At 33.7% G+C, this 121,896-nt stretch overlaps 1 protein-coding gene and 1 long non-coding RNA gene across 5 annotated transcripts; one reads left to right on the top strand and one right to left on the bottom strand.

Moving 5' to 3' along the window:
- The first annotated feature begins 1,851 nt into the window (after positions 1-1,851).
- LOC143222116 (para-nitrobenzyl esterase-like) lies at positions 1,852-88,729 on the top strand. 4 transcript variants are annotated; one of them, XM_076448091.1, is made up of 11 exons: positions 1,852-2,009; positions 6,618-6,775; positions 15,057-15,113; positions 39,933-40,480; positions 44,158-44,370; positions 51,150-51,434; positions 52,549-52,870; positions 58,073-58,144; positions 78,790-78,945; positions 85,694-85,839; positions 86,917-88,729. In XM_076448091.1, exons 4-11 carry the CDS (start codon positions 40,133-40,135, stop codon positions 87,223-87,225), a joined length of 1,851 nt encoding a protein of 616 aa, XP_076304206.1. In that variant the 5' UTR covers positions 1,852-2,009; positions 6,618-6,775; positions 15,057-15,113; positions 39,933-40,132; the 3' UTR covers positions 87,226-88,729. The 4 variants fall into 4 exon arrangements, with proteins under 4 accessions (XP_076304206.1, XP_076304207.1, XP_076304205.1 ...); XM_076448092.1 differs by lacking the exon at positions 6,618-6,775 and having other exon boundaries at positions 39,938-40,480; XM_076448090.1 differs by lacking the exon at positions 6,618-6,775.
- LOC143222118 (uncharacterized) lies at positions 58,138-103,698 on the bottom strand. Its single transcript, XR_013012037.1, has 3 exons — positions 103,655-103,698; positions 99,852-99,969; positions 58,138-58,311 (listed from the first exon to the last, which is right to left on the bottom strand). It is a non-coding gene; the product is annotated as an uncharacterized LOC143222118 (long non-coding RNA).
- Positions 103,699-121,896: the final 18,198 nt, after the last annotated feature.

The following is a 121,896-nucleotide window of genomic DNA, read 5'->3' as shown; positions in this document are numbered from 1 at the left end:
TTTTATCGAATGCAGTTCCCAACATTAAGAAATAATAACATTGAAAATAAATAATGTGTGTGTGTGAATCAAACTTTCTATTTCTGATAAACTCAATACTGCGTAAATAAAGGAATAAATATGATATAAATGTTATAAAACGTAGGCCGAGTATGAGCCATATGTCATAAAACGTAGGCCGAGTATGAGCTAACTGCCTTAAATTTTGCGCCAAGTGTGAGTCATATGTCATAAAACGTAGGCCGAGTATGAGTTAACTCCCTTAAATTTTGCGCCAAGTATGAGTCATATGTCATAAAACTTGGGTTAAATATGAGCCAAATGTCATAAAACGTAGGCCGAGTGTGAGCTAACTGCCTTACATTTTGCGCCAAGTATGAGCCATATGTCATAAAACGTAGGCCGAGTATGAGCTATCTGCCTTAAATTTTTCTCCAAGTGTGAGTCATATGTCATAAAACGTAGGCCGAGTATGAGCTAACTCCCTTAAATTTTGCGCCAAGTATGAGCCATATGTCATAAAACTTGGGCCAAATATGATCCATATGTCATAAAACTTGGGCCAAATATGAGCCAAATATCATAAAACGTAGGCCGAGTATGAGCTAACTGTCATAAAACTTAGGTTCTGGTTTCGTATTTGAGATACTGACGAAAATGTCTTTTATTACTTTATTACTCATAAAATCATTATTTGTTATAGTCAAACTTGGTTTCAGAAACCGTAAAGTGACAAAATTCTACTATTGTTTCGAGTTAATATATTAAAAAGTACGTGATAATATAATTTTTCTTGTAATTTACTAGGTGTATTTACACTGTGCTTAATGATATAAAGGGTTATTATGAAAATCTCCAATGATCATGTTAAGTCCTACAGTGGGGGGCAGCGATGAGCTTACGGATTTAAAATAGTGCAATTTGGGGTTTCGTTCCCCGCGGTAGGCACAGCAGATCGCCCAATGTGGCTTTTCTCAAAAGACACAATACAAACAAACCTTCAAGTTACAGCGCGGTTATTACGCCTTTAATACAGATCAAATATACATGTTACGTTATATTAGTAGCTTTGTGTTTTTACGTATTACAACGCTCGGCATAAACAACTGACAAAAAGGGTAAAACAACTTATTTTATACAGCCACAATTAATGGGATTAACTGTGTTATTGGTAGTTTTATTTTTGTTACATTTATTCTTGTGATTCATGTGTAATTAGGAACCATGTACCAAACAAAAAGCTCACAAGCAATTTAGTGCACAAATAGGTTAGAAAAATGTGTTTAAAAGTCAGATGGGGTCCTCGGTGACGCCTTTGGTTAATTGCCTCAGATATAAATCAGATAAGAGTACGAAATTTCTTTTGTACTTGTATGTTTGATAAAGCTAATAAAATTATATTTTGCAATCTTTAATTTAGAACTACGTAACATAAGAAAAGCAGGCAGTAAACAACAATATAATACTTATCATTCATGTTAAGAAACTGACTGGTACACTTAAAACGCACCCATAGCCTAAAGTCAGGATAACGTTTTGTGATGTTGCAGGAATCGAACTTGACTAACCAGCCGCAAAAAAACTGATCTCTGTAAGAAGACCAACTAAGTTCCTTGTGATATTTTGTCTAATTACGAGTTTCATTTATGAGGATTACAGAAAAATGTTTTTTCATGAATTTGTAGGAGTGTGGCTCAAATTTTGTAACAGGACTAAAGGCAGAAACATCCCATGCTCATTAGTCCAGGCACGTTTTTCTTTCGGAGCTACATTGATTGGTCGATGTGATATTGTAGTTGGACTTATCCAATCTATAAACCATACCACGCTCTCCGTTAGGGTACTTGCTGCCGAGGCGCCTTGTGGTTAATAGTAGCTGATCTTTCACGAGACACCAGCGCTAGCTAGAAAACTGCAGTCAGGGTTCCAGAAATACTCAAGTAGAAGGAAACAACAGACTCTCTGTTTGACATTCCACGTCTCTGGTTCACACTAGGCGAAAATAACGGGTAAGTATTCCGTATTGTGCCATTCACCCGTAAATATATATTGCCATTTTACGTGTGATTAGTCCTAAAACTTTAGTCTCATATCCATTCCAAGTTTCATCATTCATATTCTCATTCCAACTAAAATGTCAATTTTTTTACTCTACTGGACACGTATATGCATATTAGTAAAATGTAAATACAACGTTATATTATCATATGTGCATATTTTTTATTAAATATTTACGGGTAATTTTAGTTCATTTTGTAACAATATTTTGTCCACATACACTTCACTCTGTATTTGCGAAATGTTTACATTCTAAAGTACATTAATAAGTGACACTGGCCAGTTTTTTATTTTTTAATTCGCTGATGAATAAATACTTTTAAATTATACAGTTTAGCTTTATTACTAGTTCAACTATTATAACAATTGTTTTTATATTGCAGCTATATTCAAGTATGTACTTTTGACGGTCAGTATAGTTATATCAACATTTCATTTCAATTTATATCGCTCACTGAGCTTTGGGAAATAATTATATTTAATATATTTATCGATATATTGCACAATAGAATAAAATAATGGTTATCTAGCGCTTACTTGTTTTGTAAAAACACAAACAAATTTTATTTTTCAAACTAACGCCAATATAAATTTATCGTCGTGTGTGTGTGTGCGATACCTTAAAAATCTTAGTTACAAGATAATCTTAGTTACTGGATAATTTGAGTTAAACGTTAAATTTTGATCCTGAAATTCGTAATTTTGACGTCGTTTACAGTAGATTTAGAATAAAACTCACAGAAAAAGCTACCTTTAGCCCTAAAGTATCATTATTTACATTGTGATCGTTGTTTTTAAGTAGTGGCCGTCGCTATCAGTTCCAATGTAAACATGCAAATATCAGTTACGTCTCCGTTATTAATGCGTTCTTCGCGATGACTGCGAACCTACACCTCTATTGTTTTGAAGGCCTTGAGCATCTTTGATGTTGATTCACTGCCACCTGTTTGTTCTTCCCAATACTGTCAACTTTACTGCACTTATATCAAAAATTGTAATGCACGAGGAAGTATTGTTTGTTTTTCAAACGTTTACAAAAATAAGTCATAGCTGTGTAAGCTAACGTTTAATCTATGTTTTCCTTTCATTTTGTATTCCTATAATTAAGTGTTTAGTTCGAGTAATTGCTTATTTTTGAAAACAACAACAAAAAATAGAATTGCATTGTTTGAGCGTTAGGTTTTAGTTTCGGTTAAAGCAATATTTACAAATTAAAACCATAATACTCAAGAGTGTCCACGTAAAAAAAAAAATAACGAAACAAGATTATTACCACATAACTAGAATTAACATGTTCGCCCTTTCAGCCGTGGTGTCGATATAATGTGACGGTAAACCCTAGCCATACATTATTTATCAGTCTAAGAATAGAGGGAAGACAGTTAGTCATCACCACCCACCGCCAACCCTTGAGCTACTGTTTTACCAAGGAATAATGCGTGACTTTATAATGTCCCCACGGCTGAAAGGTCGAGCATGTTTGGTGTGACGGGATTTGAACCCGCGACTCTCAGATTGCGAGTCGAGCGCCCTAGCCATCTGGCCATGCTGGGCCAGTCCTCGATAAATAAATAGAATTTGTCAACATATTATGGTTGCCTTAATATAGTTTCAACGTCTCTTTGAACACAACGCGTAGTATTATAAGATTTACATTTTCAGTTTCTATCCATATCACCTTTTTTTAGTTTGCAAATTAAAAATCAATATAATATAACACTGATGATGAAATATTAGCTCAGATTACATGCGATAAAAACTCACATAGTTTTACATCTATTATTGACCGGGTGGTCTAGGCACTTGACTTATAATCTGAGGGTCGCAGGTTTGCATCCCCGTTACACCAAACATACTCGCCCTTTCAGCCGTGTGGATGTTATAATGTTACGATCAATCCCACTATTCGTTGGTAAAAGAGTAGCAGAAGAGTTGGCGGTGAATGGTGAAGACTAGCTGCCATCCGTCTAGTCGTATACTGTTAAATTAGGACAGCTAGCGCAAACAGCTCTCGTGTAGCTTTGCGCGAAATTAAAAAACAAACAAACAAACCGACTGAAAAAAAAACATATGAGTGTACACAATTAATCGTTTGCTGTAATAACTTTACCTTAACATTTTGAACGAGATTTTAACAGGTGCCAAGTTTTTACACAAGTGTACATTTTTCTTTACTGCTAAACTTTGTTTTAAAATGGGTCGTAAATATGTACTTATGATATCAAATTGACAGAATTGAAAAATCAAACCCTACATTTTAGGCCCGGCATGACCAGGTGGTTAAGGCACTCGAATCGTAATTCGAGGGTCGCGGGTTCGAAACCCAGTCGCATCAAACATCCTCGCTTTTTCATCCTTGGAGGCGTTATAATGTGATGGTGAATCTCACTTTTCGTTGGTAAAAGAGTGGCCCAAGTGTTGGCGGTGGGTGGTGATGACTCCTGCCTTCTCTCTAGTGAAACCAAACCCTACATTTTATTGGTGTTATTAAGAACATTACCAATTATAGTCCATAGCACATTTGTTTAGGCCACTCTATGCATATTATATAGTACAAAATATAAGTGTCCGTGCACTTATAAGATACTGTAATGTTTACACTTACAAAGTCGTAGTGTCCGAGCGTCACGCTTCCTACAACGCAACACCACAACGAAAAGTAATGTTATGATTGATTGTTGTTTATTTTTGCGTATACATTTCTTCACCTTTACTTTTCTGAACGTCTCCGTATGTTTGGACTCTTAGAGTCTTTTGGCAGGCTCTTATTACAACTGAAATAGTTCATGCTGAAGTCATACCAATTTTCAAGATGGCTGCTTCCTCTGAAATATTTGGGATTCAGTGATTTTTAATTACTGTTCAATATGTGACTTCGATCTATAACTTGAGACAATCTCGTTGTGACATTTGGTTTTCAGTTTGCGATATGTTTTTTAAATAATATTTCCTCTTATTCTATGTAAAGAACGTATTTTCCCATGGATGCCGGATGCAATTATTTTCCATGTATTTGCTTCTCCACTAGTAAGGAGTAGATCCAACTTCTGACGTTTAAAGAAGCAAATTGGTGGATGTTGTTATACTGAATCAATACAAAAGCTTCGGCTTAAAGTGTAGTCCAACGTAAAACTCAGATATCATAAGCTACTGTAATTAACGTTACAATATTTCGCTTACTGGATTCGATTTGACATTGAAGATTCGTGATTGGTTTGAGCATCATCTGTTCGGACCTTCGAGAAAATTCAACAAATTAAACACACAACTCTCTCTAGTTTACAACATTAATTTGAGTGAGGAAGAAATACTCTACCATGCCATCCGTCAAAATCCTGAATAAGGTACATTGGAGAACACGTAACGGTGAAGATTGTTTTAGAACGCACATTTAAGTCTCACTATACATTTCAGAGCCTGGAAACTCGACTGTGTGATCGATATATGGGTACGGCTATCTTCGTTTCTTTATCACTTCGTTACATTGTAGCATCCAATAGATTAGCTCTATGCTAATGGGCTTCTCGGCATGAATCCCTTAAACACATCATAAAACATTTATGTCATTGGGTGATTTATGCACTAAATCTTGCCCTAAACCAATAATGGGACTACTCCATAGTGATTAGGCAGTTTGAAGACATGAAATTCTGGATTTAATTCCTGTAGCAGGTAAATATAGATATAAAATTGTTAGAAAAATATCTTAATTAAACACGGTAGACATATTTTTAATCGTCAATCGATTTCTTAGTCTTTCGTTTTTGATGACTTCGCCTCTCGTCGGGACAACAGTAAATTTATGGACTTAAAAGTTAAATTTTGGAGTACGATTCTCCTCGGTGGAGATAGCAGATAGTCCAATGTAGCTTAGCTCTAAAATAAACAACAGTTTTATAATCTTAATTTTAATACCATATTAAAAGAAAATATTGCGTATATGGTCTGATAATTTTATTTCTCGTTCTACGTATTTTGTTGTAACTAACATGGTTTTGAAAGACGACTTACTCTAACATTGATACTTAACAGATATAGAAATGCTACACAGGAGAACTGCGTTAAATTTTACACAATTTTGGTAACACAATATAACCATACTAAAGAGAGTAAAAGTGGTAAAATATGAGTTTTAAGTTTGCACTCAGGCTACGATAATTGTAAACCTATTATTGGGTGTATACTTGGGCATGAAAACTAATCCTTTCTGAGAAACATTAAATGGTGAATATTTGTAAATTTGATAACTCAAGCGTGTGAATTTTGTAAGTCTGATTACCCAAATGTGTGAATATTTGTAAGCTTGATTACTCAAGTTTTTGAATATTTGTATGTTTTGTTACTCTAGTATGTGAATATTGGTGAGTTTGGTTACCCAAGTGTGTGAACATTTGTAAGTTTGATTACTCCCTATATATTTGTAGACATAAATAAATAATGATCATTAAAATGTTCATATTTGTCTGTGTGATAGTTTATCAGTTCAAGAAGACGAGGGCTTGTAAAGTATACATTAACTAACGGTTTGTTACTAAAGTCAACATTTTAATTTCTTGAAGGCTTTTTGTTTCTAACAAGCCAAGATACAAGCTATGTCAAGGGCTCGTAAAACGATTACTTACTGACTTACGATTAGTTACGTGAACATAAGGATGAACCTGGCGGAACATTTCTGATTTAAACGTGGAAGTTGGATAAAACTGATTTGTACGACTAGGTAATGAGGTACTTTAATAATTTCAATCTTTCTTAGTAAGTAATAGAAATTTTGTATTTAATAAAAGTGTCTCGACATTCCTAATTATGAAGATAGTGCTAATGAGAAATTCAACTTGTCTGTTTCATCAGCGTTGGCTCGGCATGGGCAGGTGGTTAAGGCGCTCGACTCGTAATCCGAGGGTTGCGGGTTCCAATCCTCGTCGCACCCAACACGCTCGCCCTTTCAGCCGTGGAGGCGTTATAAAGTTACAAGCAATCCACGCCCTCCGCTAGTACAGCGGTGATTCTACGGATTTACAACGCTAAAATCAGGGGTTCGACTTCCCTCAGTAGGCTCAGAAGATAGCCTGATGTGGTTTTTGTATAAGAAAACAAACACACACACATACATTATTTGTTGATAAAAGAGTAGTCCAAAAGTTGGCGGTGAGTGTTTATGACTAGTTGTTTTCTCTCTAGTCTTACACTAGTAAATTAGGAACGGCTAGCGCAGCTAGTCCTCATGTAGCTTTGCACGAAATTCAAAACAAACAAACATCAGCGTTGTGTTTTACTGCAGTACTTAGGTGTGGTGCAAAAGAAATACACATCGACGTTTACCCCGTTCAATAATAACTAGTAAGACATATAAATACAACATTGTAAAGGTACTTTAGACCACTCTAGAAATTACAGCTATACATTTAAATAAATTGCTAAAAGTAGATATTTTGTTTAAAACCATAATCCCAGCTGAGCACTTTATTACCTTTAAGGCCGCTACCAGGATAGGAACAGAAAAGAGGATATATTGTAGCAAGTTACGTTGATTTTAAGTGTGTCATTCACGAGATACGGATTGGAACCTATGATTAAATTCAAATCTTAAGAAGAATTAAGATACGATGCGCCGTACAAAGACCACTCCTGTACGCGCTACACCCACGTCTCTGTTGTAATGTAAGCTTCGCCCTGCAGATGGCCTATACTAAGCCTAATAAGTTAAGAATTTAACAAAACAATGTAAACAGATAATACATTTGTTATGTTTTCATTAAGTCTCAGGGGATCTCGGACCCCTCACATCGCATTCATTCTTCTCGGTAGTTATGCCACAGATATATGGTATATTAAGATACTAGTCTCTGAATGATTGTTCTAATCATACTATGACGAAATAATACTAGCAGCAAGGGGGCAAAAATCAGCAAAAATAATAATTAAATGTCACATGCAAATTCGTGACATTATGTATTTGACAAGAGACAGTTTTTCTTTAGTACAATATTTTTGTAAAACTGGAAAAAATCTTCGTTTTTTTGTTTTCAAAGAAACGTTAAAGAAAATGAGCTTCATACGTCATCATTACTTTTAAAGCACTTAGGTCAAACAAGTTTTATAATAAACGTTATTGGTTTGTTTGAGTTTGTTTCTGAATTTCGTTCAATACTACGAGGGTTATTTGCGTTAACCTTCCCTAATTTAGCAGTGTAAGACTAAAGGAAAGGCAGCTAGTCATCACCACTCACTGCCAACTCTTGGGCTATTCTTTTACCAACGAATAGTGGGATTGACCGTATTATTATAATAACGCCCCCACTGCGGAAAGGGCGCTCATGTTTGGTGCGATGTGAATTCAAACCCGTAACACTCAGATTATGAGTCGAGCGCCTTCACAACCTGGTCATGCCGGGCCTTTTGTTATTGGTTATACGTCATTATATGTTTATATATGAATATAGTCTTTTGTGTCAATACTCAGGTAGATGCCATTAATAAAATAGTTAAGTCTTTGTTTGATTATTTTGTATCAAATGTAAGTAAATATAAACAAACTGAAACAAATATTATACCAAATTATATATTATTGTTTGGTGCATTCCAGAGTGAAAACGGTGAAGCATCTAATTCTAATTCTTTCATTGGTCAGTTGTGTGTGACGTATCCTATAAACATTGGGCTTTCGAATGTCGTGTACGTTACCAAGGGCAATGCTACATCCTGTAATTATTAGAATCCATACGTTAACCCGCAACAAAGATATTTTGATAAGAAATAACTTTCGATAAGTTTGCCTCACACTAACAACACCTTATTTACTGAATCGTCTTACCTTTCGCTGATGTAAAGTGTTTGTTATGTAATTCATTAATTTCAGTCCACTTCACAAGAATATCATGCTTACTGAGTTTTTTTAGTACCTTTTCAGCTTACTAAACAATAATCTAAATTAATTTAGAAGTGTGAATAATATTATAACGTTGTGACTGGTGTCTCATTCGATATTATACAGTGAACAGATCGTACATTGTATACTTTTTTGTTTATTTTTTGGCAAAATTAAAAAAATATAAGGCCTAGTTGTTTTCGTTGATGTTTAATAATGGCTGGGAATTTTGTCATTAGTTTTGGTATAAAACGTGACCAACAACTGTAACTTTAAATTACAGTTTTTATATTTTACATTTTAGCATTTTGTCTCAATAGGCCTGACTTTTTGTTTCTTGAATTCTGAGTAAAGCTACTCAAAGCTGTTTGCACTAGCCTAATTTGCCCTAGCCCTAAGGTATGTATGTTTGTTTTCTGAATTTCGCGCTAAGCTGAATGAGGGATACCTGCGCTAGCCGTCCATAATTCAGTAGTGTAAGACTAGAAAAAAGGCAGCTAGAGAAGAACACCCACCACCAACTCTTGGCCTATTTTAATCAAGCAGAGCGCTAAATAATGTCCCCACGACTCAAAATGCGAACATGTGAGGGACTACGAGCATAACGCACTAATCACAAGGCAAAAGTTGTGCTTAAAAATGAAAACGTCTCAGCATAAATTTATGTTAAACAATTTAGCAACTGAAAGCTATAATCAACAGTTTGACAAAACCATAAGTTGTTAACAATGCTGTATACTTTTAAAGAGTTCGCAGGGAAAACAAACCAAAGTGTTAGACGAGAGAAACTTGAAAAAATGAGTTTATATGAATCACTAAACCAGAATATTGAGGAGAGATGACAAAAATCTTGTGAAAATTGTTTAGGTAGACGATGAAAAGGTTCATGCAATTCGACATAGTAACTACGAAAGAACCATTAAACAAATATATATAGTAATATGAAAGAACCATCAAACAACTAGATTGAGCAAATATGAAAGGACTAACAAACAAGATATAGGAACTATAAAACAGCATCAAACAAGTAGGTATAGTAACTATGAGAGGACGATCAAACAACTAGATATAGTAAAGAAGAAAGAACCATCAAGCAAGTAGATATAGTAAATATTAAAGGACCAAAAACAACTAGGTATAGTAACTATGAGAGGACGATCAAGCAACTAGATATAGTAAAGAAGAAAGAACCATCAAGCAAGTAGATATAGTTAATATTAAAGGACCAAAAACAACTAGGTATAGTAACTATGAGAGGACGATCAAACAACTAGATATAGTAAAGAAGAAAGAACGATCAAACAAGTAGATATAGTAAATATTAAAGGACCAAAAACAACTAGGTATAGTAACTATGAGAGGACGATCAAACAACTAGATATAGTAAAGAAGAAAGAACCATCAAACAAGTAGATATAGTAAATATTAAAGGACCAAAAACAACTAGGTATAGTAACTATGAGAGGACGATCAAACAACTAGATATAGTAAAGAAGAAAGAACCATCAAGCAAGTAGATATAGTAAATATTAAAGGACCAAAAACAACTAGGTATAGTAACTATGAGAGGACGATCAAACAACTAGATATAGTAAAGAAGAAAGAACCATCAAACAAGTAGATATAGTAAATATTAAAGCACCAAAAACAACTAGGTATAGGAACTATGAAAGGACCATCAAACAACTAAGTGTAGTTACTATGAGAGAACTACCAAATAACTAGAGAACCATGAATGACATGTTTCTTTATTTCGTTATTTTTGTACCATTAAGCAAGTTAACCAAATCGTTTTTTCACTCCTATATTTCGACCCACGTATAGAAAATAAAACATGTTTGTAATATTTCCAGATTTATTTGATAAGTATTTAAAAACAGATCAGTGTAGAATCTAGAATAAAATTAACCTCAGTAAACTATAAATGCGTCCCAATTTTCTCTTACTAGTGACCTATTTACATTGAAACTGCTAGATATTTAATTGATTAAAAGTTGGATATTTTATTTCAAGAAATATCAACGTATGTATACAAGTCATTAAAAATAATGAAATACGTAATTTGATGGTTAAATATGTATTTTTATTTGAAATATTACTGAGTATTTTTTGTATAAAATATTCTCTTTTCAAGACTTCTTAACGGTCTGGTAATTGGTATAGATTCTATCTACATCATTAGGAGAGTGAAGAATATATATATATATATCAGATAATCTTTAGAATAAGTTTTTAATTTAATTTCATTTATGTTTTTTATCAGAAAAATATGTTTTGGAGTGTATTGAAGTTTGTTCGATAATATTTGATTAATTTATGACTTGTTTTCAGAAATGACAGGAACCTTTCAAAACATAAAGTATGTTTGGAAAGATTTTAAATCATGATACGGGTTCATTTTTAGTACATTTTTTAAAAAATATTTCATCTGAATTTCAGGAATTCGGTGCAAACTGAGTGGTTGCAAGAAGGAACAACATGTGTTTCACTGAGATGATGTAAATTGAAAAACCACGAATAACAAATAAATAACAGCTGTGAAGTTTAACATTGTATAAATTATTTTAAGTGTAATTGGAACTCACATATGTATGTTTTTGGATAATATAGGTTTTCATATAGACAAAAGAAACAAAACAACAATATTAACAGCTGGCCTTCAACATTTGTGGTGTATACCAGAGACTTAGACATTTTGATACAGCCCGGCATGACCTGATAGTTAAGGCGCTCGACTCGTAATCTGAGGGTCGCGGATTCGAGTACCCTTTACAACTAACATGCTCGCCCTTTCAGCGGTGGAGGTGTTATAATGTGACTATCAATCCCTCTGTTCGTTGGTAAAAGACTAGCTCAAGAATTGGCGGTGGGTTTTGATGACTAGCTGCCTTCTCTCAAGTTTTACATTGCAAAATTAGAGATGGGTAGCGCAGATAGCCTTCATGTAGCTTTGCGGAAAATTTACAAACAAACACATTTTGATAAAAGGCTTTGAAAAAAAACGACCTTAGTTAGTTTTATAACTATACTATAGTATTAGAACATTAGTGAAACAACAGTAATAATTTATACTTAGAGACGCACATTACTTCAGACTCGAGAAATAGAACATTACTACTCAAGAGCTATCTATATGTACGCTTGATACTCCTAATTTTGAGTTAATACACTAAAGAAGAACACATGTAGTTAATAGTACCAATTGCCAATTCTTGGATTTCTCTGTGTCTGATTGAAAAATGGGGATTGACCATCATTCAAGGTCACAAATGTTTTTTCTGTTTATTTTTTATTTTATTTTTATTTTTTGCATAATGGTACCCGGATGATGGATCTGGCGATCCATAATCGGTTTTCGTTACAAAGGAAAATTAAACTTTGCGTATATCTACAATAATTTTGATAATTTGGTTTTATTCGATTATTTTTCATAATATCTGCACTCGGCCTATTAGTGCGTTGATTACGGCCCTGCTCATAGGATAAATAATTAGTTTATGTTATCTATCTAGGCTTAGCTATTTCAAAAATGTTCAAATCTAAATTTCCATGAACAGAAATTGGCAGCTAGGGTGATATTGTATGTGTCTTCTTATAGCAAAGCCACATTGGGCTATCTGTTGAGTCAAAAGAGGGGAATCGAACCCGTTATTTTAAGAGCGATATTAGCCAGCGTAATCTCTCTAGATATTTATTAAAATTTCTAAATTTTGCTTATATTTGAAGCTTATTTATTTCTTACTTACGAAGTCGCATAAGATTAATTAATCACAAAATATTCTGTGGTATACTTCTGTAACAATTAAGACTTAAGAAACAACTTTGGTATTTATATGTCACGCTATAGATAAGTCCCCAGGTGGTACAGGGGTAAGTCTACGGATTTACAACCGTAAAAGAAAAGGTTCGATTCCCTCTCGGTAGACTCAGCAAATAAGCAGATGTGACTTTGCAATCAGAAAACACGCACTAGAGCCGAATTACTCTACGTAAAACATACCGATGGTTTAAAAACTAACAATTAGCTAATAATTGATTTTCTTAAAGCTTTCTATTGTGTTTCGTTAGTTGGCTTACGAATAGTAGCATATTATACCATTTACCCCTCCCTCCACTGGTACAGTGGCAAGGATGCAGACTTACAAAGCTAATTTATTTGTTTCTTTTTCAATTTAGCGTAAAGCTACACGAGGGCTATTTGCGTTTACCGTCCCTAATTTAGCAGTGTGATTCTAAAGGGAAAGCATCTAGTTATCACTACCCCCCACCAACTCTTGGGATACTCTTTTACCAACGAACAGTGGGATTGACCGAAACATTATAACGTCCCCACGGCTGACAGAGCGAGCATGTTTGGTGCGACGGGGGATTCGAATCCACGACTCTCAGCTTACGAGTCGAAGGCCTTAATCACCTATCCATACCGGGACATTACACTGTTAGAAAACGGTTTTCGAGCTTCGTGGTGGGTAGAGCACAAATATCCCACCGTGCATTTCTTCTTAACAAGAACCAATTACTTTTAAAATAGAGTTATTTGATCGTGTTACTGTATAATTTCCGTCACATGAAATAGGTTCGTGTTTCGTTTAGTTTCCTGAATTTTTTTCCCCTTTTTTCACTTTTCCGTTTAACTGATTTAAGTATTTTGTAAATCTTTTACCGTGTCTTCCGAAAGAACTGGTAGGTGCACTTGCCGAAGACTGGCGTATTTGATCGATAGATTAATTTACTCGAATTTACTGTCATGTACACTGAAAATCTCAGTGCAAACATAGACACTGAGTAAAGAAAAAGAAAGAAAAAGTATTATACGATTTAAAGATACCATATCTTCGAAAAATACTTTTCATCTTATTTTCGTAAAGTCGAGACAGAAAGAGAAATGGACTCGTGTGTTTGAACAAAAATTATATAGTTAATATGTTTTATGTTCTATTGACTGAGACAAATTCCTGAAATAAGTTGGTTTATTTGATGATTTTTAACAAAGCAAAACGGAATAGTTACATGCAAGATATCACGATTACAAGTTACAGATGTCTTTTGCTATCTAGTTCTCTTTAAGCTAAAGCCCTCTACACGAGGGCTTTCTGCGCTTGTTGACTATAACTTAGCAATGTACGATTAGAGGGAAGGTAGCTAGTCATTACCATCCACCGTTAAATCTTGGGCTACTCTTTTGCCAACGAATAGTGGGATTGACTGTCACATAATAACACCCCCACGGCTGAAAGGTCGAGCATGTTTGATGGGATGGGGATTCGAACCCGCGAACCTCAGATTACGAGTCGAGCGTTCTCACCACGTGGCCATGCCGGACCTCTACTGTATTGACCACTTGGAGTGTAATAAACAGAACATGCTGTGACGTTTTGGTGTTAAACATAGGATCCACCCCATATTAGTAAAATCTATAAACAGTTAATTTCCCAAATATCAATGTCATAAAGTGAAGACGATGTATTTTTACTTACGTAATTGCTGTCACAGATACGTTATTGACGAGCGAAATATCTTGAGTAACTTTTTTATTGGCCAGAAATGTGTCCTTAATTCATCTTCATTTTTGACTACTTTGAATAAACGCTTCACGATTTGAACGACTATGACATAGTACTTCTCGTTTGTGTCCAACTGTCGTTCTTTCTTTAGGTCCTCCCAAAGTGGCTCAGATTCGATGCTCGTGGTGGGCACAACACAGATAGCTTATTGTTTAAATTTCTGCTTAATAACAAATAAATATTGGTTTTGGAAGTTACGTGCTTAGTAAGATAGGAGACAGTGAAAAGTGTTGCCTGCTCCGGCCCGCCTTGTAGCCTGTTTTCCATTTCTGCCATTAACCCTAATTTTGCTTTATATTTGTACTCAGTGCTTTAAATCTCTGCCAACAATGGAAAACGGAATATTTAGACATCCTCAAGTTTTATGATTTCAAATAATCACTCGTGACCTAACCTATCTTGGTACTAATTAAATTGTTAAAAGAAAATCATGAATTACTCTATTCAATATGTTCATATTGTTTCGTGTAAAGTTTTAGATAAGTTAAAGGTGTGCATGATAAAAAGAGAAATATTTTCTAAAAATATCAGTTTATCCCAAACCGATTATGATTTTTTTTATGTGATAGGGATACTGACTAACCGGAAGAGCTATCAATCAAGGGAATTGGATATCACTATATAATGTAAGTTTGTTGTTTGTTAAGCGTAAAAGTACTGAATAGACTTGACTACGTGCACTGTTCTCCTATGTGTGTTTATGGGTCGCTCGACTTTCACTGACTGATTTCCCAGTAAATTAGACGAATAAAACTTGTTTTAAACAATTTGGTATAAAAATAAATAGCCTAGTCTCAACAGACTTAATTCAAGCAAGTTATCTTTTAAATATAATTTATAACACTTACATTTCACTTAATATTGTTCAAACTGCAACTGGTGTTTCAAATAACTCATGATATAAATAGCATCTCGAGCCGTAATGTGCCAGCAAGACTGATAGCTCTTGGTATTACCGACGCTGGATACATCAGTTATTGGTTGATATATATATATATCATTTTTTTTACTTTCGCTTAAAATAATTTTTAATTGGTATTTACTAACGACGTATTTGTTGTATAATGAAATGCTTTCACACACGTCTGACAAAAGTATGGATAATTACAAACAGTTCTTTTCGTAATATCCGTATATCACTTAAATTCTGAACCCTTATCTACTTGGAACCATATGTTACTAGCAAACCCTGATTCGCGTATTAATATCGGCTATAGTGGCACAATGAAAGAAGAATTTTACTTCAAAACGATTGAAATTTGCACTTAATAACTATATCTTTGATCTTTACAAATATTTTTTTTTCTCGGATACCTGTTGTGAAAAACTGTTTAGCGTGTAAAGTTTACTGGATTAAAGAACTGAAACGGAAAAAAGTTGATTAAACTGTCTTAAGAAATAAAATTATGACAAGTTATGTTATTTCATATAATTATTCCCTGCATTAAATTCACTAACTAGATATTTTATTTTTTATAACAGTAATCTTGCGATGCATATTATTCTATTCGAATTGAAGAGTCTTAGTGAAGCACACTTTTTTAATGTCTTTCAGTGACTCTTTGTTGTAGACCACTTCTGATAGCAGTATTTGTGATCTTGCTTTAGTCGCACGTCGCATTCCCTTTAACAATATTAAGATTGTATTTATTCCTATTGGGAATTTACTCATACCAACTCAAACATAAGAAATTTCTATTTAATACCGTAATCAATAACATATATACTTAGAAAACGTTTCATTTCATACTGGCAGCATATTATTTATTCATACGCTTTACTCGGCCTCTCTCCCGATCCTTTCGTCTTTTGTTGAACGCCTTTACTGTATATTTATTTCTATTTAAAAAAGCAAAACTTTTGTGAGCACATGCGTTTTTCTTATATCAAATTATAATGTTTCATAATCATATGGGGCTTAGTAATTTCTACAGCATCAAAACTGAAAAGGTGACCATTTCCCGAAATAATTTTCTAAAGTTTTAGAGTTTTGTAATCCCCTAATCCTTTATAGACTGACCAAAAGCCGGTCAAATTTTAATGTCTTTCAATCACAACCAGTGTTCTTTACATCGATAAAACAGAAGGTCTCTTTTTAACCTTGACTTTAGGAAAGGAGTGCAAATTATGAATTTCACTTAATACAAAGTGTTATGTGTTTTATTACAACAAAGCCACATCGGACTATCTGCTGAGTCAACCGACGGGAATGGAACCCCTGATCTTAGCGTCGCAAATCAGTAAACCTAAGGCTGTACCAGCGGGCGGTCCCAGAAAACCGGACTAGAGAAGAAACTTGAATTTGACCATGAATAGTTCAAGACGTGCTTTAGACTCTGAAAGAATCGCGGGTTTGAATTTCCGTTACACCAAACAGGCTCACCCTTTCAGAAGCGGAGACGTTATTATGTGACGGCCAATCCCACTATTCGTTGGCAAAAGATTTGGCGGTGGGTAGTAATGACTAACTGCCTTCACTCTGGTGTCACACTGCTAAATTAGGGACGGCTAGAGCAGATAGCCCTCGTGTAGCTTTGCGTGAAATTGAAAAACAAACAAACCCCTCAAGAAACATTTGTATGAGCTATATATCACTACATATGCCATATAGAATCACATTCCTGACTGGTTGGGGTTATCGCAGAGGGAAATTATTTAGCAATGTTTTAGACATCTAAATTTTTCTGTAGATAAAATATTTATTATTATGAATACTTATTCACTCATCAACATAAACAATGAGTGATATGCCCTAAAAATGTCGTTTCTAACGCGCAATACCGCGAAACTCTTGTGTCAAGGCTTAAGACTGTTATCAGAAATGTATGTAAAGAACAGTGGAAACCTAACTGGAAATAAGATGGTCATGACAGATTCAGTTTTAAACTTTCTATATATAACTCTCTATATATAAAACTTATGTCAGTCGTTGTTGATCAACATGTAATACAAGTTATGTTTGTTCTTGTTGACCTACATATAATACAAGTTGTGTCAATCGTTGCTGATCAACATGTAATGTCAATCATTGTATTACAAGATAATGTCAATCATTAATACAAGTTATTCAATCATAACAACATGCAATACAAGTCATGTCAATCGTAGTTATCAACAGATAATACAAATTAGTAAACTGTTGTATATATATATATGTATTTTCGTAAACTCTATTGAAATCGGTTTTAATCGGGTGTACAGTTCTTGGTTAACTGTTTATAGTGCGCAGATAGCTTTCGTGTAACTTTGCGCGAAATTAAAAACAAACCAAGACACCGTAAAGATTAGCAATAAGCCGGTGATGGATCGTAAACTGTTGTATATATATATATGTATTTTCCGGTTTTAATCGGGTGTACAGTTCTTGGTTAACTGTTTATAGTGCGGAGGAACGACAAATGGGTGAATGTAATGCTCTTTTAAACAGTATTTAGTGTGAACTGGTTTCAGTTAATGCAATTTTCTGCCTTTGTGGGTATTTACTTCTAATGAAACGGGTAAACAATGTGATAAACCTTGGATTCTAAACGATATAATTTTGCACAATGCATTTTCGTTTATTTTGTGAGCTATGTGGATAGCATTAACACATACTAATTACGTGTGTGTAGCTTTAAGTATTTCGCCCATTTTATTTTCATGACTCCTATCTTCCAGCAAAATCGAACGATTGATATAAAAATCATTATCTCGAGCTGTTTCTAAACCCCAATGTGCCCATGATGAAGATGAAGAGAAAAATAGAAACCGAAACCTTCTTGCATATGGTTGAAGAATCAGTCGTATATTTGCATCTATGTTTATTTGCAAAATATTGGAGGTCTGGCATAGTCAAGTAGTTAAGGCGCTCGACTCGTAGCCTGAGGGTCGCGGATTCGAATCCCCGTCACACTAAACATGGCTGCCCTTTCAGCCGTGGGAGCGTTATTATATGACTGTCAATCCCACTCTTCGTTGGTAAAAGAGTAGTCCAAGAGTTGGTGGGTAGTTGATGATGACTAGCTTCATTATCTCTAGTCTTACATTTCTAAATTAGGGATGGCAGATAGCGCTCGTGTAGGTTTTCGCGAAATTAAAAAAACAAACAAACAGAATATCGAACAACAAAACAAATCAATGAGAACCAAAAGTTACAGCTAACACGTCATAAATACTGTTTATAATTTTGATGCATATGCTTGTTTGTTTTAGAGAAATAGCCACACTGGGGTATCTATGTAGACCGCAAGGATTCGAACCCCGGATTTTGATGATGTAGGTCCTCAAATTTATCGTTGTTCCACTTTTGGTATGTCTCATGATAGTTCTTAATTAATGTGAACTTTTAGTTAGCAACGATTAGTCAGACAGAAACGGAATTGTTATAGTTTCAGACAATTATAATCTGATATAAAAAATACACGCAATCAAGTAAACATTCCTTGAGGATCAAGTGCTTCATTCAACGTTTGAACGTACTAGAGAAATTCTCAGTTAGTTAAGACTAAATAAATGTGAAGTAATTCACCAGTTTAGTAGTGCATCAAGAGTATATTAAACAACACATATTTTCCTGTTTCCTTCGCACTCTGTAAGCAACGTGGAAGTGCCAAATAAATCGATACACGTTACCCTACTGTAGAATAAATATTTTAAGACGACGTGCACTCAGTTAGGGTGGTCTAGCAGATGGTAGAAATTATTAGCTAAAAATTAGATTTACGTAAGATAAGGCAGCAAATATTGAATCAGGTAATTTCGTTTTGAGTAGTGAACTCAGGTTATTTGAACGCAACTTTATTAAATGAAACAATTAGCTCTGTTCTATAACGTGAACTTCAAAATGTTTGGAATCTGCTACGAATGCCGCTCGCAAATAAGAATGGCTTATGCTGGGAATTTTGCTTTATTAAAATTATTAAGGCCTGATATGGACAGACGGTTAGGGCACTTGACCTAATTAATTTTTAAAACTTAAGTAAAATAATATTTTATATCAATTTTTTTACTAAGATAAATGAAATTAAATCAACTGTCTCAGCCTTATGCGCTTGTTTTTTTATTTATTATCTATGCCAACAAAAGAACGACAAATCGATTAGTTCTTTTATAAATATTTCAGCCAGTCTGAATATTCTAAAGTGAACATTCATTTCGTAATTTAGACGTTTTAGCATAATACAAATATAACAATCGAGGTTAATTATGAGCAAACAAAGTATAGCAACTACCCTAATATAGACACACGCTCATCATAGATGACGGTTAAAAAACTATCAAATAGTGGGCATTGTATAGATATGATTTTGTAACAACAGGCTATTAAATATCTAGACTTAAGTGCTAGTGTAGTAATATGTGTATTGTTTTTCTTTAGTACAAGTTACAGTGGTTCAATGAATTCAGTCTAATGATATCTATTTAATTAACTTATGAGACCTAGAGTCAGGGCATCAGGAAATTGCCATTGCAAAGCTTTCCAAAGTATTACTGGAAATGTTCTAAAGTTCAAACTGTTTTTATTTTCATTCTACGAAACGAAAACTTTATTCTCCAACTAAGTCCCTATTTAACAGTCAAAGTTTTTCCTAACGAAAATAAATAAAATCGAAAGCATAAGTAGAGATTTTTTTTTCATATTCCTTTCGATTGATTCATTACCTATCTCAAATAAAGGGGAGTGTCCAACGCAGGGGTAGGATCTATCTTTTTATTGTCATAATTTATTGTTTAGAAGGCATTTTAATCAACTTTGTAGAGTTTTAAAAATGTATTAGATATCTGATAATCGTAAAGTCTACTTATGCGGAATGGAAAAAGTAAAAACTCGTTGCTCTGACAGAAAACATATAAAGTAGCAAAGCAAAGAGGTTCATTATTATTGATAATGGAAAATAAATGTTTATATTTCATTCTTATGCGTCAGAGATGGGTAGGAATTAGATTTCAGGTCTCAAGTTATGCTTTAATTCATCAGCTGAGCTGGAAAGTTGGCAACTAAAGTTGCCCAAGAAACTCGTTTCTATGAACAATACGTAGCGACTTCTGACACCAGATATGTCAAGAATGCCATTTGTATTTCGAAAGAAGGTGACAAAACCCTGCTGTAAAATATGATTTTCATCATCTTTTTAGGTCTTATAAGCGCCTATGATTGGTCAGCTTAAACGTAGGATGGTGAATATAATGAAAAAACGATTTTTACTTGTACATACGTGTCTTTTGTTTTCCAAACCTTAGTATCCGTAAAGTAAATAGGACCATTTGTATCCGTGATGTAAATAGGAACCATTAGTATCAGTAATATAAATAGGAACCATTAGTATCAGTAATGTAAAGAGAAACCATTAGAATCAGTAACGTAAATAGGAAACATTAGTATCTGTAATGTAAATATGGACCATTAGTGTCCGTAATGAAAATAGGGTACATTAGTAACCGTAGTGTAAATAGGGACAATCAGTATCCGTATTGTAAATACGGACAATTAGTGTCTGTAATATAAATAGGGACCATTAGTATCCGTAATGTAAATAAAGATCGCAAAACATGCTCACCCTTTCAGCCTATACACGTTCGGCCAATCCCACTATTTGTTGGTAAAAAAGTATCTCAAGAGTTGACGGTATATGCTGTTGACTAGCTGCGTTCCCTTTAGTTTTTCATTGTTAGTACAAATGACCCTCGTGTAGTTTTGTGCGAAATTCAAAAAAACAACTCAAACTGCTTCTATTTTAAACATAAGAAAAATCATGTAGCAAAGTACAGCAGAAATATATTATTTTTTACTTACATAATTTATCATAATTTATGCTACTATGATAATTAGCTCTTTAACCTGCAAGCACATAAACACACAAGAAATAACATAAATTGATTCTCAAAAATATTTGAAGGTTATCTGAAATTCTCAATTACTATGTATTCCATGACACCGGACATTATTTTCTATGGATATTATCACTTGAATATTTCTATGAGTTCACTTAGGCAGCTAGAACTAAACTGAAGTGGTGAGCCTCTGTATATATATATTATTATGAAAAATTCTAGAAAATTTTAAAAGGTTCTTGAAAATTCTCGTAAGTTCTACAACATTCTAGAAAGGTCTTGAAAATTCTTGTAAGTTCGAAAAAATTCACTATCAGCTACTCAGCACTGAATATACCTGGAATGTTCTGGAAAATGGGTAAACTTGAAAATTTCATTACGCAGGTCACAAAAGCAAAGTTTGAAAAGAAAAATAGGTTTTTCCATTTACTTCAGGCATAAGCAGTTTGGAAATAACACTTTCTGCCCAGGAACAAGAAAAAGTAAAAATTGTGTGACATAGTGTAATGGATAATTAATTATAACGGTGTATATTCAAGGACCTAAATTATTTTAGGTTATTACTGGTGAGTAAAGGACTGTTCACCTAAACTAGTATTCTTATTGAGAAATACTAAAATATTGAGCGCAGATAGCCCTCGTGTAGCTTGGCGCGAAATTCAAAATAAACTAAACTAAATATAAAGGATTGAATATGGAATGTAGTGTTGAATAATAGTACAATGTGTTTGTTACGTTATAAGAAGTTACCCAATTCCCAAGTGTCACGCCACCAGAGGGCACCACAAGTCTGTTGACTGGGGCAATGGGTGACACCAGAGACAATGACGTCTTCATCTCTGGTGACATAACAAGAGATCTTTATTCATCCCTTTGAGATAATCCTTCCATTGACGGACTCGTTCTTGTGAAGTTCATTTGAACTCATTCAAATAATACCCTTCCACAGAGAAGAATAAAACCATACACAGTATTTTAAGTGAGGCCTTAATTTGTGATTTGTACAGATAGATAATTACCTCTTTTCACTTGGAATCAACATTTGTAAAAATACACTTTAAAATTATGTTAGCTTCACTACTAGCAACTCAGCCCTCCCTCAATGGTTTCAGTAACTTACACCACCAAGATCGTTTACTTCAGTCCCTCCATTGAATGTTTTTACCTCTGCATTAGCGTTTGATACAAAATATGGCAACCCAAATTACCCTGGTAGCGAGTATAGGTAATTAGATATACATTTCTTACGTGAAATTATTATAAAGTATGGTTTCGTCAATTGGATATTTTCGCTGTTAACGGCAAATAATTTCTTTAACAGTGTAAACAATATATACAATAAAGGTAGAATACTAAAATTAAACTTAATAATAATAAAATTACATATATATGAAATTTTAACAAACATTGATAAAGATAATAAAAATAAAAAATTATTGAGTTTACTGTTGTTTCTTTTGGAACACAAAAATACAAGCTGTTGGTTTCAAGTACTGTCATAGATTTAATGGTTATTGAAAATGTAACATGTGTGTAGGCTGAACTATCTCCACCCTTCTTAAAAACTTATTGTTACCAAAGAAAGCACATTAAACAGTTCTAACAGTGTAACTTTAAAGGAGCTTGACATCTAAGTCAGGTAATTACCACACATGTTCCAACATAAATCAACGCTCGAAGTTCACATAACTGTTGTAGAGGTCTACGGGAGTTGTTCGAACTAATGGGATATTTTTTAGCTCTGAAATATAGTAGAAGTTTTATATTATAATACCTTTTTTTCTGGAGAAAATAGGTATTGTTTCGGCAATTTTAAAGCTTAGTATATTTATTTTAGTGCATAATAGCCAAAATTGGACAGTTAGGTTTTATTACTGAAGGTTCAACTAACCCTAAAGCTACAACATTAGGCTTAATACTACAACTGTATTGTTAGTTTCAATTTAACGATTGTTTTAAGGAAGTAATACTAGTATTAGGACAGTTAATTTATAGGACAATAAAAATTGTCAAATATTAGATTAACAATTATCACACAAGTGCTATAAAAAGTAAAAAGAAGGATTTATTCGTCCCAAGAGATGAAATTATTGTTTCTTTTTCCTCTTTTGGTAGTTGCTTATAAATTAATACATTAGTTAGGCGTAACTTGAGTACTACTAATAAATAATATCAGTTAAGAGGAACTTTTAATGTTACATTTATCTACAATTTAATTTACAAGCTTTAAAAGAGCTTAATTTTAATTAAAAATACAATTATCGAGAGTCGATTTGTTACACAGTATATAGGCTAACTAAACCTCAATATAGCTCTAAGTGGACCATTAACAGTCGGGGTGCAAATGAATTTGGTGTAATAGATAACAGGATTTTGTTAAATTTGAAAATTGTAAAGCAGATTGCGAAGCTAAGGAGACTCAGGAAATACAATGTACTTACTCTACCTAGGGCCAGGCATGTCAAGGTGGGTTAAGGCGTGCGACTCGTAATCTGAGGGTCACGGGTTCGCATCCCCGTCGCACCAAACATGCTCGCCTTTTCAGCCGTAGGGCGTTATAATGTGACGCTCAACCCCACTATTCGTTGGTAAAAAGAGTAGCCCAACCCTTCTCTCTAGTCTTATACTGCTAAATTAGGGATAGCTAGAGCAGATATCCCTCGTGTAGCTTTGTGCGAGATTCAAAAACAAAAACAATACCTGTAGTGCATACTTGCTTTAAGCTAAGTTAGAGGTGTTTTTGGCAAGGATTATGGGAACGTTTCGAATAAGAAATGAAGGATATAAAGAAAATAAAATTGTTGAAACAAATATTTTAATACTACCTAGAAACTGAAATATTCCGATTAAAATCATAAATCCTGAAAATATATATAATTTTCCAGTGTAAGCAAACTAAGGGCACATAATATTTCATCCTAGTGTAACTTCCATCACCTCACGGACCATTAGTACCAATTTGTATGTAGGTTTCCTTTTCAAACTAATTATCTCTTTTCTATATCTAAAAATTTTGTTCCGTTACCAGCAATGAGCATTTACTTCATTGTATAGCTTTGTGTTTAGTAGCAAGCATTAAAATAAAAGAAGACTTAGTTCTGGCTGTAGAACTAACTTATTCATGCCACAAGTCACGTTAAATCTTACCCACAATTATATGATGAGACGCTCGACATGGCCAGGTGGTTAAGGCACTCGACTAGTAATACCGAGGGTTGGGGGTTCGAATACCCGTCACACCAAACATGCTCGCCCTTTCAGCCATGGGGGCGTTATAATGTGACTGTCAATTCCACTATTCGTTGGTAAAAGAGTAGCCCAAGAGTTGGCGGTGGTGACTAGCTGCCTTCCCTCTATTCTTACACTGCTAAATTAGGGACGGCTAGCATAGATAGCCCTCGAGTAGCTTTGCGCGAAATTCAAAACAAACCAATTCTATGATGGAATCAGTTTAAAAGTTTTCTAGTTACTTCGTTGTTTTTTTCTGATTAATTTTATTCCTATCGTTATTTTAACACAAAGTACATCTTGTGTTTCCGCTTAAGACTGGATACTAAATTTGTCACTCAGGTTAGCTCTCTTCTGCAAACAAAATACAATTTTGTACATAATATTTGTTTGTTTGTTTTGTCACGTATTACAATTTCAAGAAGCCTAGAACTGAGTTAAATAATAATTTAAATTTATAAGTTAATTAAATGTTCATATGTATTCCATTTATGATACTTGTCAACAAGATTAATACACACAGTTTCATTTTTAATACAAATGTAAATTTTGGTATACAAATAATACCACAATTTACAGTAACGATTATTACAAATAATGGTCTATGTACAAAAGATTTACAAACTTGCAAACAGTATCGAGTTTTGATATCTGATTGGAACTTTCTTTATAACCTACGATGATTCACAATGAGTGAATTCATTTCAAGTTGATATAGGGATAATTCACGTAGCCCCCTGCTAGTACAGCGGTAAGTCGACGGACTTCTAACACACACAAAAAAATCAGGGGTTCGATTCAGCAGATAGCTCGATGTGGTTTTGCTATAAGAAAAACACACACAATTCATTTAACTGGGAGCCAGCTTACTCTTCGCTGATGGCGTGCGAGTTTTTTGCAGTTTAAGTTATATAATGTCTTCGTAAAAATACCAACATCGATGTTAAATGGCTGAAGTTAAACGATTTGTAGTGTTCGAAATCTATAAACGTTCCTTGTCAAATATCTGTAGTTTCTCGATTAATAAGCGTTAATCACAAGTATCGCTCCCAAGGATTATAACACACTAACTCTCGCAAACCAACAACACGATGTAACACAAATTTTGTTCCTAGATAGTATGTGTCATTTCTTAATTGCTTATATTGTAAAAGTACAGAAAATGGCCACTATTCTCTCCAAACTTTGCTTTTGTGACCAGGATAATGAAATTTAGAAAGTAACCTATTTTCTATGTAAAAACGAGCAAATTTGCACATTTTCATTTGCATAAGGTCTGAAAAAAAACAACATTTGAATCAAGATTTACATGTATTTATATTAAAGTTTTATAAAAATGAACAAAAATGTTTAGAAGTGAGTAGTTTTTCGAGATTTACGACTGTAAAATAAATCACTTTCACATATCAGCCCCAAATATAGTCTCCCATCATATTTTCGTTATATGCTCCCAGGTCACAAAAGAAAAGTTTGAAGAGAAAAATATGTCATTTCCACTTACTTTAGGCATAAACAATTGGGAAATAACACTTTCTGCCCAGGAACAAGAAAAAGTAAAAATTTTGTTACGTTGTGTAATATATGCTGTCTCTTGGCGTCTCACGTTGGTTACATTTATAGACGTGAGGAGAGTTTCTCGAAATTTCAGCCTGCACAACAATATAGACGATATACTAGTATTTACCTACGCACATATGTTGTTGTTCTTTACACTCGAGAATCTTCTAAAACTTTAATGAGTAGGCGAGAATTTTGCAATACAGATTTAAAGTACAAGTTATGCACATTTCTAAATATATATTTAGCTTACACAAATATTGATATTAAAATAGATATATAACAGTACCTTTAAGTCTTAATGCATAAGAAATTTCAATGTAAAGTGCCAGTGTGCTTTCTTGTATAGAAATGAGCCGCATATTTGTGCCCAGGCTATTCTCAAATGCAACACAAAACTTTTAAAAATTAATGTTATTATATATTTCGCAATAATAAAATTTTGCAGTCAGTTTCATCTTGTAGCGCAAACTTATCATTTCCCTTTTGCGAAAAGAACAGAACGAATGGTAATAATTCATAATTTAATTATTAAGTAATTATTTTTTTCCTTTATTATTGAATTCTTTAATCATATTATGATCTAAATTTCAATGCTATCACATTTTGCAATTATTAGTTCCTTGTCTTATTATATTAAGGTTTGGTGTGGCATGCTGGTTAGGGCACTTGACTCGCCACCTGCGGGTTGTGGGCTCGATTCCCCATCGCCGAAAGTGCTTATTATTTTAGCTGTAGGGGCGTTATTATTTGACAGTCAGTACAGTTATACGTTGAAAGAAAATACGTTGGCAAATAGCCCAAGAGTTGGCAGTAGGTGGTGATAACTAGCTACCTTCCCTCTTGTTTTACACTGGTAAATAAGGGGCGGTCAACACAGATAGCCCTCGTGTAGCTTTGCGCGAAAATAACACAGATAATAATAACTTGGAAACTAATTAGAATTCTAAAATTAATATGTAAATTCATGTAATATTTTTTCTATGAGAATTAATAGCGTCATTTTTTTCTAAGTTTATTAACCTTTATTTTGGTTATGTTCGTTTTGTTTATTAAACATTGTAATGATTTAAAACATAGGTGAGAGACACATTTCCCATATTCTGTTTACTGACAGAGAAGATTATGGTTTACTGGTATACACCATGTATTGGAACTGGAAACAATGTTTGCCTTCTCCTTTATCGATTATATCTAAAGTAATCTAGTGTTCACCATAAAAATATTTTAGCACTTGTTTCATATTTTTAAATAGCAAAATTGTCCTTAAGTTCTTCAAGAGTAGATTATAAAAGTTTCTTTAGGATATCACTTAATGTCCCCTTCGATGGGTTCAGGAGATGTGGTTTTGCTATAAGAAAACACACACTTAATGTCAACTTAAACATTTTTCTTGGCTCGTTAGAAGACTTGGAATGACTCGGTAATTAGAGTGCTCGACTCACAATGTGCGAATTGCAGGTTTGAACCCCACTCAGTGAACATGCTCGCCCTTTCAGCTGTGGGGGCGTTATAAAGTAACGATTTATCCCACTATTCGTTGGTAAGAGTTGGCAGCGGGTGTTAATGAACAGCTGCCTTCCTTCTAGCCTTAAACTGCTAAATAAAGGACGGCTAGCGCGAGTAACCCTCGTGTAGCTTTGCACGAAATTAAAAACGGACAAATCTTTCTAAAGCTATACTTATTACTTTGGTGCTGCGTTATTATCAACTAATAATTGATATAGTTATATAAAATTCCTATTATCATGTTTTAATTGCTACAATTCATAAAAATATAAAAAAATACCAGCATGTACGCTGTAGAAATAACCAAAAAGAGCGGGAATTTAGATATTATATTTGTTGTTATATCAGTTAGTAATTGTCAATGTTTGTTCTAGACAGGGACAAACGCTACACAATGGGCTGCCTGTGTTGTGCCTACCATGGGTATTGAAGCCTGGTTTGGGGGGAAGTTTTTAAAAATATTAAGGATTGGTTTATTTTGTTTTGAATTTACTGCAAAGCCATACGAGGGCTATCTGCACTTGCCGTCCCTGATTTAGCAGTGTAATACAAGAGGGAAGGCAGCTAGTCATCACCACCCACCCCCAACTCTTGGACTACTCTTTTACCAATAAATAGTGGGAATGACCGTCACATTATAACGTCACCACGGCTGAAAGGGTGAGCATGTTTGGTGTGATGGGGGTTAATAAGGAACAAATAAGTGAAATAAATTAATTTTTTTAAATGTAAAGAAGAAGCTTATTTTCCATCATGTATCAAAACATTAGTGCCCCTTGCGGCACAGCAGTATGTTTGCAGACTTACAATGCTTAAATCCGGATTTTGATACCTGCGGCTGGAAAAGCACGGATAGCCCATTGTGCAGCTTTGTGCTTAATATCGAACAAACAAAACATTAGTGTATGATATACCAACTGTTTTGCATGTTTATTAGGATTTGATATTTTAAGGTATAATACATTTTTTGTAGTTCTTCCATGAATTATGAGACACTAATTATACCATGTGGTAATGCAGCAGAACCTTCATGTGCACGCTTCTCACCCCTACGTAATTCCATATGTTAACACTGCTTTGAAAATGAAGAAAGCCTCATATAACGAAGCATTTAACAAATTTTAACCTGGATTTTACTTATTTCTGTAGTAGCTCAATTAACGAAATACGTTATTGAGTCTCCCGAAATTACATTTTTAATCGGTGTGATAAGGATCAAAACGTGTAAGCGAAACGTTGGATTTCGAATACGTATTATTATCATTCTTTCCCTGATTCAACGTTTCGTATTGACGGCAGAATTTGTTCATGCAATTTCGTGGATTTTTTTTTTACGCTTAGTACTTCGCGAGTGCTTTTGCAATCAAGAGTTACTGTAAAGCACTTTCGCGTTATTTGACAAACTATGCTGTTGTTTTTTTGAATTAGGCACAAAGCTACACAAAGGGCTATCTGTGCTCTGCCCACCACGGGTATCGAAACCCGGTGTTTAGTGATATAACTCCTCAGACATACCGCTGTGTCACTGGAAGGCTCGACAAACTATATAATAACGTAATTTGGAAATTCCTGGACTGGTTTAGTTTGAGACAACACATCTTGAATTCGCGACAAGGAATACAGCTGGAACTAGTTTGGAACAAAAAAATACCGTATCTTACATCATGATGGGTTAAATCAAGAGATTAGCTTAGGTTCCACTGAAAACAGCCTCCGCGGGTCGCTGCTTTGAATCCCTGTCACACTAAATATGCTCGCCCTTTCAGCCGTGAATCACATTATTCGTTGGTAAAAGAGTAGCCCAAGAGTTGGCGGTGGATGGTGATGACTAGCTGCCTTCCTTATAGTCTTACACTGCTAAATTAGGGACGGCTAGCTCTTGTGTAGCTTTGCGCGAGGTTAAAAAAACATACAAGAGAAACAAACAATCTATCTTCACATGTATATCTAATGTATGGTTTTCTATATATATTAATTAGGTTTGATATATAACTAATAACTGTTATATCTACTCATATATCTACGCAGATAGCCATCTTGTAGCTTTACACGAAATTAAAAAAGAACAACAAAAAACACCAAAATGGCCTCATTACTTACCAATTACAAGTATTATCAACAGCATAAAACATTCAATTTAATTAATATTGCTTATATACTGTGAAGAATATGATATATTTGACTGCATTTACTCAGTAGGTTGAAAAATCGTCAAGGCTGCGTCAAGGTGTTGGTTGCTGAGTAAAAATACTTTTTCTTACAACTGTTTTTCCAAAATTAGGGTGTGTCTTACATGATGTAGCGTCTTACAAGACGTAAAATATGATGCATGATTTGTTTCAAGAAACTTCGTCTCGAAATAGTTTTAAAAACATATTCATTATGAATAAATTAAAAACCGTGTTCTCGGACAGCTACGAGGGGCGTGAACGGTGGTGGATTTGAAGCTAAGTGGCGAAAAATAGAAAAAAACATTCGTAATTGTACCTTAAAACAAGACCGTTACCGGTAATTAATTTAAGAAACAAAATAACACGCGTGTGTGAAAGCGCGGATTTTTGTATATGAACGTTGCCTAGCAGCACAGTGCAAACGAATCGTTTACGAGCTAGTGTGTCGGTGACTTATGTCCTATGAATTGTTTAATTATAACAATTGGCCTAGTTCGGATCGCAGTAGTCTGATATGATTCGAATCCAATTCATCACGTACATAAACAGACTTTTCATTTCACATTTATGAACATATATGTCTGATACTTGCAAGCTTCTGTGGCTTCTATACAGTTCTGTTAATTTTATTATCACAAAATACTTATTAAAATTTACTTAATATGTTTTTGCTTAATACTGCAAACTATTATTTGTCATAGAGATCATGCCTCCTCAGTTAAGAATAAAATGTCTTAATCAATACGGCTTTGTAGTTAGGTATGTTGGTTTTTCTTGGGAGGGGTATTTTTGAATTTCACGCAAAGCTACACGAGGGCTATCTGCGCTAGCCGTCCATAATTTAGCAGTGTAAGACTAGAGGGAAGGGTCTAGTCATCACCACCCACCGCCAACTCTTGGACTACTCTTTTACCAACGAATAATGGGATTGACTGTCACGTAATAACGCTCTCACGACTGAAAAGACGAGCATGTTTTGTCTGATGGGGATTCGAACCCGTGATCCTCAGATTACCAGTCGAGCGCCTTATCCACCTAGACATAACGTGTGTAGTTAGGGATGTTCGACTCCCTAACACCGAACATGCTTGCCCTTTAAACATTGAGGTCGTTATAATAGGACGATCAATCACAGGTAAAAGAGTGGCCCAATAGTTGGCGGTTGATTACCTTTCCTCCAGTCTATATCTACTAAATTAGGAGCTTCTTCTGCAGATAGCTCTCGTGTAGCTTTATACGAAATTCGAAACAAACAAACTTTGTCAATAGCTCTCTAGCGGTTCGTTTGAAAGCTTATAACGCTAAAAATTGGTTTTCGATACTCGTGGTGGATACAACACACATAAACTACTGTGTAGTTTTGCGCTCAGCAGCAGAAAAACGTACTAAACGAATTTATTTTATTGTAGCTGTTAATGTTCGTAATTTGAGTCTATCACAAACAAAAGAACATCATGTCTGTTTAACTTACCGAAAATAACAAGCATTCCATTCCAATTTAACATTTTATTTATATTAATCTGAAAGGTTGTATTTTTATATATATTTCATTAAAGGAGAAGAAATAAGAATTAATGTTGTTTTTTTTATTTGCTTTAAAAATATAAAAGTTTCTATGTTCAAATTCTGTATGGTACATTTCTTTCTTTTATGACATTATGACCAATAGAGTTCATCTTTATAACAACCTGACTGGAAGAGAGAATTTCCAGAATTCTAAATTCTTAAAATTTCACTCAGTTGAGGACTATAGATAAATATTTATTTACTCTGAATAAATAAACTCAGTGGTAGTTCTTTCTTTCAATCATAGAATAGCTACGCCCCTGGTTTCAAGATCTGTCACTTATTTCATGCAAGCAAACTTACAGTAATTGTGTTCTATTCATTGTTGCCACTCCCTACAACGACTGCTTTGAGGTAAACTTGAGAGCTTTACTTGTAATGCTAAAAAATAAATCGAGGTTCGTTCTCTGTCGATCGTTGTGCAGTTTTTGTGTTCAAATAATAAAAAAGTGTATAGTGTTATCTTTGGTAGTTACTTTTACAAACGAATCCATGAAGTGTTAAATATAATCAAAGAAAGAACTAACTGTGCTCTAAAATCAACAATAGACTTCAATAACATTTCTTCTACATGACTAAGTAAAGCGCATCGTATTCATCTTGTTATCCCAGCTATAATTAATACAGTAACTTTAGTCTCTTGCTCGTATTGTAAACTAGCAGAGTTACTCGGTGTTACCCGAGTTTAAAAAACACCACCACCAAAACCGTACTCTCTCGTTTTCCGCATTTATTCGACATGTAATAAAATATTTTATGAATTTATGAAAAAGAAAAAACAACAAGAACTATAGGTTTCATTTATTAAATAGACTACGAACCTGTTTTAAATCAGGTCGTCTTTATAAACGATTTTTTTTTTGGCTAGGATAAATACACCCTTATGAATAATATTTAAATTACCTAATTCGCTCATGAGTACTCGTCCTGGCGAACACGATAACCCTATCTCTATTCCCTCCATTCCCTGTCATCTGTCCTCAAAAAATAAAGTTTCTAACGTAAATATGTCTTTAATATTATGTTGAATTTACTTTAATGTAAATTTAATATACTTTAAAATGAGTGTGATATCGTATTCAATATTATGACATTGATGTATGAAATGCGCCATAAACAAAATGCAATATTTTACTTTTTAATGTATGAAAAGAAAACTAAATCCATTTTTAGATACTGAACCACAATGGAGAAAATATAAAAGCAGAATAAAATTCATTCGCTGACTTCACTTTAATCTCATTTTACGCAATAAGTATCATATTATAAGCCTCACTCTTTGGACGTAGCATATTCTATGGAAGACAGCAAAATTTTATTTTATATGCTGGGTCTGATGTTTGCTTTTTTACACACAACATTTCAACTTTGTATACATTTCTTTTGTGTGTGAGATTAAGTACATAATGAAATGGTAGATGTATGATTATTAATCTATAATTAAATAGGCTTGTCTAGTCTAATGGTAATAACAATAATAAAAAATTCAATTTCCAGGTTCATTCTATCCCATGCAAAAACTCTACTTGTTATAAAATATGGTGCACTATAGAGAGATTTAAACTCTTGACTCCCAGTCTTCTAGTTGAGCACACCTAACCCTTTTGTTATGACAGACCAAAGTGCTATGGACGTAGGTTTATTAATGTAACACTGCAATAGTTGACTTGTTACACTAGATTTCAATAATCATTTTATCATTCAGCCATCTTTATCGATTTATCAACAGGTTAATGGAAACTAAACTGTAATATTAATTTTTTAGAAAAAAAATTCCATTAAAATGTAAAATTATTGGTTTGGTTTGTTTTGAATTTCGCGCATAGCTAAACGAGGGCTATCTGCTGTAGCCGTCCATAAGTTAGCAGTATAAGACGAGAAGGAAGGCAGCTAGTCATCACCACCCACCGCCAACTCTTGGGCTACTCTTTTCCAATGAATAGTGGGATTGACCGTCACAGTATAACGCTCTTACGGCTGTAAGAGAGAACATATTTAATGGAACGGAGATTCGAACCAGCGACTTTCAGATTATTAGTGGAGCACCCACAATCCAGTCGTACTTGGTAGTCGTTTTGCTTTTAAATCTCATTAACCCCGAAGGTGCTTCCAAGACAACCATGGACGCTCAGAAACTTTAGTTTATCTTCAGCTCCGCTCGCGAGATGAGGTTAGGTGATAATGATGTAGGGTTGATTTGATGCTTGGCGGTTCGTCGCTTGAAAGGTGAGGTACTGGTCTAAGGTGCCCGGAAAAGTCGTGCATGTGTCGTCGCAACGATTCTGATGGCTGACCAAAACGATAGGCACCGTGGATCGCACGACCTCACAGTATGACACGCTAGAATTTCACAGCTCGTGCAGAATATGCATCGAATCCAGCCTCCGATATGTTTTGCCAAGACAACACTAATTCCATAAATTAACGTTAAAGCTCTCCCTAACCACCGGGCCATTTAAAAACCCACTAAAGTTTGTGCAAACCCAAGCTTTTATCAAGCTGAGACCAAACACGAAGACAAACATTTTCTCTCCTTTAAACACTTGCATGTTACTCATACACCTATACCTGTTTTAACTGATAAATTAGCTTACTTGTATTGATAAACATACTGTGTTTGATCCTGTAAAATATTCATATTACATACTCTATTTTTTGTCACTGTTTCCGTTTCGTTCCTCAGGCTGTTTGGTTAGTTTTCGGTTTTTGATTGGTTTCGGAATCAATCCGATTTTGCGTTTCTCTACTTGTTTTCCAGTTAATTCATTTTTCTGTTTCCAACATTTTTAAAGCGACAAGTAAACGCGAATGTTTCGCACATATTTTGAAATTTAGCATGTTTAATTTTGTCCTATATTTACACGTGTACGATTTTTTATTTTTATTTCACTTGAAAATGTATGTTGTTTTTTTTTACTATTTTAAGCTCTCTCAGTGGCTTTTCAGGCCCGGCATGGCCAGGTACAGTCATGTAAAGAAGTTAGGACACCCTATGAAAGCCTATGTATTTTTGTAACATTTTTGTATATATACATATTCAATCTCAATTTTAACAATACTGAAAGATTATAGGAATATAACTAAACCAATAAAACTGAAGAAAAGGCTTTTCAAAATCTTCTGTAAATGTAATTCAACAAAAATGCATATTCTAACTGAGGAAAATGTTAGGACACCTCCACATTTATTCCCACTTAAAATGGCTCAATTCACAAACAGGTGTATCACACCAGGTGCACATGATTAGAAGATCGTTATTCAGCATTCTGAATGAGGCTTGTCCTGTATAAATCTCAGACATTTAGTTTGGTGTGCTTCTGACTGTTGAAGTGAGAGTGAGCACCATGATGAGAGCAAAAGAGCTGTCTGAGGCCTTCAGAAAGAAAACTGTAGCAGCTTATGAGTCTGGTAAAGGATTTAAAAAGATCTCAAAAGATTTTGAAATCAGCCATTCCACTGTCCGGAAAATAGTCAACAAGTGGAGGGCTTTCAAAACAACTGTCAACATGCCCAGGTCTGGTCGTCAAAGCAAGTTCACCCAGAGAGCAGACCGCAAGATGCTTAAAGAGGTCTCCAAACATCCTTACATGTCTTCACGGGACCTACAGCAGGCTCTGGCTACTGTTGATGTGAAAGTGCATGCCTCTACAATCAGAAAGAGACTGCACAAGTTTAACTTGCATGGGAGGTGTGCAAGGAGCAAACCTTTGCTCTCTAAAAGAAACATCAAGGCCAGACTGAAGTTCGCCAGAGAGAATGTAGACAAAGACTAGGACTTCTGCAATAATGTTCTTTGGACAGATGAGTCCAAAACTGAATTATTTGGACACCAGAATAGAGGACATGTTTGGCGTAAACCAAATACAGCATTCCAGGAAAGGAACCTCATACCAACTGTGAAGCATGGAGGTGGAAGTGTCATGATTTGGGGCTGCTTTGCTGCAGCAGGACCTGGACAGCTCACAATCATAGAATCCACCATGAATACTACTGTGTATCAGAGGGTGCTTGAGGATCATGTGAGACCATCTGTACGAAAATTAAAGCTGAAGCGGAACTGGACCCTGCAACACGACAATGACCCAAAACATACAAGTAAATCCACCAAGGACTACCTGAAAACTAATAAATGAAGAGTCCTGGAATGGTCGAGTCAAAACCCAGATCTTAATCCCATTGAGATGCTGTGGGGTGACTTGAAACGGGCTGTACATGCAAGAAACCCCTCAAACATCTCACAGCTGAAGAATTCTGCATTGAGGAGTGGGGCAAACTTTCTTCAGACCAAAGAAGCGTCTCACTGCAGTTATTTCAGCCAAAGGGGGTAACACTAGCTATTAGAGGGTAGGGTGTCCCAACTTTTTCCTCAGTTAGAATATGTATTTTTGTAGAATTACATTTACAGAAGATCTTTAAAAGTCGTATCTTCAGTTTTAATTGTTTAGTTATATTCCTATAATCTCTCAGTATTGTTAAAATTGAGATTAAATATGTGTATATCCAAAAATGTTACAAAAATACACAGGCTTTCATAGGGTGTCCTAACTTTTTCACATGACTGTACATATTATATATATATATATATATATACAAGAGGCAAAATTCCTCTTATAGTTTAAGTCCAATTTGGATGATGCTTTTTGCGCGATTATTCAACATTATAATTATAGGAAAGCCACTAACAAAATTTCATTACAATTAAATCTCGACTCGTATTCCGAGGATCGCGGGTTCGAATCCTCGTCACACCAAACATATTAGCTCTTTCAGCAGTGAAAGTCACGGTCAATCCCACTATTCGTTGGTAAAAGAGTAGCCCAAGAGTTGGCGGTTGTTCATGAAGACTAGCTGCCTTCTCACTAGTTTTACACTGCTAAATTAGGGACAGCTAGTGCAGATAGCCCTCGTGTAGCTTTGCGCGAAATTCAAAAAGTAAACAAACAAAGTAATCCTAATGGCTCACTGGTGAGGCTGATGACTTATTACGCTAATAGAGTAACTTTGTGCTCACCAACAAACAAACATCTTTTAAATCAATCACCTTTTTTAATGTCAAACATTTTGTAATTTTTTCCGTGATTGTTACTTTTAAACAGTTATTTTTCCTGTTTCTTCTTCACTCATAAAGTTTTTGGTTTCTAGCTTGACGTCACATCTCTGACATCTATTTACAGCGAGGCAGTTTTTATGGGGGAGGTTTACCTTCTGGGAATGTGTGAGAACTTCTATATTTTCCTATTCATTATATCTGAACTAATTCTGCCTTTCGATAAAGGACATTTTGGGGTATTTTATTATTATTATTTTGATCTCCCTGTGACACCATGTTTTACTTCTAATAAAATCCTTATCGTTTGAGTTGTGTTGGGCTGAGATTATCTGTATATAAATATTATACTTACATTTACGTAAGCATAAATACTATGCTGCTAATAACAAAAGTACACAATTTAATTATAACTTATGGATATCAAGGATAAATAATGGTTGGATCGAACTCATATACTTAAGATAATATTTAACTCAAAATATATACATATTCAAATAATGGTTCTGTTCTAACTCATAACCATGTCATGATTTTTCTAACTATATACAAAACTAAATATATCACGTGTTTTAAAAATTAAACAGTGTCTAGTTTGACTATCAGAAAACATCCGAGATAAAACTTTCACTAAACCTAACTTCTTTAATTTAAGTTTGCACATGTCCATGTTAGACTTGAAGTAAATCGAAATTCTGCACGAAATGTTTTAGTATTAACATTATATGACTACAGGTGATATTACAAAATCAGGTGCCTACATATCGTTCAGCTACATACAATATTTCTATGATTTGTTTTGTGCCTAAAACGTAAATCAAGTATTTATACATGACATTTCACTACGGGAGGAGAGAGAGAATTTTAATTTTTTTTACACCTTTCATTGTATTCATCTATTGCTTACAATACATCCTGTTAGATATCACGTGTTTATTTCATTTTTGAGAAGAGTAATATTAACTTACCCACCTAGAGTGAAACTGAAGCTCAATCTGGTAACTAAGTATAGCTTATTAAATATACCTTTGTTATGTTATTACTTATAAATAACATATAACGCGGTTCGATCAGATTGGGAAAGCTGGGGTTAGTCCTAGATTCTTATACTGAGCTATGTATGCTATGTAGTAAAAGTACGATACTAAAAATATAAAAGTCTTTGTATTAAAAAGCTACAGTTAACTTTGTTAATGGATGTAACGTCAAAGAAATCTCAGAGGATATCTCACTTTCGAACCGCACAAACACTAAATATCAGCTTCAACTACAGTTGTCGGCTTGCGTTTATTGTTGCCCTTAAAACTAATTCTTTCATAGTCAGCCGTGATCAGTCTGATGGTCATTTTTATATATCACTATCGAACATTGGAATTTCCATAGTAACAGGTTTCTGAAAAAAGAAAATAGAACGGTTTGTCAGTCTTGTCAAACCTTCCTTAGGCCTTCCACAGTACATGGGTATCAACTCCGAACTCATTGTTTAAGCATTTTAGGCAGATCAAAGGTACAAAATTCCATTGATGCTCCATCAGGAGACTTGGCAGATGCGTAGTCAGATAGGATTGTTGCGGTTCCAGTATCTTCAGTTTGGCCCCTAGCTTGTAAATTTTCGACATCTTTATATTTTTCGAGAGTTTTAAATTAATTCTTGGTTATGGCTTTTGTCTATTTTGAGGAAAATTAATTTTTAATAAAATTTGTATTTGTAACTCCATTATCCATGTGCGCATACGTTATATATTTGTAGCCGCTTTATAGGGGATCATAGAATGGGTATAAGTTTTGAACTACAAACTCTAAGCTCCGTCATTTCTGAACCGATTTGAAATCTAATTATAACTCTCAACTTAGGAGGTCAAACCTTTTTTGATTGATGTATTTGACCACGCCCAAGGCTCCATAGATTAATTTACTCTATTCCTGCCGAAAAGAATTTCAGTTTGAGGATAGAGATTCTGATGAGTAATAAAATCGAAATGAACATGCGCACGTTTCACGCTCGGTGTTGCTGGCAGACATAACTTATTGTTTATTTGTTTGAAGTTAAGCACAAAGCTACATAACGAGCTATCTGTGCTCTGCCCACCCTGTGTATCGAAACCTGGTTTTTAGCATTGTAAGCTCGCAAACATGCAGCTATTCCACTGTGGGGAGCAAGATATAACTAATAAAAACGGGAAAAAATGTCTCAGAGATTAATATACTCTAATAGTGCGTAAAAGAATGCCAAGTGCCGCGGCTATTGAGGATTGTACGGTGAGTTCATGACAATGTCAAGAAAGTGGACTTTCGAAAAATGGGGCTGTTTGAAGGCTCCTGTAACTTTAGCTTGATTTTTGTGTTTTGATGTATGCACATATTTGAAGTAAACAATACAAGGTAAATTTTCAACTTAAGCTTTCAAAATTAACTTTAAATCTCTCAATATATTATTGGCTGTGTCTGTTGAAGGTTTATTTTGCTAATTAGCGTGTGTTTTTAAAAGTTTTCACAGTGGGGTAAAAAAACAATTGATTCAATACATGATAGATATTTGGTATTTATTGGATAAATTTACATGTCGATTTAGTATGTGAAATTAAGTGTGATTCCCACATAATCCTCAGATAATTAGAATATTTACCCTCTTAGACTCTGAGCGTTAAAATTATTTAATTCTAAGGACACATGCCAAGTTAACATTAAAGGCTACACACCAGTTAACAAGTTAAGACCGCAAGTGAATTTAACAGTTATCGTCACACGAGGTTAACAATTTAGTACCATGCGTGGAATTAACAATTAAAGGTTTCATACCAAGTTAACAGTTTAAGGCAACATTTCATGTCGACAGTTTAGGACCACATGTCTGTTTAATCATTCAGTTCTTTAGATAAGAAAATCATATGTTCGGTTTGCAAATCGACATGTTAAAATGCTAGTTTACATGCCTAGCTATTGAGAACATGTGTTCTAATGTGTCAAACAAGTCAGCTACACTGCTAACGTGAATATGTGTTTAAATCTGTCAGTTAAACAACTCATCTACAATGTTAACATGAACATGTGTTCATATTTGTTAGTTAAACAACTCAGCTAAATTACTAATATGAACATATGCTCAAATTGCATTGAATGCTCAGATTACAAATGAGAAATGATTTTTAATATTCATTAAGTCAGTTAGGTAAATACAGTCGTCTGTCTTACTTGTAAACAACCGGAATTTATTTTTCCAACAAACCAGATCATCAATTAGGTTTTGCCGTCAAATCAGGAAATGTAGGAGTTATAACTAGGTGCTAAATTTGTTTATCACATGAGCTTGAAACCAATGAAATTTGTTCTAATGTTTTTAAGTCGGGAGTAAGAAAGATTTGAACACATAAATGTAACAGAAGCTGTGAATAGTTTAAATCACCTTAGCACTGATAAAGAAGTTATTTCTGTTATATAAAACGCTTTTCCAGATTTTCGAGGTAAGTACAGATCTGTCTATCATAGAATGTGTTAGTTATCTTGATATTATAATCGTAACATCAAAGAAACTAATTATTGTTTTGATATCTCTTCAGCGAAGGTCCAATTCATAAACAAAAACCTTCTTAAATAAGTTGTATGCATCTAATGTTTCGCAGAAGTTCCCCAACCTTGGAGTTTTGTTTCATTGAAGCCACGTTAGTTTCAAAATTGACGCCCTGAAGCCAAAGCGTTACTGGAATCTCTACTTCGAATATTTCAACGCCCTCTGTAGTTAAAAGATAACAAGGTCTGAATGATTAAAGATCCTCCAATCAGCGATATTATGTCACTATTGGGCACACCCTACAGCCCGTATACTCATTTGGATGAAGAAGATGATTTTCTTCGTTACCATAATCAGGACCGGAAGAAATATTTGTGTTCTAAGGTATTTCCTGTTACCATCTTCGGTTTCTCAGCCGTCTTGGTAACAGTCATCGTCGTATGCTTTACCACACTTGGACTTACGACACCAGAGGGTGGAGAAGGTAGAGAAGACCGAATATTAGGGCACTCTAACGCTTGGAAACAGTTTGTTACTGTTCACACCGAGTGTGGAAACTACCAAGGGAATCTCGAAGGCGAATCTTTTGTATTCAAGGTAAATTTTAATAACTAGTTGCTAGTTCGTTTCCAAAAGTATTCAAATTTCTATTTCCCAAACATTTCCTAACTTAGAGTGAACACTCCCAGTGTCAGTAGATAGAATTGAAATTAAATAATAATTTCCACCACATTCCGCCCACCTGTTATTAAATTATACTTTTTGTTGAAACTACTTTTTAGTTTTCACACTTGGTAAAGGCGCGACATGGCCAGGCGGTTAGGGTGTTCGATTCTTAATATGAGGGTCGCGAGTTCGAATCCCCGTCATACCAAGCGTGCTTGCCCCTTAAGCCGTGGGGATGTTGTAATGTTTCGTTCAATCCCACTATTCGTTGGTAAAAGCGGAACCCTAGAGTTGGCGGTTGATGCTGATGACTAGCTGCCTTCCCTCTAGTCTTACACTGCTAAGTTATGGACGGCTAGTGCAAATAGCCCTCGAGTAGCTTTGCGCGATATTAAAAACTGAGTGGTAAGTGTCCCAGTTTGCTGTTTGGGATCGTGAAATCTCACTTCGTCACCAAACATGCTCTCTCTATCGACAGTGGGGGCGTTGTAACGTTACGAGAAACTCCATTAATTCATTGGTAAAAGAGTACTCCCACAGTTGGCGGTGAGTGGTGCTGACTAGCCACTTTCTCTCCAGCATGTAATTTCAAAATTGGGGACTGTTAACAAACAACAATAATATTGGAAACTAATTAGAATTGTAAAATTAATTCACATTATTTTGTCACGAAAATTAATAGATTTATTATTCCTTAGTTTCGAGTATATTTACCTTCATTCGTTACTAGGTGAGGATTATTATTTGCTGTTGTTTATTAAACATTCTAATAATTTAGAACTACGTAAGAGACAAGTTTCCTACAGTTACGACAGAAAGTGTTCATACCCCTGCGTCCCGAGTGGTTTTTTGCTCATAACTTAAAACGTGTCATGATTAGGCTAAAAGACGTAAAATATACTATAAATATTATAATAGCACACATCCACATAACTTTTTATGTAAATTAAACGACAAATAAACTGTTTATAAACAAATAACCAAAAATAGGAGGAGCAGAAAGTGTTCGTACAGTTCAGAACGTGTGAAAAAAACTGATATTCCCGTAAAAATTTTGTTTAGTTTGACAAATAAACTACATTATACCATTCCAGAGCTAGACACTTGGTTCGTAATTATTGGAATATAGCCAGCAAAAAATGTACTTCCGGCAATTTAGTGCCGTCTCCGTCATTATCTGCTTGGTCATCATGGCGAAGAGGAAACAACTATCCAGTGATAAAAAAAAAAACGAATTATTGTAAAATAAAAGTCTCGTGTGTTTCTTTCCGGTATTGCTACACAACTTAATGTGCAGAAATTTACTGTTCAAAGCATAATTGCCAAGTTTAAGCTCACAGGATTAACTGCTAACCTCCCTCGTTCTGGACGCCCCACCGATATTCCAGAGAGAACCAAGAGGAAGGTTCTCAGAGAAGTTAGTGGGAACCTTCGTTTAAAACGTAATGACATACAGAAACTGATAAGAGAAACTGGGGTTGAAGTAAGCACCTCTACAGTTACGAACATGTTACGCTCTTCTGCGTTCAAAGCATGCCGTCCTCGTAGAACTCCATATTTAAAGCCTGTTCATTTAGAAGCACGTTTGAGGTATGTAAGAAAGCATGTAATAAACCCTTTAACTATTGGAAGAGTATTCTTTGATCAGACGAGACTAAAATTGAGCTTTTCGGCCACAATGATGTTCGCTATATTTTCCGTAAGAAGGGGGAACGAAATCTTCCAAAGAACACCGTTCCTACAGTTAAACACGGAGGTGCCTCGATAATGCTATTGGGTTCCTTCAGCTCTTCTGGTGTAGGCAGCCTTCACCGCGTCAACGGAATCATGAAAAAAGTAGAGTACGTTGATATATTAGGCACTTATATCAAGAATGATGCTTGGAACTTGCGGCTTTGGCGTCGTTGGATCTTCCAGCACGACAATGACCCTAAGCACACATCAAAATATGTGCAATTTTGGTTACAGAGGAACCATATAAGGGTTCTGGTGTGGAGTGGCCATCGCAGTCACCCGATCTCAACCCAGCTGAAAACTTTTGGCATGAGTTGAAGACCAGGGTTCATCAGCGTCATCCGAAAAATTTGCAAGAGTTGGAGGCCTTTTGTAAAGAAGAATGAAAGAAAATACCAGTCGAGTACTGTAAAACGATCATGGAGGGCTATGAGGAGAGATTGTGCCAAGTAATTCACCTGAAAGGCTACACAACTGACCATTAAAGTAGACGCACGAACACTTTCTGCCCCTCCCATGTTTGGTTATTTGTTTATAAACAGTTTATTTGTCGTTCAATTTATATAAAAATGTATGTAGATGTGTGTTAGTATAATATTTATAATATATTATACTTCTATTAGCCTAATCGTGATACTTTTTTTTTTGAATTATGAGCAAAAAACTACTCGGGACACAGTTGTACGAACACTTTCTGTCGTAACTGTATGTGATGTTTACTAACAGAAAATATAGTTATTTACTGCTATACTCGATTTATTTGGATTGGAAATAAAGTTTGTCCTCTCCTTTATCGATTATATTTAAGGTAATCTAGTGTTCAAGTTAAAATATTTTTAGCTTGTTTCATATTTTTAAACAGCAAAATGTCCTTAAATTTTTAAGAACAGGCTATAAACATTTCTTCATGATATCACTTAATGTCAGCTTAAACACTTTTCATTGGGATGACCTGATGGTTAGAACGCTCGACTCACAATCTGCGTGTTCGATTCCCATTTAGCAAACGTGCTTATCTTTTCAGCCCTTGGGGCGTTATAATGTAACGGGAATCCCACTATTTCTTTTTAAAAGAATTGTTCAAGATTTGTCAGTGGGTGGTGATGACTTGTTCTTTTCGTTTTACCGCAGAATTAGGGACAGATAGCGCTCGTGTAGTTTGCACGAAATAAAGAAAAAATCAACATCTTTATTGGAAGATTGTTGATTTTTAATTCGCGCAAAGCCACACGAGGGCTGTCTGCACTAGCCGTCCCTAATTTAGCAGTGTAAGACTAGAGGAATGGCAGATAGTTCTCACCACTCACCGCTCTCTATTGAGCTATTCTTTTACCAACGAATGATCAACACATTATAAAGCCCCCACGGCTGAAAGGGCGAGCATGTTTGGTGTGACAGGAACTCGAATCTGCGACCTTCGGATTACGAGTCGAACACTTTAACCACGTGACCATGCCGGGCCTTACTGTCAGAAATACCAAAATATGAAAGTTATCCTTTTGTAAACACGGGGTAGTAACAATATGCGAAACTTTATCAGACGAACAAACTTCATTGTTGTATATAATTATTATTCATTCGATTTATGGTGGAATTTTAAAGGTGTCTTCATTGTAAGGTAATACTGTATAAGTGTAATAATAAATCATTGTTGACTTGATTTTGACAAAGTACTGTAGCGCTTATATATTTAAAGTTTTTAAAATTGGGAAAAAATTGTAAGCATTTCAAAGTCTTTAAAATTTGCAAAAAAGTGTATTTTTTAAAACTTTAAACCTTAAGGGATCCCTTACGCCCTCCCTCCAACTCTAACACTTTAAAATGTCTTTAAAATTTGCAAAAAATTGTAAGTTTTTTTATATTTTAAACCTTAGGGGATCTCTTACGCTGTACCTCCAACTGGGAGACAACGCTGGAAATCCACAGTTTCATTAACGTATGACAAATATCGATGTCAACCTGATACTCTGACAGTGGCCAAAAACTTTGGGTCACCTTGTATCCAGTTGAACCCGTACACAAAACAGTACGAAGGCCAAGAAGATTGTTTGTATTTAAATATCTGGACTCCAAAACTGGACAGCGAGGTAAGTGTGTGTTTTTTCTTATGGTAAAATCTCATGTGTCGTGTCTACCGAGAGGAATCCAAACATTGATTTTAGCGTTGTAATCTGTAGACATACCGCTATCGCAGGGGGCAGCAGCGAGGCAAGACTTGTTGGTTTGTTTATGCCCCCATGTCCATTAGTTTCGTGAGAATGCTTCCGTAAAATATGAAGGAGGATATAAGGTTGATACTTATTAACTTATGGCAATCATCAAGAACCTGTGTCATATGAGAATAAGGTTTTCAGACTCAACATAAAAGAAGTTCGATATCCGTGGGTTAACCATTTTCAAGAGTTTACAAAAACTTATTTTCATGATTTCCGTGTCATACTGCTGTTATAAAACCATATTTGTCGCTCTTTGTGCTCTACCTACTACGGGTAGCAAAACCCAGTTTTTAACGTTGTAAGTTCTCAGACATATCGCTGTGCCCTTGGGGGGGCAAATAACTTTGTTTGTAATTAAGCACAAAGCTACACAATGGGCTGTCTGTGCTCTGCTCACCACGGATATCGAAACCCGGATTCTAATGTTATACGTCCGCAAACGTGCCGCTGTTTCAATGTAACTTCATAATTATTCTGCCAGAAAACAACAACAGTTTGAAGTTTTGGCAAATAGACAGGAATTAACGTGTGCTAGATTTTTCATTTGTTTGAAATTAAGCACAAAGCTACACAATGGGCTATCTGTGTTCTATCCACCTGGGTATCAAAACCTTGTTTCTAGCAGTGTGAGTCTGCAGCTGGGGGATTTTCAAATGAAAAATTAATGGATTTATGCTCACATTTTTGTACCGTAAGTAAAACTATGGAGCAAAGCAAAAACATTTTCATGAAACAACATTTGAATAACGGCAAAGTCTGCAGGCTCACGGCTCTGAAAATTGGGGTTCGATACCCTGATTGTCAAAACTCAAAAACCATTCGTGTAACATTACGCTATGTAACAACTGAACCAAAACAGTTGCTACGCTTCCTGAATATTTTTAAAACAAAATACTTTAACCTAAACTTGAAAGTAATAACTGATAATAGAGCTGTTGACTAACAATGGAAAATGAGGATGGATAGAAGTAATTAAAGTATGTCTGATAATAACATCAATGAAGATATTTTATGATTGTTAAAATAAAATCAGTTATGTTTACATATTCAGAACATTGCTTAAAATAATAATATTTTATTAATTTCAATTTTACAAATATGTATACCATTCAAACACGGTTGGAAAGAGACAAACAAAGTGAAGGCAATAAAATGGGAAATAATATGAGCCTCTTAGAGATATATATATATACGTATATAAGAGGTTCATATTATATGTATATATATATATGTTTTCTACTGGCATGGGCAGGTGGTTAAGGCACTCGATTCGTAATCCGCGGGTTTGAATCTCCGTCGCACCAAACATTCTCGCGCTTTCAGCTGTGGGGGCGTTGTAGTGTGTTGGTTAATCCCACTATTCGTTGGTAATAGAATAGCCCAAGAGTTAGCGGTGGGTGATGATGACTAGCTGCTTTCCCTCTAGTCTTACACTGCTAAATTAAGGACGGCTAGCGCAGATAGCCTTCGTGTAACTTTGCGCGAAATTCAAAAACAAACAAACAAAACTTCCTGTTAAAAGTATCTAGTGTCATATTATCATGATGTAAGTTTACCATATACTCTTAGACTTAGCATAACTTGGTGGTAAAGGCGATTGACTCGTAATCGCTGGGGTATTGGTATGAATCCCCTTTATTAAACATGCTCGCCTTTTAAACCATGAAATCGTTACGATGTGACGTTTCCTTTCTATGGAGTTGTGGTTCGCGACACATTATCATAAAAAAAAAGGTTCTCAGTAATTTGGGGCCACCTGTGCGTTATAGGAGTGACAGTCATATTCCTTTCTTCGGTCTAACAATAGTGGCCTAAGAATTGACAGTGATTATTGTTGACTAGTTCCTTTCGTTGTAATTTATCACATCACAATTAGAGACAGCTAAACCACGTGAAGCTTTACGTGATATCCATAAAAGAAACTAAATGAAGAAATAATTCAGTAACGTCGAACAGTACGTAAAGAATGTGAAGTAAAGTATATTTATTTGTAGAATTAAACGTTGTCAGTATAATCCAAAATGAAACTTATAGATAACTATTTCAGACATAAAATCTTACTGCAATTTAAGAAATGAGTCACATAGAATTTCATATATGTAAGTAAATAAACTTGAACTCACTGGTAAAAAGTGAAAGTGTGAAAATAGGTTAAAATTATAAAATCAAATTTTACCACCAAACGAATTACTTGCTGTCAATGTACTTCTTCAACTGTTCACATAATTACTTTCTTACTGATGAAATTGGCGTAACATAGACTTTATCACTTGAGATAAAATACTTTAAACATAATGAATAAAATACTTACTCATTAGTTGAAATCGATTTTCGCAATTTTTTACATAGTTGTTCCCAATGAATTATGCACTAAAAGTTGAATTTCATAAGAACATTTACAAGTGTGATCCCAGGAAAGTAAAACTGGCGTTTTAATATTTTCAACATCAGCTTTTTAAATGATTCTCTGAATTAAAACCTTCTACAGAATCATGAAACCAAGAAAAAGTAGATTTATATAAATGTATCATAAATCTACTATAACCTAGTAGATATTACTACACAATGGTTTCTTAGTGAACTAAATTATTAAATTTATGTTATAATTTGCATATATATATAAACTTTATATGAGTAAGCTTTTCCTGGTGGCATTTACCTAATGAATAAAACATACAAAGTACAAAAAATAAAGTCAGCTTCTAAAGAGATACATTTTAAAAAATAATAAAACGTGTTTGTGTGGGTTTTTCTCATACGATTTTGTGTGTTTTTTAGTGTTTTCTTCTCATTCGACGAAATCTGCTAAATAGAAATATTAAATTCTCATTAGTTGAATGTCGACCGCTTGTATTAAATGTTATTAATCATTTGTTTCCATATCAGATGTGTAAAAAACGTCTTAATTCTAAAATGAAGACAAATTCTCCCCTGCTAATTTCTATTCTCAGAAATTAGGACAACTAGATTTTATTAAACCATCATTTTGCAGACAGATTCCTGTTAAATAATTCATTTTGCCGACAATACATTATACGTCTTTGAAAACTTTGTAGTAATGTTTTCAAAAAAATGTAATCTCCTTTGTTCAATTTAATAGTGAATTTTCTTTCAGAACTAATTCTGTCGCTCATAAAAATTGTTCAAAATGTTGGGTTTTATGCTTTACTTGAAAATGAATATTTGACTGATAATTTGCGCATAAAATAAGTAATATATAAAAACGATATATTTCATGTTTAAAATTTAATTCAAATGTGTGTACATCAAATAACTCTACAATAGTGTAATTTTTGACGAATCAGTTTTGATAAGGAGCTGTGTAAAGTATTAGCTAAAAACTCTACAGTGGTGTAATTTCTGACGAATCAGCTTTCGATAAGATGATAGACAAAATACTACCTAAGAGCTCTACAGCAGTATAATATATGACGTATAAGCTTTTGATTTGGATTCCTTGTAAAAGGGGTACATCGTGACCAGGTGATTAAGGCGCTCGACGCGTAATCTGAGAGTCGCGGATTCGAGTCCTCTTCGCACCAAACATGCTCACCATTTCAGTGTAGTGATTACTATTTGTCATTTCATTTTTAATGTGTTCAAATTTCTATTTTCCAAAAGAGGAAACCTCCACTATCAGTAGATAGAATTAAAATCAAATAATAATTTCCACCCAGATCTATTTAAATTATACTCTTTTGTCGCAACTATTCCTTAGTTTTCACACTTTGTAAAGGTCCGGCACGGCCAGGAGGTTACGGCATTCGACTCTTAATCTGAGGGTCGCGAGTTCGAATCCCCGTCACATCAAACATGTTCGCCCTTTCAGTCGTGCGGGTGTTATAATGTGACAGTCAGTCTCATTATTCATTGGGAAAAGAGGAGCCCAACAGTTTGCGATGGGTGGTAATAAATAGCTGTCTCTCTATAGTCTTACACTGCTAAATTAGGGACGGCTAGCGCATAGTAGCCCTTGTGTAGCAATGAGCGGAATTCAAACCAAATCTCTAGTTGCTACTGAGGACGATGAAGTTAGACAGAATTGTGTGGATCAGTTGGTTAATTGAACAAATATTTGACAAATAATATATAACTGCAGTTTGTTCAGTATAGTGCATTTGTTTTACCACAGTATGCATCTTACGTTTAATATTGATGAGTACTTACCCATTAGTCGATATGAATAAACACATTTTGGAATATTGATGGATAAGTCATTCAAAACACTGAAACCATGCTTAGTTACTTGTTGTAAAACTAAGCCAAATTTATATATATTTATAAGCACATAAATTACAAAGCAAAAATAGGTAATTATGACTTTCTATAAATCACTGTTTATGTCTAACTTGGAGTTTTGAGTACAGTTCTGGTCTTCTTATCTAAGAAAGGGTATTGACTAATTGTAAAGAGTTTGGAAGAATGCTACTAGGGTGAACCTAAAGATGACTGAGTTATTCTATAAGGTTAAACTGAGGTGTCTCAAGGTATTTTATTTTGATGTTATTGAAGTTTTTATTAACTTGTTCGTAGGGTTTGATAAGATAAAATACTTTGTTCGTTTTATATTTTGAAGACAACAGAGAAGAAGATTTTTTTCTCCAGTTTTAATTTCTAACATAGTAACTGGCTTATGGAATGAGTTGCCGTCTAAAGAGGTAATTGACTTATGAAATGAGTTGAGTGTAAGTGAAAACTTTACAAGAGTTTAAAAAATGGGAATTGCTGGTGTGATGAAATGTGAAGAATGGTTTCTAAGTTTTTATTTTTTCTCAAAAGTGAGTGGTAAGAGAGAGAACCTTCAAAGTCCAATAGGTTTCTGGTTGTCTATGTGTTAATTTTATAATTTATTTAAAATTCCCGCAACTGTTAATATTTCATGAGTTACTATATTTACTTCTTAATAGGTTTTAGGTATGAGTGATGGTTAATTTCGAAAGGCAAAATACAAGCTTCATCGTCCTGTAGTTGATTGTGTTATGGTGGTTAATTTTAAATAGTAAAAATACAAGCTTCATCGTCTTGTGGTTGATTATGTTATGAGTGGTGGTTAATTTTGAATGGTGAAATACAACCTTCATCTCCTGTGGTTGATTGTGTTATGAGAGGTGGTTAATTTTGAATGGTGAAATACAAGCTTAATCGTCTTGTGGTTAATTGTGGTTATGAATGATGGTTAATGTCGAAAGTTCAAGTACGAGCTTCAACGTCCTGTGGTCGAATAGACACAAAGCTATAAAATGTCAAAGCAGATCCTTATGAGACCTGCGTAATTAGTCACCAAACTATCGCATATATAAACTAGTATAAAACAGTTACTTCGTCTGTGTTTTCACCTATATTCCTATTGCAGACATCATTCTATAGTATCAGTTACAGCACTGATAAATTTTAACATTATCCACTTTTTCGTGGATAAATATTTATATATTACTCTGGAAATAACACCTCTTTGTGCTAAGCCTAGAATTGGAACTAACTATATTTCCTCCATTATATACCTTTCTCTATTGCTCGCAACAAATAACAAACATAATTACATGTAAATAAATGGACAATAATATTTTATTTTAAAACAAGTTGCTCTTGTTAGATAATTTAAAAAATAGAAATTAATGATTATGAATTTCTTAAGAGCAAAATAAATCAGATGAATTATTAAAATGTATCTCAGAACGGCTGGTTGGGTATTAACACTTTTATTGATAAGCAGAGAGCAACGTTTCGACCTTCTCAGGTCATCTTTAGGTTAACGTTGCTCTCTGCTTATGAATGAAAGTGTTAATACCCATACCAACCGTTCTGAGATACATTTTTATTTCATGTGGGTTTCTCGTCATCAAGAATTATTTTAGATTTTATATATTATTTTGATCTATCTCATGAATAACAGCTTAGTTACCAGTCAGATTTCAGGCAAGTTCTTACTAAAGCCCTAGCGCGTTAAGACGTGCACTTCGTAATCTGAGGGTCGCAGGTTCGCGCCCGAGTCGCGCCAAATCATGCTCGCCCTCCCAGCCGTGGGGGCGTTATAATGTGACGGTCAATCCCACTTTTCGTTGGTAAAAGAGTAGCCCAAGAGTTGGCGGTGGGTGACTAGCTGCCTTCCCTCCAGTCTTACACTGCTAAATTAGGGACGGCTAGCACAGATAGCCCTCGAGTAGCTTTGTGCGAAATTCCAAAACAAACAAACAAACAAACAAATCTTACTAAAGCAAAGTTATTAAAAATATCTTTTATTTGTGAAATTGTGATTATTGTCGATTGCTACACGGTATTTCTGTTTTAAAGTACCTGAAAAATCCCAAACAGTTGCTAATAGAAAGTTCGATACTGTCTTGTTCTGTCCATCCGTAGTTTTTAAAATCTTTCCCATAGTTACTGTTTTCTTTATTTTCCCAAGAGTTGGCGGTGGGTAGTGTGGCAAGCTGCCTTCCTTCCAGTCTATCTCTATAAATTATGGGTGGCTAGAGCGAATAGTCCTCCAGTAACTTAGCTTGAATTTCAAAACAACCAAACATACTTTTTACTGACAAGTAAAATAATTTTTGTGTCTATGATTGTTTTTTTCGTTTCTTCTATCTGATATATTCTTAAGTCCCCCTGACAACGTTCCAATACAACCTTTACGTTTTTTATCATCTTTACAGGCAAATCTGGACGTAATGGTTTGGGTCCATGGAGGATTTCTACAGTTTGGAAGTGGTCATCAGACTGGACTTTGTCCATCTGGAGAGTTGGCCAAAATGTTGAATGTTGTGTTTGTTAGTTTCAACTATCGATTGTTTGCTCTTGGATATCTTGCTCTTGACATTTTTACAGATAACGTATCGAGTTATACTGATAACAGAGGAAACTTCGGATTGTCGGACCAAATTATAGCTCTAAAATGGATTCATAGAAATATAAAGAATTTTGGAGGCGACCCTAAAAAGGTAATGTTGTATGTACCATAATTTACAATTGCCTAAACAATCTTTTTAAATCATAAACTCATGCTAAAGCTTGCGTATAATTTATGAAAAAGAATGTATTAGGTTTCTAATTCGAAAAAAAAATCTTCATAGTTCATATTCGGCTAAGAAGATCCATATCAAGTTTACATCACTAATCTAACATCTTGATTCAATAGGAGTTCACTAAACTGAATTTTATGTGGTGTAATTTTACTTCCTTAAAGATATGAAAAATAGTGCTTGAGGGTAGCACTAAAATTCGCATTTTTGTTACTTTTACTAGCCGATTACCCGTGGCGCCAATGTATTAGATTGGCGTGTGACGAATTCAAGATATCATAACTGTACCCTGAGAATGGATAAAAATATAGTTCTCCTGAGACAAAACGGAGAAATCGTGACCCCTATTACAAATCTACGAGCACACAGGGTAATATATTCGCGATGTTGGGGGTTGTATATCGCGTAATTAAAACGTTTTTCCAGTATCATATAAGCAGGAGTTCCATTTTAGTATGATGTGTGTAGTAGACTCTGCTGAAAAACTTGTACATGTCAGCTAGACATTACAGGAGACATTAAACCAATGTAAGTTAATAATACACGACACATAAAATTCTGAAAAATAATTAGGATTATAGATTACGTTAGTAAATTATTTTTTCTCTACGAAATAGTATAAATGCACACTTGTAAGTAAGCAAGGACACTAGAGTTTAATTGTAACAGAAAATCGAATGTTTATTTTTCTTATTTGTAACTTATGGATGGAGCATTTAATTCTTACTAAGCCTTCACCTGATTTTATTTTCTATTATGAAAGAGATAGTGTATTGTTGCCTGATTTTATTTGCGGTTATGAAACACATATTATATTGTTACCTGATATTGTTTGCGACTATAAAAGACACATTGTATTATTGCTTGATTTGTCTACCATTATGAAAACCATATTGTATTGCCATCTGATTTTTTCTGCTATTATGAAAGAGATATTGCTGGATTTCATCGAATTATGTATTGTTGAATAACATCATTTCAATCACCAAGTAGGTAATTTTAATTTATTTCGCTTTTTACTCTATCGTTTTAGATAACAGTCTTTGGAGGAGATGCAGGGGGTGCTTCTATTTTAGCAATGATGACGTCACCTTTGTCCAAAAACCTCTTTCACAGAGCCTGGCTTAGTGGGCCTGCGATGATTTTTAATAGAAGTTTTAATGAAGCAAACAGACATAACGAAGCTTTCTTTTTAAGAAGATCTAATTGTACTGAGCTTAGCTGCTTATATAACCTATCGGCCAAAATGGTTATCAGTTACTACCTGGGGAAAGATGATCCTTCGTTTCGTATTCGAGATCAAAATGATCTTCCAATTCAAGGAATTTTTCCTGAACAACTTGTTGCTGTAGGAGGTAAACGTTGCGATAAATTATCTTCAGAAACATAAAGATAACATATTATACCAGGTATAATACAAAAATACATATTATAACACTTTTTTAAAGGTGGTTTCAAACGAGCAATTTTTATGGCCGCCATTTTGTTTCAGAACGATTCCTACTATTAAAGACACTTAATTACTATTAATATCGTTATTTTCTTGAACTGTTAAACGATTAACAGGTATTAATTTTAACAATTTGAACACGTAATTTACTTTAAAATCATTAATATGAAAGCTACACGAAGTTATTTTAATTCCTTTACTGGTAATGTCCCATCTTCAACAAACACGAATCTTGTAACAGGTGTCAATTAATCCTTTGAAATCCAACCCATCGAGAAACTTGTAGCTTGAAGCTTATACGAAATCATGTAACACATACCAATTAATCTTTTGAAATTCACCTTATTATGAGACGTGTAGTTTGAGCTGAAAAATCACATAAAAGAGTTATGCTAGTAATTTAAGGAAAATATTGAAATTGCAAACAAGAAATGAACAAGCAGCTTGTTAAGTTGATCAAATAATATTAACTTCCAATTCATGTTGTTATGGTTCGTTTTAATGCATTAGAATACACTGTCTTTTTAAACCACCTTTAGTTTGTATATTTTTGTTGTGTTTTCTGGAGTTATACCGAGTCTTACCTAAACTGCGGTGTAAACTGTTCATTGATTAACACGGATTTTTCTTATAATTAAAGCTTGTTTTCGACTTGTAAATTATCTAAGTTGTTTAGTTGAACTATGACAAGAGATAGTGATATTCTCTATTGAAAGACATTAAAATAAAGTATGATTTAACTGGTTTAGTTTTATGTTGAAATAAACAGACATTCTTGGTGTAAGTCAAATGGAAGTTTTAATTTATTAATATAGACCTATATGGTGTTGAAAGAATTCATTACACTATAGATAAGGTCCGTCGATTGGTCGGTGGTAAGTTTACTAACTTACAACGCTAAATTCCAGGGTTATATTCCCACGGAGGGAAAAATGTAGATGTTGCGTTATGTATCTTTGCCCTATTAAAACAGACACAGAATCAAAAGGTCCCCTGATGGGTCAGTGACATGTTTATTGACTTTACAACGCTAAAATCCATTGTTGAAGTTCCCACGGAGGACAGAATGCAGATATCTAATTATGTAGCTTTGCCCTGTAAAAAATACAGTACCAATACGTCCCCTGATCGATCACTCTAAAATCTATGGTTAGATTTCCACGGAGGACAGAATACACTAACTAAACAAACACACTACCGACGAAAACACCACTACTTTAAAAAAAATTAATATTTGTGCAAATATTTGAAACAAGCAAATTACTTTTTCAAACTCAAAATCAAGAACAATTTTGGACGTGTTTGCCTGTTTCTTATGAAATAGCTCTTTCCAACACAGTGATTTAATTTTTGTAATGAAATCTAAAAGAAATAAATCGAATTGTATAAAATGAAAACTTTGTACCGATAGCAACATATGCAATATATTTTCACAGAAAACAATAAAAGATGATTGTAACATTATCGTAAATACAATGTTTATAAACTCTCCATATAGAGAGGGAAATAAATAAATTTAGGATAAATGCAGGGAATAAATAAAGCTATACGTACACTTCCACGCTAGACGTCCCTAATTTAGTAGTGTAAGACTAGAGGGAAGACAGCTTGTCATTACCACATACGGCCAACTTTTTGGCTACTTTTTTATCAACAAATAAGGGTATTGATCATTACATTATAACGCCATCATTGCTGAAATGGCGAACATATTCGATGATTTTCTGAATGAAATTTATAACTACAAAATTTCTTCCTCACTTTCTTCTAGAATCGCTAACATTTTTGCCATCTCCTTCTTGCGTGATCATTGGCACTCCTTATATTCAATTTTAAGAATAGTTATTCCATCTGTAATATTTATAAGATTCCCAATCAAGCTGTGTGTGTTGTAATTTGACCCTTAAGATTGAAAATCACCGTGAATGACGATCCGATGCTCGAAATTGAGTTTAATGCTATCTTTTGAATTACGGCTTAAAGATATCTGTTGTAGGAAACTAGCTTATACGGTTCATGATGATTCACTATAGCTATAGACTATTTGATAACATTATCTCGAGATGTCAAATGTTAAAATGCAGCTGGAGATTGTCATGGAGATTTGTTTAAGGATGCAGTGAGCATTTAAAGTATCTGTGTAGCTAAATTCTCTGTATATCATGCATAGCAATGGACATAGTGCATATAAAATTGAAACTGTGGAAAATCAATCTATTAAATAAAACATATACGTCTAAAATATTGCTTTAAATAAACCTTCGTGTCTTTTAAAGTAATTATGCTACGAATGCGTGTAATTAAATTTAATATTATGTATATTTGCTTATTCATTATCAATCCTTGACTTCATATATTAATACAGGGGATGGCTACCTAAAGACAGTTATTGTATTGTGTACAAAGTTTATGTTTATCTATTATTGGCTGATAATAGTTGTTTCACCCTTAACTTAAGCTCATTAAAGGAATACCGGATTTTTGTAAGAAAATTAACTTCAAGGGGTAATGGTAACATTGTTTATAGTATAATTATGATTTTTTAGCATATGAAAAAATACAGAAATAATCTAAAAGTACCCTAACTAATACGCAATAATTCATTTAGTAATATCATCCATATTTGATTGTAAGACTCGCGCCCGTGTTTCCTATATGCTGACAGAATAATAATAATGATAAAAAGAAGAACAAATGTGAATATTATAAAGTTCCTCAGCGTGTCTGCGGACTGAACACTAGAAACTGGGTTTTAATACTCATGGTGTGAAGAGCACAGATATCCCTTTATGTAGCTTTGTACTTCATTGCAAACAAACCTCTTGTAAACCACTACTGTGGTTCGTGATACACCTAAAAACATTCATACATGCACAAATTTGGCATTACTAGCTACTGTTTCTGAGTTCAGAAAATGTATACAAATAGAATTCCTAATAAGCTTATTCATTGCAAAACTTACTTCATTTTTGTAATGTGTAGTAGAGTATTTAAATTTAATATAAAAAGACGTATTCGCTTAATAATTGTGTATATATATATTTATATCTGTGTGTGTATATTTAATTTAACCTTAAGTTTATCTGTACAATATTTTTGTGAATGCACATAACATAATAGCTATTTGTTTAAAAATGATACGCCAATCAAATGGACAATATCACCAGTTTCCATTTAATGATATATATTTAAATCAAATTAACAGTACAAACGAAGTTTCCATTCATTGATATGCCTTTAAATCTAATTAACAATATCAACAAAATTGGACACTTGGAATAACATTCCAGCTAGCCTTCTGCAAACGCTTATATCGACCATGCCAAAGCGAATGTTTACAGTTATTCGCAATGACGGCTGTGCAACTCACTACTGAGACCTCTTGTTGGGCATTTCCTACCTTGTTTAGGACTTCTTTTTGTATGGTCTTAAACTTTTGATCAGCTAGTATTTAGGCTAATTTCATAGTGTTCATATTTTCCCTATTAAATGCTTAAAAGGTTTTGTTTTTTTAATTTCCCTTTTCTTATTTTCACCTTTCGAAGCTCTACTCAAATAAGTGGTTGAATCTAACAACGCAAGATGCATATTTTTACTTTATGTTCATTGGCCTCAAGATTTTTAGCGAGCAGTGTATGTACGTTAAACTTTTTCAACCTCCAGTGCGTTTTCATCATTACAAATTAAATATATTGGATTTATAAATAAGGAAAGAGTATTTAGTGAATGTTATATGTATTACTCTCCAAACATTAGTATAAAGTGATTAATCAAATAATAATTGAGTACTTTTTAGAGTGTCGTGAAGGAGGTGAAAAGGTTATTTTATCAAAATGTTAGTTTGATTTTTATTGGTAGTTAAAATATTTATTCCACAAAAGAATACTAATATACTATACTAACTTGAATCGTTTAAAATTTATTACTGAAAATAAATGTTTTGACTAGAAGGATGAAATTTCTTAGTAAATATTATTGATTGAATTTGTATTTTCAATAGATGGCACTATGTTATAAATATTTTAAATCCAGATCCGTAGAAGACCATGTAATTTCAATTTCATTAACATTAATATTTTTATTGTTTTGAACAAAAACAATTCCAAATTTTAATTTGGAATCTGAGATATATAGAGGCTAAGAGAGACAAATAGGCTAAGTGATAAAGTACATTTCTGTTATACATATTTGAATGTGCTTGAGTAAGTGTATACAATATTTAGTTTTTGTGGATATAAATGTAAACAGTTAGCAAGTTTTGTAGATAAACGTGCATTAGTTTTGTGGGTGTAATTATATAGTGTATATGTTTTGTAGTTTATAAGTGAAAACTGTATTCAAGTTTTGTAGATGTAGGTGTATACAATAATGTACCAGATAATTTTGTTTCCATAAGGTTTACCTCCCATAACGCCACTAGACGGATAAACGGTATTTATACAAGGTATCCGTAACTTGTGCAGTTTGAGACTCAACAAGTTTTATCAAATATCTAATTATTTTCAAATGCACGTGAATATCTGAGGAGCCAAATATACCAAGGATTAAACTGTTTAGAAATGTTTCATCCGACCAATGTTCAGAATGTGTCAATCATACTGACATTTATCTCGGTTTCTAAACTCGTGTAGAGAGGAACATTATGATATTTTATCATTTGATAAAAGTTTAGAATGCACATACTACTTTTCACACTTCTTCGTTTCTATTGCTTTAAACCCTTTAGAACTTTCGATAGTCTCACATCTGGTAAATAGCAACCACCATTTTAGGGTCAGTGTCTCCCAAACATATTAAGACGAGGGTTACCTGCGCTAGTCATCCCTAATTTAGTAATGTAAGACTAGAGGGAAGGCAGCTAGTCATTATTATCCACCGTCAGCTCTTGGGCTAATCTTTTATCAACGAATAGTGGGACCAACTGTTTTTTTTAAGATTCCTTTCGCGTTTTTGGAAAATTATTTATCCCTTCAACTAGTGCTATCTGTTTTGTAATAGAAATTAATGGTAATAAAAAAAATGTGATGACAAAACATGGTAAGAAAGTTCTTTTATAAACATATGTTCTTAATATGACTTATATAAACAGTAAACCATTATTTAACAGATAAAACCTTACCAAAACCACCATTTGGAGCAATAGAATCGAAGGATATATCGGATATTCCTCTTCTCATAGGTAAGTATAATATATTTATTTATTTACGATGTTGGATATTTTTGTCTCATTTTATTAGAGTCCTAAGAGCTTCATATATTACAAAGAATTATGTTACTGATGGTTATGAATGAGTTGAACTTCCTTTAGTAAACTGAAGACTTTCGACATTCAAGCAGGCCACTCATCTGTTGATTAACAAAATAAAGAAGGCTTAAAATACAAGGTAGAAAGCAACACGAATAAAAATCGCAGCTAAACTAAACAAAAATACAAAAACCTACGGACTTACAACGTTAAAATCAGAGGTTCGATTCCTCTATCTGAATACAGCAGAGAGCCCGATGTGGCTTTGCTATAAGAAACAACACACGCACACAAAGTGTAAAAAAGGAAAGCACGGATAACGCTTCGGTTAACTCCTTAAAATGTTTAGAAGCAGAATCTTAGAGTTACTTTATTTTAAAACTTTAGCGTTATGAATTATTTTTTTCCCTAATTCGTCTACTTCTAGATTGGTTTTACATAGTTTGTCCAATGAATTTAAATGTGTAATTTTGTTTTAATTAGAATATTCGTTGATAAACTACCAGTTGGCGATCATTTCTTGTCGTTCAACTCGTTTATTTTTAAATCTGCCAAAACTAAAAAGGAAAAGGATATAACGAAATACATACCTTCATAGTATGACAGTAAAGTAACAGGTTTTCATTGAACTGTTACATGAGTTCGATTTATTGATATCTGGTGTCATAGGTAGTGCCAAAATATCGGATACATTAATGTCTACTTAATATCAACATACAACAATCATTGTATCAGTAATATCCTGATAATTGTGTCAATATATTCAATGGAATTTCATTATACACATAAATATTTTGAACATATTTAAAATGCTTTCTTTGCGCTTATTATCAATGGTTCTTTGTTTTAAGGCCTGGCATGGCCTAGCGCGTAAGGCGTGCGACTCATAATCCGAGGGTCGCGCGTTCGCGCCCCCGTCGCGCCAAACATGCTCGCCCTCCCAGCCGTGGGGGCGTTATAATGTGACGGTCAATCCCACTATTCGTTGGCAAAAGAGTTGGCGGTGGGTGGTGATGACTAGCTGCCTTCCCTCTAGTCTTACACCGCTAAATTAGGGACGGCTAGTACAGATAGCCCTCGAGTAGCTTTGTGCGAAATTCCAAAACAAACAATCTTTGTTTTTATACTTAAACTAGTGATTTTGAAGGCTTATAATACTAAAAACCGGATTTCGATACCAGTATTGGGCACAAAATAGATAGCCCATGGTGTAGCTTTGTGTTTAAAACCAAAGAAATTAAAGCAGTATTTGTATATTGCCAAAGCAGTGGTTGAATGTTTTATTACATCATAAGTTTCATATCAGCATCGTATTAGTTTGACCCAGTATCTTCTTGTCCTCTTGTTATGGTAACTTAGTCATTCTACTGATTCAGTACTTCATAAGGTCTAACTTTTCTGAGTTTGATTTTTTGTTTTTTTTGGAAAATGTTATATTCAAAATATAAACCTGATAAAGTTCTTATGGTTCATATAAAATGCAGATTTGGCGAGATGACGTAAAGATCTATTTATTCCAACAAGAATCACCTGAATAAGAACCACTTTCTAAAAGATAGAAGAAAAAAAAATTTTTTTTTTCCTGAACAGCAGTTTGTTTTTTTACGTGACCACTGTTTCGGCAAGGCTGCATGTTTTATTTTTTCAATTGTACGAGTTGATAGTCCATCATGTATTTCAAATTTATATATATCTCTATGTACAGCATTCTCGCTTATAATCATTTTCGTCAATGAAATAATGGGACAATAAAAGTGAAGCCCAGAAGCAAATGACTTTATGCTTGTATATGCATAAACTGTCAAGCTAGTTAGGCTTCACACTAAACAAAAAACACATTATATGTTATACATGGCAAAGAACATATATAAACAGGAAACCCAGTCTGTTAATTACTATACTTTCTACTTGTTTCACACACAGATACTTCACCTTTTGAGGTGTAAAATTATACGATTCATTCCACCATATTTCTGTTACTCTGCCAATAAAGATTCACAAATAGGCAAGTGTGAACCAGGTTTACTGAAAATATTTGAAGTGAATTTTACTCGCTATAATATTCTGTCGGTACTGGTATATTAATCTTGAATGAATAATTGACGTGTATACCGATGGCAAAGCGGTAAGTTTACAGACTTACAACGCAACAAAAATAATCAGAGATTGGATTCCACGCTGTGGACGTGGCGGACAGTTAAATGTGGCTTTGTTCTGAAACATTAATAATATTTTAATTGTTTTGTAAATAAGTTACAAAACATATTGCAAATATATTGTTGTACGTTGAGTTTCACAGACAGCTGATACTCGTGGCCCGGCATGGCCAGGTGGTTAGGACGTTCGACTCGTAATTTGACAGCCGAGGATTCAAATTCCCGTCTCACCAACAAACCTGCTCGTCCTTTCAGCCGTGTGGGCGTTATAATGTGACAGTTAGTCCAACTATTCATTGGGAAAAGAGTAGCCCAAGAGTTTGCGCTGGATGGTGATAAATAGCTGTATTCCTCATGGTCTTGCACTGCTAAATTACAGACAGATAGCGCAGATATTTCTCGTGTAGTTTTGCACGAAATTCAAAAACAACCAACTAGCTGCTACTCCGTTATTTGTGAAATGATAAGCCAAAGAAAAGGAAAGTAGTCAACACTGGCTTACTCGGCTACTGCAATCGAATAGTGGGATTGGTCCACACACTTATAACACATCAGTGACTCAAAGTGCCTCTTTTTTGGTTGTTTTTCAGTAAGAAGAGAATACACACATATTCCTTATATTGGCAGGTCACCTTATTAATATCTCACCCGACATCAGATAAGATTACTGTCTCGTTTTAGTGGAGATTAAACTCCACATGTTTTGTTCACTAGTTAAGTCCCATGGCCCACAAATGTTTATAGAACATTACAGTGACGAATGCACCAAGTTCACTTTGAAAATACTCAGCTTTGTAGCCATACGGTGGTTCTGTTTACAACAACTGTGACGCATCTCTCACCACTTATTTCATTGAATGAAATTCGTCACTCAACTGGTTCCCCAAATTTCATTATAGTAGCTTCTAACCACTCTTTTCTTGTTTACGTTTCGGGTTAGTAGTTTATTGAGTGAGTGTCATCTGTCATGTGACAGTTTTAATTATTCCTGTTTCTTTAGTACGACTGGGGAATCAGTTGAGTGGGGGCATGGCCAAATGTTGGTTACAGTCACAAGACTGTCAGTTATTCTGTTTCTCATAAACCCAGTAACTTTGAAAGCCCGTAGTTTTATCTGGTGACAAAAGACACGCCCCCTTTCGATTTATACTTGTGATACATTCTAAAACAGGTGCCTCTCCGTGTATAGCTAGTAAAATAACACAAAACTCTTTATCAATAACACTCTTATTTTTACCTGTCTTACAACCCTAGAAGCTGGATTTCGATACCCGTGGTGGGCAGAACACAGATAGCCCATCGTGTAGCTTTGTGCTTAACTACAAACAAACCTATTTTACTTGCATAAGTGTTTGTTTCGTTGAATTTTGCACAATGTTACTCGTCGTTCCTAACTTTGAAGTGATACCCTAGAGAGAAGTAGTCAATACCACCCGCTGCCAATTCTTGGGCTACTCTCATTAACGAATAGTGATTTTCATTGTCACATTATAACGCTTTTAGAGTTAAAAAGCCGAATGTTTTCTTTATTCGACTTCGCAACACGCAGGATGAGAGTCGAACTCCCTAACCAACTTTCAAGCTACCTTGCAAATCGGCAGAAATCATACTTTTATAAATTATCTTGCAAAGTAATCATATGTAACTACATCTTTATATTTACTGGGCTCAAAGAATGAACTAAACAGTGCATAAGCAGTATATATACATTTGAAATAAACGGGGAGTTTCATAAATGCATATGCAAATTGTCCAGTTCTTGCAGGAATGCTCCTTTCATTGAAGGGTGAACAGTACTTAATTTCAGTAAAGTATCTACTTGATAACCACTTATACTAAGCAATTGTTTTACATCACAGCTATCAACAGATATTTAAACACCGTACCGTTGAACGTTAGGAGGAGACATATATATTGGCTCCTTGGGTTAACGTAAAAGGATCATATCCGAACCCGACCCTCAGTGTCACTCCTATTGTGTCCTAAGGACACATTTTAGGTTTAGTCACAATAGGGTTAGCAGCCTTCTAGTTACACCAGTAACTCAAAACATAAATACATATTTTAGAAATATTACATTTTTCCGACATGACTTACTTCTCAATGTGGTCACACAACTCAAATGATCTCTTACGAAGAAATAGCGATCATATTATAAAAGTGTCTTAATATGTGAGTTAGTTCACAAATAATATATTCTAAAAGTGCCTTAAGGTGTGAGTGATTTCACAAATAGTAGATTCTAAAAGTGTTTTAATGTGTGAGTGAGTTCAGAAATAATAGACTCTAAAGGTATCTCAATGTGTGAGTAATTACAGAAATAGTAGTTCTAAAAGTGTCTTAATTTGAGAGTTAGTTCACAAATAATATATTCTAAAAGTGTCTTAATGTGTGAGTGAGTTCAAAAATAATATATTCTAAAAGTGTCTTAAGGTGTGAGTGAATTTAGAAATAGTAGACTCTAAAAGTGTCTTAATGTGTGAGTTCACAAATAGTAGATTCTTAAAGTTTCTTATGTGTGAGTGAGTTCACAAATAGCAGGCTCTGAAAGTGTCTTAGTGTGGGAGTGAGTTCAGAAATAATAGATTCTAAAAGGGTCTTAATGTGTGAGCGAGTTCACAAGTAATATATTCTAAAAGTGTTTTAATGTGTGAGCGAGTTCACAAGTAATAGATTCTAAAATTGTCTTAAAATGTGAGTGAGTTTACAAATATTAAATTCTAAAAGTGTTTTAATGTGTGAGCGAGTTCACAAGTAATAGATTTTAAAAGTGTCTTAATGTGTGAGTTAGTTCACAAATAGTTGGTTCTAAAAGTGTCTTAATATGTGAGTGAGTTCAGAATTATTAGATTCTAAAAGTGTCTTAATGTGTATGTTCAGAAACAATAGATTATGAAAATGTCTTAAGATGTGAGTGAGCCAGTGTTTAAGGAGAGAGAGTGCTTAACATTTTTAATATATTCCAAAAGGTTTAATTAAATATGTAGGTACTATTCGTTGACAAATGTTTTTTATTTCTAATGGATGATAAGAACCCTTAGAAATTTAAAATAACGAGAAAAGAGTATTAAACGTCCAAGCTTATTTATACAAATTCGTAAGCTCAAGAGTATTTTTAATAGTTTCGAAACCTGTATTTTCAAGAAGCTGGTATGGATATTAACACTTTAATTAAAATAAAGTACTGAACAACGTTACGACCTTCCTAGGTCATCTTCAGGTTAACAGAATATTTGCAACTGACCGTTGCCGCGCACATGTCTTTGGGACGAGAGTGTAAACGCGTACGGGATTGTAGTAAACGTCAGAATTGGGTGTTAGGTTATTAATTAGTATAGGTATAAAGGTGTTCCTTTATTTTGGTTTAATTCTGGTTTTGTTGTTGTTTAAGTTGTTGTTTATATTTGTTTCCCTACTTAGTGTCTGAGAATTGTCTATGGTTATGTTATATTTATTTTATTTGCAGTGTCCAAAATCGTGTGGTGTATTTTTTTGTTGTTATTTGAATCTAGTTTCCATTTTTCTGCTTGTTTCGCCAATATAGAATTCGTGGCAGTTGTTGCATTGTATTTTATAAATTATGTTGGTGTTGTGCTTGTTAGTGTAGTTTTTACATAGTATGGACTTTAGTTTTGTATCTGGTTTTTGAATAAATTTGGTGTTTACTGGAACATTGTGTCTTGTTATAAGTTTTTTTTCCAAATGTTGTTTATTTTTTCGCTGATGCCGGAAACATATCGTCTGCAGCAGTGTAAGGTTTTGTAGTTTTTAGCCTCTTGGGATTTATTGTCTAGATGCGTACGTATATAATTTAAACAGTGTTTAAAAGAAATTTGTTGAGGTTGATGAAGTGTTTTGTGGCTATGTTTATTTGGTTTCTTAATATGTTGAGTCTTTGTTTTGTTTCATGTGCTGAATCCCAGGTAATGTATAATCCAGCATGGGTGATTTTTCTGTGGATTTCTTTTTCGAAGAAAAATGTATATCGGTTCTTGTGATCATGAGGTTGATTGGTCTAGTTTTTTTTAATTTCGCGCAAAGCTACTCGAGGGCTATCTGCGCTAGCCGTCCTTAATTTAGCAGTTTGAGACTAGAGAGAAAGCAGCTAGTCACCACCACCCACCGCCAACTTTTGGGCTACTCTTTTACCAACGAATATAGGGATGGACCGTAACATTATAATGCCCCCACGGCTGAAAGGGCAAGAATGTTTGGTGTGACGGGGATTCGAACCCGCAATCCTCGGATTACGAGTCGAGTGCTCGTAACCGCCTGGCCATTCCAGGCCTCTTGAAGTTGATAAATGCTATTTGGTTAGTTTTTCTCTTGTTCACATGTGAACTTAATGTTGGGGTGTATGGAGTTAATATAGTTGAAAAAAGTGTGTGTTCTAAAGATGTGAATCCAGCAAGTGTATCGTCAACATACCTGTACCAGTATAGTGGTGGCTGTAAGGCTACTGATCGCTTGAGATTCAATCCTGTGTCATCAGTTCTATCCAACATTTTTATCACACACTTTACACTCTCGTCCTTAAGACATGTGCTCGGCAATGGTCAGTTGCAAACTCTGTTTGTTAACCTGAAGATGACCTAAGAGGGTCGAAACGTTACTCTGTACTTTATTTTAGTTAAAGTTTTAGTACCCATACCAGCTGTCTTGAGAATACATTTTTACTTTAAGTGGGTTTCTCGTCATCACGAAGTTTCAAAACTTATTCTAACACATTTTGTACGCATACACATAGCTTGAGCGAATTCCACTGAACATTGTTCTATTAGAATGAGAAGTGCATCTGTTTGAGTCTCTTTAACAAAAAATTCTGAATTAAAATGTACCTTAAACTGTTTAGTACAAACAGCTTTCAACATATGTAAAACTTAAAAACGGTTCTTGTTTGCAGAACTCAGTAATTGCATTTAAAAGATAACTCCATGAAATCTAAATGTTACACAAATGTTTAAATGCCTTAAGTGTAAATCCACTTTTCACAAAAGTAGCTAGAAAGTACCTAGAGGCAGCTCTTTCTACATGCTACTAAATAATCTTTAGAATAACAGTTTATATTTCGTTGTTTGTATGTTTCTGAAAGGTATTACCGTAAGCCGTTTTATGTAGATAATATAAATTTTTGTTATTTGATGTTTTATTTCCGTTTATTTAATTACTACAAATAGGGTGTTGGGTGTTTTTCTTATAGCAAAGCCACAAAGGGCTATCTGCTCAGCCCACCGAGGGGAATCGAACCGCTGATTTTAGCGTTGTAAATCCGGAGACATACCGCTGTACTAGCGGGGGGGCCTACAAATAGGAGATTTGTATTCATGTCTCTTTAAATTTCACCGCGGTAAAGATTAAAACACAATTATTTTCTGTGTGTAATAAACCATTGTAACCATTAAACTTTTCTTTTTCCCTTCTTATTTTTAATTTCCTTCTACCAATTTCGTGACTTCAAAAATTTCTTTCCAGGATATAATTTTACAAATAATCTGTAATAAAGACTTACAAATACCACTTTCAAACTAAACCTAAATAACCTCCCTTAATTACATATTTTTCAAAATTTACCAACTAAAAATACAGTCCTTGTATAAATTAAATACGTTACAATATACTAAAAAATGAACTAAGATGATCTAATATATTATCCATGCTATATTGTTCATTATTTGTACTGTTTTATCAAGCTCCTATTTATACTTTCTCCTGTTATTATAGAAAAATACTTTATTTCCGCGACATTTAGCATTTCTAATACAAAATGTACCTCTTACGTACTTAATAGGCCTTTTATTTTTAAATTTCAGAATAGGGAAACGCAAGGAAATGTGGCTCTAACAGTATTTTAAATCTGCTCAAAATCATTAAAATATATACTGGCATATACTGGAAAATCTAACATGGAATTTATCTAAATTTATTGTTAATCTCAAATTATGTATTCCAACAAAATATAATTTACCACAGATTACACACTCTGAGAAATATAATTTTAGAGCTGCAGTTAAGCAAATTAGCGATGATCAAAAAATATTTTATTTTTATTGTTAATTTGAGCACAAATGAGAATACCTTTTTTAAAAGCGTACTCAGTAGTATATATAAATTACGTTGTCTTCCTGTTAAAAAAATTGTATTACCTTTAAAAACATCTTTCAGTTTTTAACCACTATTTGTCAATGACATTTTACCGCCATCAAAAGATTTTGGTTTATTTTAAATTTCGCGTAAAGCTGCACGCCATAATTTGGCAGTATAAGACTAGAGGGAAAGCAGCTAGTCATCACCACCTATCGCTAACTCTTGGGCTACTCTTCTATCAACGAATAGTTGGATTGACCGTCACATTATAACGCTCCTACGGCTGAAAGGACGAGCATGTTTGGTGTGACGGGAATTCGAACCTAGGACCCTCGGATTACGAGTCGAGGGTCTTAACTGCCTGGTCACCAGCAAAAGGATACAGCAATTAGTTATTTCGTTTTAAGGTTTTGTTTCTTTGTTTTGAATTTCGCTCAAAGCTACACGAAGGCTATCAGCGCTGGCCGTCCCTAATTTAGCATTGTATGACATCACCAACCATCACAAATTCTTTGGCTAGTCTTTTACCAACGAATAGTGAAATTAATCGCAGATTGTAACACCCCTCACGGCTGAAAGGGCAAGCAAGTTTGGTGTGAAGGGGATTCGAACCTGTGGCTCTTAAATTGCTAGTCGATTGTCGTAACCACATGGCCATGCCGAGCCCTCCTTTTAAGGTTTACTGCATGTGTAGAAGTTATGTTATCGGCATACTGTGAGAGCAAACATTATCATGTTGATAAGCCTCGAACACGAAAATTACGTCACAAAATTTGTACCTGTGCAAACGTAAATAACAGTGTCCGAATTTGTTACACGGCGTTAACCCTTTTTTTCCCAAGCAAATTATTCAATTACTTGATCATTCAATTTTTATTTTTAATCAAGTTCAGTGCGATAGTTTATTAGTTCACTGTAGTTTTTGAAAATAAAGTCGTTTACTGTGCCAGTAAATGCTTTGCTTTGAGAACATAATTACTTTCCGATAGTAAAATGTACTGGCAGTAATATTTACTACGGCAGTAAAGTGTCTAATACCCTTGTTTTAATTCTTTTTGTACAAATGAAACATCAGTTAGTATCTCTGGTGTGCATGTACTTACTTAGAGTTGTTGTTTTTAATAACAATACCAGTTATATAACATTAAATGTTCCTACATGTCTTGTAAGTAGACTATATCATTTGACTTTTCAATGGAGAAACAAGATATAATAAGTTACTAGAGATACACAGTTTATAGTATGGTGGGCTTATCCAAAAAAAAATTGTTACTGGGTTTGAGTATTGCTAATAATATCTTTTTGAATAAAAACATTTCAATAGGCATCATTAAACCCAAAGAAATTGTTATAGTTTTTTCTTTGATACATTGTTTAGGCAGAGTATTCATGATGAAACTTTGTAGAATGGACGGTACTGCCTGTTGTGAAGACACAAGTGTAGAGGACGACGTTTCGAAAGTCTTCCGCTTTTTGTCTTCAAGTCATTCTACAAAGTTATAGCTTTTTGTTGTTACTCATTGCTCAAATATACTCATAGATATTTTATTATTAAATATACACTAAAACAAATAGTAGATAAAAAATATTGAAAGATGGGTTCTAAAGTACGGATGTACACTACTGAATAAGCCTAGAAAACATTTATCTATGGAAGAGTAATTAGGAAAGAAGGAATTGTGGGTAACGTAATGTAAGTTTTGTTAGATTGTTTGTTTGTTTTTTCAATTTCGCGCAAAGCTACTCGAGGGCTATCTGCGCTAGCCGTCCTTAATTTAGCAGTTTGAGACTAGAGGGAAAGCAGCTAGTCACCACCACCCACCGCCAACTCTTGGACTACTCTTTTACCAACGAATAGTGTGATTGACCGTCACTTTATAATGCACTCTACGGCTGATAGGGCGAGCATGTTTGTTGTGACTCGTATTCGAAAACGCGACCCTCACATTACGAGTAGAATGCCTTAACTACCTGGCCATGCCGGGCCTAAGTTTTGTTAGAAATATAAAAACGTTATCGAACAACAACAATAACGATATTTTGTTTTTCTTAATAATAATTTATTTAACTGCAATGTTAGAAGTTTAAAATGTTTCTCAGAAGGTGTAAGCCGTGATGAATTTTATGTTGGTGAAATAGATAATTTAAGATTAAGGATGAAGATCCCTCCCTCAAAATAAGCGAAATGTTTATCAGAATACGTTTTAATGAATGTATTTTGAGCAAATATAAAATTATCAAAGAACCACATTTTCATGTGTCCCCTTTCTGAACGTGTAAAATAAAACAGAAAAGATGAACTTTCGGAAAAGTATGTCCACCGCTGGGACAGCGGTAAGTCTACGGATCCATAACGCTAAAAGCAAGGGTTCGATTCGCCTCGGTGGACTCAGTAGATAGCCCGATATGGCTTTGCTCTAAGAAAACACACACACATTAGAAAAATACTTCATAATTTCTAGTGCCTCTTGAGGTAAGGTCAGTTGGAAATGTGCAACGTAAAAAATTACCGGGAATCACAGCAAGGGACAAGAAAGTGAGTAAGAGTTATATGTTCTATAAATTTCTATGAAATTAACAAAAGGAAAAATGAGTAAGTCGTTTGTTATCAAACGCAAAGCTCCACAGAGGGCTATCTGTGGTCTGCCCACCACGAGTATCGAAACCTGCTTTCTAGTATTATAAGTTCGCAAACATACCACGTGCCACCGGGGGGGACAACGATAAAACAAGAGTATACTTAACGATATAAAAATAGTGTACTTGTCGAGTTTAAACTTATTCATTTTGAACTATAGATTTATAGTTAATGCTTATTAACTACAGTAATGTTAGAGTATATACATATTAGTTATTATTCATGTAAAGACTGAACTTTATATTTGTATATTTTGAAAAAAAAATATGTATTGAGTTTTGTTTAAGAAAGTGTCATTTCAACGTTTTTAATTATAAAGTATCTATATAATTACGTATTATAAAATTGATGAGTTCAATTTACAGATACTTATATGCTCCGTATAGTATGTTTTAACTAGATTTTTTTAAAACAAAACTCAATAATGTAAGGACTGAACTTTATATTGGTATATTTTGAAAAACATGTATTGAGTTTTGTTTAAGAAAGTGTCATTTCAACGTTTTTAATTATAAATTATCTATATAATTACGTATTGAAGAATGATTTTTTAAGTCAAGAATTTGACAGAAGAAGATGATAAAGAAACGGCGTGTGTGTGTGTTTTCTTATAGCTAAGCCACATCAGGCAATCTGTTGTGTCCACCGAGGGGAATCGAGCCTCTGATTTTAGCGTTATAAATCCAAAGACTTACTGCTGTCCCAGGGGGGGACATAAGGATAGGGAAATCAGCATTTTTTAGATATTTTAATGTTTTGTTACAAGCAGAAACTTGTATATGTTTCGCTTATATATAAATATATATGAGTGTGTATTACATATCTATATACCTGAAATTTTTCTTGAATTAGGTTTCTCGTGAATGACTACATTTGAAAACGGTTAAACTAAAGAATGCAAAAATGAAATATAAGTTTACTCAAAATGAGTTATCTCCTTAGACACTTTGCATTTTACTTGAAAAGTATAGATTATATATACAAAAATATATATAGAAGTTTTTATGATTCTGAAGCATACCTTTAAACTCGATCATAAATTATATTTCTGAATAATAATCTTTTATAGCCCACATCAATTGTTCTCGATCTTCCTGGTTAAACTGAATGTTTTATTCAAGCTTATCTCCCGATGCAATTCTTTACTATATTTCATCTAGTCGGAATAACATTGAACGAGTTAAAGAAATGAGAATTATTTCGACACTTCTCTGAACGTGCTATTCTTCTAAAATCAATTAATTTTAAGGCTTAATTTAATGTGATACCTTTAACAAAGAGACAAATATAAAGTTTTGTTTCTTTTGAGGCCTTTTCTGTGTATTTAGTCATTATCACTTGAGCTGTTTTATGATCTTCGGATATTTATCTACTTAAGTTATTTAATTTGTAAAATACAATGTAATTATTGTGAAGAAAAATATTCTTACGATTACTCCAAAAATTATTTTTAGATGTACTTATTTATATTCTTTACTGATTGACTAAACCTATTTTTAAAACGAATTAAGTTACTGTTATAACGTTTAATGGATTTATTACCTTTGTAAGATATTAAATGTATATTGATATATTTTTTCAAGCTTCTTCATCTGTAATCACAATTAGTAACTATTCAGGGTTGTTTTCATATATAACGAATATCACCCATTTCATTTATATTCTAAAAATATATTTAGATATTTATTAAAGTACGTTGTTTATGGTGGTAATAAAATCTCGTGCTTTCAGAAATTCAACTTTATTACTTCAGATACAGCATTTCATTTATCTTTGTTGAAGGAACATTTACGTTCCAAAGACTGTTGTCGTATTGTTTTATTTTAACAGTGAGTTAGTTACTTGTTTCTTGTCACGTACTGTCTGAGTGTTGGAAAATTTTTATTTATTAATTTTTATTAATTACCAAAATTAAATAGTCATGACATTTTCTGGAATACAAACGTTTTTTACAGCTGTAAAAATACCTTTACTATAGCTAAAGCCAATATAATCTATTAGATTATTGACCAAAATTAGCACTAGTATATTAAAACAGAAATACAGAGTTAGTTTGCTGTGCGTGAAATTTATAGTTTTACCATTGCTTTATCATCCTGATAAATTTCAAAACAGGGCCCAGAGTTACAATATCAGTTTTAATTATTATCTCTTCAATCCGACTGTTGAAGCACTCGTAGCCTCCTGCCTTATAATGCTTCTAGGCAAAGCAAACATTAGATTGGTTTAAGTCAAATACCTCTTTCGTCAACAAGGATCTGTTAGGATATTTAACAAAGTGACTAATTCGGTGGTTGTAATTTTTATTGTAATAGTTAGAGTTTGAGAAGTAATTGTAATTAATCATCGACTAAAACTTGATAGGTTTTAAATATTTTTTTCAGGTATATCAGTTCATTTATTAGTCTCATATATCTCAGCAATACCAAATCTCTGAGAGTTACGTGTTACATTGTGTATCAAGCTCAATAAATCTTAATAACTGATAAAGAATGGAGAGTGCTTCATAAAAAATATTTCAATCAGGTTAAAAGATGCAGTAGCAAGGAAACAAGGTTTCGATCTGATAGTGAAAGTTTTATATCGCACACACACTTAAGGTTAATATGCTTAATATAAAATTAAGTTATAAAGTAATTACGCAAAATTACGTGAAATGTTAAAGTGAATTGAGAAAAGAAAGAGATTTATTCTTCAGATTATAGATTTATAGTTAATGCTTATTAACTACAGTAATGTTAGAGTATATACATATTAGTTATTATACGGAAGTCAGAAATGGTTCAATATTTTTTTCAACTTAGACTATATAGATTTTTTCTATATGAGAAACTGATATTTTGATACTGAGTTGTAAACAAAATTGTCCATATAACATGTATATATAACTTATTAACCAGGTTTACTTTTGTTAAGAATATTAATAAATAATAAGTATTGAAGTTAATGTTAAAATACACGATACATTTTATCTATAATTCTCTAGTCTGATGGCATTTACACACATACACACCCCAAAGTGGCACAGTCTGCGGACTTTTACCTCTAGAAACTGAGTTTTGATACCCTTGGTGAGCACAGCAAAGATAGCCCATTGTGTAGGATATATTAATATATATATATTAATTTATTTTATAATGGTTAATCATAGTTTACAGTGTACAAAATATATAATTCCCTTTAAAGGTATCAATTAAACTAGCTAACTGATGGCTGTTCAACCCTATTAGACGTGTCAGACGATATATTTTTCGTTTTATATATATTTCTTCTTAATTTATTAACGTTATTATCTCGTCTGCAATCAGAGTATCAAAGATTTGAAATTCTGCCGCCGGAAATGCTCGCTGTTTAAGCCGTAGTGTCGTTATAATGTTACAGTCACTACCACTGTTCATTGTTGAAAGAGAATCCTATGAGTTGGCGGTGGTTGATGTTAATTAACTGCCTTTACTCTGGTTTATCAGTACTAAATTAGGGACCGATAGGGCCAAACCTGTATTTATCTTTCTGTTTGCATACTAAAATAATGAACTTTCTTGGTTTAACTTCAACATTTAATTAACCCAATAGTATCTACACGTTTCCATAGTGACATCTTTGGAATGTACACTTTGTGAAGATTAGATATCTCGTCGTTTATAGTTACTATCATTTCTTGAGAGAATAGTTTTCTTTGTTTGTTTTTCTAACTTCAAACATGGCAGACTTCAGAAAACTATGGATATTCAGTCAACGAGTTTTGTATGCTAAGAAGTATATTTTCTGTAATCACTACCAGAAAATAGCGCTTGTCTGAAAATAAAAAGATACGTGATTGTAGTCTGTTTCGTTCTCGGCGGTAAGAAATAAATGAAAATATGATCTGGTGGTGCGCTGATAAATGTTTTTATAAAAAAGGGTAGAACTATCTTTCTTAGTGATAGTTAGACTGTGTGATGTGCAGCTAGAATGTGCAACAGAGGTAAATTTAAAAAGTGAAGTGCTTACCCGGCATCAGCATTGGCAGAAATAAAAAGGATAATTCTAGTTACAAGCTTTTATTTCCTTATTATTATAGTTACAAGTTTTTAGTTCCTTGAATAGGTGACATTATTAGGTAAGAGAAACTGGAATAAAAAAATAACTTCTGGTTTTGAAACTTGATTTAAAAAATCACTCGGTGAAATAGATTAAAAGCTTTCTATTTAACAATTTTATCTCGGACAAATGACTGGTTATTTGAGTTATAATCCAAACAATTCCTATGAGACTGAGCAATGAAAAGTTATTTACCTGTTTTCAGCCGGGAAACAGTAGCATATTAATGTTTTATCTAAAATAATCATTTTGTACTTGGATTCGCACACGTGCAAGAAGCAAATACATGATGGTTTCTGTCTAATTATAACGTGTAAAGTTTGGTTATTTTTGGTTGAAATTGACGCTGAACTTTGTGATAGGTTTATGTTGTATTAACGAGGCGCAGATTACCTAGCAATGGTAAAAACACGATTCTAATTATCTGTTTTTATGTCCATGGTGAATGATTTTTTCCAACCCGGTTGAAGTCTGTATGATCGTTTTTGCGACTTTTTATTAATGGAAAATAGAAACTGAGGCGCCAGTGTGAAGTAACATAATCTAGTTGTTTGTTTGTTTTTGGAATTTCGCGAAAAGCTACACGAGGGCTCTCTGCATTATCCGTCCCTAATTTAGCAGTGTAAGACTATAAGGAAGGCAGTTAGTTATCATTACCCACAGCCAACTCTTGGAGCACTCTTTTACCAACGAATAGCGGGATTGACCGTCACGTTTTAATGCTCCATGGCTGAAAGGGCTAGCATGCTTAGTGAAGAGAATTCTAACCTACAGATTACGAGTTGAGCATCTAACCAACAGGTCATGATAAGCCTCACTCTATGGAATGGCTCCTGTTATATGAAGCCATGATTAATTTAAGAGATAGTGAACATAATCTGTAGGCGTTTGATCTTCTTACTTAAAAACAAAATGGCCAAACCTAAAAGTTTGTAATACTATTTATATGAAAACACGTGTTTATGAAAACTGACCAATTAGATGTGAAGAATGGTAAGCAATAAAATAGCAGAATAGTCAAGGTTCAATGGAAGGGTAATAAATTATGTGAAAATGTGAAGGTTAATAAATTATGAAGAAATTTAAATCTAAATATTTATTAATAAGAAAAAACTAACAAGCTGAAAGATAAAAATAGTGAGGGAATAAAACATGCATGTTATTCTCTAAATATCGAAAAGTAAAACAAAGTGGTATACCTCTTTACCTTATCTAAATATCTTCCTAGGTTTAATTAAATGCCTGAATTAAGTAACTAACTAAAGTAATGAAGATTTTTATTATTCATCTTCTTAAATAACACACAAGAGACATGACACTTAATCAGAGGTAAACAAAGGAAACTTTAAATATAAAAAAAATCCACCATTGCAATAAATAAGTCAAAGCTTAAGGTAAAACAGATAAACTGTGGATAGTAGAACTAAAAAAAACTATAGCGTTGAATAAAATACAACCAAGTTAAGATAAGAAAAATAATTACGGTCAACATATTGTTGAACTAAAGGAAATCCAGGATAATCAAGTAAAATAACTAAGAGTAAATAAAGAACAGGGAAAGTGGAATTTCAAAACATCACTGTGAGCTTACAATAATTAAGCATGCATTAATAGGTCATATTGTTTACAATCTCGTGCAAAATGACCGAGCCGGAAATGCTGAGGTTCACGGGAAACCAATCAGTAACGCCCACCACCACAAAGGTTTTGCCTGGATTTCTGAAACTACAACGTACTTGTCTGCAACTTTGATAATGTATTTAAGGTGAAAGTTTGGGATACATTCAACGACACTGTCTGACACCCTTGATTCTTCAATCTAATAGCCTGCTAATAGTCGATAAGTTAGAAGCATATAACAGGATGAAACTTGAAATAATTGTAACAAAATCAACCCCAATGAAATTTAAAATGGTAACGGAAGTTAAGCCTTGAAACAAAATGACTAAAACTAAACAAGGCAAACATGAAACTGAAAACAACATTTGTTCAGATCACATGCCATAACCAAACATATAACTTAATGCAACTCCAAATAAAAATTTAAACAAAACAGAGAATTGGAATGATAAAACCCGCTGTTCGATTCTTTACAGTGGACATGACAGATAATCCAATGTGTCTTTGCTCTAAAACAAACAAGCTACGGTATTATGATCTTACATTCTTCAAGTTTGTTTGTACACAGAGTCTTTTAAAAATAATGTGAAATACACGTGCTTTAACAAACGCATATCTATTTTTATATATAATAGTAACACTCTATGCTCGCGGTGTATGCTATGAATGTTTAGCAGCTCCCGATGCCTATGGCAATCGCTGTAAGTTTCTGTCGCTTCTCTTGTGGTCCCCCAGTGGTGCAGATGTATGTCTGTGGACTCACACCTCTAGAACGTGTGTTTTGATACCCGTGGTGCCAGAGCACAGATAGCTCATTATGTAGTTTTGTGTTTAATTCCGAACAAACAAACGAAAACATTTCACCTGTGAGCTGGAACACTTATTATGGATGAAAATCAACAGTGATGGGTATTTCTGTTATAAATCATTATCTTCATTGTACTTTGTGTTGTAAACTGTAAAACATTTTTACATACACATAAACACAAGTACATACGGTTTTAATAACAGATAAAGCACTGTTTACTTTTATATTCTACCAACCAGCCTCAATCTCCAAGTCTTTCCCACTGGAAATATTCTTATGTGGTTGAGTAACCCACAACTTTAGGCAAACACAAAACATGATCCAGGACAAACTAGTAAAATATGCTCATATTGACAAAACCTTTACAACTTTTATCAACACCACATGTTGTATTAGAGCAAAATTATAATCATCCAGCTCAAGCCAACTAGCAATCTGGTCAACTGTTACGAATTTGCACTGTGTCACATTAGGTAACATGTGAGACCTATCTGGTATTTTACACAGGAAGACATCCATCAAATTTGCAAAAAAACCAAACCTACTTACAGATATATATGTTTAAAGCTATGCCATACATATCCCGTACTAACATCACCTAAACTCAAAATATACATTGTTTATCACATTGTGGTCTAAGTTAATACTCTGGTAAACATATACATATCTCAATATTGAAGTCATATTCTTCACTGTTTTACATAATTGTAGTCCCTCGATGGAGCAGCGGTACGTTAACGGACTTGTAACGCTAAAATTCGGGATTCGATTATCTACAGTGGACATAGCGAAAGTATGGATTATACATATTTTGGTTCTTTAATAATGCTCACCATGGATGTAAAGAAAAGCCTTGATCTAGAAATGATTTTTTATATGGTTCATGTAAGTGGCTCAAAAAATTAAATAAATATTACTCATTTTATAGCTTTTCTCAGTTTGTCAGTGGCAGGAAGTAAGTGTTATAAGTTACTTTTAGCTCATTAGACCGTTAGATAGTTTACAGATGATTTACTTTCTGCCAGCCTCAGATATTGTCGGTTTTCAAGGGATATTCTTCAAGTCTTTAGGTTTGTACATCTTCACAAATGCAGGTATTCTTAGGTACATTCAGAAGCCAAACACAGTGATGTATGAAGATATACACTATTTTACTTTCCACATCAATCTTAGCCACTGGACAAGAGTAACATAGCTTTGTGCTGTTCATCTAGAAGGTTTCTGATTGTCCAGAGAATCTGCAATATTGCCATGAGTTGGTGGCTGTTTTACCTGATGGTACAATGGCTCATTCTGTCCTAGATAAATCAATATATATAGGCTTTACTAGTTTCGCTATTAACTGGTGATTCCCAACAATCACTTGCTGGTTACTAAGCTAATTAGGTTACATGTCTCACAAAGACCATCACATTTAGTTCTGTGGTGCCTCAACTGACCATCACCGTTACGCCAACATATAGTTAGTAACCAGAAAAGATAGAAGTGTTGAAATACTTAAAGTTTCTTCTAGAACCTCCTAGATCTCTCTGAAGGAGGTCATTAATTTGCTTTAGTTTTCACAGTGGATGAAAAAAAAAAGACCTTTACCCAGATTTTTTTTCCGTATGGTTCATGTAGTCGCAATAGAAATAACAAACTTTAAAATAATGAAAGACTTAAATAGTAGAAACAAGTGAGTTAAAAATAAACTCTTCACAGTCTCACTGTGCTATCTTGTGATCTTATCCTTTGATATTCACTGGAAGAGCTATAACCAGTAAGTATATATGTATACGTACATAAGGTATCACAGTGCCAGGAGAGGCATAAATATCTGATTGCAAGAAATAAAATTAACATACCGAGGAAAGACATAAACACTTACGTAAAATAATAAATCACAAGCTTGATTTCTTAGACAGTCTTGAATTACCAAGAAACTAAGGCCTTGTTTATATATTCATTAAATTCCAAACTTTTGAGGTTGTTTAAACTTCTCCACACAAGAAAGTGTGAAACAGTTGTGGTCTTTACAAGACCATTAAGTCGGACAAAAAGCCATGTACTGTAGCCTATAATCCTAGATGACGTATATCATTACAACTTTACGTGTTCAACAAGAAGTTAGCTTCCATCTCATGCTAACTTGTACAAGGCATATACTACCCATTTTGCTTTGATATGAAACACACCGCAGTTCTACAGAAAGCCAATGTGCTATGTGTTCTTAACCCAAAACAATGATTAATGTGAGTTTACAATCACAAATATAGTAACTAACTCCAAGTAACTTATGCAGATTTTTAACATTCACTTGAATATATCTGAAACATATCACATACTCAGTAAGCAATAAAAAGCAACGTGTGGCAGTTTTCAAGTTCTACAGCAATCATTAAAATATGTCGTTTTTTTACCCAGCATGGCCAGGTGGTTAAGACACTCGACTCGTAATCCGAGGGTCGCTGCTTCGAATCCCCATCACGCCAAACATGCTCGCCCTTTCAGCCGTGGTGGGGCGTTATAATGTGACCGTCAATTCCACTATTCGTTGGTAAAAGAGTAGCCCAAGAGTTGGCGGTGGGTGATGATGACTATCTACCTTCCCTCCAGTCTTACACTGCTAAATTAGGGACGGCTAGAGCAGGTAGCCCTCGTGTAACTTCGCGCGAAATTCAAAACAAACAAAACTTATACATAATAAAATACAAAACGTCTGAAAATAAAAAATACAACTTGTTAATGTATGTTAAAACACGAGTAACAGCCTAAAAAATAATACATTTAATAAAGTTGCTCCAAATTGCAATGAAAATTGTGTTTTTGAAAATCATGGTAAATGTAAAACATTCCAGTTGCTTTTCATAGTTTAAGAATATAAACATTATTTTGGAAAGTTCTTCATACTAGTTACCAAAATATATCATAGTTTTTATTATAAGAGGGTTTCTTGGTTTGTGCAATTTTCATTTTTCTTGTTTGCAAACCTCAAAACTAAAAGGAATTGAAAACTAGAGCCAAAATGCATTTACTTTTCATAGGTTTTTATCTTTAAAATATTGCTCAATAATTATAATAATCGAGTTTTTAGAACTGATATTTTCCTTTGAACAAATAACATGAAAGAACTATCAACTATTGATGAAAAGAAAAACATATCTCCTTGGTTACATACATCCCTTTACAATATTTTCAAACATATTTTGTTTAGGGACTTCAGCACAAGCAGTGGAATTTTGGCCGGGTCCTGACGACTTACGTCACTGGTCGTGGAGAAGGTACAAGAAATACGTCACAACCAGCTTAGATAGTTTTGGTCCTCGCATTGCTCATCTGGCCCTTCATCTGTACAATGCTTCAGACACTAGTAAGTACTTGTAGAGGAAGATTCAATATTATCTTATAACGTTACATATGTGTATGTGTGTTGCGTTGGCTTATATGTGAAATACTTAAAAATGACGGCCCGGTATGGTCAGGTGGTTAATGCACTCGACTTGTAATCCGAGGGTTGCGGGTTCGAATCCCCGTCGCACCAAAATTGCTTGCCCTTTCAGCCCTGGGGGGCGTTATAATGTGAGAGTCAATTCCACTATTTGTTTGTAAAAGAGTAGCCGAGAGTTAGCGTGGGGTGGTGATGACTAGCCTTCTGTCTAGTTTTACACTGCTAAATTAGGGACAGCTAGCGCAGTCCCTCGTGTAGCTTTGCGTGAAATTCATACCAAGTCTTGAAAATGTTAGTTTATTTAGATTTTTATAAATCTCTTAAGACTCTAAAAGAAAATCTGTTCTCATGTACAAAAAAGTACTTAAGCGATGTATTTTCAAGACAACCTTTCGTCTCTTGTTTAGCCTTTTGAGTTCTTTGAACCCTCGAAACAATGAAATGCTCTCTTCATATATTATTTAATGATTCGTTACAATAAGATATAGGCGCATTTTTTACAATTCAACATGAGTTACCAATGTACTAAACATTTTTGATTTACGAGAATAAATATTCACTGAAACTTTGTTCAATTCGTACCAAGTAATCCTGATGATGTTCTCCAGGTCTCGTTCAATAAAAGTTTCCAACTATGAGTGACCATGGACAAAAATAATGTTATTTATTGCTTCTATTCTTCTCATAGTATTAGGCTAACTGAAACGATTCACTGCCATATGAGTCTAAACCAGGGGTTCAAATACCCAATAATATCAGTTATTGCTGACATTGGTACACAAATTTTCGTACTTACATCTTCTACGTTATACACAGCTGTGTAGATTTAATAGCTGCATGTTTTTGTGCTAAATACGTGACATGTCATATAATAAGAGCTCAACATGTCAGTAATGTCATTTCACACTTGTGTGTGTAGTACACAGAACAACATATGTATATTCCACGAACCAGAGAAAGTATCGTAATTATATAGATTACACACACAATATGAGAAGAGAAAATGCCATATATAAGACAAGTTAATAACAACTATTTTCAACGACCTAAAGTGTATACTAAATTAATAAGATTTCAAAAGCGTAAAATGTATTTGAAATAATCTATATACGTGGTAATTTTCATTTGTTTTACACGAATATTTACATAATTCTGATATATTTCGAATGTCTCTATGAGTTGGCAGTATTTTTCTTTCTTTCACCACAATGTCGGTATCTTGTGATATATATACACATTCACATGTGATGCTTAATTGAACAACAATGGGTGATTTAGAGTTTTGTATAACACAACTTGTTATGGCTTATTTCACTCTAAGAATCTTAAACTTTCTTGCATTGTATGCAAAATTTGGCTTTGAACTGAACACTAAATATCAGTGTGTTGGGGTATATTCACAAAATGATTGTTGCAATCAACCTTTCTTTAACTTTTGTTTTTATTAGTTAACATTTTCTAAACAATAATAAAATTGCGACAGTTTTGATATTACGTTGATGTGCGTTTCTAGTGTGAATCCAAGTCAAAATTTCATTGTTTTTTGTCCTTTCACTAGTATTCAGCTCAAGTTTCACCTAAATTATTCAGTACTAACACAGATCTGCGAATTTAAACTTCGTAAAACTTGTTTTGGTTTTAGTAACGGACTTTCCATAACAAAACTATGCAGATTTCGAAACTAATAATATTTTTTCATCCACGTAAGGATTTTTTTTTTACAAATCGGGAAAAAAAAACATTTACTTAGATCAAATTATTAGTTATGTTAGCACAATGAACAAATTTTAGTATCATGTTTGGGGTCTAGAGCGATCGATAAGACTCTCACGTCGCGATTGGTCTAGAGAAATCTATAGCCAGTGGTTGTCAACATTTTAAACATAACAAAATGTAACGTGATTTCAATAAAAACGATTCACTTATGTAAAAGTATAACGTCGTTTTGTTAAAACTCTGTACGTGATGAAGAAAAATAGATATTACTATCAGACTGAACATACAGGAATTACTGTCATATAAGAATTTCAAGATAATAAAACGATTGCAAGCCTGTGTTATTGGACATAAAGTTAAGAATGCTGCTAATTATTGATACAGAGAGATTTGTTCTAATACCACACTCTTTTATAGAGTAATAGTAAAATGTGTTTGATAAGTAAACAGACGAATAAAATACAACCTCCAAGTTGTGCTCTTATTGTACTAATCATTACTTCATCAGGAGTTTTTTTTTCTCTTTGTAACATATTTACCTTCATTTATTGTAGCTATGCACCACTGTAAAATCTACCATATTAGTAAAGTGATGCTAAACCAGCATTCGAGTTAGCAAATGTTTTTAACAACCTGTTTCTGACATGGTTGAGTACTTAAATGAATAACGTAAGAAGAAATAACTTTGCTTTATCTTTTAAGAATTCAAATGAGAAACATCTGGTAAGATTCCTTAAGGCAGTTCAAATTTACACAATTTATTCTACGCCAGACCCTGTGGAAAGTAAAAGTAATATATAAGTGACTATTATATTAGTTTCAATTTTTATTCAGAAAATTACTAAGAAGAAAGTAAATTTAGTTTACTTGATATTAAAGGGCATCATATTTACTTACTTAAGTTTGAAGTTTATTTAATTTAAAATGTTTTAAATAAAAACAAGCCACGAATGTTATTACATTCCATAAACTTTATTGCTTCCCTTATAAGGATTTCAGAGTGCCTAACCAATTAAAAACACAAATTGTAGATGATGAAAGGCCAGGATGTAAGTAAAATTACAACATTTGTATTTACCGAGATGTCACGAAACTGATCACACCCACAAGAGAAGCCTCCGCAACGATTCACACTTTCGAAGCCACTTATTTACTCATGCCTAATTCTTATGCTGATATGTTTGTAACTAATAGCAACAACACATTCTAAACTACATAAGTCAAGTGATCATCTAGTTGGTCCTATTAGTCAAGGTAGTTTAGTAGTCCTATTAGTTCTCAAGGAAAGCTTGGTGTGTGTTAACGAAAGGCACAATTCCACGAAGTAATATAATTCTTTTTTAAAATATTTGTATCTAAGTTAAAAAGTCAACTAAATAGCAGTAGTTTTAGGGCACTATATTCTGGTGTTTGATATATTTTTTGCTACGTGAAATATTTTTGGGACAACCAACATAATTACAAAAATAGGATTATGAAAACAGGCATCTTAGTGCAAACTGGTTTCAAGTGTAAATGTAAGCACCAAATGTCCTGTTTTTATGTATTTTTGTGTTTATTGTTGTATATTTTTAACAAAAGCAACTAAAATGTGTAAATTAGAAATTTATTAGTCTAGAGAAGAAAAGAAAAAAATGTTCTCGTGATCATTCCTTGAAGTAGCCATCTGGTTTGATGTTACGAAATGTAAACTGATAGACTATTTACCATACATTCTCAACCCTCGTGCTGGTAGATTTATTGCTTTTCACGTTGCCGAAGCTTATTCAACCATAAAATTAAATCGAATTAAAAAAGACGTGAAAAGGTTGGAATCTTGGACGTTAGATAACAAAACGTGAATAAAAGAATTGAAAATAATTTTGTGATCATTCTTTGAGAGACCCACCTGGGTTTTTACTTCGGAATGTAACCTGGTAACTTGTTTATCCTAAGTTATTAACTTTCCATGTAATTCATTGCTTGTCATGAAAGTGAAGATGGTTCACTGCACTGTAATAAGACCATAAAACTGAAATAAAAGAGATGTGCAAAATGTTGAAATCAGAGTCTGTCCAGACAAATCCATGTAATCGTTTGTTACAGTCTGTAGCTATCGTAGAATAGTATAATTTATTTTACTTCGTAAAATACTTACTTCAACTTTTCATTTAACTCTACTTCGAGTACTTTATTAGGTCTTCTTTATTGTGAATAGCCTAGAATAGAGGGTGATAATTGCTTGATTGCTACACAGTTATGATGTGTTGTGTTGGTACAAGTAATAGCTCTAAAATCAAGCGTGTATGTGACTGAAGTTCGAGAAAACTGCCAAAATGGCATGTAACCTCAGTTACTTTCTGACCTATGAAATGATTTTGTAGTGTAAAATGTATGCAAGACGTTTTTCGAGGATTGTTCTCACGATACTTTTAAATAATGTCTACGAGTATAAATGTGGGTGTAATTTCTCCATATACAATGATGTAACTGTGTTCTTTTGCAGTGCACAATACGAAACTAGAGATTGTGAATTTAAGTGTAATGATTTTTCTTTTACTATATCTAATTTCCTGTGATGTCATTTCTAGTGAGGGTATCGATTTGCAAAAGGATGTACAATGTTGTGCAGGTTTCTTTTCTCGTACTGGCTTTACTTTACTGTGGAGTATTCTGTTTAGCCAGTTTCGTGTGTTTATTGATTTATACAGTAGCGACAGCGTAAATATTAATCCGGGTTTAGAAGAACTGTAGTTGAAATTTTTTTATTTGGCTTAATTTGCAATACCAAGTTGTGTGTTGAATTTAGCAACTCATAAATGCTAGCACGTTGTATTTCTGCAGTTATTAAGACATAACTATTGTTCAGGTTACCACAGTAATGGTGCTTGAGCCAGAGAAATGTGTTTAAAACTATTAGCATATATGATGATATATAACATATGGGGCAATATACGTATGTGAATATTTTTCTTGGAAGTGATGGGCGTGTGCAAAGATCTTATTTGAAGAGATTCAGAAGTGCTGTATAACATGGATGTATTAGTTACATAGAGAAAAGAACAGTTAATAACATATGAATGAAAATAAAGTGTGGAGTTTGGTTTCTGGGGCATTGTATTAATATGCAGTGTATTCAATATCCTTATATATGCTAGTAAGGGTATTTTTCAGTTTTGACACTATGATATTCAGCAGATAGAGAACTTTCACCAAAGAGATAAAAGTAACTGGAAAGCTCACATTATGTTTGAGAGAAACATAATTTGCATTTTTGTTTTCAGTGATAATAGTGAAGAATATTTTCGAATGGATAAAATTGAAATATGCAAGAGCACAAGTTGTGTATTAAAAATAAAATTCATAAACAGTAACATAAGTGTCATATTTAATTTAAACATGGTATAATCACAAATAGTAGCATAAGTATAGCGTTAAATTTAAACATGGTATAATCACAAACAGTAGCATCAGTGTCATATTTAATTTGAACATGGTATAATCACAAATAGTAGCATAAGTATCATGTTAAATTTAAACATGGTATAATCACAAATAGTAGCATAAGTATCATGTTAAATTTAAACATGGTATAATCACAAATAGTAGCATAAATATCATGTTAACTTTAAACACGGTATAATCACAAATAGTAGCATAAGTGTCGTGTTAAATTTAAACATGATATAACTAGTGTTTTATTGAGGTATTATTAAATACTTTAATTATGCATATTTATATATTTTTTCAGTATACAGTTTTTCTGAATATATTTTCTTAACACACTTTCGTTACAAAGTGTAGTTGAATTGTTTGGTTCACTTTGAGTTGCCTTAGGAAGCCTGTTATAAAGTTGCACGTGATTAAAGTCTAATGGATAAAGGTCGTCAGTGTTGATAGATTCCCGTGGTCAGAAAACAGCAGTTATCATTTCATCAGTGACTAGCCTCTTTCCGTCATTTGCGTGAGAACCAATATCCCCCCCCTAATTTCCTTCCTATTGGAATAAGATAATGTTTTCATAACAACCATACAGTAGTGAGAAAATGTGTTTGAATCCGAGGGTCGCTGTTTTAGCTGTTGTCTTGGTAATAATAGCAGTGGTTAGTATTTATCAAACATAAAACATGTGAGCTCTTATAAAGCCTGTGTAAGTGTTATTTGATTATATAAATTATTTTCATGCTTTATGTATAGAAGATTCTTTAGGCCAGAGATTGTTGGTTGCACAAGAGCCATTACAACTTTAAACCTACCCTTCTAGCAAAATTTCTGGCCAATCAGTATTTGACTGACCCTGCATCTCAGTCTTAACTTTCTCTATTTGCATTCAAGCCCATAACCCTTCGGACTGTTTTATTCATGCAACTAATCAGACTTTTTGTTGGTGACCGAACATTCTTTACCTTGATACTATTAAAAAAGGGACTATGGTCTTTGGTGACCTTGGTAATTTTTATGAAACCTACCCAGGTATCCTCAAGATCCCAAACGATAGCCTCACCTCATACGAAGGAGAGTCCATGGATCTCCATCCATTGCTTGCCAATACATCCAGTGTTCAGGATATTACCAAGGCCACAAATTGGTTAACTATGAACTCTTTCAAGTCATCACAACAAACTGCAAAAAAGCCATTAATGTTAGTGTCAAAAGAAGGTGGGCCTGTAGCGACTGACTTGTTTACCACATTCAGCCCTCTAGTGAAACCAAGTTTACCCACAACTCAACCCATGGTGATCATGTAAATTCCTGAGCCATCATCATGCTCGTGAAAAAAGAACCACCCTAGACACTCTTCATGTCTGGGTAGCCATCCAGTGGTACCTTAGCCTTTTGTGAAGTAGCTGGACATAATACATACAAAATCCAAGCAAAATGATGATTAACATTAAAAAACGTGTAAATGTAATAAAAATTAGTTTGATTATTTATGTCATAAGAAGCGTGACATCGATTACTTCTACGCTTTTAGATTCCGGGACTACTGAAGAACTCTACACCACAATGGTAACTGATCTTCGTCAGACCTGTCCAGTGACTCAGCTAGCTTCTGCCTACACTAATAATATGAAGTCTTCTGTATATCGCTACATAATTACGGCACAGCCCTCGACAATGGTAAGCCCAAGTAACATTTATCGTGTTCTGTATGCTCTAAAATTATTCTGCGCGAAAAAAAAACTATCGAAATGTTATTCCTGCTTTTTACGAACATTGTTACAGGTTTCATCTGGTATTAGAATTATTTCTTCCTTCACTATTTTTGTTCAACCTGATGACTTTCAAAATCTACGTTTAAAATGTGTTTGACAGTAATTCCTGTAACCTGTGAAATTCAGACACATTCGTTAGTACTTAACCACTCTTGAGATAAAACTTCCTCTAAATTAAACATGTCGTGACCTACTTAAGCAACACTGAGCTCAACAAATGCTTCATTGAGGACATCATGTTAAAATATGCTTTAGTTCCATAGAAGGCAGCACATATCCTTATTTTTCATTGCTGTTCACTTAAAGCTGTCCCTTCAGTGACACAGCGATATGCCTGCGGACATACAACGTTAGAAACTGGGTTTAGCTAACTCGTGGTGGGAGTAGCACAGATAGCCCATCGTTCTACTTTGTGCTTAACTTCAGAACAAACAAATCCTTACATTAAAAACAGTTTCTATTTACGTTAGTACATTTAAACAAAAATAAATATTTGACTATTAGATCAACGAGTTTATTTTACCACTGAATTATTATGTAGTTTGTTTAATATGTTTTATATATTTTATTTAGTCCTTTGGACTAAGCGTTTTCAACTGACAAGAGTATCTGGACCATATATCTAATGGTTGATTGATGGTTTGTGTCTCGTTGACGCAAAAAACGCGATCCGTAGTTTAGGACTGCTGATTGACTTTTCATCGTTTAGTGAATCAATTAAAAACTAGTAACAGCTATTCGCAGATAATTCCTATGTAGTTTTGCGCGAAATATCTAAAACAATTAATTTTGTTTTTTAAATGGCTTGTGAATGAATTTCACTTATTGTGTTGTTTATAGAAGCTAGTTCACTTTCAACATTTATATTAGATATTACTTAAATGTCTCTTTCTAAGTTCATTTTTCATAAAGTAAAGTTATTTGACGTGTATACATTACCATCTACAATTCTAACAATGTTTAACGATTTATTCCCTAACAGGTTAAAACGTACGACTATAAAGCACTTTATCCTTTCCACCTATGGGACCTTATAGCATTTTTCAACCAGTTGGAAACTTATATTAAGAATCCCAGCGAAAACGATTACGCTTTCAGAGATCTCGTTCAAAATGTCGTCATGGATTTTGTGAAATCAGGTGAACCTCCTAAGGCATATCCTGACTGGGTGAAGTTTCCTAAATCTGTTGCGTTATTGGCTGAAAACGTTTCTATTTCGGATAGTTACCACGCTACACAGTGTAAGTTCTGGAAACACCAGGGTCTAACGAGGTACGCTTGGGTAAGTTAAAGGAAGGGAAAGGAAAAACCTGGTTCCATGTTTTGAGTTAAAACTTCATGTTGTGAATTACAAAATCACGAAAAACCGTAAAACATACTTTTATCTTTCAAGAAAAAACACAATAAGATTTACAAAAATAAATAGTAATAATAATAATTCAACATAAGGAGAGTATTAAAAGTATTATGTAAATAAAATTAAATAATACGAGAAAAACCCAAAAACCCACGAGAAACTCTGAATATTGTATGTATATCGTTAGTGATAAAATATTTCATGTGTCAAAAAGTTAACCGTTGAAACCCCTTCATAACTTCTGCTTTCAATATTCATCCTTCCGTCCGTCATATTAACTTAGAGGAATATAAAACGGACATAATAGTTTCTAATTTTGTTGTTTTACAGTTTCGTGTCTTCATATACATTTCGTTCCATAATCAGGGACGTAAACGCGATGTTTTTGTGGTTTACGTTTCTCCAAATTTAAACAATGTACATATATGTATATACTGAATACGTAGCTGCTTTCTCCTGCTTACTATAACTAGAGCATATAATGTGATTTACAAGCTAATCACCCTCTTAGGACTCGCCTCCATTATTTAATAACTTTCGTATTTTCGTAACAAGAGGGTAAACACTTTTAAAAGTATACAATTAAAATAACTTCGTGGTTCACAATCGGTCATCGTTTCAGTTTAAATATTTATGTTGTAGAACAAATGAAGAGATGAAGTTGAGCGAACCAATTATCTCGGTACAACTATCGGCAGTAATCTTTAGTTGTTGCAAAATCAACAAAGCAAACAAGTTATGTTCAAAGTTGGTGATAAATTATCATATTCTAAACTTATGATAACGAAAGAGCTAGAAAGTAAGGTGACACATCTTTTATTTATTATGTAATTTACAAGTTCTCAAATTACCTTTAGTTCCCCAAAGAAGAACATAAGTTTGATATTTTGACCTAATGGAACGGGATAATATACTGTTCAATATTTATGAAATTGACTAGTATCTTACTTTGAAAATACACAAAGTATTTTTGCTCCAAAAATGTGGCCAATACCACTGTATTCAATGAAAAATACTTTATGAAAAAATAATATCCTGTAATCCACGTAATTTTTTCATCCTATTTGGAATTAATGCAAATTCGAGAACACATTTTTATTTTATGAAACGGAATATTATGTTATTTAAACAACTGTATTAAATTAATGGATATTTTTTATTCGAGATTATATTGAAAGGATGTGATTTATTTTATAAAGTTAAACATAACTTCATTTCGAATACAACATAATTCGGTGTTTTAAGAAATTAATGGCTTGTTCATTATTGCCACAGAATTTTCGTTTTTTCTCAATGTTAAAAGAATACTGAACATTGAAATCGTGATTTTTAAAACTCATGTATGTCGTACTTGCTTTTTAATACGTTGTAACCCTGAATTAGTCACTTCTCTGTATTTGTATATCTTAGAAGAATGCTATGGATATGTTTAATAAAAAGTGTCATTTCAACTTAGATGTCGTAGCTTTACTTTTGTTATTTAACACATTTCGGCAGTTTTCAGTTTTGCAGCCTTAAAACAGACAAGAAAGTGTCCGTAGTAATTTTGGTAATTTGCGCTTAGCTTTTTAAATTGAATTAAAGTTACACTGCCTTAGTGGCTCAGTTGTAAGTCTGTAGGTTTATGACCCTTAAAATTGGGTTTTGCAACTCGTAGTGGGCAGGTTACTAATAAGCCACTACTTAGTTTGGAGTTTAACCAAAACCAAACTTTTCCATAGCCTGATCAAACGTTTGTTGTTGTTTTTTACTTTAAAATCAAAGGGATTCTTTAATGGCAAATAAAATTTCAATTTTAAACTGTAATAAAAAAACATCTCATTTCTTACCAAGACTTCTAATAATCATACTTAAAACTACCCCACTAGTATATGAGAAATTTAGTTTTTAGTGCTTTTTTAGAGTATTTTCAAGTTTAAATATATAGAACAAGTTCCCACTGAATTCAAAATTAGTTTCAAAAAAATGTTAAAAATGTTCATTTTCAGCAGTATCCTTATAGAAGAAGGTTTCTTTTCTTGTCTGTTTTAAAAACGAAATGTCCTCATGCGATCTCCGAAAACAAGATTACAGAAAAACCGTTGAGTTACTTAGCGACGACTGTGAATATTGCACAAAAAGGATTTCTTATTCACTTTTATGTAATAGAAATTTAAGTATATATATATATATATACATTTTAAGCCAAATCAAGATAATACACAATTTTCACTTAAATGAACAAAGAGCGTCTCACGAGATATCTCATTCTTTTAGCTGCATCTTAAAGTGAGTTGTAACCATAGTAACTAACGTGCTGTAATTGGATTTCTGTAACAGTAAAAACTACTGCTTTATCTTACTTCTTACATGCGCCTATGATAATTATTTATATTTATATATATTTAAATTCTTCAAAGGAAAAAGTAATTTTGTAGGATATATTACATAAAAGACAATATGATTTATGTTTTTAAAATTTTTATTTTGCCCATGAAACAGAGAAAAAAATGTTTTGGTATAGGAATCTTTTTATCGTGCTTGTAAGAATTTTAGGGTTATTTTTCGAACACATAATGTTTGCAATATGTTCCACTTTCCCTCACACGGCACGAGATCCGAAGAAGACCCAAATTTTCATGCATTCAAACATCATAATTAAAATAAACTTGAATTGCTAAATAATTACAGTTTATCTCTTTGTATCTATAATTTAGGAAATTTTTGGAGATTGAGCTCTTTATTATATGCCACTGTGCAAAATCTTGATAAAAGCGAATAATATATTTGAATAATCAATAGAGTTTGGAATTAAGAATCGTCTCTGAGGGGAAAAAAGTAAGGTCCAATTTCTTTCATCATGAATAATGGCAAGTAACCCTAAAAACACAATGTTTGTTTTTTGTTGCTGATTCTACATACTTCTGAATATTGTAAATCATTGTTGAATTAAATTAAAAACCTCAACTGAACCAAGACCGGTTAGGCAGTTTTTACTGATATGATTGGAAAATTAAGCACAAAGCTTCACAATGGGCTATGTGTATTCTGCCCACCACAGGTATCGAATCCAGGTTTCCAGCGGCATGTGTCTGCAGACATACCATTCTGCCACTGAAGAGCTTTTTTCTTTTGTTGTTGTTAAGTCAACCTATACAATAGGTTATCTGTTCTAACTATAGAAGTCCAACCCTGTTTTTAGCACTTTTAACTTCTTAGACTTACGGCTGAAGTAGTAAGGAGGTAATATAACGGATAATTAACCATTCATTGGTGGTTTTGTATGATGAACATGTATAAATATTGCAAAGATGTAAAACAGTTTGATGACAGTCATACCATCAATAAAATAGCGTAGCCAGGTGTTCCACTTAGAGAGGGCCAATAAATTAAAAAAAAACAACTGATATTCATTTAAATTAAAAAAAATGCTCACTAAAGTTTGATTGTTGTTGAAATTAAACACAAAGCTACATAATGGGCCCATCACGGGTATCGAAGCCCGGTTTCTAGCGGTCTGAGTCCACAAACATATCCGCTGTGCCACTTAGAGGCTTGTCATTAAAACAAATCAAATCAAACGTAAGAGCGTTCACATTGTTAAATGACATAAAACGAGTTGAATACGAAGTACTTATCTGTGCAAACTCAAAAAGCTACTAAAGTAATCTTTTATAACTTTCAATTATAATTTAATGGGGTGGTATTTTGAGATTAACCATACACATTTGATGGTTTTTGTTGTTGTTTTTTTAATTTCGCGCAAAGCCTCGACGGCTATCTGCGCTAACCGTCCCTAATTTTGCAGTTTAAGACTAGAGGGTTTGTTTGTTTGTTTGTTTGTTTGTTTGTTTTGGAATTTCGCACAAAGCTACTCGATGGCTATCTGTGCTAGCCGTCCCTAATTTAGCAGTGTAAGACTAGAGGGAAGGCAGATAGTCATCACCACCCACCGCCAACTCTTGGGCTACTCTTTTACCAACAAATAGTGGAATTGGCCGTCACATTTTAACGCCCCCACGGCTGGGAGGGCGAGCATGTTTGGTGCGACCGAGATTCGAACCCGCACCCCTCGGATTACGAGTCGAACGCTTTAACACGCTTGACCATGCCGGGCCATTTTTAAATATATTTATTTTTGTTTGGTTGTTGTTTTGAATTAAGCACAAAGCTACACAAGCTCTGCCCACCACGGGTATCGAAACCCGGTTTTTAGCATTGTAAGTTCACAAACACATTTGATGGAGTGGCAACATTTCCGTGGCAGTTACAACTGAAGCAATCTATAACATATATATGGAAATTACAATTTCGAATAACTTCTTTCTTTGCAAAAAGATAAGTAACATCAATTGTGGTAATTATTGAATGAGTGTATTAGGAATAAAACGCATCTCTCTGTATCTGCAAATTTCTTATATTTATGTTAACTTTGGTTTGTTTTGAATTTCACGCAAAGCTACACAAAGGCTATCTGTGTTAGCCGTCCCTAATTTAGCAGTGTAAGACAAGAAAGAAGGCAGCTAGTCATCACCACCTACCGCCAACTTTTAAGCTACTCTTTTACTAGCGAATAATGGGATTGACCTTTATATTATAACGGCCTTACAGTTGCAAGGGCGAACATGTTCGGTGTGATGGCGATTCGAACACGCCACCCTCGGATTATGAGTCAAGTGTCTTAACCACCTGGCCATGCTGGGCCGCTTAACTTTGGTGAAGGGTTTTTTATTTCAAATATTCCTAGATTTTCAAACCAAAAGTCATAATTTATAATTCCACACATATAATATCGACTATTAAGTTTTTAGCCTTTGTGTCTGAGAGCTTATAACAATAAAAATCAATTTTCGATACCCTTTATAGATAGAGCGCAGATAGCTTCACCACTAACAATAGTTCCCATATGTCTGCGGTATTTTTATACTTTAAAATCCTGAACTTTAAGGTTCAAGTCTCCGCGAGGGAGACAGTAAAGATAGCCCTTGCGTAGCTTTGTACTAAAACATCAACCACATCAACAACTTATCAACAAATCATTGAATTTGTTTAAAAATAAACAAATGTCGTAATTGGATAGCGAATCAGAGATGTAAAGAATACAAATTTAAGAAATATAACGCTATTACATTAGCTAAAGCATGTGTTAATTAAAATTCGTCGGGTGAAATCTTTTAAAGACCATTATGTGCAGCTCACAGTTTGTATACTTACCAGAAATAATAATTGTGTATAGTCCACAGCAATCCATATTAATAAGAAAGAAGTTCCATTGATGAATATAAAGTCGATGAACCAATTTTGAAGATGTTTTTCATTAACATAATAAATTACTATACACTGAATATTAATTAAAGTTCTTCCCTAATTAACTGACTTCGTTTTTTAACATCCAAACTGAAGATTGAAAACAATCAAGTTGTGCATTTTAATTATCATTATTTAATGAATATTTTATCTTCTTGTGATTACATAAGTTTCATGAAAGCTTTTACAACACCGTTTGGTTGTTTGTTTTTAATTTTGCGCAAAATTACATGAGGACTGTCTGCGCTAACTGCTCCTGGTTTAACATTGTACGACTAGAGGGAAAGAAATTAGCCATCACCACCCACCGCCAAATATTGAGCTGCTCTTCTATCAAAAAATAGTAGGATTGACTATAACATATAACGTTCCTTGGCTGAAAGGGCGAGCATGTTTGGTGTGACGGGGATAGGAGTCCGAGACCCTCAAATTACAAGTATAGCACCCTAACCACATGGCCGTACTATGCCTATCATGCTTTTCGATCAAGTTGGGACATAAAGCTTGTTTATTTGCTTTTTTTTTGAAATAGTACCACAAAGCTACACAGGGTATTTGTGCACTAGCCTCTTATAATTCTGAACTGATAGACAAAAGGGCGATAGCTAGTCAACATCATTTCACAATCAACTCTTTGAATAATCCAACTAACTAGTAGGATTTCAACCACACCCTCATTTCTCGTCTGTAGACCCAAAGTGAAGATTGCATCTGAACGTAATGGGCCCTCAAATTTCATAATGTAGGTACTTGAATATTAAGGGCTTGATGCATTATTATCTTGCAAGAATCTTTGTTCTTAAAGATCAAACTACAACATTGGGTGTTTTAACTCTTAAAACAACTCACCTTTACCACGAAAACGTGTTGACACTAAAAATTTTTGATATAGTGTGTAACAGCTATTTCCTGTGCAAGGTATTTATAAAAGTAAATCATTAACATGTTTACACATGGAGAATTTAGAATTCTTAAGATGGAATATCAATCGTACTAAATATCATTTAAAAACAAAGAAATATAAATCGAGTTAAGGCGCCGGGATCATCTAGAAAGAGACTTGCAACAAGTCGTAACTCAACCATAGTGGCGCCCACGTGTTGTAGCAAAAATCAAGAATACTTTCCATATGAAAACGAAGCCAACAGAAAATGGATTCACTAAGGTAAGGTTTCCATTTACATCTCTATTTCAACCTTCACATACCTTAAACAGTTGGAAAATGAAATGGATATTCATGCTATTCCGTACGAGAACATACTGCCAGAGTCTTAAGATGTAACGCCTATAGATATCTATGCTATAACACTATTGAAAAGGGTGCTAAAAATTCTTGTCCTTGTACATTAGATGTATTATGGAAAGGAAGCAGATAAATGTCGTTTGTATTTGAAATAACATCATTACGACGAAGACTTTTGCAATGAAAACTATGCTTCGGCGCCAATATTAAACGGAGTATAAATGAATATGGCGACACAGACTGTAACGACGTGATGAGGCTCCAAGATAGTTTTAATACCATATTTAACTTCCTTACGTACACAAACATACACATATATACATACTAGTAGTTATGTTTCGTTTTGCAAGTGCTTGATACATAAATATAAGACTTTTAATCCTTATATTGTGTTTTGAAATATTAAGAAATCTAAACGTGTTCGTTTTGTGACACCAGGTTGTTAGGTGCGCTCGATTGGAAGTTGACGGTCGCAAGTTAGAATCACCGTCAAACAAAACGTGAGGGCATTATATTGTGACGATCAGTCCCATTGTTTCTTGGTAAAAGAGAAACTCAAGAGTTGGCGGCGAATAGTGATGACTAGCTAACTTCTCTCTAATCTTTCACTGCTAAATTAGGGACTGCCAGCGCAGATAGCCCTCGTGCGTAATCTTCAAAACAAACTAAACAGTTTTATTTAAAAATAATAAATATTATCCACGAAAGATTTTTTTTTACATTAAGAGGTAAATTGTGTAATTACAGGTTGAAAATATCCATATAATCATCAAAGTTACGTTCAAACGTATTAATGTAAATTAGGCAACTTCTTTATTCTCGTTCAGATTAACTGTGATGTCATCTTAGTTTGGATCAGTCCGAACTGATCTCGTGGTGCTTAAGATAGAGTTTTATTAAGCCTCTGGCTTTACTTTCTGTTTTCATAAATATAGTTTATTTTATGAAAAGTGCTTGGAATATTGTAATCCAATCGGAGTAAGCATTTTGCTTGCTTGAAACAAGTGAAGTACATACTGTTTATAAATAGAATATTGTAGGAAGCTCAATCATCTTAAGTTCTTCATCTATTTCTGTTTGGTTAAATGCGTTTCTACACGATAGGACATCTGCAATATGCTCAATTTTTCACTCTGTTAATTCAGGATCCCCTGAGCTATCGGGAGTGATTTTGTCATCCGTCTATCAAACCCCTGAATAATGAACACCAATTCTGTGCTGACATATTTCTGGTCACGTTTCACGTCTGGTGAATTGTCTTTGATGTGGTATAACTTCCGCTGTTCCATTTTGGATATTTTTGTTTGTTTACTTGTTGTTATTGTTGTTTTGTTTTGTTCTTGGAGCAAGGTATGGCCTGTCAGTGAAATCACAATTACATCTAATAGCCATACATTAGTTTAGAATATTTAGTAAATATTTACACTGAACAAGCAAAAATGAAATTAACCTAGTTCGGCTTAACAATTATGAAGAACACCTTGGAGGACCAATACACGAACGTAGCACTGAGAGAGATAGGGACAACATTTCGAAAGGTTTCCATCTCTTATCTTCAGGTCCATTTACTAGATGCAGTAGCTATACTAAACCTATATTGTGGGACAGAAGTGTATTTTTCGATCTACAAGGCTGAAGGTTCGATTCCCCTTAGTAGATACACGAGGTACCCCAGAGTGGGTTTGTTATAATAAAACACACATAGAGTGGAGCTATAAATTAAAACATATATTTGATTAAAACAGTAAATTACATAAATAGTTATTTTACTAAAACACATCAAACCGTTAAGACTTTACTATATTTTGGCATTTAATTTTCTATGTTTGACGGTTTTCCTATGCTGCCAACAAAAACTTTCGTTTCTATAGATTTTAACTGCGTCTTCTTAATAATAATAGAAAATATTTTCAGCATTATAAAAAAGTACTTTTTTTTTGAAAAACTGGTAATTCTCAAAAGGTGATTTTTTTTCAAACGTACCAGTCAACTTAGTTCAATCAGCGCGAAAAAACATAAAACATAAAAACGCGAGCCTGCTTCGAATGGCCTCATCTAAAGGGCATTACCCATTACCCTTAGTTCGTTCATAGAAACGTGTCACACTGTTATATTATGAATAATAAATCATAGCAAAGTGTTTTTTAGGCCAAAATAAACTGCACAGGTAAATGATTTTATAATTGTTCCTGTCAAAACAAAACAACAATTCGATGTCAAAGTATTAAATTAGTACTGGGTGTTTTTATTAAAATTAATTTTATGAAAATGGAAGTTACTATCAGTCTAACCATTTCTTCGTTAGCTTATATCAAACTCAGCAAAAAAAACCAAAAAACAATAAATTAGATTTTCGCTCAGCGACAACACACGAAGTAACATTGGGGAATATATGTGATACACACTCACTGGGTGGCGCTGTTGTTTAATTAGATTTGTCGACACAATTTTCTTCTGTGGTGAGTTTACCAAACTGGGCAACATAAGATCAAATTACGAAACATATACAAAATAATATAAATTATCAGACCTTCCTATTTTCATTTTGGGGCATATTAAATGTTGATTATGTTAGTTACCAAATCAGTATCGTTTATACTTGAAAATTTAGTTTGGTAGTACATTTTGTACATGGAATATAGAAGTTTCTTACTGAAAGGCGAGAGAGATATAGTGTTTAGCCGCGGTATAACGACTCTGAGTTTCTCTTGTGTGTTTTTTTTTGTTCAAGTACAAATGTTTAGCTCATATAGCTTCGTCATCTCTTGACCAATTTGAAATCGAATTACAGTTTTAGACTCAGAAGGTCAAATCCTTTCGATTAATATATTTGACCATGCCCAAGGTCTCATAGAGTGATTTACTTTTATCCTGGCTGAAATTATTTCAGTTTGTGAGTAGGCTGGTAAAGATCCTGATGAAAAATCAAATTATATCGGATATACGCCCACCCACGTTTGATATTGCCGGTGCACAACAATATAGTTAATAAAAAAGAAAATGAACTATAGTTTAATATATTCTAATCCAGCCGCAGCTATTGATGATTCCCTTTTGTTCTAGAACTTCTTTCTTCTTCCTTTTCTATATACTTATTAGTTGACCACTATTCCTTCATTTCTTGGCGGATTTACTTGAAACTAGACAGAATGATTTATACCTGGGCCCATTTTGCTCAGTCGGCTTTTTCATTTCTTTTTATTTAGGGATGTTTTCTATATAAAATTTTTATGGGTCACGAGTCAAAAAACAGGAAAATGTATATTTTGGGATCCTGTGCAGTTATATATATATACAACAATCACGATGAAAATTAGCATAAATATAAATTATCATGCGCCAAACAATTATAAACTATTTTTTTATTAATTGCTCGAACATATTTTAGACCTGTTTAAATGGGATTTGACGTAAAGATAGTTTTCTACAGATTCCGCACATTATGAAACAAAAAAGGTAAATGGTGTAGTGGTCTATTTTCAGGAATTATAGTAGGGCCAAAATACCACAAAAAACAATACTTTAAGTTTTTTGTGTTTTTTTACAATTACTCCATTGTATTTCGACCAAATAGGTCCCGGCATGACCAGGTGGTTAGGCACTCGTCTCGTAATCTTAGGTCGCGGGTTCGAATCCCCGTCACATCAAACATGCTTGCTCTTTCAGCCATGGGGGCGTTGTAATGTGACAGTCAATCTCACTATTCGTTAGTAAAAGAGTAACCCAAGAGTTGGCGGTGGGTGGTGATGACTAGCTGCCTTCCCTCTAGTCTTACACTGCAAAATTAGGGACGGCTAGCGCAGAAAGCCCTCGAGTAGCTTTGCGCGAAGTCCAAAACAAACAAACAAACAAAACAAATCATTTGTTTCTTAACTGTCCCAAGTAACCTACTTAAAATCAATGTATGTATCACACTTCGTGTTAACATACTGATTATTTCATTTCTGCAGTGCATTTTGGTGTATAGAAAACATTTTAATACCAAAAATAAACAGCCTTATAACAACAAAATGGTTTTATTCAATTGGACATATAACGTTTTGCTTTACAGCTTCTTCAAGAATCTTACAATAAAACACAAACCCTAACTGTACAAAGCTTCAAAATGTCAAGATTTAAACCAGTATCTGACAACCATATATGCGTATTCTCAAAACCTGACCGCCAGGCATGGCCAGATGGGTTAAGGCGTTCCAGTCGTAATCTGAGAGTCGCAGGTTCGAATTCCCGTCGCACCATACATGCTTGCTCTTTCAGCCGTGGGAGCATTATAACGTTACAGTCAATCCCACTATTCGTTGGTAGAAGAGTAGCCCAAGAGTTGGCGGTGGTTGGTGATAACTAGCTCTCTAGTCTTACACTGCTAAATTAGGGACGGCTAGCACAGATAGCCCTTGTGTAGCTTTGCGCGAAATTGAAACAAACAAACAAACAAACAGTATACCAAATTTTCATGCAGTGCATAAATACTTTAGTAAATGCCCCATAAATACACACACAAATGTATGGGGTATACCTATTTCTGGTCATTTTAAGGAAGTCAAAATTTTAAATAAACTCATCAGTTTAGGGATTTTTGTGAATTAGTTATTTCTGTTTCAAACAGATAGAGACAATTTTAGTTTTGTCTTTTGCTTAATTTTTCAGCGAGTAAAGTACAATTCAAGGTGTTCGTGAATTTTTTCCCGTGTATGTAAATCAACATTATATAATACGTAGTTTTTACTTTTATTTCTTTTTTACGATTTTTCTAGTGTCAAAATTGACCACGATGAGAGTGCGTGGCAGAGACAACGTTGTCTTCTACTTTTGTTGTAAAACTACATTGTCCATCGTGTTGACATAAACAAAAAGCAAATATACGCCATTCTTGAAATCCAAAAATGTTTTGGAACTGTTTAACTGTGTATACTTTGTAAGAATATTATCAGAATACATTAAATAAAGGCCAAGTGCAATTTATGTTGAATGTGGGTCGATATGTGGATAATATATTCTACGGTAAAAGAATAAACTTTGGCTAATATCGTTATATTATAAATAGTTGATTTAATGTTGTTCTTTATCTACCTAGTCAGACTTACGGCCTAATTTTCTTTTGAAATATATTCTAATTAAAGTATATAAAAGTACTAATTAGGAAAGCTGTCTTTCAGGTTTTGAAAGAAACTAAAATTCTAACCTCTGGTATTCATTCATTAGCGAATCAATATTTTCAACATATTAATGAAACGCTTCACATTTTACACTTAAACATGATATATATATATATATATATATCAGATAGTTGGCACTGCTATGGAATACTATTTACTACTGGTGCAAATTAAACCATAAGTCTTAATAGTAAGCTATAATATTATATTTAAATATCTTGCCCCAGAAGATGAAAGGCCCACCATTCGAAAGCGCTTGGGTTATAAGGTTTTTATCATTTTATATCAAGACTTTATGAATCTACGTAACATCATAAATAAACTATCTATATATCTTTGGACGAAATACTCGTGTTATTGTTAAATTGGTTTATTATCAGGCTAGCCTTAATAGATTATCCAAAGAACCGTTTAAAATGTTATTGGAATAAGCTACAAAACAGTCATACTTTGTGTTTAATCAGATAGAGGGTAATGATTTGGGACCTATATTAGCAGCCATATTGGTTAGACGGTTTGTCAGGTGCAATCCAGATCTTTTCACTACAGAATAAATATGGATAACACCTTTGTTGTCTTCAAACAGAAATAACAAAAATAACAATAAATTAAGTTATAAATATAAGTGACATTTACATTAGAACATAGGAAAGAATACAAACTATCATTGTTTAGATGTTATTAGTTGAAAATAATATCGGAACTTTTAAATGGGACACGCGTCATAAAACTATTGGCTAAACAAGATACGACATTCTTGTGTATAAACTGAGTTTCGACTTCTTTGACATGCAGTGCATTTATTGGTGACAACTTATTTACAAACATATGGAATTCAAATCATCTTATAGTAAAATGCCATCCAAATAACTTACCTCTGTTTCTCCACGTATAACTTATTTTTAAGAAACGCAAGTAACTGTTGAAACATGTTCAGATCCGGGTCTCAATTCTCCTTGGTTTCCGTAACATATATTTCAATGTGGTTTTGTGCTAAAACAATCAAACAAACAAAATTAAATAATCATGTTAAACTAACCGAAAACATAAAACACAAGAATAACGGAAAAGCGAAACAGACAAACAACTGAATAACTAGACGTACTTCCCCACGGTTCCCGAAAATGTTCTGTTTCAAGAGTAAATAGAACCAAAATTAAGAGCAACAAATATTTTTATTTCCTATTTTTAAGGTCATGTGTCATGATATGTTGTAGCTTACAGAGTGCATAATGTTTCTCTCGAATCATGGCATGTGCATGTTATATATCGTCACGATGGTACAAATTCTATCGTTAAACGTCCCTTTAGTATCTACTGACTGACAAGTCTACTGTATAGTGGTGTCCTTTGGCTCCCTTTCAGGAAAGTAATGATTCTCTGTGCCCTGTTGAAGATATATACACATTGTTCATTCAGCACGTATGTTGTTTTTGTTTTCTAAATAAAAATGTTTGGATTAATACGGTTCCTCGTCTGTGGTCACTAGGTCTTATAGCATATGAAGGACAGTTTATTATTTGAAAATCTGCGAACAAAATGATTAGTTGGCTTATAGTTTGTAGAAGGCATAAACGAAAAAGCAAAGTATTTAGAAAGACTCGCAAAACAACGTTAATGTGCAAGAAGAACTTTAGCTTTGAAAAAAAAGTAAAACGATTAGTTGAAAAACATAACACTTCAAATGTCTTGGAATTAAAATTTTGTTTGTTTGTTTTTCAATTTCGCACCAAACTACACGAGTACTATCCGCACCAGTTCTCCATAATTTAGTAGCGATAGATCGCTACCCACCGCCAACTCTTGGGATACTCTTTTACCAACGAATAGTAGGATTGACTATCACATTATAATGTCTCCACGGCTAAAAAAGCGATCATTTGCAAGTGTGACGGGGATTTGAGCCCACGACCCTTAGATTACGTGTCGAGCAACCCCTGACCACTTGGCCATGTCAGGCTTTGAATTAGGAAAAATCTAAAGACTGAATTAGAGTTTAAAACGAGTAAGAACCTCACGAGTACTTTACAGAACTCTTCTCCAATATTACAAGTTAAATCAAACAAAAACGTGTTAAAGCGATCGTGAAAGGTGCACTTAGAGTGATTCGTATTATATTCAGAAGGGTCTTTCCAGAACTGCAATCAAAATTTGGATTATTCTTGCGGAAAAGTTTAAAATAGTGTCCTTTTCTGAGAGTTTAATTACCTGTAATAATTTATTTCAAAAGTTTAAGAGTGTAGAACACTATAAGCAGCCTTTGTTAAAATATCTTACCTGTCAACATAATACAGGTGGTAGTAATCCTTAGTAAAATATCTTACCTGTCGTGATAATACAGGTGGTAGTGATCCTTAGTAAAATATCTTACCTGTCGTGATAATACAGTTGGTAGTGATCCTTTGTTAAAAAATCTTACCTGTCAAGATAATACAGGTGGTAGTGATCCTTAGTAAGATATCTTACCTGTCGTGATAATACAGGTGGTAGTGATCCTTAGTAAGATATCTTACCTGTCGTGATAATACAGGTGGTAGTGATCCTTAGTAAAATATCTTACCTGTCGTGATAATACAGGTGGTAGTGATCCTTAGTAAGATATCTTACCTGTCGTGATAATACAGGTGGTAGTGATCCTTAGTAAAATATCTTACCTGTCGTGATAATACAGGTGGTAGTGATCCTTAGTAAAATATCTTACCTGTCGTGATAATACAGGTGGTAGTGATCCTTAGTAAGATATCTTACCTGTCGTGATAATACAGGTGGTAGTGATCCTTAGTAAAATATCTTACCTGTCGTGATAATACAGGTGGTAGTGATCCTTAGTAAAATATCTTACCTGTTGTGATAATACAGGTGGTAGTGATCCTTTGTAAAATATCTTACCTGTCGTGATAATACAGGTGGTAGTGATCCTTTGTAAAATATCTTACCTGTCAAGATAATACAGGTGGTAGTGATCCTTTGTAAAATATATTACCTGTCAAGATAATATACGTGGTAGTGATCCTTAGTAAAATATCTTACCTGTCAACATAATACAGGTGATAGTGATTCTTGGTAAAATATCTTATCTTACCTGTCAAGATGATACAGGTGGTAGTGATCCTTTGTAAAATATCTTATCTTACCTGTCAAGATAATACAGGTGGTAGTGATCCTTTGTAAAATATCTTACCTGTCAAGATAATACAGGTGGTAGTGATCCTTTGTAAAATATATTACCTGTCAAGATAATATACGTGGTAGTGATCCTTAGTAAAATATCTTACCTGTCAACATAATACAGGTGATAGTGATTCTTGGTAAAATATCTTACCTTACCTGTCAACATAATACAGGTGATAGTGATTCTTGGTAAAATATCTTACCTGTCAAGATGATACAGGTGGTAGTGATCCTTAGTAAAATATCTTATCTTACCTGTCAACATAATACAGGTGATAGTGATTCTTGGTAAAATATCTTATCTTACCTGTCAACATAATACAGGTGATAGTGATTCTTGGTAAAATATCTTACCTGTCAAGATGATACAGGTTCTAGTGATCCTTGTTAAGATGTTTAATACCCATCTGTATGTCTTCAACCCAAATTGTTATGCTAAATTATTCGAAAACATGCGTACTTTTAAGTTGATTTTGTGGAATCATTATGAAAACAGAGCGTTGAAGCCAGTAATTACCAGTTACCCTATATTATCACACAGTAATTATTGGCCTATCGGTCTTGCATCAGTTGTGGGAAGAGTTTTGGAAAGTGTGATAAAAGTTTAGAATTTTATTGAATAGTCAACATTATTTTAATTGAAGGAAAACCTTGACTTACAAATCTTTTGAGTTTCTATGAGAAAGTTATTATTTATTGTTAAATAGGGAATATCTAGGTTTCCAAATAATTCACGCGCTGAAAAACTACCCTGTTGAATTCTTAAATGAAAACCGGCCATTCAGAGTATTGGTAACGGTATATTACGCTGGCATGTTAACTATATAGAAGCTTTATTTATCGAAATATGAATAAGAAAAGTCAAAACGTAGTGATTCAGATAGAATAGTTTGATTACTGTTCGCCTGTTATGATTTTAGTGACAGATGTGCAAGGGATCGTGAAACATTATAAGTATTGTGAGTGTTAGTATAATAACGAAACTTTTATTCATATGCAAAAACGGCTCGTTTGGGTTGAGAAAATATTTTACATAGAAGAGCGAACAACGTTTTGACCTTCTTCGTGAACCTGACGATGACCGAAGAAGGTCGAAACGTTGTTCGCTCTTCTATGTAAAATATTTTCTCAACCCAAACGAGCCGTTTTTGCATATAAATTTCTCAACAAGTGAGTTTCTCGACATCACTGAAAATTTTATTCATTTTATTTACTCTCAACTGCATATTTATGCAATTACTATTTAGTAACATTTTCCTATGTTCGTAATTTAGCCTGTTTTAAATCCTAGGTATTGTAAATATATTCTGAAACTTAAACATTAAAATATAATGAGACAGGGCAGATAGATATTATGTAGAGTAGTTTCGTTTATATATAGCCAGATGTAAAATGCAGAATTGGTTGTTAAACACATTGTAGGCCTAAAACGTTTCTATCACCGCCCATAGTACTGTAACTATCCCACTTATTTTTCTTAAAAGACGCAAATGCAGTTAAGCCTTACCTTTGAAAGGAGTGAGTTTGATAAATTATATCTCTGTATACTTCTCTATATCTAATGATAGTAGTTAAGGGTAGAAAGAATGAAGATAATCTGCTTTGTTTGTTCGTCAAAATGCTCAGCCTCGTTCTCGCAACGACCTTGACATACCATATAAGGAAAACCGTGTCTCGGTGAGTAGCGATATTATATCGCCAGATAGCTAAACCAAAGCAAGTCAAACACGGTTGTTAAATATGAAATAATAAATTCATTTTATTTTGCCTCTTTGCAATTTAGTAACGCTATTGTTACTGCGCCATGTAAAGGTTTTGTTCCATTATTTATTTGTAACCACCCGATAATTCGATGCGCTAAAGAAACAAAATGAAATAAATTTCTTTTTTTCAAAATGTAAGTACTTATTTTATCCGAAAATAGAACTTTAATTCTCAAGTTAGAAGTTCATCCTTTATTTTAGTATCAGATGTACCAATACACTCACTCTCTGCATAAGCCTTTAATACAGGGTATTGCTTTCTGTTTTAGTGCACAGGTAATCTAAAGTTTCAAATAGCATCAAGGCTGTTAACAATAACAGTTAAGAATGAGAAGACTAACCATTTATACTTTAGCAAATAACAAAGCAATAATCTGTTGTCATGGTAACCTGAGCTTCAGCCTTACCGCTCATAAAGAGCTTTGTAAGCGAAGTGGATCATTTTGCTTTAATTGTATTGCTTTACATCCAATTGGTATGCGTACTATAGCGTCTAAGTCTGAATACTTTTGTTTAATTCCAGAAATACGTTGTGCAAAAACATCGTTTTGTTAACATCAAGTTATAAAACAGCTAGAGGTGAATTCGACTCAATTCTACAAGGGAAATTACAGTCTGAAAACGACATAAGTGTTTATAGGTTTTAATGATTCATTTATAATTTACACTAGTGGAGTAATTTCTTTGTTAATCGAAGACAGTGCTCTTTAACGAGTAAATTTCATTAACAGAATTAAACAATTAAAAGAAGTAGTTAAAAATACATTCTGCGCTCTTATTAAATGGATTGATTTTGCAATGTTTCGACCTTAGGCCTACTTCAGACAAGGAACAAAATAAAGCTTACCAGGGTGAAGAATTTGTTGGAATTAAAACATAAGACACGCAAGCGCAGAAAGAGGCAAATCAATATACGTAATGTATCGTGTATGTATGTATATATATATATACACCAATAAATAAAATATTTGCTATCTATGTAGTTTTGATTCTGTTTTACTTCATCAAATAGTAACATAAATTAATTTATGTGCATGTATGTGGGTAACGCTTTGACATTTTTTCGAACTCAAGAAATATAACTCTTTAACATATGTACACAATACATAAATAATTGTTAAATATATAAATACATCTATTTCCATAAAACGATATACCATATTAAAATGTCATCATCGTAGTTTGAAGATTTCTCGATGTTGATTATTTGTCACGGTCAATGGTAATTTGTCTATTTGTTTTCACGGTTAAGGGATAACAGTTTGAGAAATAACTTGAAGTATTAACACTAATTTTCTTCTTTCGTACTTTTAAGTTTGTCAATGTCTCGTTTGATATTTCTTATTGTGTTTTAGTACATTGTTGATGACAATTATTTGCGTGAAGCAAAGTTTTATTGTTACTTCATTGATTTGTTAAGTGGTCTGATTAGTTGTTGATCACGTGTAAACTGAGAATAGCCACTGATTCTTTTAAATCAGTAGAAAGGGTTGAAGAAAAGTTGAAAGACACACCACTAGAAGTTGGTTTCACATATACTTCAAGACAAAAAAAAAACAACCTCAATTGTTTTCTACAGTAACCAAAATGTCTAGAAAATTAAGATGATTTCAAGCGTATGGAGTTTCAAGTCAAAACCTCATTTCATTGTTTTAAGCATTCAAATATGTATCAAAAATATTAAGTTCCTCTACTGAATGGTGCCAAACAATGAAAACATCAGGAATATATCGAACATAAAATTCTGTTTTTGTAGATACTTCTAAATGGAGTTAAGATTCCAGTTCATGGATAAACATCAAAGCAAAAGTGGGTGCCTCACTATTGTACATCCTTGATTATTTTTATAGAATTCTTTGCCAAAATGGAAGTGACTATTATTAATAACGGATTGTAGGCCACAAATAATGTTTTAAACGTGCATATATCATGTTTATTTTCAGTAAGTAATTTAGACAAAATTTTAATCCATTATTCTAGAGGAATATTACAGTATATGGCTTTAATGTCTAGACTGACAAATAAGGTATTGGTTTGAAAGCCACTAAGAAAAAAATTATCTGGCCCAAGCAGAAAGACATAAGAATCCTTGGGATAACAGGCCAAGCATTACCAGGTGGTTAAGAAACTCCATTCGTAATTTGAGGGTCGCTGGTTAGAATTCCCGTCACGCCAAACATGCTAGCCCTCTCAGCCACGGGGGCGTTATAATGTTACAATCAATTCCACTATTCGTTGATAAAAGAGTAGCCCAAGAGTTGGTGGTGGATAATTATGACTAGCTGTCTTCCTTCTAGTCTTACACTGTCAAATTAGAGACGGCTTGCGCAGATAGTCTTCGTGTAGCTTTGCGCAAAATTCAAAACAAGCCTTATTATACCATGGTATGAATCTTGATAACTATGAAGACATCTCAGAGCAGCGAGAATGATGAGAAATAATAATGAATAATAGATTTTTATCAATTTTTTTTTCACCAGTCCGTTTAAAATGGCTTTGGTTTGTGTCTAAGTTTCCTCAGTTCGGTCATGGACGAGTTTAACAAAAGCAAATGTTACCTTCAATTTTTCTTTGACAAGATTAGTCTAATCGCTCTTGTTCATTGTAACAAATCTATTAGTTTTGTCAAATGGTTTAATGATGAGGCTAAAGTATTTGTTTTAATATCTTTATAGCAACTCTTTCGTTTTTGTTATAATATTATAATAATATCTACAACGTGTTTTTTTCTAGAAAGTCTTTCTTCAGACAAATTAATTTCCATTTCGTCTTCTTAGATAAACCACAGGTTGCTTTTGTGGAGAAATGTTGAATAAGACAGTCTAGCTTTAATATATTTTTGTCCATCTGTATATATTCACCACCATCGACACTTTGCTAATTTACATTCACTTGTTCCTTTATTTTACTTGTTTAATTTTTACTGGTTAACATGACTCCACCTAACATTGGTAATCAACGTTTCGGTACACTTTTCAGCTTTAATGAGTGTATAGTCAGTTCCAGAATGCTGCAAAGTAAAAATTAGGCCTCTTCAAGATTAAATCCAATGTTTCGCTACAAAGTTTTTCAACCATTAAAATATTTACTCTTGCATCAAAAGGATGTCGAATTAAAACCGTCTCCTTCGTGAAAGCTATTTAGCTTATACCTACTAAAGATAGATGACTTAACTGGATCGATATTTAAATAAAATGGATCAGTCAGTCCTCGTTAATTTCAAAGTAGTTTTGAAACTTCAAAACACTGAAATCCAATTTTCACTTGAAACTTCGCACGCTCGAAATCGTTTTAATTTTCCAGACGTTTTGATTACTGTAGAACACAATGGAGTTTTTTTTCTCATTAACTATGCTTCATAGTGGTGTGTCTTTCAACTTTTCTTCAGCTTTAGCCCCTTTTACTGATTTAAAAGAATCAGTGGCTATTCTCAGTTTACACGTGATCAAACTCCACACAGACCACTCAACAAATCAACGAAGTAACCATAAAAATTTCTTCATGCTAATAGTTGTCCTCAAAGATCTACTAAAGTACATTGAAAAAACCTAAAAATATGAAAGAAGAAAATTCGTATTAGTATTTCTAACTATTTCTCTATTTGTTAGCCATAAAGCTACAATAAAATAGGCAAACCTGGGAAGAAGTTAGAAGAATTATCAACAGTATCACCACTAGAACCTCAACAACGACCAGGACGTAATAAAAATAGTAAAGTATGTAATTCGAGTTTTAAAAAACTCGTGTACTGATAAAAATTATGTATACGAGATTCAGTGTAACATCTGTAAATTTTCGCACATATTGGAAAAATGTATTGTTCTGTTTTACGAAAGAATTTTGAATACCTTAGAAATTTTTCACACAGGATCTGTAACACACCTTTGGTCTCACACTTCGTGTCAGTTCATGAAGGTAAGCAAGTGCAAAATATCACTTTAAAAGCAGAGATCTTATAATCAGCAAAGAGTGAAACTGGTGGAGGAACAGCTAAGAGCATTTCTATTGACATGCAGAAACCAAGGCTAAACATATAACAGAAACCATGGCTTCAAACTATGACTAATATTTTGATATGAATAGTATATTATATAAATTATATTACGTTTAGAAGTGGGGGTACATACTAATATATTCGTGCTCTATATATACAATATATATATATATATACTTTTATTTTACACTTAGCTAACAGTGTTTTAGTTATTTTTACTTATATTTTGATATGTATTATCGTCCCGTTCTTCTCAATCTCGTGTTTATGTTCTAATATCAATTGATTCAACGGTGTTTTGTTCTTTGCCTGAAGTAAGCCTAACGATGAATCGTTGCAAAGTAAATCCGTTTAATAAGAATGTAGAAAGGATTCTGAATTACTTACCTTATTGTTGAAGTGTACTAGTGAAGTCCAAATTTAACATTTTAAAGAAATAACATACATGAATAAAACCATAGTAACGTTATTAATATGATAAAATTTGTTCCGTTTACTCTATGTGTTTTTTTTTCACTAATTACCATAAGCGGCATTGTGTTCTTATATTATTAATGCATTATAAAGTTAAATAAATTAATTCTTACGTTCTAAGTGTGAAAATGAAAAGGTGGATTTTGATAAGAGCCCAAAATGGCTCTCATCTGGTTGTGATGAAAATTTGCAGAAATAATAACAAATAGCTTACAACATTTCCTATGTTTATTAAGTCATAATTCCCAAGATGGTAGCCACTAAGGTGTATGAACTCAACTACGGGTCAGGCACCTGCAATCCGAATTACACAATGAACAATCAGGTACTGATTTATATACAAAAATAACTGTGGTTTTGTTTTAATACGCCTAAAATTTAATTAATTAATAAAATGACGATAGAAAGAGAAAATCAAATAATTGTTCTGTATTGCAATTGTCCATCCAACGGTATATGTTGTCTGCATATAACACAATATCCATTAGTTGTCCAATGGCTAGCATATCGAACTATGGCTCTGTAGGTTCCGTGTTCCAATCTCGTTATCACTATGAATAATAGAAATCTCACTCCAAATTTTGGGATCGTGGCACGTTATAAGAGTGACTGTCAAATCTCATTGTTTGTTTGCAGTTGCCTAATAGTAGGTGATGATTGCAATTAAATAACTATCTTCTCTTTCGTCTATCTGTTGAAAATAAGGGTCGGTTAGGGCAGATAACCGTTTAGCAGGTTTGGGCAAATATTAACCGACAGAAACATGAACCCTTCTTGTAATCATCCCAGCGTTCGATTGAATGTATGATATTTTAATCACTGTCATCATTGGTGGTGGAAGCCTTGACAAACCAAATATGTTCCTTGCTCCTGAGTGATTCTAACAATACCAGATAAATTTCAGTGGGCCATTTAATACTATGTTAGATTAATAGAGCCTCGATTATGTGTGCTATGACAGGAATTTGATCTATGGCACATTATTGCCATGCTTGTGAAGCTCTGACACTTATGTGTTAGAGGTCTAGAGAGTTTTCTCTAAAGATCCCGATTATATCAATTTAAGCTGACAGATCCCTACAGTTAAGTAACAGCATCTTCGAAAAGTGTATAGAGTTAACACACAATCATACAGGATAACGAACCTCTCTGTTTTATCACTTCCTGCTGCTCATCAGAGAGTCGGTATCTTTCTGAGAAATTATTTCACCTAGATCCATGGATGCGCTTGTTGGTGGAATGCACTGCTCAACGGGCCAGACAATCTTTATATAATTTCAAATATTATTGATCCAGGAACTACTTCATTCAAAGCTCTCAATTTTATAAACTTCGCATTCCCATACTCGAGAACTAACATGTCCCTGTTCATCATCCTGAGACGGTTTGGTTATTCTATTGGATGTTCCCTTTGTCCCTTTTCTAATATAAATATATATATACAACCTATCATTATAATTCTAAAACTCATACTGTGTGGGAATTCTATGTCTCACGGAAACATTGATCAACAAGAAATATATTTTTCTTTTGATGCAATGCGTGTCTGTATAGGTTGTTATTTTTTGGTACAAAGGCATCATTGTTTTTACCGAGAGAAGGACGTTGTCCCAGAAACGTTGCAACTTAATAAATCTGTTCTTCTGTAGTTCATGTGATATTGTAATTATCATCATAACTCAAAGATGTTAATATGGTTACCATTAGACAAGTAATATGGTTATCAATAGACTATTAACATGGTCATCATTAGACTATTAATATGGTTGTTATTAGACTGTTAATATTGTTATAATTAAACTATTAATATGGTAATCATTAGACTATTAATATGGTTGTCATTAGACTGTTAATGTGGTTATCATTAGATATTAATACGGTTATCATTAGAGTATTAATATGGTTGTCGTTAGACTATTAATATGGTTGTGATTAGACTGTTAATATGGTTATCATTAGACTATTAATATGGTGGTTATCATTAGACTATTAATATGGTTGTCATCAAACTATTAATACGGTTAACATAAGACAAGTAATATGGTTATCATAAGACTATTGATATGGTTGTCATTAGACTGTTAATATGGTTATCATTAGACTATTAATACTGTTATTATTAGGTTGTTAATATGGTTATCATTAGACTAGTAATATGGTTGTCATTTGACTATTAATATGGTTAACATTAGTGACGTCACATTATCTCTTTATATTCACCACCCACCGCCAACTCTTGGGATACTTTTCACCAAAGAATCGTGCGATTGACCATCACATTATAACGCCCCCATTGGTGAGAGAGCGAGCACGTTTGGTGCGACAGGGATTCCAATCCGCGACCCTCGGATTACGAGTCGAGTGCCTTGACCATCTGGGATGGGCAGGCATGACCAAGAGTAGCCCAAGAGTTAGCGGTGGGCGTTGATGACTAGCTTTCTTCCCTCTAGTCTTACACTACTAAACTAGGCACTAGCCCTCGTGTAGTTTTGCGTGAAATTCAAAAGAAACAAACAAATACAGAAAGAAAAATGGTTATCGACCCACTAGATGGAAAGTGGATCTAATCAGGAACAGTAATATCATGGTTAAAACTGACATAATTATTAAAATTTGGACATAATAAATCAACAATGACTTCTTGCTCATCAAAGATGGTGCCAAGTTTTAAATAATTGAAAAACATTGTTTAGAACACTACTTGGAGGAAATATAACAAATTGTAATAAAAAAATAAAGTATATTAGTAACATTATATAATAACATAGAGATTTAAAATATACATTCCAAACAAATATCAATATTATAGCAGTAATAGTTGATTTGAGTACGCTTTGACTCTCCAAACTTCTGGTTCTTCAATGAATAATAACAGACACTTCCTTATAAAAGTCCCTCGCTGGTACAGCGATAAGTCTACGGATTCACAACGCTAAAGCCAGGGGTTCTATTCCCCTTGGTGGACTGGACAGATAGCCCCATGTGGCTTTTCATTAACAAAACGCGCAACACGGTTTTAAAACTGGTTCCTGGCCAGAAGAGATTGATGACCAAATTCTTTATTCGCTTATAAATATGTCACAAAAGGATGTTCATAGATACGCATAGTTTTGAAATTACCACTAACACTATTCTCATCCCTTTCTCGGTAAAAAGGTCAGTATTTTAAATAGTGAAGTTGAAAAGTAAGGAGCAGTTACACTTGAATTAGTTTACATATTTTTTACCTGTTCTCTTTTCCATAACGACAGCGCATCTTTCATCAATATTTTTCTGGTATCTGTAACTCTTCCAGTTAGGATAAATGCTTATGAACATACAATAATATCATATAGAACTTGAATCTGTACTGAAAGAAACGTTATTACAAAGGTAAAGCGTTTCAAAAGAATCGTGTCGTCATCAGTTTGTAGAAACGTAGCATATTTGTAATAAAGTTTATTTTAATACCTTTTTTTTCTAAAAAGTGGATTCATACAGGACAAGTCAGTCAAAAACCTTTAAAGTAGGTATTTTATCCTTAACATGCAGGACTAGTCAAAATATTTAGAGGCGTCACCTTCTCCTTATAATACAAGACTACTCAAACCCCTTTCAAATCGTCAATTTCTCTTTATCGTGCAGTACTAGTCAAAATATTTAAATTACTCACTTTCTTCTTATAACACAGGACTAGTCAAAAACCTTTAAAGTCGTACTTTCTCTTTATCGTACAGTACTAGTCAAAATATTTAAATTAGTCACTTTCTTCTTACAACACAGGACTAGTCAAAAACTTTTAAAGTCATCACTTTCTTTTTATCGTACAGTACTAGTCAAAAACTTCTAAAGTCATCACTTTCTTTTTATCGTACAGTACTAGTCAAAATATTTAAATTAGTCACTTTCTTCTGATAACACAGGACTTGTCAAAAACCTTTAAAGTCGTCACTTTCTTCTTATAACACAGGACTAGTTAAAAACCTTTAAAGTAGTCACTTTCTCTTTATCATACAGGACTGGTAAAAAAATCTTTAAATTCATCACTTTCTCCTCTTACGTTTCGCTTGTTTTGAGTCTTTCGCAGAGCTACACGAGGGCTATCTGCGATAACTCTCTATATTTTAGCACTGATAGACGAGAAAAAAAAATTTAGTTAAAACCACCCACTGCCAATTCTTGAGCAATTATTTTACCAACAAATAATGGAATTGACTGTCACAATATAACGACCTAATGGTTGAAAGGACAAGAACATGGTGATTCGAATCACAGATTGTGAGTTGAGCTTCCTCTCCACTTTACATGCTAGGCCTGTGATAGAAGTAACAATTGCTCTCAGGAATAATATGTTGTAATTAGTAAGAAACCTTACTCTATCGTATGCTCCAAATATGTGGTCGATGTGAACATTAGCTCTTTTGTCTTTGGTCAAATTACATAAAATCTCAATTTAACCTTTCAGACATATTTGATGTCTTAATGAATTGTGCAACCGCACAAATTACGTTATGATCATATTACAAAAGATCTGTAGTGGCTAATTTTCATGGCATACTTTACGAGCTAGGTTTAAGATTCTTAATATTCAATTAGCAGAGCGTCATATTATCAAATAATTATGTAACCAGGTTTCTCACCAGATCCTAAGCAAAAAGTAGAAGGAAATCCAAGTGAATCGAGTCAAAGATATATGGAAAGTATCTAAACAGAAAACAAATGAAGATCTTATTCAAAGGTTTGTTTTACTAGTTTCATTTCAGATACTCTAATCAATTTTAAATAAATATATTCTATTTTTACTCATAATCAATAATATAAAATCGTGTTGAAATACCTCATTACAGTCAGTCGGGTCTCAGTACTTATCATCCATATGATAATTGAACAATAAAAATAATTCTATCTCGGTGAAGATGACATAATTGTTTTAATGATTCACATTTCTAGCAGATTTTAGAGTTTACTAGTCCAGTATACCCACATTATAAATAAGACAATGAGGCTTAAGTGATTCGAATGATAAGTTATAGCTGGTAGATTCGACTTTGTTTATCATAGCCAGGTGGTTCAGGCGCTCGACTTATAATCGGACGATTGCGGGTTTGAATCCTTCTTCCTCCAAAGATGCTCGCTCTTTCAGCCGTGGGGACTTTATAATGTGGCGGTCAGTGGTGGCTAGTGATAACTCGCTGCTTTTCCTCTTGTCTTACACTGCTAATAAAAGAACGACTAGCACAGACAGCTCTGGAGCTGGTGTAGCTTGGCGCAAAATTAAAACAATTAAACAATCTATGTGTCAGTTGTCCGAGTGATTTCAACCGATTTTTGAAGAAGAAAAAGTGAATTCGATCTGATAATTTTTTAAATTTTAATCACTAGTTCATTTTTAGTATAATATGAACTAAGCTCTGCGATATCTATTATTATATTTTTGCTCAATATAAAATAAAATTGAGTTCCTACAAATGCTGCTCTTCCCATTAGAGGACTGTATCGTAACGGTTCAGACTCGAGAGATTTCACTACTTAATAGCATTTTAAAATCAAAATAGAACAGTATGTAATCGTAATGTTAGAAAAACATGAACGATCCAGAAAACAATATCACATAAATATATCATACCCTCTAACCCGAGTGCTTACGGAAGATGTACTTTTTCATTCAGGGTCCCTGAAGAAAAATAAGTCCGCGTTTCGAAAGATTTGTATGTTTGTTTGTTTTTTAATATCGCGCAAAGCTACACCAGCTCCAGAGCTGTCTGTGCTAGTCGTCCTTAATTTAGCAGTGTAAGACAAGAGAAGAAAGCATAGCTGAAAGGGCAAGCCTGTTTGGTTCAGATGACGAGTCACACGCCTTAACCCAGGTGGCCATACCCTTTCGATATACCCTTTCAAAACAGTCCTGCATAGCCGGGTTGTTAAGGCACTCGATTCGTATTTCGAGGGTCACGGGTTCGCATCCCCATCGCGCCAAACATGCTCGCCCTTTCAGCCGTGGGGGCATTATAATGTGACAGTCAATCCCACTATTCGTTGGTAAAAGAGTAGCCCAAGAGTTGGCGGTGGGTGGTGATGACTAGCTGCCTTCCCTCTAGTCTTACACTGCTAAAATAGGGACTGCTAGCACAGATAGCCCTCGAGTAGCTTTTTAATGCATGTTAAAACACGAGTAACAGCCTAAAAAATAAAACGTTTGATAACGTTGCTCCAAATTGCATTGTTATCTGTGAGCTGTTTTGTCATTACAACTTAAAATATATATTATGCATCGATTAGTTTTCCATATTTCATATTTTAGTTAAGTTTTTATGATAGAATTAACAATTAATCCTCTGCTATTTTTCTATACTTTTTTTCACTATACTTTATAACAAATCTACCAGAAACATGTGCAGAAATCATTCACAATGGTCATGTTAGTGTTTCAATAATGATTATTTAAATATTAGAAAAAATGTTCATTATTATTTTACATGTAACATGAAATATGTTCATTTAATTTTAACCTCTAATGATTGCAATACTGACTTATACAGTGAAATATCTACGAAAGTCCCGTCATTTTAGTTTAAATAAACCCTGAATATCATCTTCTTGGCAACATATGAATATAGAACTACCATGTTCTTAACGTATCTTTAATTTTCAGGGCACGTAATCAATAATTATGCTTTTGGAGCCTTGTATGTGTTTATATGGGAAGGACGTGACAATACGTTGTTTTTGTTGTATATAATGTTTTAGAAAAATGAAATATGTTGTTTTATGTTATTGTTTTCGCTACATCATTGTTATATTTCTTATGTTTCTACGTCTCGCAGGGCGAATTGTCCCATGGACGTGTTCGGGTTCCAAAATCGTTTCAACATATCGTGTCCAATCCTCCGTATAATTCTAATCTTATATATCAACTTTACATAGAATTCTAGTCATCACAAATAGTACTGTACCACTACTTTACCATTGCTGACTTAGACGTATTAAGTGTGTGAAAACTTTACGCAGGTAACATGACTAAACTTATTTGAAAATACTATTGTTATTTTCTTTCTGCAAACTTAAAAGCTGATCCTTATACACTCTGGTCATTACAGGAAATCAAACCCCCGAGTTAAGTATTGTAGGTTTGCAACTTACCCGCGAGGGAACTTCATTTCAGATTTAGAACTGGTTTGTTTTGAATATTGCGCAAAGCTACACGAGGGCTATCTACGCTAGCTGTCCCTAATTTAGCAGTGTAAGACTAGAGGGAAGACAGCTAGTCATCACCACCCACCGCCAACTCCTGGGCCACTCTTTTTTACCAATGAATATTGAGATTGACGGGTAACATTATAACGCCCCTGTGGTTGAAAGGACGATCATGTTTGGTGGGACACGGATTGGAACCCATGACCCTTAAAACTGCGAATCGAGTGCTCTCATCACCTGGCCATGCTGGAACTCTCAGAGTCCAAATAAAATTTATCTCAAATGTGTTTTATTTATTAATTTTCTCTGCGTTGGTTTTGTTTCTTGAGAAACTTCTTAGACTGAGCCGATTTAAAAAGTCTAAAATATTTCATTAGTCGTAAAAATGTGTTCAAAACAGCTGTGTCTAATGGCAACTCTGAAACACGATTTCATAACAAGATAGCGAATTATCGAAAAATAAAATAATGGAAATACAAAACTCGATCACTGAAATGATGAGATAATTTAAAGAATTTCAAAGCTTCGATATTCTCGGTGGTATTTTCTGCTGTTTTGTTCCACGTTTTTCGTTGCGTCTTGTAGAACGGCTCGGAATGTTTTGTTGTTTTCAAGTGCAAACTTTTAGCTCATAACTTCATCGTCTCTGGATAGATTTGAGGTCCAATTTGGACTCGGGAGATCAAATCCAATATCTCATATATTATTATACATTAATCCAGCTTTGAATAATTGCAACTTCACGGTTCCCCGTTACACCAAACACCATATTAACGAAACGCGTACAAATACGTATCACAATTTTTAAAAAAAATGTGTGAATAGACGTTTATTAAAAATGCCACTTACTATTTGTGTTTAGAATGTAGCCTGTAGATGATTTCATTTTTATCCCTTATGCTTATCAGATAGATTTAATGAATCTATTAATATTCACATAACGTTGAAGATTAAAGTAAACTTTATTCTAAAGAAAACACAAGAGAAATATTGCGCGTGTCATTCCTTTGTTTCTTTTGAACATCATTGTGACGTTTCCCTTTTGTGGCACGAGGCATGCCCGTAGACTTATAGTGCTATAAATCGTGTTTCGATATCTTTGGTGGGGAGAGCACAGGCCTCCCTTTATGTAGCTTTGTGCTTAATAACAAACAACAAGTGTCACGTAATAACATACGTGCAGCATATAAATTGAAAGAAACCGTGTTTTTCTTCTTGTTTTTGTTTTTGAAGCTAGTTATATTTTCACAAAATGTGGTTAGAAACGTGCAGGAGAAAGATAGCAACAGGATTGTAACCAACCACAAATGACAACTGCAATGGACTTATATACGACTGATGGCTTGTGGAGATACTCTCTCATGTTAATAAACTGCAGAATATCCTACATAAACTACAATCAACTCGGTAAATCACGTGCTGTGACAAGAAATGTTTAAGGGAAAGTTTAATTAATCACTGAACATATTGGCTACAAATTTTTTTCACCTCTGTACTTGAAAACATTCATTTCGTTTTACCCTTAGATATAGTAATAGAAAATGCCTCACATTTTACTACACTGCTAGAAATAGGGACTATTACTTATTTTATGGCACTCATGAGAAAACTAAATAATTTAATTACTACGGAGCTAGACCTTTTTTTGTTTATTTTCGTTTCAAAAGGCAAGATGAAGTCCTAGATACAAGAAAAACTTCCATTCACGTAAAAAGTGTTAAAACAAGTATATTGCTAACAAGAGAATGAGATATAAAATCCAGTTGTTTATAGGTTTATTGTGCGTATATATAAGTGTGTAATTAAAACAACTAACCCTGAGTCTTCATTGATAAATTAACTATTTCTAGGCCAACTTGTCGGGCTGTTGTTACAGAATTCAGATATGCCATATAAAAAGAAGGAAACAAACATTACTGTAATGAAATCATATGCTACAGAAATTCCTCAGTAGAAAAACAGTGCACCTTGAAAAGAATCGTACTTATATACTAGATTTACTTGCGCGTGGTTCCTGAAAGAGTTTTATATCAAGATTAAGTGAAACCATAATTGAGAATAATAAATATTTTTATTTCTCGCTTTGAAGGTCGTTGTGTTGTAGCATATAGATTGCATCTCGTGATTCAGGGCATGCGCATTTTTGGTGACTTCACGACAGTACACATTTCAACGTTAAGCATCCCTTTTATGACGTCGTTTCATTGTTTGGAAACTGAATGGCAGACAACACACTACGGTACAATGGCACAAATGCCTCTGACTCCCTTTCAGTAAAATAATACTTCCCGGTGTTCTGTGGGAATATGTACGTATTGTACATTCAGATTAAAAGAGGTGACTATAACCTCGTAATGTAAATCACACTGTAATATCTAGAAACGCTTGCTGCTAGTTCATGTTAAACCTATTTATATTTAACTGCAAGACATTTTTTTATAAAGCTCTTTTCGGTTGTATTTCATCTGATTCATATAGGGTTTTTGATCTATATGTTCAGGGATATCAATGTTCACTATATTACCTACAATAACAGAAGACAAATAAATTAACCTGGAAAGAAATAATTATTCAGTGTATTTATTCCCATTTCAGAATTAATAAGTGTAGTCTGATGGTTAAGAAATGTGCACATAAACAAATAAAATATTTGTTTTTGTTGTTAAAACTTCGCCCTACGTTTCTTAGTTATTTTAATTTGAAAAATTAAATTCATTCGTTTTATTTCATTATTTGTTTGCTACTTTGGAGGGCGAAATCTGTAAGTTTCCTTCACTATTTTTGTTACTATAAAATGTGAAAAACTGTAAGGTTACTTCATTGTCTTTTTGCTACTTCAGAGCGGGAAATCTGTAAGTTCATTTCATCATTTGTTTGCTGCTTCAGAGCGGGAAATCTGTAAGTTCATTTCATCATTTGTTTGCTACTTCAGAGCGGGAAATCTGTAAGTTCATTTCATCATTTGTTTGCTACTTTAGAGTGAGAACGATGTGGAGTAAATAAAGGTACTTAAAATAAACTCAAACCCAGAATTGTTTAAGATAAATTAGGGAGAGAAAAAGGTAAAATTTATGTGACTTCTGAGTAGAATTATATATCTTAAAAACTGGTTTATTAACCCTAATAGTTCGTTTTGCACTGTTCGCTGTGTACTCCGGAGGTATACACGTATTACACCTACTAACTAATTATGTGCTTTTGCTTGTTATGGTTCTTTGAAAATCAACCATTCAACCGTATTTGTTTTTGTTTCAAAATGTAGCTTTTCTATTGAAGTGAAAATTTAAAAATATGTTAGTGTATAATTTAATTAATAAAATAATAATATCTTCCGACTAGATCTATGTTAGTAAATTGAAACTACAAATTAACTTGGCTTCATTATAATTAATTACATATACTTTTCTTTACGTTTTTGTTTGCAAAAGTCTTAATTATAGAAATATTGTTTGATGATTCCCAGATATGTTTACTGTGACAAAAATAAAGTCAACTAGTTCAATGTTCGAAGAGGAAGCCGCCGTGTTGTCTGTGAGAAGTGAAGTGAAAAGACAATCCGTGATTACAAGAAAACCCACTTGTAGAGAAAAATATATTTGTAAAAACGGCTACTTGTAAAAAAAATAGCTACTTACAAGATTTCTTTTCCAATCTGGCTAAAGGCAGTCTGGTTCTTAAGCCTAAAGAACAACAACGTAGAATTAATCAGTTAAACTGCCTTAAAAAGCCAGGATCGTAAAATTAAAGGCAAGGTGAGATGTCTTCAAACTACTGGTTAAAGCGTAAGTCTACAACTTTACAGGCAAAATACGGTTGTGCCAAAATGTTTATAAATTTACTTTTTAAGGTTTATGTGCATTTCTATACCTAAATCTGTGTATAAACATCTCATTATTCAGCTTTCTTTCGGATTGTATTCCAAAAACTTTAAATACGATGAGATCTGAGTTGATTTCGGCAGTTGAATGTCCTTTACGAATATGTAATGAATATCTACAATAAATGCTTAATTGAAAACAAGAAGATATCAAAACTACCTAATTAATGATCTGGCCTTAACTTTACTCGACTATATTGAAAACAAGAAGATATTAATAGGTAACTACCCAATTACTGATATTGTCTTAACTTTACTCGATTCTATTGAAAACAACATGGTATCAAAACTACCTAATTACTGACCTGGTCTTAACTTTACTCGGATATAATAAAGTTTGTTTTTATTAAACAAATTTGCTATGATATTGGTAAACTTCCATTTCAAATTGCTTTACGATTTATCTCGTCTGTAGGAAACTGCAGGTAATAATAAAACTTTCCAGAAGATTAAAAAATTACCACAAACAAATTTAGTTGTGCTAAAGATAAGGTTTGTAAATCTTTAGTGTATACATCCAATAAGGTAGTCTTATACTTGGCTAAGCAGCATTCAGCTCGTTCATTTTGATTTTTTTTGTTGGTTTGTTTGTTCCCTCTCAAAATATTTATTCACACTGATTAAAAGTCGTCGTCTGATTTATAGTTATTGCGGTTTTCCGTAAAGTACCGCGTAGTCACATAGGTAATGTGATAACGTAACGTATTATGTTCTGTCGAACTGACGCTATTGGATTAAGCCGGAGTAATGCATTGCACAAGTACTGCATTTATCTTAAAAGGAGTCTCTCAAAAGCTGAGAAACACGCTACAATTAAGCACCGTTTGAAATAAATGCCTTTCTAACTAATTTCAATTAAATAATTCCGTTTTTTTATTATTGTAATCCTCAGTACCTGTTAATTGGTCATATTCACTGAACCATCCTTACCACAGACACATGTGTGAGTGGAACTCATGAACTCGGTCCGGAGTGTGTTTAAAATATGAGTATGAACCATGAAACACATCTTAAAAACCGTATTGAACAAGACTCTGTCGTTTCGCTAAACACATCTTAAGAACTGTATTGAGCAAGGCTGTACTGTTTCACGAAACACATCAACCATATCGAGCAAGGCTATATTGTTTCACTTATTGAACACTAAAACCTAAAAAGCAAATAAATGAAACTTGTTTGGCTTTTCTCGTCATGCTGTGAAATAGCTTCCTCTATTCAATATTATTAGGTTTCTTCGATTGAGAACCGGCATGGCCAGCTGCTTAAGGCACTTGATTCCTAATCCGAGGGTCGCGGGTTCGAATCCTTATCACACAAAGCATGCTCACCTTTTCAGCTGGGTGGGCGTTATAATGTTACGGTCAATCCCACTATTTATTGGTAAAAGAGTAGCTCAAGAGTTGGTGGTGGGCGGTGATGACTAGTTGTTTTCCTTCTAGACTTACACTGCTAAAATAGGGACAGCTAGAATTTCAAAAATAAACAAATTATTTGATTTTGTACTGGACTTTATTTTATTTTCTAGAACGATACCGTGCCTAAAAATTGCGTGATAACCACGTAAGCTCTTTAGCATAATAGCACAAACAATCCATCTTGTAGAATGCAAGCACTATAATATTTGAATAAATACTTTAAACATCAATATTATAACTTCCTCCAGCATGAATTACTATCAATCACAACATTTTAAACATCAATTACTTGAAACAACCAGCGTGTTTAAGAAAATAAATAATCGCTATTTATGCCGTAATTTTTAGCTAATCTATTTGTTTGTTTGTTTTTGAATTTTGCCCAAAGCTACACGATGGCGAAAACGCTCCAACGGCTGAAAGGGCGAGCATGTTTGGTGTGACAGAGAGAAAGCAAGAGAAATCATAGGAATAAAAATTCCAAAAATTGGCCAATCTACCTGAAACTATACCGTCAGAGTAGAATTGAAAGTGTGAAAATTGTAGAGTAAGTTTACGCTTGTTCACCGTCTTATAAAAGGAAATACAGCCCTCAAAAATGTTTAAAAGAAAATATAAAAATCATACCGAAGTAGCAAATTCTTATGCGTTATATAAGATCATATAATTTAAGAAATACTTATAAAATTCCAGCTTATAAAAATTAAATGTATGTATAGTATAACCAAAATAGTTTAGCAGATGGAATAAAACAGTCACTCATCCTAGAACTCATTAGACTCAAAGTGAATTAAAATAATAATAAAAAACAACCAGGTTGAGTAAAAGACGAATATTTTGTGCATCAGGCCAGTTGGTGCCGACGCACGGGTTGAAACAAGTTGCCTGAGGAAAAATAGCCTAACATAACGGTTAATTTTTTTTTAATACAGAGGTAGATACACTAATGGAGATGTCGCAGAGGAAAAACAAGTAACAGTGTAAATTATGTATTGTTATTCATGTAAATGTTTTTCAAAAACGACCATTTTGGAGGTGAGTTAATCTAGCAGC

Source organism: Tachypleus tridentatus, chromosome 8, assembly GCF_004210375.1.
Source record: "Tachypleus tridentatus isolate NWPU-2018 chromosome 8, ASM421037v1, whole genome shotgun sequence".
In the NCBI taxonomy this organism is placed as follows: Eukaryota; Metazoa; Arthropoda; class Merostomata; order Xiphosura; family Limulidae; genus Tachypleus; species Tachypleus tridentatus.
The sequence above is the reverse complement of the archived record's forward strand: the minus strand, read 5'-3'. Positions and strand labels throughout refer to the sequence as shown.

Coding starts and splice junctions, on each gene's coding strand:
- LOC143222116 (XM_076448093.1), top strand. CDS start 40,133: ATGATTAAAGATCCTCCAATCAGCGATATTATGTCACTATTGGGCACA. Junction 40,481..44,157: donor GCGAATCTTTTGTATTCAAG/GTAAATTTTAAT, acceptor TTTAAACCTTAG/GGGATCTCTTACGCTGTACC. Junction 58,145..78,789: donor GGATATTCCTCTTCTCATAG/GTAAGTATAATA, acceptor TATTTTGTTTAG/GGACTTCAGCACAAGCAGTG.